The sequence below is a fragment of the Tamandua tetradactyla genome, chromosome 5 (genome assembly GCF_023851605.1).
Source record: "Tamandua tetradactyla isolate mTamTet1 chromosome 5, mTamTet1.pri, whole genome shotgun sequence".
NCBI classification, from domain to species: domain Eukaryota; kingdom Metazoa; phylum Chordata; class Mammalia; order Pilosa; family Myrmecophagidae; genus Tamandua; species Tamandua tetradactyla.
This window is the reverse complement of record NC_135331.1, coordinates 183,030,845-183,175,023: the sequence shown is the minus strand read 5'-3', so window position 1 is coordinate 183,175,023 and position 144,179 is coordinate 183,030,845. Positions and strand designations below refer to the sequence as shown.

Below are 144,179 nucleotides of genomic sequence, written 5' to 3'. Positions count from 1 at the left end.
TGGTACCATATACCCAAGTTAATACCTGTTTTCTTACCATAATTATTAGCATTTCCTTTACCTTTGGAAAGTACACCTTTGAGTTTCTAAAGTCATGATCTATTATATGCTCATCTTAGTTAATGATAATCTATTTTCCAGATGCTTCAGCCTTAAAAGAAAGTCCATCCTGACCTTCCTTCTCCCATAGCTTGCATCTAGTTTATCCGCAAATCCTGTGAGACTTACTGAAGAAAGAGAGAGAGAATTGAACCACTTCTCATATGTTCACTGTCACCATACTGATCCAAACCAGCATCCTCTCTTACCTGGGGGAGTGCAATAGCCTCCCAATGGCCTTCTCTGGCATGCAGAGTTTCCTGTTAAAATATATACCAGATGATGTCACTCTCTTCTCCACAACCCATTAAGTAACTAAGTTCTTGTGTCCATTTGATAGGCTTCTTTGATGTTTTCAGTTTATAGGCTTTTTTGGCTTAGGGCATGGGTGGTCTCTCCCACCCTCCCATTAAATTCCCTATCACTGTATTTGTTTTACCTATTGCAACAATGGCTCATCTATTTTGTCCAGTTACCCAGACTGCAGCCAGTTATTTGATTCCTGTCTACCAAGGCTGATGGTCTGGGCTTTGGTTCCTGTCCTCAGCATCTGCAGCTGTGTCTACTCTTCCTTTTCTCTGGTTTGGTCAGGCCATATTGCATAGGCCTTGAAGCACTCTAATAATTCTCATTTATTTCTCCCAAATGATGAGCCCAAAAGAAATGCAGTGCTTTAAAAATGATAGTAGGTATTCTGGGAGAGGCTAATTCCATCCCCCTAAATCTATATTGTTGACACCCCCTTTCAACATGAAATCTCTCTAGAGATTCAATCACGTTGTTTTGTGCATCAGCATTTCGTTCTTGTTTAGCCATTCACCTGTTAAAGGACATCTGAACTGTTTCCACTATCTGGCACTTCCAAACAAAACTGCTAGGAATATTCATGTACAGGTTTTTTATGTGAATGTAAGCTTTCATTTCTCTGGAATAAATGACTAGGAGTGTTGATTGCTGAGTCGATTGATAGTTGCATGTTTAGTTCTTTACTTTTTAAAGAAACTTCCAAAGTGTTTTTCAGAATGGCACTGCTGTTTTACTTTCCCAACAGCAATGTATGAGTGATCCAGTTTCTCCACATACTCGCCAGCACTTTGTGTTTTCACTATTTCTCAATTTTAGCCATTTTGATTGGCCCATTGAGATATCTCACTGTGGTTTAATCTCCCTGATGGCTAATGATTTGAACACCTTTTAATGTGCTTATTTGCCATCTGTGTATCTTCTTTGGTGAACTATCTGTGCATGTCCTTTTCCCATTTCTAATTGCATTGTTAGCTTTGTGCTGGTTGAGTTTTGATGGTTCTTTATTCTAGATTCTAGTCCTTTGTTGGATTTGTGGTTTGCAAAGATTTATTTCCCATTTTGTAGCTTAGCTTTTCATCTCCTTAATACGGTTTTTCACAGAGCACAAGCTTTTAATTTTGATCAAGTCCAATTTCTAAATTTTTTCTTTTTATGAGCTGTGCTTTTGATATCAAATCTAAGAGCTTTTTGCCTAACCCTTGATTCCAGCTATTTTCTCCTATCTTTTTTCTAAAATTTTTATTATTTTATAATTTATACTATGTCCATGATCCATCTGGAATTAATTTTTATATAACATTTGAAAATTAGATAGAGGTTCTTTTTTTTTTTTTTTTTTTTTTTTTTTTGCCTATTGCTGTCCAATTGCTCCAGCACAGTTTTTGAAAAGTTTATCCTTCCTCCATTGAATTGCTTTTGCACCTTTTCAAAAATCAGTTTGGTATATATTTGTTGGTCTATTTCTGTGTTCTCTATCATGTTTCATTGATCTATGTATTTATCCATCAGTCAATACACAGTTTTGATTACTATCAATATATAATCAGCCTTGAAATCAGGTAGACTGATTCCTTCTACTTTATTCTTCCTTTTCAAAATTGTTTTAGCTACACTGGTTCCTTTGCCTTTCCATATAAATTTTAGATTAATGTCTATATCCACAAAAATTCTTGTAGGATTTTGATAGAAAGTGTAGGTGAAAACTCTATAGTAATTTAGGGAGAATTGACATCTTTACTATGCTAAGTTTCCCAAATTATGAACATGTTATCTTTTCGTTTGTTTAGATCTTTGATTTTCATTAGTATTTGTGGGTTAAAGTGCACAAATCTTATATGTGCTTTGTTAGATATATACTGAAATTGTTAAATGTTTTTGTGATTATAAATGGCATCCTATTTTCAATTTTAGTATCCATTTTTGTATTACTAGTATCTAGAAAGGCACAAAATTAACTTTTGTATATTTATCTTGTATCTTGAAACTTTAATGGACTCACTTATTAGTTCTAGGAGGTTTTTTTCTGGGTTCCTTGAAACTTTCTCAATGGACAACTATGTTATCAACAAATAAGGAATGTTTCATTTCTTCTTGTCTAAGTTATAATCTTTTATTGCTTTATTGCACTGGCTAGAACTTTCCACACTGTGTTGAGTAAGGGAAGTGAGAGTGAGATTTCTTTATTGAATTTAGTTTTGTTTTTCTCTCTAGTTTATTAAGTTCATTTTGATCTTCAAATTTTAATTTGTAAGGGTACTGATCAGTATTATGTGTTTCACTTGTGTGTGAACGTATATACAAGGCTTTTAATTTGCTTAATTAACAAGTATTCCTTTCATTCACATGTTGAGTTGCTAAACATTAGCATAAAAATATGACTTGAAGAACACCAGTTCTAATTCCCCATGGCTTGACACAGGCCATATAAAATTCTTTCCAGATATTGTTATAATAAAATCACTAAACAAGAAAATTCCAATGAAAACACAATTAACCATTTCTACCTCAACTGCTTCTACAGCAGAAGGGAATAGAAAGAAATTTGATAGTAAAAGCAGAGAATAACCACAGAGCAAAGGTCTCACTAGTAATGACAGTAATGTTTTTAGGTTTCATTGAGTCTAGAAATTATAACATAAAGAGACTGAAGCTCAGAAAGACAGTCACATTTTGATCCATCAACAACTTGTCCATATGCTATGGACAAGTATCTTTACCTTAGTCTTACCTGAAATCCTTAATTTTAATGTAAAAATAAAAGTATCTACCTATATCAACAAGGGTTCTCCAGAGAAGGAGAGCCAATAGGACGTGTATTTGTGGATATTATCAAGAACTGGCCCATGTGACCTTGGGGATGGCAAGTGTGAGTGCCACAGGTTGGAACTCCAATAAAAGTGATGCTGAAGTCCTGAGTCCAGATTCCCCAGGGAAAGCTGGCAGGCTGGAAATTCTAGCAAGAGTTGATACTAAATTCTTGAAGTAGAATTTATTCTCACCTCTGGAACCTTCAGCTCTTGTTAAAATCTCCAAGTGATTCTATGAGGTCAACTCACCTTATGGAAAATAATCTCCTTTACCTAAGATCAACTGATGAGAAGTGAATCCCATCTATGAAATACCCCTCCAGTAACAACTAGACCAGTATTTGACCAAATAATTGGATGCCAGATGCTCACCAAATTGATGCAAAAAAATTAACCATCACAGTATGTCAGAGAGTTAGTCTAAGAATTAGATGAGATAAAGTATGGTATGAAGATGATGGAACTAGTTTGACACATCACCAGTAATGGTTCAGTAATAATTTCGTTTTTCCTTTTCTCCCATTGGCCTGTTAACCTGAAGTGTTTTATAAAATCTATGCCAGAACTAAGGAACAAGAAAAGTGGCATTCTGTCCTATTTTACACCATGCAAGATGAATAGGAATACTATAGGATGTTCCTGCAATCACAGTCATTTGTTTAGTGGAAAGTACAAACACAAATAGCTATTGATATAAAGTCATTCTTATATGAAACATAGTTTATTTAAAAGATATACATTAAGCATTTGTAGAGACTGGTATTTTGTGTACAGTGTATAGCGGCTTATCCACAGGAAGGATACAATCTACTAAGGAGGGTGAGAATTCATGGGTCAAAAGAAGGACCAACTCAGGATAATAGATGAGCAAAAGCAGAAGACAGGAGTCGGAATCACAACAAGGGATGTTTCCCAGTGAATTCTATCAAAGATTTCCTAAAGGCACTAAAATTATGCTTGAACACAATCTGCAGCTGACTATTCACTTTTAGGGTATAAACTTATAGTTCCTGGATCTTGATATATGGCAGGTACTGTTAAAGGAGAAATTTTGATTTTGTTCTTTCTTTTTTAATTTAATTTTGAAAGTTTTTATGTGTTATTCTCTTCTATGAAAAGGGCCTGTACCCCTTTTGAGTGTGCTGCTCATTACACATTTGTTTGTTAGGTCTATTAAAAACTATGTCATACTGGAAAGACTCAAAATCATTGCAAATATCAAAGAAGATTATAGCTGTAGTTCACCCCTGAGCAGTATCAGTCTGTTATAAAAAGATTCACATTTTCTGATCAAAGTTATTGCTCATTAAACAAAGTTGAGAGGAGAAAGGGAGAGGGCATTTTTCTGGATGATTGAATACTTCGATGATCTTTCACTCTCATCTCTTACAAATTTAATAAAATGTTTTTGAACATTCATGATAAACGTGGCGAATCAAGATGTTGCACCTGGCTGCTGCCCTTTTTCATTGGCAAGGGCTGATGAGCTGTATAATTAGATGTCTTTCCACCAATACCAGGGGTGCAGTCATGTTCTTCATCTTTTCCATTATTGTACTCTTACCTATGAAGCACATACTCATTTGGCATTCTAAGCACTTTTGATTGATTTACATTGTCAGTAAAATTTACAGATTATGCATTCCAAAAGATAAGCGGGAATTAATGTCTTAGAAAAAGTTTTAGCCTGCCTCCTCTTGCCAACATTAATTTTCAAGAATTAGTGTGTCTAAGTTGTGCAGAAGCAAGTAAACACGGATAAGGGTAATCCAAATTAAATTGCTGAGGATATTATTTTCCATTTGGTTTACTCTAGGTTTACAGGTAATTGTCTTTGCTGTAAATGCCCTGATTTTTATTAGGGATGTTAAAATAATATTCAAAAGCCTTATCTCATGTTGTCAAATATTCCCTTTGAACATGGTGGAGCTGTTTTTTCAGCGATACGTGATTTAAATCAAATGGAAATTAATGAAAACGGTGTGAGTGGTATAATACGAATATTGAAGGTAGAATATCAAAGTATCTTGTTTTTTCACTCTACATGTTCTAATGGGAAATAATCTGAGATTTTTCACAACCTATTTTTGCTTTACTTATAAATTGTACATTATAATGATGGCTATTTGAACCATTGAGAAAGTAACTCTATAGTTTGTTGACGAGGAAATATTGACAGTTACGTAAGATGCCGCTATCTCTTACTTACATCACAATGTGGAAATACCAATAGAGAATTTAAATATTTTCTTTATCAATTAAATTTTATATTGAAATGGAAAAATAAATATTTTAAAGTTTGGGTTTAAATTAAGTCAGCAGGATTTTGTTTTGCAAAAATAATTAAATTCAGCTTTTAGATTGTATTCTTTCTTTCATTCATGATTTATAACAGCTAAATCTACTATTTTAGAGGTTATGTAAGTTTTTAAGATAAATATTTAGGACCTGAGAAAGACATTTTAGCTATCAGGAAATAGTTTTTTTTTTCCTGACAAAAGAATCTACTTATAACCAAAGACTGCATTTATTTATTTATTTATTTATTTTTCTCGTAAACATGTATACAGGACTTTTCTTTTTTAAAAACATTTTCATTGAGATAACTTCACGCACATACAGCCCATCCAAAGTATACAATCAGTGGCTCACAATATCATCACATAGTTGTGTATTCATCACCATGATCATTTTTAGAACATTTGCATCCCGAAAAGACTGCATTTTTATTTGAGTAAATGCAAATGGAATTGCATGAGGGAAATTCAGTGTGACTGTGAATCACAGGCAGTGTGGATGTGAGTCAGGTACAGAAAGGTCTATTCAGGCAATACCTAGCCCAGTTTCTGAAGAAAATTGATATGCACATAGAATTGGGACATAGACTTTCTTGCTTAAGAAGTCAAATGAGAAAATATTTTTAGATGACGTGTAATTACACCAAACTATAACCAAAGGTATTTTTTTTCCCCTCTGAGAATGTAGCTGGCTATTTATTTGACACATGAAGAGTTTTGTATACTGGAGGAAGAAAAACTTTGGGTCCTTCTTGTTGCTTTTATTTATGGTTTTCTTGAGTAAGAGTCTTTTTAGGCCACTTGTTGTCCTACGTCTTAAGACCTCAAAATCTAATCATCCATGGTTTTCCTAAATAAAAGTCTGAAGAGGAAAGCCCTGGAAGCATGAAGAGGCTGCAGAGAGTTTTATTACAATGACTTATTCAGACATATTATGGTGTATCCAGCGTTTAAATGTTCTGATAAGCATCTTGGGATCCTTAAATGTTCCCCAAAAACCATGGGGACGGAGGGGAACTTGGGTTAAAGGGTGAGGACCTAAGTGGGCAAACAGGACCTTCCATCCTGATTCTATCAAAATAATTCCACCTTTATCTCCTTTATATACTCATCTTCTGAGTGAATGTCCATTTAAAGAAAAAGTTCAAAATAAAGTTTAAATACTATTGGCTGGACTCTCACATTTACATGCCTTTGTTTTTAGATATCAACTAGAAGTTAATTCAGTGAAATTCATTAATAAACCTGCCAATTTTAAGTGTCCTCCATGTACTTAGCTCTTTTCTGAGTTTAAAAAAAAATCAAAGAGAATCAGACAGTTTCTTCTACAGTTTAATACTTGTTAAAAAAAGAAAAAAAATTTAACTGTAGAGTTGTCCACTGAATTCTTTTCAAGTAGAGGTGTATAATTGTTTAGAAATTCACTCAAATGGACATATGTGCTAAATAATATGAGGTGATTTGTTTGTCTTAATTGATACAAGGCAAAGAAATAGCTAAACTACTCTATATAAGGTGTAAGCAGGAATATGGACTTCAGTGAGTACTAGAGTAAGAATATCCCTCATGGTTATAATCTAGCAAAAGAAAATGCAAATTTGAGAAAGAAAAAGTTGTGGCAAACAAAAAGCAGTGGTAAAGAAAGGAATTGGTAGAATATATTAACCAAAATGAGCACTGATTCATAATAGAAAATTACAATATGAATTTTAAAAAGCAATACCATATGTGATCTCATGTGGAGGGTAGTGAGGAGAGAAGTCTGGAGAAACAAGTTCTCCTTTTGAAATATGACAAATCATAGATTAGGTTAAAAATATTCACCAAGGATAGAATAAGTAGACCAAAAAGTTACTAGAAAGATATTAAATAGTATATTTAAGAAGTATCATATAATATACATTCTGTATATAAATATAAATAAAAATATACATTTTTTCAAAGACAAATGGAATTGTCTGAAAGTATTTGAATAAAAGATAATTTCAAAAAGTTTAAAGAGAAATACAAAAAAGATTTTTTCAGAAAAAGTTGACAACAATGATCAAACCCACTTCTGGCAATTTAAAAACTAAAAACACTATTTTATAATGATTTAAAAATAAATAATAATGGATGTGGTCCAAGTGGCTCTCAGTTGAAATTTTGTAACTGTAGAAGGCAAACAGTTTAAGCAACTAGAAAAAGAACACGTAAATATACCTAAAGGTAAATTAAATGTGAAATAGTCATTTAAAAATTTTAAAAAATCAAAACAAGTTTCCCAATAGTATCAAAATTTTGTGCTTTAAGAAGGGTCATGAGATGGAACAAAAATCATGTTTACCCATCTATTTACTCAAAGAAGCAAGAATATGCAAATAAACGTTATCGAATGAAAGCATCATAATAAGAGGAGGCGTGCCCCTCCTGCCATCTGGCTCCTCACAGACCATAGCAGTTGCTGGAAGAGAGAAATAAAATAAAGATAGTTTAATACAAAGGTGCAGAAGCTTGTAAATTTTTTTTAAAGTCTGTTTCTTATTCTAAACTTCTCTGGATAGCAAATGATCCTCAAATTAAGAAATACTCTGGGCAAAGATCAAATTCAAGGTATTGAAGGGAAAACATGGTCAAAAGATAAATCCCTTGTTAAGACCCAAAAAATGATTTGACACTGTGTACTGCAGATCCCTTCAACCAGGCAAAAGGCCATGTAAGGATCTTAAGAGCATGCCTCCCAGAACCTCTCTGTTAAACAACAGGGCTCTTGAGAACCTTAAAACCATTCCTACTGAAGGCTTACAGAGTTCCAAGGAGAGAAAGGTATATCTCAAAGAGATTTGTAACTAAGTTATAATGGAGTCAATTAAATGCTGACATACAAAAGACTCTGAAGTTTATTAAAAGAATTGCGCCAGCTTAGGCTGAAAGGAACACAAAGAAGATAAAAGGAAAAGAGGATTTTGGGCTCCCAAAAATCTATGGACAAGAGACAGGTTGAAAAACTATTCTGCTATAAAAATGGGCTAAATTTTATGGAAAAGAAAGTGACACAGAACGGACAGCCACAGAGAACAACTGGCAGACAAAGTCGGCTGAGCCCTAATTAAGGAACTGGAAATAAGTGCCCTGCTGAATTTCAGAACTGCTATGAAACATTGATCCTGTATGCTCACACTTCAACTCATTTTGAATGGGAAAGTGAATAGTGGTTCTTCTTCTCTTGTCCCACTTATTGTACCTTGGGTATAGGATAGGATAGATGATTTGTTTCTTTATTTCAAAAACTTTGATTAAGGTAAACTGTACTCAAGGAACTCTTATACCTGAGGGACTATTCAGGAACCTCATTCACTCTTAAACCTGATTTAGTTGAAAAGATCCTGGATTTGAGTTGCTAGTAAAGCAATAATATAAACCCACATGTTCTTCCTTGAAAGTGAAATTGAACCTCCTCTCATCAAGATTGGGGAGAGTGGTCTATGTTCTTTTTGCTTGAATCTGGATGGGTTTGTGTTTTAGTTCCCTACATTGGTCAAGCAAATGCCATGAAATGGATCAACTGAAACAATGGGAAGTTAGTCCTCCCCAGTTCGAGGCTAGGAAAATGTTCAAATCAGGCCACCATCAAGCCGATGCTTTCTTCCCAAAGACGCCATGCTGGGTCTGGTTGGTGGCAATCCTTGGCCCTTCTGCCACATGGCAGAGAACATGGTACAATCTCCCGGCCTGGGCCTTCTCTTCTGGGTTCCAGATATCTAGCTTCTGCTCCCTTTGGATTTCTTGCTCTCATTGTCTGAATTCATTCCATTTATAAGGAGTCCAATAATCGGATTAAGATTCATTCTGATTGTGAAGGATCACACTTTCACTGAAATCGCCTCATAAAAAGGTCTTTCTTACCAGTGGGTTCATACCCACGGGAATGGATTAGATTTAAGAACATGTTTTTCTGGGGTACATACAGATTCAAACCACCACACTCCACCCTCTGACCCCCAAAAGACATGTTCTTACTACATGCACAATACATTCCATTCCATCATGATATCCTCAAAACATTAAGACATTTCAGAAACAATGCTTAGTACAAAGTCTCATTAAAATCAGTTATGGGTGTAGTCTGATCTGGGCACAATTTGCCTTTGTCTGTGGATCTGTGATACCTAGAGGACAAGCTATTGGCTTCTAAGATACAATGGAGGGACAGACATAGAATAAACATTTCCATTTCTATAAGGGAGAACCTGAAAGGCAAACAGGGGTCATGGGTTCCAAAGAATTCCAAAACCCAGCTGGTCATGCTCCATTAGATTTCAAAGTCTGAGAGCCATTTATGGCATGATGTTTTGTCCTTTAGGCCTGATAAACAGCAGTCTCACCCCCTCCAAGTATTTATTCTGTGGCCAACCTCTCCCCAGACACTGGGGGAAAGGCTCTACCTTCTTCAGGTACTGAGATGGCGACCAGATTCTCTGCAATTCCTGGGGCAAAGCCCTCCCTTCTTTGGGCACTGGATGGCAGAATTCTTAAACAATAGGAGAGAAGGCCCACCCTCTCCAAGCACCAGAGCAGACTCATCCTCTCCATACACATGGGCACACTTGCTTTCTTGGCCTGAAAATATGGCATTGGTCCAGACCTCAGCCTCCATGGTTCTGCAATTTTTTCTTCAGTTTGTCCTTTTCTGTCCTTTTTAGTTCAAGCTGGCAATGATTTCCTTCATACAAATTGAACAAAAAACTTGGAAGATCTCGCATGTAGTACACAGGGGTCCAAACCAACAGACAAAAGAACTTTCCACAAATCCTTCCTGCATAACTGTATTTCCAACCCTGACTTGCTCTGAAATGGTTGGCTGGATCCATTTCCGGTTAAGCCCTCACATGGAGCACTATTCTCTGGGGATTTCTTTCCTGAAGTTCAGAATTCTCTAAACCATCAGTTTCTGATTTCTTTGTGCTCAGTAGTTCAGTTCTCAGCTTATCCCTATCCTCTTGCATTTTACTATAAGCTGCAAGAAGCCAGGATGCACCTTCCACATATAGTTTGGAAATCTCCTCAGCTGAATATCCAAGTTTATCATGCTCAAGTTCTTCCTTCCATCTGACGTCAGAACTCAATTTCACCAAATTCTCTGCCACTGTACAAACAAGAATTGCCTCTTCTCCAGTTTCTAATTACATATTCAGCATTTCTGTCTAAGGTTTCATTGGGAATATCTTAAATGGCCATATTTCTACCAGCAGTCTCATGAAAGCAGTCTAGTCCTTTTCTGTCAAGCACCTCACAATTCTTCCAGCCCCTTCCCATTACCTAATTCCAGGGCTGTTTCCACATTTTGGGTATCTGCAATAGCAGAACCCCACTCTTCATACCAGAATCAGTTTTGATTTCCTAGACTGCTTAAGCAAATACCATGAAAAGGGTTAAACAATGGGAATTTATTCACTCATGGTTTTGAGGCCAGGAAAAATGTCCAAATCAAGGCAAAAGACTGGTGTTATGAGACTTGGCCCTTCTGTCGCGTAGATACATGGCAGTGCCTCTTGGTCTCTCCCTTCTCTTCCAGGTTTTGATGATGTCCAGTTTTTTGCTTCCTGTAGTATACTCTCTCTCATGTCTGAATTCATTCTGTTTATAAAGGACTCTAGTTTAAGGTCCATCCTTACTGAGGTGGGACACACCTTAACTGAAGTAGCCTCATCAAAAATTCCAGCTTACAATGGGTTCACACCTATAGGAATGGATTAAATTTAGGAACATGTTTTCTGGAGTAACATACAGGTTCAAACGACCACAGGCTGGTTGTTTGACTATGATTGAAGTGACGCTATTTGAATTCCATATTCATATCATAAAATTTGACATAGTTTCTGCATGGTTCCTCTTGGAATGCTTACTCTTAAAACAAAGCCACCCAGGTGTGAGGAAGCCCAGACATCGAGAGAAATGAGAAATCATGGCCTCATGCTCAAAATATGGGGCAAAATAATGGGTTACATTTTTGTGGAGAAATTTCCCAAGGCAGACAAGTAAAGAACATTTAGAGGACAGCATCATAAAGAAAGAATGTGGTACATGTGTTTTTAATGGATTTGAATACTTTATTATGTAAAGAGTTACCTGATTTTAGTATCATGAATATAAACAATAAACCAATGTATATATTTAAATTCAATTATACAATGGTCATTCAAATCACACACCACAGGACCAGAGACTCAAAAACTCACAATGTTCCATTATAGTATGGTATAAAATCAACTTCCTCTCCTTCGAAATAGAAACCCTTTCTTTAGTCACCCCCACATCTTCTCTTTTTTCCCAGCCTATACCCTCTGTCTTTTCTTAGTGCTAACATAACCCTGATAAGTACATGAAAACTAAAAATGTTGATTGAAGAAATAAATGAACTTCCTGAGCGCATTGGCAAGTGTGTTCCTAGTTGGTAGGACAACAAATTTCTGTATCCAATGAGTCTTTTCCACAAGATAAACAGACTTTTAGCAGACTGCATCAAAATATCCTGTTCTTTCAGTTGAATCTATTTTTGGGATTTCATCCGGATTGCCCTTTTAGCGCATTCAACCTTTTCCTCATCAGTGTTGCAACAATTCATGAAAACCTCATTTTCTCATACATACAAACAGACCTCTTACGGGAACAGGCAAAGATTCCAAATTGATTTCATAAACTTCTAAAACAACTATTTATTGCCCTCCACACAAATATACTTGGCTTTATTGGATGGTAAATAGCTTATATCATTTATCTTTTCATACAAATAAATGCTCTTTTAAAATCTCTATTTCATATAGCTAAAAATAAAAATCAATAGTCATTAAGGTTTGCTAAAAACAGTTCTTTGTGATATATCCTAACAAGTGAGAATATCACCAGAAAAATATCAATTTACAAAATGTTGGCCTTGTGCAGATAATGGTATAAAGATTAGTGAAATACTTTTATTGAAATTCATATCACATGCACATGTTCAAGAAAAGGGAAATCCAAATGGAAATGGAAATATTTCATTGTCACTGTTTTCAAAGCTGTCTTTGAAGTAATCTTGAAATATAATTGTTTTTCTTCCTATGAAGCATGATTTAGGAAGTTAGAAAATTGGAACATCTCTCAAAATGACAATTCATATTTTTGAGAGACCTTATACATTAAACATAGAAAAAAAAGGAGTCTCCTAAGAATTGACAGGCTTTAAGCATGCATGCTACCAGTGATCAAAAACCACTGCTTTGCTTTTTGCAAGAAACAAAAAATAAGGCATGTTTAGTAAAGTGTTTAGGTATTTATGTCCATGTTATAGATTGAAAAAAAGATTTATCATTTCACAAAACAAAATACTAGCCTGTGTTATGAACTTAGTCATAAAGAGAGGCAGTGCAGTCTGGTAGATGAAGCCTAGTTGCTGGAGCCAAACTTCCTGGATTCCAGTGCCGCCTCTGCCAGATACAGCTGATGACTGTGGGCGAGTTATTAAAGCTCTCTGTAAATGGAATAACAACCCTGCCTACCAGACAGGAAGGTCAAGAGGAGGACATGAAAAACCCTCATGTAAAGCCCTTAGAACAGTGCCTGGCACATTGGAAGTACTGTTATTAAGAATAAAGTACTGTGCTTATGCTTGTTGTAATATATTAAAAAGTAAGTTTTGTTCATTTGGCTCATTGAAATATCATTTCAACCCCTCCTCTAAAAAGATGTTAAGAGTTTTGAGCGTATGTTTTCTCAATTTTTTAATACCTTTTTCTAGCTATCGTGATAATGTGTGAACTCTTTCTCTTTTCATCTTTTATTTTATTATGGCAATATATGCTAAATAACCTTGTACTTAAATAATTGTTTAAACTTTTTTTTTAACTTTTAACTTGGTATATAATATTTTGTTGGGACCATTTTCCTAATTCATTAGTTTATAGGAATTTCGATACACAAATGACTTTAATAACTCTACTGTAACTATGATTTTCTTAGTGTATTCTTTAAGGAATGTATAAAAATAGTGAATTTTGGCTACCACTATCTCCAGATGTGGCGTTACTCTGCAATTTTCTATGAGGTTATCTTTGGGAAAAATTTTGTAGAGATATTCCCATTGCTGAAGGTATACAACTTTACAGACTTGCTTATTCAGCTGTGTGGTCCAACTTGAGAGGATGAAGTAACCAGAGAATATTTTGGGAAGACCTGAGTCTCTCTGTGTCACGTTTTTTTCCATGCATGGAGGGCATTGTTGTAAAAAATGTCATAGTTTGGGCACTCTTAAAAGGTGACTGTACTATAATCTGTGTGTGTGTGTGTGCGTGTGTTTGATTTTATTTTTGTTTCTTTTGCTGAGTTAGAGTATTTTTATCTGCTTTTAACATAACATATGGCTTAAAATTGATTTGGAAAAATGTCTGATCCTTCAGAAATTTATAAATGAGTTTTAAAGCAAATATGGGAAATTTCTTTAAAATGTCATTCTATAATGGAGTTAATGCATCAGTCTCTTAAAGACCTAAAATCTAGATTCATAAGGACAGTAAACAATTTAAGCAATAAGCAATGGTGGAAGCATTTTATATTATAAAATCATCTAAACAGAGAGAAAAGAGAGCAGGCTTTCAGCCACGACATTGATGCATTTTAATTTCTTCCTTTTGCTTTACAGATCTCACTTAGCATAGATTATAAAATGCTTGCAAGTGCCATATTTTTTATTCGCTCTGGATGGCAGTTATTATAAGGTCCTATGAATATAAAAAATGAATATTTTAATTTCTGAGAAAGGAAGAGGAAAAGCCCATGCAAAAAACACTTAAAACTATAATATTGTGTGATGACTGTGCCCAAGCGAAAAAGTATTTATTTGTATATTGACCTTAATAGTTTACAGAAGCTAATTAATAAAATGTTAGACCTAGGAGCTCTCATTTTTAAATATATACTATTTTCCATTTCAATGCTTTTTTTGTGGTTACCAGAGAAATACATTCAATTGTTAAAAAAAAAAAAAAGAAAGGAAAAAAGTTGGAATTCACAGCAAAGAAAAAGTACAGTATTAACCATATAAAGAATAAAGACTCAGAAACAGTGACCATTTTATGGCCATCTAGAGGGGGTTGTTCTTAATAGTTTGCTTCATTTCCTAATTATCTCATTCCCTTTGCATTGTTTTTACAAAAGTTGTGATTGTGCAATTTTAAATCTATAGTCTTGTTTCAGAAACATTGCATCTTGACAGTTCCTAATTCAGCTAAACCCAAACTTAAACAGTATTTTCATGGCCACATCTTATTCCACCATATGCATTTCTATGATTTACTTGACTAGCCCTCTGTCATTGGAGGGTCAGGATGTTCCTAGTGAAGGTAGGCCTGTGTATGTGTGTGTGTGTGTGTGTGTGTACATGTATACACAAAACAATTCTTCTTTTGAAAGTTATGTAGGCGTTGATTTATCAGTATTTCTGATTATCTCTGTAAGCTTCACAAGATGAGCTATGAGATTTGTCATAGGTTACAAAGCCTTATTGTATGTGGTGGACACCTATTGTTTTGACAGTGCAGCACCTCCCTGCTTCTTTGGGTGATGGTGTGTCACCCTTTTCCAATCTTGCAATTCCCATGGGAGCTTCCTTGGGCTTGCTTAACTTTGCCCCTGCAAGTACAGTTTATTGGTCTGGGGTCAAGAGGTCACCTAACATAGATGGATGAGTACGTTTCCCAGCATTTTTGAACCTAGACTTAAGATGGAGGCAGGTTGACCATTAGCTGAAGCTACAAAGATGTAAAACCTCAAAACTCCCAGAGGCCCTCATTTCTACCATGCAGAGCAAGTCAATGTGCAAAGAAGGGGGAAATGAAGACCACTCACTGAGACACAAATGGTGTCCGCATTGTGGTCAAGTTCCCAATATCAGCAGTACATGAGGCCCGGCTGCATCTTTGCCTTTTTGTGGCCTGCTTCTTTAACTCTCCCTTGGATCCTCGTAGTTGCTCCCAAATCCCTCTCTCTTATTGTTAAGGCAGCTTGAATTCGAGTCATATGAACAAACAGTTGTCCAGAAGCCTGAGCCAATTAACCACCCCTAGAGAAGGCGAAGAAGGCACCCTTGTTGCCAGTGAATGTGTTTCTTTCTCTCAATTTAATAACTACTGATTATTTTAATTTGCATTTATTTAATTACCAGTGAGGTTAGATCTTTTTCCATATGTGTATTAGCCATCTGTCTCCCTTTCTTTTATATGTAGGTTTGTACTTTTGATCACTTTTAATTCACATTTTTCAAAAATATGTCTAGACTTTTTTTCACATTTTATAAATAATTTATCACTGTGAATATTAGTGTTTTGGTGTATATCTTTCCAAATATTTTCTGTTCCTAGCTACCTTGCTGGAGTCACTAAATTGAGGTCGCATAGCACTTACGGAATTATGACCTGCTTTGCCATTTATATGTACTTAGCCATTTTCCATTTCACTAAGCCTTTCTCTAAAGCATGTGTATACTTTACTTAAATAAATGCTTCTTATTGGACATTGAGGTTATTTGCACTTTTCATTTCAATTATAAATAATGTTTAATAAAAATATTTTCAGATGACCTTTTAAAAATATTTTTATTGATAAATCTTAACATACAAACATTCTTAACATACAGACATCCCATACGTGGTATACAATGGATCACAGTATCATCACATAGTTATGTATTCATCCTATGATCATTTTTTGAACATTTGCATTATTCTAGAAAAAGAAATACAAAGAAAAAAGAAAAAAAACTCATACCTACCATACCCCTTACCCCTCCCTCTCATTGGCCACTAGTATTTCCATCTACCCAATTTATTTTAATTGGGTCCCCCCTATTATCTGCTTATTTTTTATCCTTATATTTTTTACTCATCTGTCCATATCCTAGATAAAAAGAGCATCACACACAAGGTTTCCACACAACACATTTACACTGTAAAAGCTCTATCTCCATACAATCATCTTCAAGAAACAAAGCTACTGGAACACAGCTCAACAGTTTTGGGTACTTCCCTCTAGCCACTTCAATACACCATAAACTAAAAAGGGATATCTTTATAATGCATAGGAATAACCTCCAGGATAACTTCTCAACTCTGAAATCTCTCAGCCAAAAAAAAAAAAAAATGAAACTTTTTTTTGTCTCATTTCTCTCTTCCTCCTTTTGGTCAAGAAAGTGCAGGTGACCTTTTAACTTGATCTGTAGGCTTTTTTATATACAGATGCTTTAAAATTATTTATATACTTTTTAATTGATTTTAATTTTAGAAAGTCCCTCTCCATCCTGAAAGTAGTCAAATGTTCACAGATTTATTATACATATATATAAACTTCTATATTTGAAAATATTTTAATCCATTTAGAGCTAATGTTGACATAGAGTGTCAGAGCAGGAGCTAAATTGATTTTTCCAAGTAGCTAAAAATGGTCTCAGCACATTTGTTGAAAAATTCTTCCCTGGTTTGTAATATTCTTTGTCATATATATTTGAATGTATGTATATATTATACACATATATATGATCTCACTCAGTAGTGTTTGTTTTTGTATTTAATTTTTATGTGATAGTCTTACATACATAATTTATGTACTTTTCATTTCTAGTCTTAGAGTGAACACATTTTGGACTGGGAGTTTGGAATTATATCCATTAGTTTGAGAAACTCCCTGAAGATTACACTGTGTAGGTTTTACTTTGATAATTGACTTCCTAGTCTACCGCTTCACTGAATATGAACATTTCTGTATCTTTTGCAAGGCTCTGAGTGAGTCACATTTTCTTAACTTTGCTCTGCCTGGTGCTGTGCTCTCCCTGTCTGTCTTGTGTGTCAATCCGTCTCGAGCGTCACCTCCTCCTAGAAGTACTCCCCCGCGCATGATGAAATGGGCCTGCTGAGTGAGCACAGCCCGTGCAGGCTTCATTATCATCTTTGCCGTCCACACCGAACCTCAGTTCTCTCATCTCTAAGATTTGCGCCTAGTTGCCCAATATAGGTAATGAGAGGTAGCAGGCCAGGCAAAGCATCTGGCAAATATTTGGTACTCTAGCAAAGAATATGTGAACAAGTGGAGGTTATTCACTATAAATTTGGAGATTTCTGAGTTTTCTTCCAGCATTTAATTCATTTTTTTCCCTTCCAAAGTATGTGGCAGTTTGTGAAAGTCCTGTTGATAGATGCCCAGAAAGGTACGATTTAGGAAATCAACCTTCTGCTTTGAGTGAAACTCTCTCTACTGGCGACTTGCTGAAACCCAGCAGAGCTACATCACGTCTGGGGCTGCACCGTGTAAAGTGGCTGAGTTTAATCCTTGTGGCCTCAGAGTACCACCTAAAGCGTCTTCACAGCTCACTGTGTGCGTGTTTTTACTGAGCGTGTGTACAACCTAACCCCAGCGACGGGTCCCCTGAGGGCACAGGAAGGTTGTTGCTCCCTTCATAGCGTTATCTCATTTTGCTTTTTTGGCACAAATTGTGGGTGAGTTCTATAAATGAACTACAAATATTTTCCCATGGATGCTTTTCTTAAAACAACTATTGCAGTGATAGGAGCTTGAGCACTAGATTCCGATTGTGTAGGTTTAAAATTTAGCTCTGCCATTTACTAGCTTTTTGATCTTACACAAATCACTTTTAGTTTCTAAGAACCAAATTCCCCATAAAGTAGGGATATTAACAAGACAGTTGAGAGCATTAAATAGTGTGGTTTATATGAAATATTTAGCCCTATGGACGTTACAGAATATTCAGCAATTAATATCAGGCTCTGTTTTATCTTTAAAAATAAACTTAAATTTGCTCCACTTACCTTACTTTTAGGTACTTAACTAATGAACAATAAATACTAAAAGTGAGAACTCTGTGACAAACTTATCTCCATTTTTCCTGAGTTCCATACATCACCATCTAACTAGAGATTATTTTAGCTATTATTTTTAAATAGTATGTGCTTAGTACTTTCAAAGCTGAAAACTATTCATCTTGCCTTAGCTATATATTTAATTTCCATTAATTTTTATTCCAAATGCAAGCATATATATTTCAGTTAGGGTTAACAGACGAGGACTACTTTTAGTGGTTGTTTTTATTTTAAGAGTTTTCTCTTGATGAAAGAGCAAAATAATATCTGGACATCTGGAAAAATTCTGAGCTTCCAAACACACAATTTAAACATATTATTTTCTACAGGGTACTATAAAATTGCCACACACCCTCAATCCTCCCCTTTCTCATGAATAATGTTTTGGTGATTTTCTTAACATCTATTACACTGGGGATAGAGTAAGTGAATAATAGTGCATTATATACTTAAAAAAAAAAACAGACACAGGTTTTATTTTTCCTCAATGAAATTTTCCTCCTCTCCCCCACCAGGTTCACCCTTTCCTGCTTCAAGAAAATCATGAAGACATGAATTAAAATTGAGAGATCCTATGTTCTTGGCTCTGGTTGAAAACCACAAAAGAAGGAATTGTTGGTAGGAAATATATAGCCTGTTAAAGTACTTCAAATCTCTAGTACAAGGATGCCAAGTATTATAATATAGCAAGATCCTCGTGAGTGGATTGTGTTGGGTAGAGATCCAGTGGAGATTCTGGTGCTGATCTGTAGAGGCTATGGAAGATGGAGCCTCCTCAAGAAATCCTTACACCTAAACTCTTTTATGAGATTGGGATGGTTTGGAATGGAACAAACTGATGACACTCAGCTTTGATAAATTATTTAGCAACCATAACCTCACTGGATTTCAGTCTGTTCCAAATTACTAGTTCATAATCACCAAAGGAGTATTATATATATATATATATTATGAAGTTCAGCCCCTGGAGATCTAAATTCAGTAGGCGTGGGTAGGTGTGAAGATACATGTGTGTGCTTCACAGCACAATGGGTAATGTCACCTCAGCCTTACCTAGTCTCCTGTCTTCTATTCCATCTACTTCAAACTTCCTCTTTTTTGTCATTTCTAAAAACAAACACTTTATTTATTCAAAAGTCAAAATAAAATTAGTATAAAGAGTCCTTACAAAATGTTATTATCTTTATTAACTTCTTGTCTTTATAATTGGTTTATGTAATCATTAAGTTATCAATTTCAAATGCAGTACCCTGTGAGTGGTGATGCTGCTGATGGCTCTGGCATATGGGGGGCTAAAGAAGGATGCTTCTTCATTGAAAGATGGATATCAGCTGTGACATAGTATCAAGACCCAGTCCCAGAAACCAAAATTTAGTTTTCTGGTTTCACCCTCTTAACCTGCCTTCCTCTCTTGTTTTCCATCTTCTTATGGATTGAATTATGTTCTCTGCAATGATATGTTCAGGTCCTGACCCCTGGTCCCATGAATGCGACCCCATTAGGGCCTAGGATATTTGAAGATATGGGTAGTTAGGATGAAGCCAAATTGGAGTAGGATGGGCCCTAATCCAATATGACTTGTGTCCTTATAAGAAGAGGAGAATTGGACACAGACAGACTGACACAGGGGAGAATACCATGTAGTTTTAGTTTCCTAGGCTGGTTAAAGCGAAACCATGGAATGGGTTGGATTTAACAGTGGGGATTTATTAGTTTACAGTTTGAGACAAAGAAAATGTCCAAATGGAGGCATGATCAAGGTGATGCTTTTGTCCCAGTGACTGGCTGCCGGCGATTGTTGGCTCCTCTACACATGGCAAGGCACATGGCAGGGTCTGCTGGTCTCTACCTTCTCTTCTGGGTTTCAGGTTTCATTGCTTACAGCTTCTTGCTTCCATGGCTTTCTCAAAAAGGACTCCAATAATAGTATTAAGACCTACCCTGAATGAGATGGGTCACATGTTAACTGAAGTAGCCTCATCAAAAGGTCCTACTGTGTTTACACCTACATGAATGGATTAAATTTAAGAACATGTTTTTCTGGGGTACATACAGCTTCAAATTACCACACCAAGCCTGTGGGGGGCAGAACCATTGTTTAGTGTGTAAACTTTGATTAGGTCATTTCCATGGAGATGTGACACAATCAATTATGGGTAGGATCTTTTGATAAGATTATCTCCATGGAGGTATGATTCCCACCCATTTAAGGTGTGTCTTAATTAGTTTAGTGGCGTCTTTAAAAGAGCTGATGTGGGGAAACATTTTTCTGAGTTTCTGAGAAAGCTCAGACACGGATGTTTGGAGATGCTTGGAGAGCTGACATAGAAAGCCACTGGAATCAGAAACTAGAACCAATGCAACCCAGGGCCAAAAGATCAGGAGATGCCAACTACATGTCTTCCTTTGTGACAGACATCAGCCTTTCTTTACATACTTCGGTTTGGACATTTTTTGTGGCCTTGAGACTTGACAAATCCCCTTTATAAAAGCCAATCCATTTCTGGTCTATTACATTCTGGCAGCATTAGCAAAATGAAACAACATATGACAATGGGGGCAGAGATTGAAGCCCAAGGATTCCTGGTAAACCACTAGAAGCTAAGAAGAGACAAGGGATGGATTCTCCCTAACAGAGTTCAGATTTCTCACCCCCACAACTGTGAGACAATAAATTTCTATTGTTTAAAACCATCTGATGACAGACTTAAGAAATGAACACATCTTTGATCTAATGTCATGGTTTCCAGCCATCTCTGGAACCTACACATCATTCTCCTGCACTTGCCCTGCAATGTCGATTCTCTATCTTAGGAACCAACCCCTCTTACTAGGTGTGTAAATGTATTAATATCTCTCATATTCCCTTGCTTTGCCTTCTTCTCAACCACCTTTAGCTTTCTCCTCCATTTTTATTGAAACTTCTTAATGACACAGTCCATGTATTATGTTTTTGTTTCCCACTTCCCATTTACTCTTCAGGCCTCCAGAATTTTGTATCTGTTTTCATCTTCCTATTGAAATTCTTCTCTCAGGGATCTCTAATATATACTAAATATACTAACTAATAACTCATTATAATATAGTTACTATAGTTAGTAGAAATTTGGTCATTTCTGTGTCCAAATGAGAGTTCCTTGAGAGGAGGGGCTGTGCCATTTCTTTTTGTATCCCAGGTACCTAGAGCAGTGCTTGGCCCATAATAAATACTCAATAAATATGTATTGAATTAAATAGGCAAACCTCTTGTTAAATGAATTTGTCTGACTCTTTAGTGGGAAAGGAAAACAAAATCAAAATTGCCTTTCTAATTCCAACTAATCCTGTGGAACAGGTGTCTGCTATGATTATCTCTGTTAGGAAATGAAGGAACTTACTGAGTAAATTAATTTTCATGAGCCCCTGTATTTTACCAGGCTTTAAACAATGTAATTTATACTTACTGTTTCATTTCTCTTGTAACAATCCTGAGAAGCAGGCATTATGCTTTTCATTTTTACAGATTAATTAACTGAGACTCAAAGATTAAGTGACTTGCTCAAGGAAACACAGCTGTGAGCATTAGTGGTCAAATTCAAACTCCTATCTGATTCTACAGTCAGTGCTCTTTCCACTCTATTTGTGTTTGGTAACACATGTCAGCAGCCTTCAAACTTCGAATGAGTATGCCTGAGGGTACCTGTTAGGCCTCCCAAGAAGCTCATTGACTTGGAGAGTTTTAGGAACTCAATTTGTGGTCATGGATTTCATAAAGGTTCCATGTCCCAACTCTCCTTTCACGTCTACTTTTCTCCCTCTTTAAAAACAAAGGTATCTAGTTCAGTAGTAGAATTCTCGCCTGCCATGTGGGAGACCCAGGTTCGATTCCCAGTCCATGCACTCCCCCCCCCCAAAAAAAGCAAACAAGCAAAACAAACAAACAAAAAATTCACAAATGGTTCTGTAATAATGGGATACGCTCATGAAAAAATAATGAAATGTGATCCTGCCATACAGCATACAAAAAACAAATAAAGGAACCCTAAAAACCTAATCTTACCATTGAGCATTGTCACATACAGAGCAAAACCCTCCATGGTGACAAATGAAGAGTTGAAAATATCATTGTTTGAGCAGTGTTCTTGAATCTGGGTCCCAGGTACATGTTTTGTATGGAAAAGGAGCTAAAATGTTTCCCATTTAATTCTGATGAACTCGAAGGTGCTTGTGGATGAGATTTTTGAATGTTGATCATTAAATGTTCTTATAGTTGACATACAATGGTGTTATACCTGAAAGTGTAAGAAAAATAAATGAACATTAATAATTTAACAGAGGTGAAATTAATAACATAAAATAATGTGTTGTATTTTCCTCAGTATTTTTTCCTACTTGTGGAAAAACAATTTCTTTAACATTTTTTCCTTAACATTGGCAAAACTCTCTGCTCTCTCTCACTCCTCATCACTTTTTTCTTCATTTATTAATCCATATTAGATTTTGGTTAATTTAATAAAATATGTGCTGCATATGACTTAAAAACAATGACTAATACATTTTTGGTAAGCCCTGCCTGAAGAGGCCAAACACTTCCTCTTCTCTTTGCTATTAAGTTTTATTAAGTCATGACTCATTCTAGCAACAAGTGATATTTATTCATGAGTACAACAGCCAGATGGGGAAAAAAGCTCTATCTCTTTCATTAAACAATGCATTCCTCATAAAATTGTGCTTTTATGTGTAATAACTATCGACATTTGGATTACACTTATATTGTCTGGTCAAAGGTATCTGAAATGATAACTCAAATCTGAAGAAATTGTTTTAATTCTTAAAGCTTGAGTTTACAGAAAACTGAAAGAAAACATTCAGCTATATTTGCATGTTTTGTTTCAGCAAATTGTGTTAGGGTAATCTTAAGCACAAAGATGCATTATAGTAGGATAAAATTACATGGGGAGATGTAGAATGGAAATATGAGTTTGAGGAAAAAAGGGGAAGGTATCAGAATGAGGACTGTTAAAAGAGCTTGCTCCTATATTTTTAAGTGAAATGATTGTTATTGAAATACTATAATATATAGATTTCATTTGGTAAATTCAAAGTTACAAAAGAATTTTCATTTTAAGGTATCTACATTTAAGCTACATCAGAAATTACACCATTTACAGCCATTTCCACTTTGGAAAAATGCAGACGTCAGCTTAAAAATATGCCAGGGAGTACGAAGTTTTACAGAATTCTTTTAGGAGATGTGAGAGCCACAATTTTGGGACAATTTTTTAAGTGATAGATTTGGTAAGGAATTCTTTTAATGGACTGATGCAGTCTCTATCGGTGCCAATCAACTTTGAGGACACACGAATCATGTGAATTTGGGCAACTTACTTGCTTTTTCTGGGTCTTGCTATCCTCACCTCTGAGGTGAAACACCAACACCTCACGGGCTGTTGGAAGAAGAAAGTTCATTAGCAAGGCCTTGGCACGCAGAAATCTCCCAGTCAACATCTGCTGCTGGTATTTTTACTCGTATTATTGTATTGTTCTATATTGATGACCAAGCTCTGGTGGCCCTCATGTCAATTTGCCAGCACTCAGGAAGGGCAGGCCTGTGTCAGCTTTCCACACCAAGCATTAATCTGTACTTAGCTGAGGCATGAGTTTTCACGTTTTGCTTGGGTGTGAATCTGTTTCCTGTTTAAAATTCTTCAGGCCTGGGCGGGCCGCGGTGGCTCAGCGGGCAAGAGTGCTTGCCTGCCGTGCCGGAGGACCCCGGTTCGATTCCCGGCCCCAGCCCATGTAAAAAACAAACAAACAAACAAAATATAATAAAACAAGAAAATGTTTAAAAATGTTTCCCTTTCTTCCTCACTTCCTTCCTTCCATCCTTCCTTCTTTCTCTGTCTTTCCTTCCCTTCCTCCCTCTTTCTTTAAAAAAAAAAAAAAAAAAAAAAATTCTTCAGGCCTTTCCTATAACTGTCTCTCTAGGGCTCTTCATTCCCCTTCCCAAACATCGGCTTTCACCCTACACCCACTCAAAGGTTTCTCTCTTCACTTTTGTTCTGATATGTTGGTCTCAGCATGAGTGCCTCTACCTTGCCATCTCTGAAATTCATACTTTTTGCAAAATTCCTTCTCCCCAGTTCTTCTCCCCTCCAACACAGTTAATTCTTCCAACCTTCCCCCTGGGCCCAGTAAAGCCCCCACCCCATTTTGAGCAACTCCCTAATTCATATGGAACAACTCTATGAAAAATTATTTTGGAAATCAGATGTCATGCGTTGTCACATTTTAATTCTTTAAAATGTTAAAATTAATTGAAAGGAAATAACTGAGAAAAGGTTAAGAGAAATAGGCTAAGTTATAAAACATTTTCTCAGCAAAAAAGGTCAGCAGACTAGCAGGGACCCAGAAAAGGCTACTGGGCACTGAATTAACTTTGGGGGGGGGGTGAGGGAGGCAGACCTTACCCTCAGTCAGGCCGCACAGTAATAACATTCCAAAATAGAAGAAAATCTCAGGCTAAGAAATTGGTTAAGGAGTCTTGAATTTCCAACATGGAGAAGATCATAGAAAATATCTATCCCAATGACTTTCTTTTAGAGTTTCATTAATTATCTAAACATAAATTTATAGTAGTTGAATCATGAATATTTGTCCTTCTGTGTCTGGCTTATTTCACTCGACATACTGTCCTCAAGTTTCAGCTATATTGTACATGCATCAGAACTTCATTCCTTTCTATGGCTGAATGATATTCCATTGTATGTGTAATTATAATAAGCAAACTCAGAGAGTTAGAATCTGGAATATAGGTTACCAGGAGATAGATTGAGGATAGAGGATGTGGAGTTGATGCTTTACTTGTTCAGAATTTCTTTTTAGGCTGATGGTAAAGGTTTGGAAATGAATAGTGGTGATGGTAGCACAGCCTGAGTGTAACCAACAGCATTGAACTATAGGTGAATGTGCTTAAAAGGCAAAATTTTTGGTTGTATATATTATGAGAATAAAAATTAAAAGATAAAACAGGACTGTACAACACAGTGTACCTTATTATAGACAATGGACTATATATGGTTAGTAGTACATGTATAAGAAGACTCATAAATTATAGCAAATGTACACTACTAATACGAGATCGTAGTGAAAAGGTGAAATATGGGGAAAATACGCCTGATATAGATGATAGATAGAACTATTTTAATAATCTTTCATCAATTGTAACAAAGGAAGGTAACTACTGTTAAAAATTAGTACAATTATTTAAAAGTGCTATCACCAATTGCAGCAAATGTTCCACACCAATGTAAGGTATATGGGAATCCCGTATTTTGTACATGATTGTTTTGTAAACTCAAAAGTCCTCTAATTTAAAAAAAGTTAAAAAAATAAATTTAAAAAGTTTATGAAACCCATAAAGATAGTTTCAAGATGTTAACAGAGGAATAGAAGTGACATCTATACCAGAAACATGGGATAACAGGTATTCCATTGATCGTTAAATTCAGATATCTTCTTCCCACTTGATTATTTGACTTGCCAATCCTTCCTTTTTTAGCCCTGGTGCACTTAAAAATATTATTTAACATTTGATAAGTATAAATAAAAATGCATGACATATGTGTAAGTCATGAAGCACATAATACAAATAGTAAAAATAACAGAAAACACTCGTGCACTCACCATACAACTAAATGCTAGATTATTTTTTATTCCACGTTAGCTCCCCAGCACCCACCAGCTTTTGTTGTTCTTTCTATCTCGTCTGCCATTCTCAATTTGCTTGAGTCAAATGATTTGTGCAGCCTCCCCCACATGCTTCTGCTCACACGACTCTTTGCATGTCTCCTTTCTCCTGCTCTTCATTTCTTCACATCCTTCCGACTGGTCAAGGCCCACATCAGATCCCATGTCTTCCACCTAACAACGTCCCCTACCACGCTCTCTCAGAACAGTCTCCCCTCTACTCAGCAACTGTCCCATGTTCCTCTGGGCCACTTACCCTGTGCTTTCCTTCTAAACATCTAACCAATCCCAGCTAACTGTTGAGTGCTTTCTGGTTATCCATTCGGCACCTCTTTACTGGGTACCCACTGGATGTCAGCACCGGTCTAGGTAGTGGGGAGGCAAGTGCTGTGCAACCTCCTTATGGGCCTCATTCTAAACACTGGTCACCCCGTGTTTTAACACTGGTATCATCTCCACTTTACAAGGGAGTCCACTGCAGTTTGGAGAGGTTAAGCAACTTGCTTGAGATCATACAATAAGTATGCAGCTGGGGAGGCTGATGCTGCTGTCGCCTGGCCATATTCTCCACCGGCATGGTGCCCACACTGGCTGGACAGCAAATCAAACTTAGTACACATAGCTGTTCCTTTGTCTGAAAGTCACCCCTTAGCCTCTGCTGTGCAATCTGTTTCTGGTCAAAGTTTATGTGAATCCTTCCTTTCTCAGTCTAGGCAGGGCTTTCCTTCCAGTCTTCTGCTGAACAACACTGCCTTAACACTCTAGTGTTTTCCCTGATCCCTCTGGTCTAGAGGGCTGCAGTTTATAGACTCAGAGGCATTTGGTGTCCATTAAAGTAAAAGAGAATAACCTCAAGATCCCCATTACCTTTCTCAAATTATGTACAAATTTCAGCTTCCAACTGAAATAAAGGGTCTTTAAATAAGAATAAAGGGAGTGACTTGGTATTTATTTCCACCTTTAGTGTTTTATGCAGTGTCTTTTCTACCTCCCACAGTTCTTTCTGACTCCTGTTCAGTGTCCTCTCTCTTCTGTCCAGACTATTGCAACCTTACCAACCGGTAGGGATTGAATTGTATCACAAAAGATATGCTCAAGCCAATCCTGCAATTGTTACCCAATTTGGAAATAGGATCTTTGAAGATGTTATTAGGTAAATTAGGATGAACTCTAATCTACTATGACTGGTGAGTTTATAGGAAGAGGAAATTGAGCACAGTGAGATAGAGGGACAAATGCCCTGTGGCAAGTGGGGCAGAGAATATTTTAGATTGCCTGCAAATCACCCCCAGCAGTCAGGAGAGATGCAGGGACACAGTCTTCCCTATAGGCTTGAGAGGAAGTACGGCTCTTACAGCAGCTTGATTTTGGACTTCTTTTCCAGCACTGAGACAATCCATTTCTGTTCTTCTAAGCCACCCAGTTTGTGGTTCCTTGCTTTGGCATCCCCAACGAACCCTGACACCAGTCTTGGTGGAGGAAAGATTTCTGTTCTAAGAGGAAAATTAAACTCTTCCCTGACATTTGTTTAAAATTCACCTGTCTTAAACTCTGTTCCTAAGAAACTGGTTTTTCTGCACTCAAATGTTTTTTTGGGTGCATCATCATGGTCTATTGCTATAAATGTGGACATTTAAAAATATTTATTACACTAATAACTTGTTCTGATTATAAGAATAATATGTGTTCACTAAAGAAAATTTGGGAAAATCGAGAAGTGCAATTTCTCTCCTTATCTTTTTGTTTAATATATTTTTACAAAATTGGGATATTTCATATAGTGTTAAGCTTTAATACTTTTTAATTAATGTTTCTGGGACAATGTTAAAAAATATAAAAGGAAGACTTTTGTGAGGAAATATTAATAGATTTGAACCTATAAAATTTAAATTTTCTGTATGGAAGAAATTAATATTCAAAAAGACAAGTAAACATTGGGAAAATGTCTGAAAATTATGCTTAACAAAGAAATCCTAGCCCTAATAGATAAAATGTTACTGCAAAAAAAAGAGAGTAACAGTCTGCCTAGAAAACGGCAACATGAAGAATCAATTGATAATAGAACTAAAAAAATAAAAAAGAAAAAGAAAAGAAAATAAACATTTAAAAAAAAGAAATAATAAACAAACAAAATATTGATAAGAAAAACATATCCTAACAACACTGAGTATTTTCAGTCTTTTAAATCATTATCTATCAGTTAGGCTAATAAAATGTGATTTATTATTATTAAATATTTAATATTAGTGTTGAGCACCTTTAAATACAAACTTTATAAAAAGAGTTACAATAATGACTGGGATTTCAGAATAAATTCGGTATTCCTTGGTGACATCCTTTCAGTTACATCATGTTGGCAGCTAGCTTCTTCCTGCTGGTCTATAAGTTCCTTTATGTTAGGGACCCATTTCTCTTTGTCTTCAGCATTTGATTCAGAGTGTAGGGAGAATATATGTTCAGAACGTATTTTTGAAAGAAAGTGTACTGCAGAAAGTTGTCTCCTAGGCTTTTGGAATCTCTTCTCATTATTATTACTATAAAATCCAAAGTGTATATTTTCTAAAATTAATTTATAATGATATCACTGCGGACATAATTTCAGTTTTACTCTTTATTCAAGGAACTTTAATAGTTCGAACTTTAGCACATAAGACATGCAGCTGTGTTTGGCAATGAATGGTAGGAGGGCACCATCAGGATGACAGTAATTGAAGTTTATCTGATTAGATTTTTTTGCTAATTCCTTAAAAGTGAACTGAAAAAAGAGATTTTGGAATAGGACAGTTATGAAATAAGCCACAGTAAGAAAAGAATAGCAGAAAGAAAGGGAATGGCAAAAAATTAATGATGCAAAATGTTTTAAATGGAAAAATACTAGCAAAGTAAGCAAAAACCAAAAAGAACTAAGGATGAGGAAGAATAACTAACTGTGCGACTTTGGCATCTGTTTGGCTTTATAGACTCAGTCTCTGTGGGCTCCATATCCTGGGGTCACAGCTGCTCTCAGAAGCCTTGTGGGTGGGAGCTAGGATAGTATCCAAAATATGACAGCATTGGCTGATGTGTTGTTATCTCCATGTCAAAGGTGATTGCTAGTGCTGACATGCTACCATTTTTGTTGCTGCAGTGTTCCTACGAAATTCATGATTAAACTTGAGGACGATTTGGCAAGTAAAACTTAAAGCTAGGCCTAAATAAATTATGGCCTGACCATGCTTAAATGGTGAAACTAGGTTATGCAACTCAGTGTCCATAAAAGTAGTGCAAAAAAAGTTCAGGAGTTTCAAAGGGAGGCGTTTGTAATGACAGATGTTCCAGGACAGAGAAGGAAATCAAGGAAAATTCTCATACTTTTAAAGTCATGTGGCTGGTAGGATATAATGAAAACAACAGCTAGTTCAATTTTGGGGATGTTGAACTTGAAATGCCCATTCATTCATCTGGACATGATATAAATATGGGTCTGCAGGAAATTTCAGATGGAAAGAGGGAGTGGGAACTATTCAAGAAACAGGAAAGAGAAAGGAACAATAGATGAAGGAAAGTCTCAGATGGAAAAAGAGGAAAAGGAAAAGCCTGGCTTTGAAAAGCAAACAGAGTCCCAGTAGTGCCGAGCCCATCTAGCCCCCAGATCTTGGTTTCTTCTACCATTCTCCCACAAAGGCACCAGGACTCACTGGAGAGATGGCTGGCTCTAGAACTGGGGCAGGAAATACGCAAGATGAGCTTGGGTCATCTTGTAGTGCTAGAAAGTAAAGCAGGTCCAAACGAAAATAATCCCCAAAGGGACACTGAAAGAGTTTCCTTGGCCAGAGCTGGAAGAGTTTGAGCCACACAATGAAGAAGGGTTGGATTATAACTCAGAGCATAAAATAAATATTCACGAGTTCCTACCGACATAAATAAATTATCGAATAATTTAATTCCATGGGAAAAACAGACAAATCTCCCATGTGAACAAATTTCGAATAATTTATGTAGCTACTCTCATGAAGGTGGAGCAAAACTTCCTACTCTTCAAATGCAGACTGTGAATTGTGGCAGCTTTTCAAAGAGTAGCCTGGAAAGGGGTCAGTAAGAGAATTTTTTAGTAAAGAAACCTGACAAACACTCAGCCGGTTGTGCATGTTTACAAAACCGACAAGTCAGGTTGATGGCACTTTACCTTTGATGTGATATGATGAAAATGGCTCTTGTGGTCTTTCTCTCCCTAACCCCAAACCCCAATTTAATCGTGAATAAAACATCCTACTGACTCTAATTGAGGGGCATTCTACATAATTACCCTACTAGTACTCAGCTCAGGGAAGTGTGAGAAACTGTTCCAGCCCAGAGGAGGATTTGGAGGCTTGATGATAAGGTGGTATCTTAGATGGGGTTCTTGAACAGAAAAAGGATATTAGGGAACAATTCAGGAAATATGAAATTAGGAATGCATTTTGTTAATAATAATGATAATAAAATAATGAGCATTAAGCTGGATGGACTGCATAGCAATTCAGAAAAGTTTTGTGGTGGAGAGAATGGAAATTGAGGGCTTATTGAATGGGTAAGGGTCTTGTATTATGATTTTTTTTTCAAAAACAGTTCTGCTCTCTTGGAATAGGAGAGAAACAACAGATAGTGGGGTCTCCTAGAACTGGGGTTTGGCAGTCTTGTGAAGGAGTGGTAAGTGGGAAACTGCTAAAAATGCCATTTTGAAAACTGTGAACAATTACATTTTAAAATTAAAAATATCAGATGGTGTTACTACTTATAAATACAGAATTACTAGCAAATTCGTAATTGCATTAGCCTTTTATTTAACATTACCTAAGCCTAATTTTTTACAATTAGTGCTTTTCATTAAAAGCCAGTTTTGCCAGTGTGTCAGTTACACTCTTGCTTTTGCAAGCAAAATCTTGTTTTCTAGTAATTTCAGGTTATGGAAGACTATTCTAATATTTATTAAACTACATATCAGTTATGTTTTCTTTATAAATTATAAATAAGGGGCAAGTAGATGTCTAATTTTCTCAGGGTAAGTTTTCTATTACTACACATTACTCCAAGTTTAGTCAACAAATATTTTAAGGAAAGAGACTCCTCCTACAGGTCAATTCCTCCCCCTATGCCTCTGGGTATGGTAAAACTACTCTCTAATGAAAACTTGCAAAGTTTTCTATTTTACTCTGCAATGTTCTGTGCAGGAGCCATTCATCAGTCCGTTGTTGATTTAGTTGCATGCACTGGCCAGGCTGCAATTTATCACTCCGAGCTTGTTCTGTGGTCCCCTTCCTGTTGTTTCCTGGATGGATCCGTGCCTCTGACAGCATGGTGATTAATTTTTACTTTCTCTTGTGTAAAAAAAAAAGGCAGACATATGTTTTGCTGCCTATGCTTTAGTATTTTATGGACAATATTGAGAATGAACATAAAGTTTACAAGCCTTAGAAATTTGTTTTGTTAAAAACTTTAAGAAATCTGAACAAAAATTAGTGACATAATCTATGGATATTTTCCATCTTTGTCCTTGAAATTAAATTGACAATTTGAAAGTTAAATCTCCACTTCTATACTTCTGCTGAAATATATATGTATGTTTAACATAGAAGGAACACAAGATCCAGATTTTTTTTTCCATTAGTTGTATTGATACTTTAAAATCATTGATGCTTATTTAATAGTTTTTATCTTGTGGGCTGTTCAGTTCAAAATGAAGATTCTGAAGACTTAATTTAAGTTTTGTGTGATCCCTCATTGGGACTTAAAGCAAAATTAATGCTATTTGATCAAATGACTCAAAACTTGTAATGAGTAATTTTAAAAATTTTAAATTAAAGTAAGAAGATGTAACAAAAGCAGCTAGAAAAAAGTCCTTAATATAATTTTGTAATTAAAAAATAATGATACAATTTAAAAGTACTTAACAGTATTTTATGAACAGTGAAACTAACCAAATGCATACATACTTGTTTTGTTAACCATGTTAATTAATCAGAATATTGGCATGTCATGAAAACAAAGACCACCCAGCCATCTCTAGGACTGGAAACAGACTCTTAGGTCATTTCATACAATGCTTGAGACAAGGTCATCCAGTTTTTGCTTGAACTTTTCCAGTGAAAAGGTTGTTAACTTACCATCAGCCCTTTCATACTGAAACAACATGATGGGCAGAAATCCTTTCACTATATTAAATCAAAATCTGTCTCACAATTTTCATTCATTTTTCCTGGTTCTGGTCCCATGTGACCAACTCCTACATCCACAGGATTATGCCTTTGTGGGTTATATGGACTAAAGTGTAAATTGCTGGGCATTTATTCCTCTTCCTGAAACACAGTTTGAGTACAAATCATTCCCCAATTCAGACATTTCCAATGGCTACCCCATTGCCTACAGAATAAACTCCAACTTCTTTGATTTCTACAATTGATTGTGGTGAAAACATTAACATTATTTTAATTGCTATCTTCTCAGGAGTGTTTATCTCTTTCTTTCCTGTGGTAGTTATTTACATTTATGTCTGTTTTTTTTCTTAAGATCTCATGTGATATAATTTTGTTTCCCTCCAATCTAAATCTTATTTGATATATTATAGTTACTCAATAAGATAATTAATCATGGCTCCAGAAATGGACATGCTCTAGAAGGCTTTGAAGCAAACAGAACACAATAGAATCATCCTTCTCTTGCCCTTGACATGTAACTTCTGCTAATGCAGTCTAAAATAGTCTTTACTATTTAACAGTGAAGTCATGTTGCAAGTTCATTCTGACCTTGCAGTCAACTCTAACTGCCAAAGCCTTTCTCGTGAATTGCTGCATATCCTGTATAGTTAGGCTAATTTTTTTTTTAAAGCAGGAATGTAGAACTTCATTTTTCTGCACTTAAATTGTTCTTGTTTGTTCTGGCCCAGGCTGGCATCCTATTGAGAACATTTTTACTCTTGATTCCAACATCTCTCCTCTTAGCTGTCTCTTCTCATCTTGGGTCACTTAAAACTTCAATAATCTTTTCTTTCTTCATCCAAGCATTAACCCAATGTTGACCTGTTGTCTGGCCAAGGGCGGAGGCATGAGTTTGACGGCAGAGAGAGACCTCCTTCCAGGTGGTATCCATCCAGTCACCAATGCCTGTTTGGGGCAGTCATTCAATCAGTATGTGACTGCACATAATCATTATCATCAAGTTTGCGTATTTTACATTCTTCCACCAGTTATCAGGAGATAAATAGTAGGTTTTTTTGAATACCTATTTATTAATTCCTTGACAGTATTGTATTTATTCAACACCTATAAATTATAAGCACCCAATTAGACATGGCACAAAATTTACCCATTTGAGTACTATTGATTCTACTTAATATTATTTTGATTTTGAAGATAGGAAAACAGAGCCTCAAGAGATAAAATATTTATCAAAAATTTCTCAGCTAGCAAGTGTCATGAAAAGTGTTCCAACCTAGGGTCCATCAAATGCAATTTAAGCCTTGTTTAACTCTTCTCTTTGCCTCAGTCCCCACATCCAATCAACCACCAAGTCCTGCCAACTCCACCTCCAATAAGTACATCCAAAGTCCAATCTCTTCGTTTATCTCCATGGAGTATATTAGTCCTAGGGACCATCATCTCATCTCTGGGCCCTGTAATAGCTTCCGATCTGGTCACTCTATTTCCATAATTGATCCCTTAGAATCAATTCTCTATAAGACAACCAAAACAAGCTTTGAAAAGCCTAAATCAGATTATAATTCCTCCATTTAGAAACACTTCAGCGGCATCGCATTGCACTAGCATAAATTTAAACATCTTATTATGGACTACAAGTTCCTTAAAAATAACCTGGCCTCTGATAACCCCTTGAAATCATCCCCTATGTTGCTTTCCTTTTCTCACATTGCAGTAACCACACTGAGTCTTCTTTCTGTTCCTTACATGCCACCTAGCTTACTCCTTCTGCCCCAAAACCTCTTGGAGTATGCTTTTGTGAAGTTGGTTCAATCTTACATTAGAGCCTCACTCAGTTCAGATATCTCTTCTTCAGAAATAACTTATCTTATCTCCTTTGTTGATACTGCCTCCTTCCAGTTGCTTTTTGTTACTTTGGTCTGTTTTGATTTATTCAGAGCTTATGTATTTAGTTAAAATGATCTACTTATCAGTATCTTTTTAAAGGAACTATTTCTTCTCCTTTTGGATATAAGCTTCCTGAGAGCAGAGAATTCTATTTGTTTTTTTTTTTTTTCATTGCTGTATCTCCCCAACTAGTTGATAGCAGAGTCTCAAGAAAAACTAATTAAATAACTAATTTAATAATAAACTAAAATCAGAAATATTCCTTCTAAAATAGCAAGCATTTTACTTAGATCATAGGCATCTATAAGTAACTTAGATTAAAAAAACAAGGGGGGAAATTAGGTAGTGTGGAAAGTAAAAAAAAAATGGAAGAGCTTATATTATGTCAATGACTCAGGAGTACAACTGAAAATAAAACATATTGAGAAGAAATGTGCTTTCACACATTCTGATATTTTCAATTTCATGATGAATCACCTCTGACAAGCCAATTAGAGGAAATAAACGTAAGTGGCAGTGATGGGGAAACATTGGAATGTAAGCAAAGAGGATGGGGTATATTGATTTGTTTCTCATAAGGCAACATTTAAAATCTCTCTTCAATCAATTATGCAAACTGATCTATAAAGCTAAGGATGTATAATAAATCCTTAGCATTACAATCATTGACAACATTTCTCATGTGAGTTTCTATTAAACTGATTTTAAAAAACCTCTACACTTAACAAAATCACATTCATAAACTATAAGAATTAGGAAAACTTTTTTATTTGCATGTAAGGGCCTTAAATATCTCCAAATACTCATAAATCTTAGACATAGTTTTTATTTGTTAGACTTCCATATGTTACTTAGCACACTATTCGTATCTAAGAATTTATATTGAGAAAATAATTTTACTCTTATTACAGAAGTTTTAGAGGAAAATTCTAATGCTTTTTTCCCACATATTTCCCACATATATATTTTGATTTAAAAATATACCATGATTATGTTTGTCTTCTTACATGGTTCAGGCTGTTGTCTTTTTTCTGTAATGTAATGTTTTTCTTCTGTAATTCTGACAAAATTATGTAAAGAACCCCAATCCAATTCAATTGTCACTTCCTTGTCAGATGCAGTTTTTTCTGATCACTCTCTGGTGTTGTCAGCTGTGCTGTCAACTAGTGATAAGTGCTGATCATCAAAAATCAAATTTAAAAATGGGTTAAAGTGAAAGAAAAGGATGACTAGAAGGGAGACTTCCATTTTAGATCAGGAAGAGCCTCTCTGAGGAGTTAATTTGAGTTTATACCTGAATAATAAGAAGAAGCCAATCATGTCAACCTGCTGGGTATCAGCCAGAGGAGGCTGAGTACAGAGGTCATGTGCGAAGAATAAACTTGACTTGTTTTAGACTCAAAAAGAAAGCTAGAAGGATTCTATTAATACCACTCAATGTGGATTTATGATAAAGGGATATTTCAAGGCTTAAAGAGGATTATTTTGTGACAATAAAGTGGTCATATTAAGTGGACATAACAATCCTGAATGTGTAGATGACTGCTGAAATGGTCTCTTCAGTTGATTATGGATGCAATCAGTCATAGATGCAATCAACTTAGTGATGATTTAAGACCACAAAATGTCTTCACAGGAGCTGTTAGGCCAGCACTTGCTTGACTAGACAACTGGGCACCATTACCTGCCAAGCTAACACCTGAATTTGACCATCACAGTCCATCCCTTGTCACCGTGGCAGCCTTACACATCTCCTTAAATCATGTTTAATCTCTAAATTAAAATAGTATGTCACATTTTCACCCAACAATACTCACTTGTCCTGTGTATAATGGGAAGTGAATGTTCTTCAAGGTATGAGGATGGGATTACTATACAGGCTGGGATGATCAATCCCAATTATCAAGGGTCATTTTGCAACAGCATAATGGAGACAAAGAAGGGTTTTCCTGGAATCCCCTAGGATGTCTTTTAGTATTACCATGTTCTAGGACTAAAGTCAATGGAAAACTGCAAAAACCCAATCAAGGCAGGACTTTCAATGGCCCAGAAACTTCAAAAATGAAAAGAACCATGGCCAGTTAAGATACTTGCTGAGGCAAAGGGAATATGAAATGGGTAGTGGAAGAAGGTAGTTATAAATATGAGGTATGACCATGTGACCAGTTACAAAAATGAGGACTATGATGATTTTGAATACTTCTTCCTTATTTTGTTATGAGTAGGGTTGTATACATACACAAAGCAAACATCTTTGTTTTCTTTATTTCTTATTCCCTTATCATATGACATAAATTGGATTAGCTTCATGTTATAGTATTTAAGTTATAGGAAATCCAGTTTAAGAGTGAACATTACCTAAGGACTTGCAGCTTGTTCTGGGGAGAGTTCATGAGTTTCCGGTTGTAAATTGCACACAGGACAGCTGAAATTTCCAGTTGTACACAGGACATTCTTAGGTGAAAATATGATGCTTTGTTGTATTTAGTTTAGTATGGTTTCAGGAGATGTGTATGGTTGCCAAGTTGAGAAAAGGTGGACTATGATCACTAAGTTTGCGTGCCAATTTAGCCAGGTTTTGGCGTCCAGTTGTTTAGTTAATCAAGTACTATCCTGATTGTTACTGTGAGGATGCTTCATGGATTTAAATCATCAGTATGTTGGTTGCATTTATGGCTGCTTACATCTACAATCAGCTGAGGAGATTTCCTTCAACAATGCAAGAAGTCTCATCAAACTAGTTGAAGGCTTTAAACAAGAATGATTTCAGTGGTCAGAAGAGAAAATTTCCATCTCTACTTCAGCCAGCCAGCCTCTCTTGGGGACTTCATCAAAAACCTTCATCAGAGTTCCCAGCTGGCAGTTTGCCATATGGAGTTTGGACTTGTGCAACCCTACAGTCATGTGAGACAATTCTTACAAAAATCTCATTAATATTTACAGATATCTACTGTCAGTTTTGTTTCACTAGAGAATCCTGACTAATATAGCACCTGATCGCAAAATACATGAAGTGAAATATAATGCAAATGAAAGGAGAAAAAGGTTAATCCACAGTTACAAGTGGGAAATTCCAACACCCCTTTCTCAATAATAGACAGACATGGAGACAGAAAATCAACAAGGTTGTAGAAGACCTGAACAGTACTACCCACTAAGTGGACTGAGTTGACATTTTGAGAACAACGACCCAACAGTAAGAGAGTGCACATTATTTCCAAGGCACATGGAATTTTTACCAAAACATACCATACTCTGGGCCATAAAACAAGTTCTCAGTACATTTAAAAGAACTCAAATCATACAAAGTATTTTCTCTGTCTACCAGAGAATTAAATTAGAAATCAATAACAGATATCTGGAAAATCTCCAAATACTTGTAAGATAAGCAACATATTCCTAAATAACCCATTAACCAAAGGAGACTATAAATAAAATTAGAAAAGATTCTGAATTACATTTAAAATTTGGGAGATACAGCTAACATTATTTGAGAGGGAACTTAATAGCATTGAATCTTATATTAGAGCTGAAAAAAGAATTGAAATCAATGACCTTGGCTTTCACCTGGAGAAAGGAATAAAACAAGAGAAAATTCAACACAAGTTAGTGAAGGAAATAAAAGGATAGAAGCAGAAATCAATAAAAAAAAATAAAAATCAGAAAAACAATCAAGAAAATAAATGAAACCAAAATCTGGTTGTGGTGGTTTGAATCTGTTGTGTACCCCATGTCCTTTAGTCCTCATTCAGTATTACTGGGTGGTATCATTTTGATTGTTTACATGGAGATGTGACCCACCCAATTATGGGTGGTAACTTTTGATTAGATGGTTTCCATGGAGATTTGTCTCCACTCATTCAAGATGAAGCCCTGTAAGAGGGAACTATTTTGGCAAAAGTTTTAGAGCCACGAGAGCCAACAGAATGGACAGAGCCTCCAGGAAGTAGTTGAAAAGAAAGCTAGTAGATCTCCCCATGTGCCTTCCCAGTTGAAAGAGAAAAACCCTAAACGTCACCAGCCTTCTTGAACCAAGGTATCTTTCCCTGGATGCCTTAGATTGGACAGTTTCATAGCCTTGCCTTAATTTGGGCATTTTCATGGCCTTAGAACTATAAACTTGCAAGTTAATAAATTCCCCCTTTTAAAAGCCATTCTGTTTCTGATATATTGCATTCTGGCAGCTAGCAAATTAGAACACTGGTTCTTTGAGGAGATCAATAAAATTGATAAATCTCTAGCCAGACTTATCAGTAAAAGCAAAAAGAGAGAAGACAAGAAGTACCAAACCAGGAATGGGAGACTGAATAGCATTTCAGCTCTTAAAATATTAAAAGGAAAACAAGGGAATACAATTACCAACTTCAGGACCATAAATTTGACAAACTATATGAAATGGAAAAATTCTCTAAAAAGTAAAACCTACCAAATCTCACCCAAGAAGATATGAATAATCTGAATAGCCCTGTACCTATTAAGAAAATTATATTTGTATATAAAAATCTTCTCACATAGAAAACTCCATATTTTCACCTGCAAATTCTAGCAAACATTTAAGGATGAAATAATAACAACCGTATGCAAACTCTCTGATGAAGTGGAAGAAGAAGGGATTTTTCTTGACTCATTTGATGCGGCCAACATTGTTTGGATAATGAGACCAACAGCATTACAAGAGAAGAGTATACCTCGCGAACGTAAATGCAAAAGCCCTTAAAATTCTTAGCAAAGAGGAAAGATTGTTAGGATTCAAATCAGGATAAGAGAAAGCATTGTTCCAGTTTCAACTGATGAAAACACAATCAAAGCAGCTTAAACATAAGGGAAATGTACTGGCACATTTCCCGGAAAGGCTATGGGTTTAGATGGAGTCGGTTCTGGGGATTTAAATTATGTCGGCAAGAATCTCAGTGTTCTCTCAGGGTTGACCTTACTTTCTCCTATTGCAGAGGGTTCCATCTGGGGGGTTAGAGTGCGTGGCAGCAGGAAGCTCTAGAATTAGAATGTGCTATTTTAGCACTACCAGAGGAAAAAGACATTCTTCTCCATTATGTTTATACACAAGTGCGCGCACGCGCGCGCACACACACACACACACACACACACACACATCCCAGAGAAAGCTCCTGATTAACTTTACTTGTGTCACCTACCCAGCCCTTGGCAACTGCAGCGCCCCGTCTTGGGTCACATATTCACCCCTTTGGCCAACAGGCTGGGTCCTATGCTCGGCAGACCCTCAGAACCACAAGGAGTGTGGGAGGGCATTTCACAAAGAATGGGGCTGATGTCATCAAAGGAAGGGGAAAAGAGATTTTTGACTGGCAAAACCAACATATGTTTCAGAGAGATCTATAATTAAGGAACTTCCGTGGGCAAAGCTTAAGAGACTCTACCAAGATCAAATTTGAACAATTTTAGTTTGAAACTGAGTCGTTTGTCTGGGACTCAGACAAGAAAATATTTTGTTTCTCAAGCGCATAATGGAACTCATAAAGGAAGCTTATATCCCCTTCATCTTCACTGGAGGAGGTGAAGGGTGAACCACTACTAAAATGGAAGTCTTTATTATACTCGGCATAGTAAACAACCAGGGAACAATTTCTACATGTTCCCCAAATAGACAAATGGTTATATAAAAATGTTGTTAGATGCAAGGTGGTTCAGTGGTAGAATACCCGCCTTTCATCTGGGAGACCTGGGTTCAATTCCTGGACCATGCACCTACCCAACAAAAGGTTAAAAGAATGAGAATGCACATAATTATGATTATAATAATAATGCTCCCTGCTGTCATCCTCTAATGCCTGGATCAGCTGCTGCATTTCTTGGTGATTTTTAGCTCCTGCTCATTGTCACTCTCTCTAATACTATTATTAATTCTTGGCCATTTCAGCAAACATGATGTTGATCCCTTCACTACTCCACCTCCTAGATACCTGAGCAAGGATATTATGGATGCCACAGCAAAGACCACTTCCTCAGTGTCACTTTCAAAAATTAACTCTCATCTGCATAGGGCTAAGCTGTTCTGCTGTAGCATACTTTGGAAGCATTGTTGCAATGACCATACAATGGCTTTCTGTGTCTCTGAGGTCTCAGAAGATGTGCTCCTCAAAATAAGGATGTAGAAGGATTTCAAATAGATTAGTCCATAACTCCTTATGTAGGAAAAGCAAAGTGCCCACGTTTATTTGGCATGGATGGTTACAAGTTATAAACCGTCTTCTTTTCACCAGTAATGAAACTAAAACGAGATGGTGAGTGACTTTGTCTAGATAAGTGAGGTAGATTGAATCACGTATCCCAACAAAGACGTGTTCTTATCTTTAATCCATGCACCTGTGGGTGTGAACCCATTTGTCAATAGGACCCTTTGAAGATCCATTATCAGTTAAGTTATGGACTCGTTTGTGACTAGGATCCACTGAGAGCCTATTTAGGTGTGGCCAAGCTGAAGGAGGGCCGACCTTAATCCACAGAACTGGAAGTCTTATTAAGAGGAAACTTGGAGACACCAAAGGGCCCAGGAGCAGGAAGTTAGTGGGAGCTGGAAGAGCAGGTGCAAAGAGAAGCGATCCCATGTGCCGGGTGGTAGAGATACAAGCCAGGGAACCCCAGGGTGCAGCAAGCCTGCACCAGAGTGCTGAGACTGCAGGGAGAAAGCAAGGCCTTGCCGAAGTCCTGATTTGCTCAGAAGCAGAGACAGCTCCCATCTGTGACACTTGAAAATGTGTTGGACACTGCCATAGGTTCTCTGCGAGGACTAAATCACCCCAGTTGAGAACCACTGATCTAGGAACTGGTAGGGCAGCAACCAAAATGGTCACCTTGTAACTGTTTTTTAGGAGAAGCCAAAATGTATTTTATAAAAAGTATTTCCTGCTCGTGAAATAAAAGGAATTTGATGCACTAGAATAGACAGATACAGAGGCTACGTATTTTCTTAAAAACACCCCAGTGCTGCAGGTCTCTGAAAATATTGATGCCATATTCTACAGGCCGAAAAGGCCCAGGCTCAAAAGCTTTGCTGAAGTCCTGGATCCAAAGATGTGTGTGTTTGGACTAAATAAACAATGGAAATGGCATCTTTAAACAAACTAATCTTTTGTACACTCCATGCAATGGCAATTGGATTTTACCGAGAAGGATTATAATATGTATTTCCTATCTATAGTGAACCAGAAAAGGAAAGAAAGAATCCCTGGACAACAGGCAATGACTGGACTATCCAGACCAGCCCAAATAAACACTCTTATTTCCTCTCCTTTTTTAAAACCAACACAACCTGATCAAAAGTTTACCTTTTCTTCATTTGGAATTCTATTGTCATGCTCACATTACACAGAAAAAGTGAAATGTTAGGGAGCAAGCATATCTCAGTAGGGGAAACATAAGGCATTTATTACAAACGAATTCCAAATAATTAGTGGAGGAGGTCATGAAATGTTCACAGGGAAAAAGGGCTGGATTTCAACCAGGAAGGGGTCTGAGCCATTAATGGGTAATCTGCGCGACTTTTGTTAATCCCTTGAGGCTCCTGTTACAGGTGGTTCATATTTCTAAGCAGTGAAGTATGCGAGATGAATGGAAAATTTCTCCTTAACATTTTCCACTACCCAGTCTTAGCATGAAAAACCCTATACCAGATCAGACAGCTGGTTTATTATAACTTTTAATTCAGAGACATACACCATTCAGCTACTCTAACCCCTGGACACTCCATCCCAAAGAGATTTTCCATTTTATATTTCCTTGATATAGAATTTCTCTTGGAAAAAAGTTGTAGCTAATTTTAATATGGATCAGGAAGTGTTATTTTGGTTTGTAAGTACTGGAGCACTTGAGTCAATGTTCATATTTTCTTAGCTCTCAAATGCAGAGTTCATTTTCTAAAGAGAAAAGTTAGATACATTTTACAGATAAAATGGTTCTAACCTCTGCCAACAGTTGCAGTAGAGGTGACCTTCAAAATGTGGATTACCTTTCTATAAATACAATCTGAGTTTAAAAATTGCTGAAAAGATATTTAATAAGATGAGATTTTAATTTTGCCTAAATAAATACTGCCAAAGAAAATCTGAATGAGGTAAATCAACAAATGTGCACTTACACAGCAAACCCCAAACCAAAACAATGCCAAAACACAAGTGATGTTTCACCTGCCCCTGAACTAGAGAAAGGAAATATTACACTGGCAATTTCAGCTGTCATATTTATGCTATTCTCATATTAATTCCCTTCAGCTCCTAATACAATCTCTGATTCTCCTAAGACTGGTCTTCTTACTGCTCCATTAACATGTCTTGTTTCTTGTGCCTTCTCACCTCTGGGTTCTCCCTTCCAGAAGGTACACTACTCTCCCTTCAGCCCAATTTGTCGTATGCAACTTTCCTGATATTAATTCATCAAAAGCTCCTTCTGTTAGTTTCTAAATATATTTAAGTCTACAACTCTGTTGAGTTCTCTAGGGATTTAAATGAAATAAATCTATTCCTAGACACAGACCTGGAATCACTAGATCAGACTTCAAGGCGGGGAATGCAAATAGGGCTGAAAAGATATGTGGGACATTTACTAGAAAAAGAATAAAAATGGCATTGATAGAAATATCTGTTTCTTATGCTATGGGCCAAGTTTTTAGACATCAATTTTGAGCTCTTTAAAACTTTTCATTAAGAACTTGGAAAATGCAGGCAAGGCCACCTTAGTGCTATATTGCATGATCATAGTAGCAATTTGCTCCTGAATTCTATACCCGCCTTCTAATCTCTCTCCCTCTAATGATCTGTTCTCTCCATTGCCACCAGAATTCTTTTGCTGATATGCAAATTGTATTCCATCACTCCTCTGCCTCAAAAATTTTAATTGGTTCTCCTGTGCCTGCAGAATAAAGTCTAAACTCTGAAGCATGGCATGTAATTAAGCTTGTTCCTTACTTGATCCCCGCAGTCTCATTTTCTGCAAAGCACCAGCTCCTCTGCACTCCAGGGTAGGTCCTCAAATATAGCCTGATGGTTCATGCATCTGAATAACAATAGCTGGTGCTCTTTGATGTACCTTGTATAGATTGAGCCATTTAAATCCTCAAGAAACACTCTGAAGTAGGCCTTCATTTTTTAGAGATGAGGAAACCGAGGCAAAGAGGAATTGTGCAACTTGGGGAGGGTTACTCAGATGTTAAGTGCCAAAGTCAGGATTTGTATCCCGTCAGTCTGGTGCAGTTAAAGCCTTTGCCTTCATCTAGCTGTGTCCGCCAAGCACAGCTCAATTCATTCCTCAAGATCTTGCTTAAGTTTCAGTTTCTTGAAATTCTCCTTTGACACCCTTGGGCTGAGTTAGTTACTAAAGTCCCCTGGTCCACAACTGTCTCTTAAATATGCCTCTAATACTACAACTATAACCACTGTATATATATTAATATAGTATATGCATTAATATAATGTACATATGTTTTAAGTATTTACATGTTTCCTCTTAATTCAGACGAGATTCTAAATTTAATCTGTCTTTTTAACTCCACCATAGCAGTTCTTTTACTTGATAAATAGATGAATAAATACTTAAATGAACATCTCTTCATTTAATTAATTATGTATACATAGCCCTTTGATGAATTTAAGGTCTAATAAACCTTGTAGAAAATTAGAGAGATAGGATGAAGGGTGATTTAATTATTTTCTTCTTTTTGCTTATATACACGTACTCTCACTTTTTTCTTTAAAAAAAAGACATTCTTAGAATATATATTTTTAATTTGAAAGATCTAAAACTAATAATAATAAATCTTTATGTATATAAAACATTATCCAGATTGAGAAGTATGTTCTATTTTCTTTAACAAAGATTACATCGTTTAACCAGGATGTATTAGATATTAAGATACAAGTTAAATATACCAAAGTACTTTGATTTATCTTCAGACACTAGAAATATTATGTTACAGAAGAGTTTTGTTTTGATTTCCTGCATTAGGCTATCCCATCACAAGAGGAGTAAAAGGGCAGCTGTATTTTCCAGGTAGCAGCAATTCGGTGGACGTGACTGGTTAAGGTACGAACTTTGAATTACAGTGCTAGCTGTTTCAACAATGGTTCCCTGTTTCATTTTGCCCACTGTGGGTGATTTTAGGATAAATAGTTCTGGCTTAAAATGTATACAGCTTCATAGATCAAAGTCAACCCTTTGAACTGCGTCCAGAAACAGCCTGGTAGCCAGTGCAAGCCACAGTGTGCAGACGTTAATATAATCCATCTGGTTGAGACCCTTAAGCAAGCAAGCTGCCACTGCATTTTGTAGTAGCCAAAATGATCTAGCGCTTTGCACAATAATCCCTGCTATAACACACTGTTGTCATGCCCTGGAAAGCACAGATGTTACTGGTCCTGAGTTAAAAGAGAAGTTATAATGAATATGTAAATGGTTAAAAGAAGAGATATTTGGAGTTTTGTTATTAAATTGATTTGCAGGTATTGCAGGCTGTAACGTTAAGTGGTCACAATGCATGTTGGATGTGGATCTATGCACCCAAAAATGGTTTACAGTCCAGGAAATTGCAACTGCTCTTTTGGGCTAAATTTGGACACTTGGGCATGACAGGTAAACAATATGTTTCAAAATTAGCCGACACTCATCACAGAAATGTAGCCATGAAATTTAAATATTAAGGTACTTCTGGGCTATTAAAAAGTAAATTATTGCTCTTTTAGTAGAGGTCGCCATCACCCTACATGTATGTTCGGAAGTCGGTTACAAGTCAAATGTGCCAAATTTTAGACTTCCAGAAAAGCAACAACAAAAAGGATTATTTGGGATTTCACAATATATAATTTTTGCTAGCTTGCAAAAAGGCAGATGATAAAATAATATTTTTAAAAATTATACTTTTTCTAAGGTGCTATGTTTTAAAACAACCATCAAAGACAGATGAAGAACCTTAGCATGGGATGGTTCTTGATTATTTAATGGTGCAGAGGCTGGAGATTGGGAGTTGGGGAGTGTGGGGTGGTGGTGAATGGGGCTGCATGGTAGAAAGCATCAGAATCTTCTCAAACAATCCATACCTACCCTTTGCTTACCACCCATCCCCTGTCACTTGAAACTATGTTAAAGACTGGGAGAACTGGACAAAGGGAAACGGACTTGAACACCCAAGGTTGAGGAACAGGGAGTCACGGGAGAGCTTTTCACCCCGGGTGAGCCCTGGGAACCTGACTTTGAGTTTAGCTGGGGCGCACCATTAGGCTCTCTGGTGTTTACAGTTTAGCCTAATGCATCTTTAGGTTGTACCTTTCTTCCCACCCCAATTCAAATTCAAATTGAAGTCCTGGGGTAGAAGGAAAGAAACTCTAAGTCCAGTGTGGTATGGATATAAGGTTCATAGAGGGGTAGGTGTCTCTTGTTTTTTAAAGGTCATATATATTGAGTAGGAGCCTTCCTCTCTTGCCACTGTTAAAGTCTAGTCTGCCATTCCCTTTCTTTTCCTCTCAGTACCTTTCTGTTATTTTTTAAATAACAGGAGCCTTCCCTTATATTCTCAGTTCCAGTACAACACTCCATCCACTGGGTTTGCACTCACCCTGTGGAAACTCTAATACTCTGTTGCAGTTGTATGGATGTCTCTCTGCCCTGAAGTGTGAGCAACTTAAGAGCAGGGTTGTTTCTGATGCAGACCTGTGTGTATCAGAGTAGAGATTCACGAAATCCTTGTTAAATCACATTTACCTTGTATGACTAAATATACTGACCCACCATGTTCATCTGTGTTTATGTACCAATTCTCGGGGATTTTTCACACTTGGAAAATCTTGAGGAAGAGTGAGCATTTGTGACCACATGAAGTGAGGAGTATGGTTCCAGTTGATGAACTTGAACTCAGCTCTCTAATGTGCCATTTGTTTCAGTACATGCATTTTATAGGCTAACACGTGGTGCCTGTGGAGTGGGCGAGGCACTGTGTTTGCTGCTGAGGACATCTGTGACAGTGTCCTGACTCATGTGTTTGGCCAACCTGCTTTTAGCTCTTGGTCACTGAAAAGGGTTCAGAATAAGCAGTGATAATGCAGCTGGGTCTTTTCCAGAAAAGCCCTGCAATGGGCAAGTACCATCTCTTTTACTAAGCAATAAAATCACTGAACAGTAAAGGTTTGGTTAGTGGTGGTAGTGATGGTGGGAATATACTTTGATTTTATTCTACTTATCCAGGATATCACATGAAATGAAACTTGAAGGGAACAGTGAAATCAGAAAGAATCTAACTTTAATGCTTACATGCATCAAATATGAAAGAGACAATATGTTCTTTTGAAAGGCAATGGCTTTGGCTAATAGTTAATCCAAACATCCAGCTTAAATATGGAAAAATCACCTTTTTAGGTCATTTGTGGTCATCTTGATGTTCTAACATCCAGCCCCCACCTCCGACCCCATTTGTTTCCTGCCTTGCTGCTGAGACTATGGGGCTGGAATTTTTCTTAATTATTTGAACATTTTTCAATATATATATATATTTGAACATTTTTATGTATAACACAGAAAGTTTTATGAATGGAAATAGTTAAAGACATCCAGGGCCCTGCACCTAGGAAGCAGAGGAAGCAGAATTGGCTTTTGTCACTGAAAAACTGCCCTCTCTGTGTCTCCCAGGAGGGGGCAGCAAACACCGCATCCCAGCGCCAATGCAGCACCTAGGGAACCTTTCCTTACCTGCCCCTGCCTGCAGGGGGACCTGACGTGACCCCCAGTGGGCCAGGTCACTGAATAGGATCCCTTTACCTCAATAATGTCCATGTACTGGAGTACGGGTCTCTAAAGAATTTATCGTCAGCATGCAGTAAAGCTGCTCAATTCCGGCACAGTCTAGATAAAGAGGAAGGAGGAGGAGGAGGAGGGGGAGAAGAAGAAAGAGGAGGAGGATAAACTGGGGGGTGGGAGGAGGAGTAAAAAGGAAGAGAGAACGAAGCAGAAGAAAAAGAAGGGAAGGAAGAAAAACAATGAAGATGGAGATTTCTGAAAATTGGCACGATGCTGCAGGCCAGCTCTGTGTCCCCTTCTCCTCTCCACGAAGGTGCCGAAAGAGCTAAGAGCTGTAGAAAAACACTTCTTTTCGAAGACAGCTTTGTGTCGTCGTGTAGAGGCCCCTCCTTGGAACCCGCAGCACCTCCAAGCCCCACCTTCACTCCCTGATCAAAGCCAGTCCCTTCCCAGTCCTGAATCTCGCTTTCCTGACTCACAAAGCTGGATAACTTCACAGAGCTGTTGAGATGATCAAATGCTATATTATGTATAAAACCACTTCACAACCCAAAACACACCAACTACACATAATTATAATAAAAACACTTTGGGAAGGATTCGCATTGATTACTTTAATGCATTTGGCAAAATTACTTTGAAGGATATATCTATTGACTTCCCAGCAAAATGTTACCAGAGGCCCTTCTGTGATTTGTGACCTGGGAGACTAGGAGGCATTGCACAAGATGAAGAATAATCTTGCTTCCTACCTGATTGGTCCCTTAGGGCATAAATATAAAGGCATTCCCCTAAATTGCAGCTGATAGGAACTGGGCAGAGAAATTAGTTCGAGTTTAGATTTATAGTGCAGTAATGATATTGCAATTCAACTACCAAAAGTTTTCTACTTGGAATGTTTATGCTTTTGAAATGCTTAATGATCTTTTCCTGCATAAAAAGGAAAGGATATCGGCTTAGAGAAAAATAACAAAATGTCCAAAAAAGAATGTGTGAAATATGTTTTGCAGGTGCACGGATCACAAGGCTTCCTGTCATTCACGTAAATATTTCTTCACTGAGAGATGCTGAAGAAAATGAAATGACAGATTCACAGCCACAGCTTCCTCACGTCATGCGGACTCAGGAGACATGTGAACGTGGGTCTGCTGAAGTTACAGATTAAAAAAATAGTATAGGAAGTTTGTAACATGTAAAACTGACCCTCCATACTTTTAGGACTTTATGGGCTGGCTCAGGACTGAGAGAGAAACTAGCATACTTCCAAGTCTTAGCGCTTTTTCTTTTATTGCAATGGTTTGAAGTCCTGAAATTATGGACTCTCGTTACCTAGAGATCATATCTTCCTGAAGATGCCCTGAGGACATCTGCTGGACTCTTTTCTTGAGAGCTTTCTCTCAGCCTGGGAAACCAATCTAACCATTCGAGGCAGCAGCCTTTCCATGGTTAGGACAGTGTGATGGGCTGTTCTGTCCCTGAGGGTCACTTGTCTTTGGTTCCTTCCCTCTGGCTTTTCCCCACCCTTCTCCCCCACTTCCCAGGCCCGGGGGCCGTGTCTCTGGCAGCTCCCCTCTACGCCCTGCTGCCCCTTTTCTCAGACCCGGCTCCTGGACTTGCATTCACCCCCACCCTATGGGTCCTTTCACCCAACAAGTGAAAAGGCAGTTACAGCCTGAGCTTTTTACACCCGGACAAGAGAAATGTGGGGAGAAAACCTTAATGTGTGGGAATAAGTCCTGCTGGGAAGAGTTGCAGGTGGCTTGGCTGAAAGGCAAGAGATGCGCTTACTTGAGTTCTTGACTTTGCGGTGCCTGGGTCCCTGTGGAAGGCAGGAAGGGCCTCCTGAGATGGCTGGTGCCTCACGGCTGCTGGACTGTGCAGTTTCTGGCTTGTGCCATGCAGGCCAATTTCAAAGGGGATTCTCCCTGGGTGGAAAAACCTAAAAAACAAGGAAGAACATTTAATTTTAAATTAAATAAAATAAGCTCACGCATGGTGTGAGAAGTGATGGGTGAGACCAGGTGCCCAGAAACCAGAACCCATAGGCTCACCTAAATCGATGGTGCTCAAAATAAGGTCCCCAGGCCAGCAGCAGCAGCAGAAGCAGCAGCCGCCCAGCATCTGGAGACTTGAGGGAGATGCGGATTCTTGGACTTCATCCCAGACCTTCTGAATCACAAACTCAGGATGGGGGAACAAGCTCTTCAGCAAATCCTCCAGGTTAGTCTGACACATGCTAATGCTGAGAACCATTGGTTAAGCCTGATAAGGCCCTGTGTTGTTCAGGAAGATATTAAAATCACAGCTTTGTCACAGTTCGTGCACCAAATCGCTTCAGAAAGATTTTATGGTGACTACTGTGTTCACATTCTAATATCTCTGTGACCTTGAACACATACATCCCTTAAACAACCTGAAACTATTAATTGGCTATAAAAATATTGCTCATGACAGCAAATTCAGAGTTGTTGGTAGAATGTGAAGTAGGATACATGAAAAGCACATTTGCAACTGTAAAGCAATATGAAAATACAGGACAAATAATTATCACTCTTCTCTCTTTTTCCTTCCCTCCTTTCTGCTCTCCCACCTGCCCTGACTCTCTCTTTCCATCTGTCTTCCTTCCTCCATCCTTTCCTTTTTGCTCCCACCTCCCACACACCCTTATTCTTCCTCCTTTCAGTGTTTTGCTGTACATATGTATTATCTATAGTCTCTATATTCTAAATAACCCTAGATGTTTGAAGTATTGAATTAATTTACACCCCATAACCACTATATTTATGAAAAACATCAAATTACTTTATTCAGTCCTAAAAATACTTTTATTCATCACAGCCCTTAAAAAAAAATAAAAAACATTTGATGAGCCTGAGTATAAATGAATCAGAGGTATTTTGATTAAATTTCCCTACTAGCTATTAAACACAACATGATTTTTAAATTATGGAAAAAATTCTCTGGCAAAATGAATTTCAGATTTGGAAAAAGTGGGTAATACTTTTTTTTTTTGGAAAAAAGACTTTGGCTGTTCCAATCCCAAATACTTCTGAGTTTATATCCCCATTGATAAGAAATATTTAGTGCTTTATGGATTAGGATGCAAATGATGTGAATGAACAAACAAGAATTGCTTTCTTTTGTTTTGGAATGGTATCTATTTTATATCTCAAAATTTTACTGTTATGCTCAACATAAAAGGAACCCACAAAACACCAGTAATAAGTGAATCCAAGAAATAATGATCTGTTTATACCTAAACGAAACATTACAATTTGACATGTGGTGTCATTTACTTTACATGTCTTTCTGAAAGAAGGAAGACACTGTGCTATAGCGGAGAGAGTCTGTGGTAATAGTCCTAGATTTCCATGTCAATAATTACCCTGCTGTTTCCGGGCTTGTGAAGATATTATTTTATGCTGATCATCTCCAGTTTTCTCACAAATGATAAAATTGGTACTATGACTCTATGACGCTGTAGTAAAGATTAAATATCCTGTGAATTATAGTGGCAACCACATCTTCACTTATGTTTTCTTTTTATATTTGATAAAATTTGCTGCTTCTCCCGAGTAAATGGATTAATATACGTTCAGACACAATCCCAGTATGTTTCAGACCAGAGGAGTCACACACGAAATACTTCACTCCTGTGAAATATTCTTAAGTACTTATATTTTAACTTTGCTTCCTATATGATACCAGAAAAAAACTGGTAGGAAAATGAAAGCACTGATGAGCAAACTGTGATTTGGAATTTATAATATGCCAAAAAACGTACTTCTCCGAATAAACAAATTGTTTTGTTCACTGTAGATACCACTCCTGCATTTCATGAATGAAACAGAAATGGCCCCTTAGAGTATTCCCTTCCCAACGAGTTTGCACTTAAAATTATTGCATATTTCGAGAAGAAAATGTTGAATTTTGAAATGTATAAAGCATTAGAATCATAAAGAATTATAATCTGGTAAGTAATGTTACCAGATTATATTGACAAGACTGCTCCATTGAGTTGAGCTAATCTAGTCACACAAGGGATTTTCAATTTTAATTGTTAAGGAGTGGCTCTTACCATGGCAAAGCAATCTTGTCGTGGCTTAATTGGCTCAAGTCTTGCTTGAGAAATGAGGGTATAGCAAGTCTCTAACCCTATTTCTTCTCCCTAGACTATTGTTAAAATTTTACCTTCCTGCCCCAAATCCTTTTCCTAGACTTCTGGCCTCTCTGCTTCATCAGAGAGCATTGCCAACACGTGCCTCATCACAGATCTGTTTCATTTGCCCCATGCATATTTATACAAAACCTCCCCACGCCCTACTCTATCTTTTGTTGTTGTTGCTATTATTGTTGTTAGGGCCAAATAGACACTGCCTTGGCAAATGTATCTTCCATGTGATTTTCTTTCCCAAGAATGGCCACACTGACACCGAGATTGACAAATTATAAAACAGCACTTTTTTTTAAATGCTGACATTGACAATACCATTTTTTTAAATGTACACCCTGATCATTAATTTAGTTTTTTTTTCCTTTGCTCCTATACTTGTGGGATAATCCTAGAGCTCAATGCTGATTTAATGCACGAATCTAATATTTTTTCACAATACACATGCAGGTGTATTTCCGTTTGACAGACAAACTATTTTGGAGGATAAGGGCCTTTTCCACAGAACAAATTGCTAATTCCAATTAGGATCTGAATAATTAACTTTCAGTTGTTTTTAACCACGAAGGCATGGATAAAATTATTAGCTAATGGCTATGAAGTCCTCAAAAAACACCTTCAGAGAAATTCTCAAATTTAATGCACGTGTGTAACTTAAATGTTATTTAATTAGCCGTCATGAATGGGATCAAATAGGAAAGAAAAATCGAAGAATGCTCTTGTTTTCTACCTCGATCATCGTTCGATCCCTCCATCTTTTTGAGAGAGGAGACATAATGGTACGAAGTAGACCAGACGCACATTAAAAATAATAGTTGCACGGCGGGCGGGTCTGAGGGGCGTACGCCCCACGTCCTCCGCGCCGCCTGCGCTTCTGGGGTCCGCGGCGGTGAGAATGTCAGGAATCGCTCAGTCTGCGAGGAAAACGAAGGGACATAGCGCTGCAAGGACAAGCGGGCCCGCGGCCATTCAAACCAGAGCAAGGAGGGAAGCTGAGATATTAGTTTTCAACAAACGACTGGGACTACTGACTCATTATATAGATATTTCTTTTTAGAGTCAAGTATTTTAGAATACTCAGAAGACATACCTGAAGTAGTGGAACTGTAATCCAGTAGCCCTGATCTTTGATAATGATTGTAGAACTTTATTGGGGAAAAAAAAGACCCGGGTTCGACTCCTGGAGCCTGCACATGCCAATAAATAAATAAATAAATAAATAAATAAATTGATTAAATAAAATAAGTCAGTTGCCTGAGTTTATATGGATCTACTTCTGAATATTTTGTTTTGTTCCACTGATATATCTATATCTAAATCTATATCTGTATCTACATCTATGTCTGTATCTATCTATATCATCTATATCTATATCATCTCTATCTCTATTTCTATCCCTATCACTATATCTATATATTTGCCGATACTACGCTGTCTTAGTTAACCTGTCTCCATTGTAAGTCTTAAAATTGGGTAGAGTGCAATACTCTGGTCAATAAGAGGGAGGGGTAAAGAGTATAGAATGTAAGGGGTTTTCCTTTTTATTTCTTTTTTCTGGAGTGATGCAAATGCACTAGAAATGATCACAGTGATGAATACACAACTATGTGATGATTCCGTGAACCACTGATTGCAGTCTTTGGATGGATTGTATGGCGTGTGAAGATAACTCAGTAAAACTGCATTTAAAAGGGGCAAGCAGAAGAAAGTAATAAAAAATCATGATTCTATTTTTGTAAAATATAATTTACAGGTTCTATTTTTGTTTTGTTTTGCTTTTTTCTAAAGCTCTCAGGAAATGTTGCAGTAGCCTTCAAATGCATTTAATTAGTTCTGCAAAGAGAAATCCGGATTCATTGTGGAGAAGGAAGTGAAAAAAAAATCAATCGTTCTTTCATATAATTTCAAAAAAATAACCATGAAACAAGATCGATTTTTGCAGGCTTCAGGAATTGAACCAGGGTCTCTGGCATGACAGGCAAGAATTCTGCCATTGAGCCACCGCTGCATCACCTTGACTTTGTTTTTAAAAACAAAAACATTCTCAAAAAAAAAAAGGTCTGTTATTCCTTTTCTTTTTTATTTTAATTTTTCTCATCTCATTTTTCATTCTTGCTTATCTTGAAGACTAAGTATTGTGATAAATCACTACAGGAAGATATTTTGGGGTTTTAAATGAGATACTGTTTAAAAGAGGTATACTGTTGAGAAAACTTAGAACAGTAAAAAGGGAGGGTTTTGACCCTGATTTTTTATGTTAGTAAATTATGGTTTGTTGTTGAGATTCATAACAGGGAACAAGAGATCAAAGATTCTTTTAAATGTTTGAGAGTCAGTAAACACCAAATTATTACTTCCAAACAAATTTCTATTTTTAAAAAGCCCTTGAAGGATTGGAAAGTAAAATTTAATCTGTTTGAATTGATGTCATTTGTATCAGCAAAACATTATTTTACAAAGTTAGTTCATGTCCTTGAAGCAATTTGAGTTGCATTACGGGGAAAGGAGAGAGAAGGTGATGGAAACGAAATTAATATTAATTTAACATTGAAATTTAAAAAAAAATCTAAGTTTAACAAATGAAGAACAAAAAAAATAATTTGGCATATTTCTAAATATAATGCCTTTATTAAATAAATGCAGATAATATTAACTACATTTGTAAATGGCATTTTGTAAAGTTTTTATTTATTAAGTGAAAAACTTTAAAACATATTCTTTCTGTACTGTGAAATTATGATAAAAGGCTACGTATTTTGAATATATTAAAGGGTTCAGCTTTTACAAGTTCTTTGATTACTGTTTTGAATCATCAATAGAGGGCTCTTGGCTTGGGATATGGCACTTTAATTTTCATATATTTGAGATAAATTGGTAGTGAGAGTTTTCACTCCTGGTCTTTCCCATGTGAACCAAAATGTCTATGTGTCTGGCAACTGCAGAGATGTGATATTGAAATATCTGCCCATGTGGTTGTCATACTATCTGAAAAATCAAGAGCATGATTTCTACCATTCAACTTTTCTTAATTACCATTAAACTTTACTTACCCTGAACTAAACGGGACATCCTATTTAAAAGCATGCTAACTACTCAAAGAAGCAGTACTTCAGTTCAATTAAGACTGGTGATAGACCTTTGCAAATATCTTGCTCTTGTTGTATATTGCAAGCTGCATACATTATATTAGACCTCACTATTTCTATAGATATCTAGAGTGGAAATATTTTTAATGTGCAAAGATATGTCTTTTCTTGAGCTTCTTTTAAATTGACGAGAAGAATGGACACAGCTGCTCTTCCAAGCTGCCACCACCATTTGCAAAGATGAAGTTGAAAGTAGATGCATACCTTTCATTTATGATCTTCAGAATTTTTTACCCTATATTTCCCAGAATGCTACCAGGACCACTGCTTAATTTGATTCACTGAGGAGGTGCAAATCTTAGACTTTTGGGTTAAATTTTCAAGGACCACAATGAGAGTCAATTATGGAGCTGTGAGTAGAACTCTGGCATTTCTTGGCCCTGGTCTTACCCTCAGACTATACTGTCTTCCAAATAAATTAATGAAACCCAAAGAGACCACTTTCATTAAATGTCAGACTAAAACCAATAAAAGCAAGGAAATGCCAATTACATCAGTGGGTAATGTAGAACATGTGTCACATAACACGTAACTTTTGCAGAAGACACTTTCTGCAGGATGAACCCCAGGCTTTGTTTGGAATCTACGCACTTTGTCTAGAATCATGTGCTGAACACAGTGCTTTCAATTTAATACTTAAATATTAGGAATTCAAAGTATCTCAAGGTCTCTGATTAGGGAAAGTAGCCTTTGGATTACTGTTAATGAAATGTTTAAGTGCTAGGCGAATAAACCAGCCCACAATCGGGAGAAAGCAAGCAAAATACTGATGAGGTGGACATTTCTTCACTCTATCAGGGTTTGTTGGTAACACCAAAGTCTCAATATCACTAATAGCAACCACCATTTATTGAGCACCTACCTACCATATTGCCAACACTGTGTAACATACATTTGATTTTCTCTAATCCTCACAAAAATACAAAAACTCATTTTGTAGCTGAGTAAACTGAGGATAAAGGTGTTAAATTATTTGCCAAAGGCCAAACAACTATTCAATGCAGGAGTAAGGATTTCTGAAGGAGGCTCTTACACCACTACGCAGCACAGCTGTCTGTCTAAGAACTCGAGTTCTGGAGTCTGAATTAGTTTCCTAGAGCTGCTATAACAAGGTACCATTAGTGGGGGGACTTAAAGCGGACGAAATGTATTCTCTCACGGTTCTGGTGTCTAGAGGTCTGAAATCAAGGTATCGGCAGGGTTGGTTTCTTCTGGGGGATCTGAGGGCGAATTTCTTTCATGCCTCTCCAGTGGCTTCTGGTGATTGCCAGCGCTGTCCTTGATTTTAGGTACATCAGTCCAGTCTCTGCCTCTGTCACAGCAGAGCACTCTTCCTATGGGAGTCTGTCCTTCTGTGTCTCAATAGTTGATGCAGATGGCTTCACTTTAACTTGATGACATCTCCAAAGACCCAATTTCCAAATAAGTTCATATTTGCAGGTCCCAGGAGTTAGGATTTGAACACATCTTTTGGGGAGATATAATTTAACACCCAATAATATCATATTGGTATTATTTAAGTTATTTTTTTGAGTTATTGAACCTCTCTGTGCTTGTTTTTCTCTTTTGAAAATGGGGGTGTTGCTGGTGCCTACTTCACTGATTCACAACCCTCTTTACTTTGGGATCAAATGGGGAGTTCTTAAACAATGGTCATGCTTGGGGCCCACCCCAGATCACCTGAATACAAATCTTCATTGTGAAAGTTTCCCAGGTGATTATGAAGTTTAGAAAGGGTTGAAAACACGTGACATGCCTCAGTGGATTGTTAAAGCACCACTGGCAGTGAACCCAGTGATAAAGGAGTCAAACAGCGAAATGACCGGCTTTGCCTTGACCTGTAAAAATTCATTATCTAGCTGGGAAAACAATATATTTAACATGACTAGAGTAAGCGTGAATTAATGGAGAATTTATGATAGTGAAAGCAAATATTCACATTGTTTTTACTCTTGTTTTTTAACTCCATTAGTACCCGATTCTCCTCCCCACACCCTTGCTTTTCTAGACCTTCTAGAGCATCTTTACACCGCTTATACGCATGTGTGTGCAACTCCGCTTTTGTTTACTGTCTACAGGAAGTATATGGTTTAGTGCATGCTATTCTTTTCTTCAGTTAGCACCAGTTCTCGGCAGTACAGATGAAACTGCCTCATTCTTTTAAACTGCTGCATGGTATTCCATAATAGGCATAAGCCATAGTTTATTTAACACTGCCTTATTGATGACTTATTTTGCTCCCGTGCAATATAATTCTTAGAAAGAGCTGGGAATAAAGATGATCAAAGTGTTAATCTTTTTTATATGTGAAAGAAGAAACAATGGGAAAAGTAAAACTTGGTAAAACAATTTTTCTTAAATATAAGTAAATATAAAGTAAATCTTCTCCCAAAGTTGTAGGAATCCATTATTTTAACTGGCACAGGGCTAACACAAACAGAACTTTAAAAAGTTCTGGGCCAGGAGCAGAGTGGCTAATGTGCTTGAATTCACTAATGGCTTTCAGCGGGGGTTTCGCAAATGAATCCCATGGAGAATTGAAACTGGGCACCCTTCTCAGTTAATTCTGTAGTAATGGGAAAAACTTTATTAAATGATCCAGTCTTTATTTTTGCCATTAACTCAGTTTAAGTATTAAGTTTGGGATTATAAAACACATGAAAGGGGAAAAAGAAATAGACTACATAATTAAACAATGTTGCCAGAATAAGTTTCAGGAGAATTTTCCATGACATAAAGGCCTGCTCAGTGATTTGTTTCAAAGAGCAATAGATATGTAATTTGTTATTCTCTTTGTTTCAAATAGCTGTGTGTCAGGAATTTACAGTCCTTCTTTGGACTGCAAGCCCAACATCTTTTAGAATTTCTAGCATCTCTAATTATTGAATTCAATAATCTCTAATGTTTGCAAATCCTTTAATTGTCCTGTTTTCTTAACAGCTTTTGTGATTGTGACTGGATAAGCTGGTAATATATTAACAATATTTATCAATTAATTTATTGATATTATTACTATTGGTGTTACATTCTTTACTTCAGTAGGTAGTGTTTCAGTTAAGTGTTGGAAGCCCAGCTCTAACTTGCTTAAGTCAAAGGGGAATTATTAAAGGATTCCTTGGTATTACACTCCTATTCATTTTCTTCTCTCTCCCTCCCTCCCTGTTCCTCCACTTCTTTCTTCTCCTGCCGTACTTCTTTTGTCATTATGATAGACAATATGAGCACAGTCAGCTCCCAAATTATAAACCATCTAGTTCGGGACTCTTTTCTTTTGGGTATCTTTTGGGTATCTACCCCTTCACGTGACTCTTGCTGGGATAGCAGTCACAGAACTCCCACTCTCCACCCCTCTTCCCACTCGTGGTGGTTGATAGTGATTGGAGCTGGACCTACCAGACTTTTTCCATGGCCATTTATATCCCGGGTGCAGGTAAATGAGGAAGGAAGGTGTTTGATTCTGTCTTCTCATTGTAATACTCTTAAGAGAGGGTCCCTGAGATCTTGACACCAGATCCAAAGATTTCCAGTTCCTAAGTTCCCCAAAACTCATTCATCTGTCCCTATGATTCTGTTATGTCTTCCATATACTTCTAATACAGTTTTTCTTTGCTTAATAGTATCATTTCAGTTGTTTGTTAGTGGTTCTTAATGATATATAAATTTTATACTTCATAGTCCAGGAACCCAAAGAAGATTCTTACTTATTTCTTCTCCAACCCCATCCAAAACTTTCAGGATAAGAATCATCTCAGGGCAGATGAAGATAAGTGACCCATCAGCTGGGAAATATATAGAGAAGGAGGGCATGGGCAGCTACGGAGAGATAGGTGTCATCTACACTAAGCCTTCTCACTCCTGCTCTAGTCCACCTACAACCCCTTTCCCTCCCCCTCCCCACAATTTATCCACTGTTCCCCAGCAAAGACTATTTGGTGTCAACTGCATGCTCTTGTGTTTTCTTCTTATTGACATACCTATTCCCCCTCTCCATCTACCAGGCTCACTCTATCACTTGGCTCTACATCCTTAGAAATTTCTTCTGAAGTCTCCAGGCCATAGTAGTATCTCATTTTCTTGTTTCATCCTATTAACATTTTATCTGACAGAGAAGAACAGGAGCAAGAAAAGATTTAGAAGTCAAAGGTAAGTACAAAGTTAATAAAACCAGAAAGGTACATATGGAAAACGAGATATAAATTTCTGAGATCCATTTCACTGTTGTCTCAACTACAGGCTCAGAGCTTTTATTTTGCTTTGAGGGTCTTGTTAAACTCTTTTTGGCCCTAGTCATTCATTTCTTGGCTGTGAACAGATGAAGAGTTTCCATCTCTATATCTTCGTCCTTATAGGAAAGCAAATGCAAAAGTTATCAAATGTCAGCGGCTAAAAGCCACATTGCAGGGCACAATTGCAGGGCACAATTCACTGTCTTCATATAGACCCTAAATATCTCCAGGTCCTATCTGAGCCCCTTAAGGTGTACCAGAAAGCACTTACACTGCATCAAAGGCAGAGAGGTTGTCAGTCCTTCCCTTTATGAAAGAAGTTGGGCCGGGGACTTTATTCTAGGATAACTTTTGCCTACCTTCAGGGAAAAAAATATATAAAGGATTTGAAATGAATTGCACACTGTTTTTAAAATTCAGTTCAGTCCTGTCCAATTTACCCTCATTTACCATTACTTTATCTCTGGTTAAGTGAGAGTAATTCTAAACTTCCATTGGCGAAAGTGTAAATCCTGAGGCCTCAAGTAAAGCCTGAGAAGGAGTCACCCTTGCATCAGGAAACATCCTTTTAGGGCTATCAGGACAAATTGAACATCCAGTTGTGAACTCAGATGCTGCAAGAGCTGCTCCAACTGAGACTGGCTCGGGTTTGTTCATGGTGGTGCTGCTGGAAATTTGGGGACTGGAACGTGCTGCAATTCAGTGGATTAGCTCTCCCTGGGCTCCCAGGACGCTGGTCCCAGCCCGTCTTCTGTCCTTGTTTCCTTGATTGATACCAGTTGAAGATTGCATTTTGAACTTGTTTGCCTGTCTCCTTTGTGATGCATAATGGCTTACATGTGTGAAAATCGAATATTTATGATAGAACCACCTGGTTTCTCTAAAGAATACTAAGAGGAATGACTCATTTTCCCTCCTGATTAGAGTGCACAGCATGGCCTTTTTATGAAACAGTTTTTGTTTTCTCTTTTTGTTTAGCAGTGGTTCTGCTATTGTGACAAATTTTCTGGGACTTTGAACCAAGCTCGATGCCACATCCACTTCAAATAATGAACAAAAGGTAATTAAAAATAAATCTCAAAAGAAAAGAGATCCTCCTAGGAAAGAAAAGTGAGATGTAATATATTAATTCGGTGAGCAGCTGCATCTAAAACCTCTCTTAGGAAAGTGGAAAGCAGAGCAAACATCTGGGAGGTCTCAGCTGTGAAGTAAAATTACAATCATTGGTTTCAGAGACTTTTCTTGCCCTTTGCTTGCAAACAACCAAGTTTTGATATGTGAAGCCACATATCAATAGGAGGAATCATCAAAATCTGAACTAAGTATCCCTTGTCAGGTTAAAAGAGTAACCTGGAGTTGAAATTTAAGAAACTACTGAGAAAAAAAAATCTGTTTCCAAAAGTTGAACTACAGAGCAACTCATAAATCAGCCCCCAACTACCTCATTGATCTCATATCTTACAGATTCTACTGCATTGGCATTCTCCTGCTCCGCAAATGTGCTGGGACTTCCCACTTACTGTTTCCACTGCCTGATAAGCTCTTTTTCCAAATACAAATATGGCCTTCCCCCTCCCCTTCCTCAGCTGTCGGCCAAAATACTGCTTCCTCACCTTAACTCTGTAGTTCTTTCTTCACAGCACTCCCCATTTCCTGAATTGCGTGTGTGTGTTTATTGTTTATTTTCCTCTTTCAAGAATGTTAGCTTCTTGAGGCCAAGGACTTTGTTTTGCTCATTGTTATATTCCCAGAACTTGAGACTGTGCCCAGCACATGGAAAATACCATTAACATTTGTTGAATGAATGGGTGAAAAGTATACAAGAAGATTGAGAAATGCAGATGTGTGGAAGATATGAAGGTGCACGGTCCAGACTTCCCTTCAAGGATGGACTTGTTGCCCTTTCAGGGTGGGCTACAGAAGGTTCCCCCTTGCCAAGGTTGCTCCCTTGTGGGGGTGGATGACAGTCAATGACTGATTGAGGTGTAAAGGTTTCGCTGCTTTAGTTCCACACCAGGAAATTCTGATGAGCTATTTCAGCTCCAGAGCTCCTTGCAGAGTTGGCCAAGGCTGGACCTCCTTCATAGCCTGGCTTTATCCACCCAATTCTCCATTTCCCCCTCCACTCCACAGGAATTGATCCCAAGGACACTCACTAAGAAACATCCCAAACACAAAGTCTGCTTTCCGGAAAACCCAAAACGCCCCAAGATGGAAAAAATGGAAACTATCTCCTCTTAACAATTTAAATTCATTATTTCACAAAACTATCTCCATCCAAGAAATGAATTCATTCATTTGGAAGATGTTTGTGGAGAAATTATGATGTTCTTGGCACTGTGCAAGGTACTGATTTTTATTTGATGGCAAATAAAATCACAAATGGATTTCCTGAGTTTGTGAAACCTATATTCTTGAGGGAAAGAAAAAAGTAGCAAATATAGAAGCAAATAAAGGAAGAGATAATGTATTAGTGATGAGAGATATGAGGGAAGTAAACCAGGTAATGGGCCAGAGACTGATGTGGAATGATGAGTTGTTTTTAGCTGGGTGGTCCCAGAAGGGTGCACTGAAGTTGGAAATGGACAGTGTGATGGTTGGAAACTGTTATGTACGCAGAAAAGCCATGTTCTTCCAATTCAATCTTGTGGGTGTAATGGATGGGACCTGTGGATCTGGTTATTTCCATGGAGATGTGATCCACGCAATTTAAGAGTCTTGGTCCTTTACTGGAGTCCTTTATGAAAGGGCACAGAGAAATCAGAGGTCAGAGACGTTTGGAGATGGCGAAGGAAAATGCCCCAGGAGAGGTTAAAAGCTAAAGAAACACCCAGAGACATTTTGGAGGCAGGCATTGCAGCCAGAAGCCATGAGAAAAGGACCAGCAGACCTGGCCATATGCTTTACCATGTGGCAGAGGAACCCCCGCTGCCATCAGCCTTTCTTCATGTAAGGTATCCTCTCGTTGATGCCTAAATTTGGACATTTTTATGGCCTTAGTACTATAAATTTGAGCCTAATAAATCTCCTTTGTAATAGTCAATCCATTTCTTGTATATTGCATTCTGGCAGCTATAACAGACCAAAACAGATGGTGAGAAGGAGCTGGACATGCATGTTTCTGAGGAAAGAGGTTTCTAAGCATATTTATCCAGTTTCAGCTAATCAAAATCAGTCTAAATGCTAGGAATGCGAAGATTGAAATGGCAAAGTCCCTCCTGCTGAAAAAGGTATTTCTAAGCCTTAGTCATCAATAAATGGAATTTTTAATGCAAGGAAATTTGGGTATTTTGTTGCCTGCTGATTTGGCTAATTGCTTAAAAAATAATGTTAGCACCTTTATTGAGCACCTATCATGTGTCAGGTCCTTTTTCTAAACAATTTTCATATTCTCACAGAAACCTAAAAGGTACATTTTATTATTGTTATTATCAACATTCTATTCAGCTGTTAATAAAACCAAGGGGCAAAGTAGGTTATTTCCCCCAAATCACAGTTAGCATGTGAAAGCATCAGGAATTAAACCCCAATTGTGTGATGCCAGCACATTTGACTTTTTGTACTATAATGAAAATTTTCCTTACTGTTAGTAGACATTCTTTCATATATGGAATTCAGAGGGTTTATATGTATGAAAAGAGATGATATTTTCATTTTAGAGCAATAAATATTATGCCAATATTTAGTTCAACTATTTTGAAAACTGGAAAGCAATATAATTCTCATTAAAGTAATTTATAACATGATGGAATCATTGTGTTGTTTACACATTGTTTCTATTAGTAATCTCAGGAAACTGGAAAGCTTCATAATCAGTTGTTCCTGAGAATCTGATAGAGATTTTCCTGGATTCTTCCAGCATTAAAACTTGGGAGTGAAACAAAAAAATCATCATTACTTATCTAAATAAAACAAAAGCACAAGAAAATACACGAACCCTTTCAAAATTTAATGTAGAACAGAGTACACAACAAATAGTGAAATATTATATTTACAAAGGTTCACTTAATTCACAGAATATTGAAATGTTTTCATGACCCAGGTTCCTGGATCTCCAGTATTAGAGTAACTGGAGCAATTTCCCAATTGAACAAGATGTTTATATCATTTCCATTTAAAGGGTGTTTTTCATCGTCACATATCATTGATGGGGTATCTTGGCAACTCGACACTAAACTTTCAGTTTCATTAGCAGACATTTTAACAAAAGAAAGGAATTACTATCCAAATGAGCAATCTTTTCGCTATTAAAGTTTATTTACTAAAGTAATAAATAAAATAAAATTAAAGTAATAAATAAATAAAATTTGTTTTCAATTTAGACTGTTTATCAGTAATGAATTTCTTTTTATTGCTTAATATATACATTATTATTAAATATTACACACACACAGACACACACACGCATATATGTATACATACCACATTTATATAAAAAATAAAAATATATAATTTTTTATAAAAAAATAAAATTTATTTATTAAAGTTTATTTACTAACTAGCGTCTGAGGCCACCAGTATGGATTTACCAGTATCATAGCTACATACTTTTGTATTCTATTTTGGGCTTACTTCCCTACGTTTGCTTGAAATCTGCTACACGGCAACCTATGAGGTACATGTTATCTTAGAGAAGATGAGACTGAGGCTTAGAGAGGTGAAGCGTATTGTCTGGGTTCACATAGCTAAGAAGACATACAGAGGACTCAAACCCAAGCCACTTTAAATTCCATAGCTCATATGCATAGACACTATCATGAACTGAACAAAAATGGGAACATGTGAGTACTTTATAGAAGTCGTTTTATTTTTCAATATTATTTCTAACTTTTGGCTTAATTGACAGATCTCTTGTCATGAATAAATTTAATAAGGACTGCCCAGTTATGATAATTCATCTCCATAGTTCTGGAGACTTATCTTTGTATTACCTATTCAACTTGTACTTTAACTTCAAAGGATTTGGGTCATTCTTTTTCTGTGTAGGTCTTTTAGGCGTTACCGCTTCCTTGGTTACATACTTCGTGATTTGCTAGTAATTGGCTTAACTGCCTGAGCACTTTTATTTTAAATTAGTGTCTTTTCACGCCTGTATCAGTTGTGGATATGTCCTAGACCTGGTGTTCTGACGACAAGATACTCTAGGTACTGTCTTAAAAAATAAATAAAACATTTTTATTGAGCTATAATTCACGTGTATAATCCACCCATTTAAATGTGCAATTCCATGGAATTTAGTATGTTCATAGAGTTGTATCTCCAACATCACAATTAACTTTAAAATACTTTCATTATCCCAAAAAGGAACCCCTCACTCACTCCTTAGCTTCATCCTACAATCTCCCCAACTTCTCCAAGTAACCACTAATCAACTTTCAGTCTCTATTGCTTTATCTATTCTGGACATTTCATATAAGTGGAATCATACTCTTTTATGACTGGCTTCTGTCTGTTTGCATAATGTTTTCAATTTAGATTGTTTATCAGTAATGCATTTCTTTTTATTGCTTAATATATGCATTATTATTAAATACTACACACACACACACACATACACACGCATATATGTGTACACACCACATTTTGTTTATCCATTCATTACTTGGTGGACATTTGGGTTGTTTCTACTTTCCTCTCATGAATGACGCGGTACTGGTTTTTATGTTACATATGGTCTCATTTCTCTTGGGTATACACCTAAGAGTGGAATTGCTGGATCGTACAGGAACTCTATAGCTAACAATTTGAGGAACTGCCAGACTGTTTTCCAAAGTGACTGTTACAGTCCCCCCAGCAGTGTCTGAAAATTCAGTTTTTTCCACATCCTTGCCAACAGTTATTTTCTGTTTTTGATTATGGCCATCCTCATGTGTGTGAAGTAGTATCTTGTCATGGTCTTGATTTGCATTTTTGCATCACTTCCTAAAAGTAGTAAACATTCTTATTAAAAGGATTTCAAAATATCTACAAAGGGTATATGGCAGGTAACTATTAGAAACTAAAGGGAAAATGTAAGTGAAGTAAATTGGTATGATGGAAATGCAACTGTGAACTCAAAACCCACCTTTTAAAAATTACAAAGGAAAATACTATAGAGCTGAAATTTTATATTAGAAATACATTGAAGCCAATGATAAACTGTGCGTGATAATGATAATGATTCTCTAAATGAACAATTTGCTCATTGTTCATTAGTTTGTATAAGACACTGTACCAGAGATACTGCAAGGACACTGTCAAATAGATTGTGATATGTAGGTCCAAGCAGTTTTAGTAATTGATTGCTGAAATCTTGGTCAATATTTTCCACACCCATATTGCTCTGGAAAATCATCAGTATTACTTGATTTGTTCATTCTTTCCTACTATGGTTTCCAACAGTGTGTAAAAAAAGTGTATGTATGATGCACTCATGGTAAGTGGAAGAGAGATTACTTGCAAAGCCGAGAGCTAGATAGAGCACATGAGCCCTTTGCCAGTAAGTTTTGAAGTGAGACAAGAAAGAATCATAAAGAGATGGGCTTTGAGTAACGGAAGGTGTCCACCAGACAAACAACATCAGCCCAACCATAGACTTCTTTCTATTTCCTTTCCAAAACCCCACAGGCTTGTAAACCAGGTGTCCATATATCCTGATTTGCTGAGTGCAGCCAAGATTTATGCCTGTTGTCTTGGTGTCAAAATTGATGTGGAAGGTTATTAAGTTATTTTTTCATCCCACAATCCCGTCCATTACAATGGGAAATATGTGAAGGAAAAATGTCAGGAATTAGGCATGTCACCAAGCTAGGGCTTGGTTTTAGATGTGAAGACAATGGAACCATGGGGAGAAACTCTAAGCAGATGCTCTGTCCTGAATGATGTCAACCAGATTTCCCCCTATAGGCTTCCCTAGCATGCCTCTGACTCATCCCAGGTGTGCTTGGAAACACAGGTGTGTCCACCTGCAGGTGGGGTGGGAGTGGTCCATGGGAGCCCAACAATCCTGATCGGGCCACTGGACTCTGATCATTGAAACTTGACTCAAGTCCAAGCCCCCAGAATTGAAGAAGTTATTCTTATTTGCCTTATTTCTGTTGAGATTTGCTCAAAACCCTGATGGATCTGGATACCCAGGTAGTTCATTGAACTGGAAAATAAAGGAACGGAGTGGCTGAAAGCAGACGTTGGCCCTGTTCTTTCTACTTCATGTCACTTGAGAAAGGTGGTTAATTATAAGGGGGTGGGGTGTACAGGGCATGGACTTTTCCCCCCCAAAACAGAGGGGATTAAAACTGACCCAAGGGTGGTGCGATGGTGGCTCAGTAGGTAGAGTTCTCACCTGCCATGCCGGAGACCTGGGTTCGATCTCCAATGCCTGCCCATGCAAAAAAAAAAAAAAAAAATGATCCAAGATTCATAGGCCTGGATTTTGACCATGGTTTGTGATTATTTCTTGGTTGAGACAAAACTCTTACTTCCTGGAGCCCTTTGCACAGTCTTTGAAAAGATAGAGCAGGCATTTTGAGATAAATTCCCTGCAACACTAGCAGTTTATCTCACGATTTCATGGTCACCCCCATTTTGTTATTTGGGAAGATGATTGTAGATGTTCAGTGTGGCTCCCACTTACTGATTTCACAGTCTTTCCAGTACCAAAGCGAAATCTTTAAAGATAAATTACTACACAAGGTATTAGGTAATTGTAGGAATTGTCTTCGATGAATGGTCAGTCAACCTAACTTTGAGCAGACAGGTGAGAGTGTGTATCAGTACTTATCCAGACATGGGCCAAAGGCAAGCAGTGTGGCCACAAGCACCGTGCCTTCCTTGCCAATTGTGTGGTTCTCTGATATTAGTGATGGGTAGTTAAGAGCGAGGATTAGCTAAAGAAAACATCTCTTTCTACAAAGATAAAGCAAAAATCCCTCAAAACAGGAACTTGAGAGCCAGCCTTTGAAATTAAATGGTAAGTTATCTAGACTTCCAACCACATGCAAACTCTGAGATGGCCTGGAGTTTGTGATCAGTAGCTTGTCTCTCATGGATGACTCAGTTTGAAAACAGGGCCTCTGCCTAGCCTTCTGCTACTCGGGTTCCTCCAAAATTCTGGGCTTCCTATTTCTCCCCCATTTTCAGTACCACATCTGATCACCAAAAAAAAAGTGCATTTTGGAGAGAGTTTGAGCAGATTTTTTCCCCTTGCTTTATTGTTTAGTAAAGGGCAGCCAGGGATGGCTTGGTGTGAAGTTATTCTTCTTGCTAAGTAACATTGCTTTTCAACATTTTTCTCAAGCATGCTAAACAGTGCTTTGTTCTCAGCAGAGTTTTGCATCCCATCCACACCCTCTCAGGGTGGCCAGACTTAGTAAATAAAAAATGCATAACGCTTAGTTGTAGTTGAAGTTTAGGTATACAGCAAGCAATTTATTCACATAGGTATGCCCCAAAAATCGCATGCCACATCCCTCTACTAAAAAACTATTTGTTGTTTAAATTTCAAGTTCAACAGGGTGAGCTGTATTCTATCGGGCAGCCCCATCCACCCACCCCACCCCCATGAAAAGAAGAGGATATCTAAAACGTCCATTTCTTGGCCAGTGTTTTTCTCAACATCCATTAAGATTTGATTCATAGAATTCTGCAGTTTAGTAACTCTAAACAGCTTTCAAGATTTAAATGTGCTAGACCGGGGGAGTCCAGGGACACAAAACTAGTAGAGAATTCACTTTTTAGACTGTTGCTGTTTGCCGCTTGGTACAGATACTTTGGTAGATCCTATTAAATTTAGTTACCTGACATATCAGCAGTAAATAATTATGGTATGCAATTTTAACTTCTGTTTGAATTACCTTCATAGACTGCATTGAGTAACTTGAGGAATGACCTGGCAGGATTACAAGAATTTGTCTAGAAAGAAAGTTATCCTATAAGGGAAAAACAAGCACATTAAGAATCCCATCTCTCCCTCTAAGGCTTTTCCACACGAGTAAAGTAAAACAGATTCTTCAACATAGTTGACTTACGATTCAATAACGTGGCCTTTTAGGAATAAAAAGAATGAAAATGAAAATATGGCTGTCTGCTTAAGTTAATATGTTTTTTTTTTTTTTGTATGCTCTATAGCAGGGGCCACTTTTTCATTCTTCTTCCATATAAGTATCGTTATTGCAGCACCATTTGTTGAATTTTGTTTGTTTTTTCGCTTGTTTCTTTTGGTTTGGGGAAGTGCATGGGCCGGGAATTGAACCCGGGTCTCCCACACGGCAGGAGAGAATTCTACCACTGAACTACCCTAGCACCTTCCTGTATAAGTTAATATGATTTTAAAAACATGAGGAATTGTGCCTCCTATGAGATGCACAGAAGGTATCACTGGTCTTTCTGGAATAACAGAAGCATTCTCTTCTATGAGATTTCTGCTGAAGGAACAGAATACTTGCCGGACATATGGTACACTTTAATCATTTATCTACAAAGAAAAAGATCAGAGCTTTAATGGTAGGACAACCCTTATGGTTGTATGTTAAGAACTGTTGCATGGATTTGAAAATGAACCTCCACCACTCTGGTTTGTGAGTTCCCGGAAAACAACAAATACTCTGTTTCTATGCAAAATCGTATGATTTTAAAGAGAGCCTGGTGGTTTCTCGTTGTCTGTGCTGCATTCTAAATTTGAATTTATGACCCAATTTGTGCTTAAATTTTAAAGCAAAAATTTAATAGGTTGAGCTTCTGACCTTCTCAGTGTGCATATTCCGCACTGGCTGTTTCTATTGTCTTTATAAATTTGTGTACACTTCAAACTCTTTAATTTTTTTTTTCTCTCTTTTATAAACACACCCAAACACAAACACATCCTCTCACCCTTAGATTATAATTACTCATACCTAGAGTCTAAAGTTGCAGTTTATTAACTGCAGTGTTTATATTAAATAGTTTAAAGTTAGCCCACAGATATTGGTTAATAATATAATAAATGTTTTTCAGTTTTGGAAGTCTGAGGATAAGAGAAGTTCATCACAGTAGAGAGAAAACAAAAAGAAGTATACTCATACAGTATTATTTTTTACATCTGTCACCTGTAAACCAACCTCATTTAAATGGGTTGGAAAATCTGCCAATATAGGGGACAGAGGCACAGAACAGAAATGAAAGAGCCTGGATGACTAAAGAGCATCAAAAGTAATTCTGAGATGAACAGGAAAATGAAGTCGAAAGAGCAAAGCTTTCCAAGCCTGCTGGACCAATAATAGAAAGAGAAGCACTCATCAAATAACCTCCTGGAAACAGAAGATGCTGAGCGTGAACTATTTTGAAATCCTATCCAAACCCCAGCATACATGCACAGATCACCATCTGATGAGCGGTTGTGTGGCTTGGGGACTGGCTTAGGTTGCTGTAGCAGCATTTCTGGGTTCTTTCCTGATCGTGGGCCGAGAGCATCTTTGTGGGGATTTGCAGTGTGCACGCAGCACACGTCTCCAGCTCTGGCCCCGAAACCACTTTCCGTGCCATGTACACCCTCATGGCAGCACGCGCCTCAGGCCATCACACTTTCTGGAGGATTCTAGCTCCTTTGAACATTCTTGTTTGACTCATGAAATGGGGCTTGGAGTGTGGGTAGCTGCGTTCTAAATCCCTACGTGCTCACATGGTCCCAAATTGAGGTCAACCTGTTTTTCAGTGCTTTTGACTTCTTCTCATTTAAAAGATGGAAGATAACATGACAAAATTTGAGTATTATGCTTGGCAATGTTTTCTAGTATGATTTATGTTGCTGCTGGTTAATTCTAAATAAGTTCTTTAATTTAGTGTAAATATTCTAATATCCCTATATGTTGTATATAAACTTGCCTGAGCTTAAATAACCCTTGGGCCTAGTATAAGAATCAATCTGCCAACTTAGCCAGGGTATATTAGCACTGCTTTTCTGCTGCTTCCTTGCATAGCGATTGCTACCTCTGTGCTGCTTGCGAGTATTTGAACATGGAGTGGAATATTCCACTCCTGAAGTGCCCGTTAGACCTCTTTCTTACATGAACAAGGAATGCACTAAAATGCTGCATAGGAATCAACTATGGATCCATTTTAATGCATTATGTAGTCATGCCCTAATATTGAGAGACGCAACTTGTGCCTTGAGCACAAATAGAAATTGAGCCTGGCCTACATCTTAAAAATAGAAAAATAGTGCGTGCTTTGGCAGCACATATACTAAAATTGGAATGATACAGAGAAGATTAGCATGGCCCCTGCGCAAGGATGACACACAAATTCGTGAAGTGTTCCATATTAAAAAAAAAAAAGAAGAAAAATGGAAGCATGGTCACTAAGAATTGGCTCTATTTTGTTCAGCCTGATTGCCATAAATTGGAAGGTTATGTACACAGCTGTGCGTAAATGAGCTATAAGGCTGTAAGTTAGTATTGGTAGGAGGCTTCTGAAAGCCTAATAGGTTTATTTCATATATTACACGCCTTTGTGAAATTAAATTAGGTTTCTATAACAATCATCGATTAGTTACAACCTCCTACTATTGAAAAAGACAGAGGCAAAATGGCCTTAACTTAGTATAACTTTTTCTTTTTTTTTTAACATAGGCAGGCACCAGGAATCGAACCCGGGTCCTCTGGCATGGCAGGCAAGCATTCTTGCCTGCTGAGCCACCATGGCCCACCCCTTTTTCATTTTTACTTAAGCCTGCATGTGAGCATTTTCTTTTCCCAAAACTTTCGGGGAAAAGTATCCCAACTTGCTGTGCTCTATTGATTTCATACTTTTTTCATTAATCATGTGTGTCAGACTTTCTTTCCCAATGGATTGAAAGCTCTGCAAATTGATTCCTATCTCTAAAGTGTTAAATTTACTTCCATTCCCAGGGTTCACAATGGTACTTACTGAAAAATACTATTTCAAAATTTGGGGAAAATTTACTTATCTTTTTGTATCTCAGTCTCCTTATCTGTTAAAAAAAAAAAAGAAGAAGAAGAACAAAACAGACAACATCTAAGGGTCCCTGTGTTTTAAATAAATAAGTATAACACGTGACTCTTTTAACAGATGATACAAAATCAACATAGCATTTACAGTCCATGACTCTTAACTACATCTGAGAAATAGTCAATAATGTAATTCAGTCAGTAGATGGCACTGTGTATCATAATATTAGCCTCGAGGAAGTAGCATCAAATTCCAATTACCTCACCTGATTGGATGGGGATAGGAGAAGAGTCTCTGTCCTTACAGAAAAGAACGCAAAATCCTTAGAGGTTACAATGACCTTGAGACGGAATCTAGTCCATCCTCCTGGCTTATTAGACCATCTCTTAAACTTTAAAAGGAAATTCTATTTTCAGATATTTTTCAGAGGTGGATATTTTTAACATACATTTACCCCTTTCAAATTGGAAACACTCAAGAAATCTTCTATCTAAATCCCATCATTCCTTCCCTGTCTTTGTTTTCACTTCTGAGCAGAATTCACAACAATTTCTCCCCTTCTCTCTCTGTAAAGTCCACCAGTTGAATAGGGAGCAGCACTCTTACCTTCTAAAAGCACCTTTCTTTCCTTGGGATCCTCACTCTCGGAAACATTTATATGCAATGATTTCCCGCCTTGCTTTGTGAAATCCTAGTATGCCATTCAAGGGAGGCTGGTATTTCCAATCTAGTATCTCCACTTGTGTTTAGTTATTAAATAATCTAAATATATAGACGTTTACTTACATGATACGTATACAGAGCAGTTCTACGAGTGGTTGTCAGAGGTTATGGATGGTGGTAGAGGGTGAGTGTATCTCTAAAAGTGTATTGAAGGAAGGGAAATCTTTGTGGTGATGGACTATGCGCGCACAGTGTACCAATGTCAGTCTTCTTGTTTTGATATTGTATCACAGTTGTGTAAGATGTAACCATTCAGGGAAACTGGGTGAAGGATAATGGGACTTTTCTATATTATCTTTGCCACTTCCTATGAATCGTTCTTTTTTTTTTTTCCAAAATAAATAGTTAAAGTAATTTCTTGTCATCTTGTCTTGATTCTAAAACAGACAATATAATATTCTTTGCTCTTTTTTCCTTGATACAATTTTTTCATTGTTACACTTTTACCGTTGTTCTCTTCTGGTGGGCTAGCTCAAACATTTGATAAGCTAAGCTATCTCGGCAACATTTTCTGCTATTGAAATAGTAGTAAAGACAAGCGTAAATAAGAAAAAAATGCAGTTTCTCTACTCAATAGGAAAAATACGCAGAGCATGTTGTATATATAGATATATATGAGGCATGCTTATAAGAACATTTGTTTTTAAGATAAACATTTTAAATCTTTATCTGCTAGGTGAAGAACCGTCCTTTTTTTGAAAACACAGATCATTGCTTATGGCAATTATAATCAAGACACTACCAAACTAGGAACTCCTACCCACATTCCATATTATATATTTAAATGTGAACAGAGAAGAGAACTGTTAGGAATAAATCTTCCATTCACTTCCCCAGTCGAATGGTGTACAATACACTGAAATGCTTTGCATTTTCATTTGGTGCACAGATGTGTCTGGAAGGAACTTGACTTGAAATTTGAAATGTCTAGCCATAAATTATTCTCTGCCTCCTAGTGTGATAGAGAGGATCTGAATTCTAACTGCTGACTCTATTGTTAAAAGACCCTTGAAAGCATTATTCTGGAATGATGACTTTTGTGAATTTTCGAAATAAAAAAATGAAATACTTATCTGTCACCCACAGACACATGGTTTAGGCATAAGTTTTTGGAAAATGCTACCAATTGTAGGCAAAAAAATCTGTAATCATTTTCGGTTATCCCTTACAGTTATTCCTTAGCTAAAAACTTATTTGATTTAATTTGTCAAAGTTATCCCTGCCGTCACCCACAAAAAAGCAACATAATATTAACATTTCCGGCCTAAATTCTGTTAAAATACTTGATTTTTAGACACTTTATTCTATCAACATTTGGACCGAAATTATTTTTCTATTTCTCTATAAATATGTGTAAAATTACTTTATGAGATATATTTTTTAAAAACACGTCTTACTGGCATTTTGTAGAAACTGTTGACGCCCTTCCTACATGTCAAAACAGTTCTTATAAATCATCACACATTGTCTTTACGTATATCCAGAAATATGTACATGTTTCAACAAATGCTTCATTTGCCAGCTTTGGGTATTTGATATACTTTGCACGAGGCCAAAGGTGCCCTGTTAGACTTGTACCTATCTATGTCTCGGTTTTTATTTCCATTTTGCTTTAAGTCCCTTAATGAGCAGAGTGAGAGCACCACTCAGGAACTCTTTCTGTAGCCCTGAGCACAAAGGGCCTGCATGTTGAGTGATCAAGATGAATTTGGTCATAATAATTCTGCATTAAACAAATCAACTAGACTCCTTTAGAAGCATTAGTATTGTACATGAAAGGAGAAGCAGGAGATAGCATGCGACAATACTCAAGATCACCTACGATGCCCAGCCAGGAGACCAGTGTGACCCAGCCTTCCAATTGACCCTCTCTGCCACCCGCTGCAACAATCTGTGCTCCAACCCTACCTACCCTTGTCGGAGACTGAAAAAAGTACCTGCACTTGGCCCTGAGCCTACATTAAATAAAAGTGTGTTTCTCAACCTTTTTAGTCCATGTGCCTTTTCATTGGGTATGAAAGTTTCATAACTTGCTTTGAGGTTTCCTGAAATAAAGTATGATGGCAAACTCAGTAAAACCCTAAAACAATTAGACTTCTAATATGACATTTCAAATATGACCATCACCACTACTCCCTGATTCTCCATATGCATACATTGGTGTAAACAACACCCAGCTGATCCTTGCTTAAAATCAAACCCAGCTAGCATCAGAGATTGATAAGGTTGGGATCTGGGTCCTTGCTGTTTTGAGTTTTCCAGAATATCTTAAAATGTCCATGGCGAATCCTTATTAAAATATTAATATATGGCAAATGTTTCAGGGCTCCAAAAAAGAGACAGAAGAGTCCAGAATGTGTTGTGAAAGTGCCAATTAACCTAACTTGAATCCCATCAGTCAAAAAAGAGGTCTCATGAGTTTTACAGGTAGTCAGTTTTCCCTAGGCTATGCTCTAAAGTCCACAGGGTTTGCCAACTCCATAGCCGAAGAATTCAATAAAACACTCCTTCAACTTGTTGGTGCAAGGAATTTCTCCAGGACTTTCCTCTCTCCCTCCCATGGCATACCTTCCCACCCACTGGCACTCCAGGATTCCACACCCTCTTTACTTTGATCTTGCTCTGTTTGTACTTTAAACTTGATTTTGGTCTGTATGCTTATGAATGACTTGGAAGTGGTCAGCATGGCCTCTGATGGAATAGGGCAGAGGGTATCCTAGCCCCAATCCCTACCCAAGCCCCTAGAGCCCTTCCTCCCATTTCACTTGGGAAAGGATACAGTCTTTTCCAAACAGTCACTTGACTGAATTCTTTGTAGAGTTACCCTTATCTTTTTACCTTAACCGTTAATCATAAATGAAGTTAAAACTCCTCAATGCCTAAAAGAAACCCACCCAGGCTGAAAATGAGGAGATATACTCTTATATTAGCATTTTTATTACAGTAAGCAAATTAACACATTGGAGTCAGCAGAGGAAGTATTTATTGACAGATGAGGCTATTGAAATTCTTTAAGACATGAAAATACACACATATACACATACACAGACTTGTGACAGAGACACACACACAGACATGCAAACCCACACAGAGCCTTCATTAGGGCAGTCATATAGTACACAATGCATGGGTTAATGTTCAAAACTCAAGTTGAAATTCTTTATAAAATAGAGCCCTGGTTGCTGGAGATAATAACTGCATGGTAAGCCTTAATTATTTGGGTAATAAAAAGAAAGATTGCTTTTTAAAAAAGTAATGCTTATATTCAAAGTACAAAACTTGAGGAGTAGAGAAAGAAAAATTGTAAGTAGACATAAATTATTTTTTCATGCTTTTGCTGAAGCTTTAATTAATTTGCAATGACCAGAAATGACTCATCTATAGAGTACTCCCTAATGGGCCCCTGAAATTAAAAAGTGTTGGACAACAATTCTTGAGCTGCAGGAATAATCCATATTGCACCACTCGTTATCTTTTTCTCCCAGTGATCTCTTTTGGTTAACTGTTGCTGTTTTGGTTAGTTGGGTGGATTTTGGTCTCACAGTACTGACCTAATAAAAGCAATCCAAATGGATGAAGCAAACAGCAAAGCTTTAGCATCCTGGTCCCTTCTACTCAGTCTCGGGTTTCCTACTCCAGTATATTATTCTTATTTTCCAGCTGAAAGTCAGAGGAGAAAGGTCTCATCACAGGCATGAAAGAGAACTCTACTTCTAATACATTTGATGCCCTCTCAATTTTCATATATTAAAAACCTAGGATGAATCACCTTGCATAACATTTTATTACACTTTTTTAAAACTGGAGAATTTAATGTGAGATGATATAAAACACAATGATTGATCTTACCAAAATATCTCAAATGAAGACTCAATAAAAAGACCAGCAAATTTGAGCTCTTGAAATTCTATTGGAAGGAAATTTAAAAGACAAGGAGATTGAAAGTAGAATACTTCTTTAAGAACTGTTTTTGTTTTGTTGTGTTTGACAATCCATGAGATTTGTCTAAGAATCCAGAGGTTATAGAATCTTCTACGACCATACTGATGTTTCCAAATTAAACCCCTTGCCTTAAAAAAAATCTTGAGTCTATATTAATCTATGTAATTTTCTGAGTGTTTTTATAACATGTTCCTCTCAAGAATCCAATGAGGATGCTATTTCCAAAAGCTCTTAAATTTTGAAATATAAGAAGAGTAGTTCCCACTTTGAAACCCCAAAACCATCCAAAGCCAATGTGGTAAACAGAACATATGATATTCTCTTATGACTAATCTGAAATATGTTTTTCCCAACTTTATTAAGTCTGTTGGAAGATTTCAAGTGATTTGACAACATAAAGGAAAATTTATACTTTTATATGATCTACTTCTCTTAGGAATAAGCCATACCACATTGCAACAGGTAAGATTTAGTGCTGCAATTCTAATTATACTTCCCCCAGAAGTGATTCCAGTCACACCATACAAACATCTAACCTCAAAAGAAAAAAATAATCCTGAGTTAAAAAAACAGGGCAGCATTTACAATTTTATACATGTTTTACCATTTACATTTACAATTTCATACACTTTATTTCCTCCTTACTATAATTTAGAGCTTGTGCTTTTGTTATCTATTTTTGGCTTATTATTTTATGACAATAATTCAATAAATTCACTTCACCCAAGAAATTCATCTGACTCATGTCTAATGAATGTTAACAAATAAAAACTACTGTGCATTTAGTACCATCTGAGTGTTTCCAGAATTGCTTAGACTTGTCCCAACTGATGGTGTAAGTTTTGAAATAAAACAGAAGGCAGAAGTTCTGTGGTTTGTGACCCCTTCCAAAGTATGTAAGATTTCATAGTCATTAGATGTGAATAACTAACTAAACATTGTTATGATTTTTTTCTTCCAACCAAAATTCTGAATGAGCCTAATACAGAACTATGAGTCCATTTTTTTCTAAAGCAGGAAAAATAAGAATTATTAAAGGATTGAGTTGTGTATCATTTGTTTGCATATCTTAGCACTTACAGGATTCTTGACTTTTAAAAGAATGCCACCACCTGCCAAGTTTTAACTGCAAACTCTGATATCAGATTTCATAAATTCTATGACACCTAAATGTTTTTCTAATACTTAACATATCCAAAATTGGAAAGCATCTTACAATAATGGTATTTTAGCATTTTGTCATAGTTAAATTGGCAGTGCTTTTTTTCCATGTCTACAGCTGTTAATGTCTTAATTTTGATGAAATGTTAAAGTTGATACGATGGATGATTGATCAATCCTATGAATCTGTTTACATTTATGTTTCTAGTAATCTTCTTTCATGTTCTGCCTTTCCTTGGTCCTAAGCCGTAATACCTCACCTCTGGGCCACGCTGCCCTGCCTGTGAAATAAAGGTGATAGATCAAGTGCTTTCTGATGTCCCATCCACTCTTGAGGGTGCTGTAATCTACTTCCTGCCTGACTGATCTTTTTGCTTCTTCTTCTGAAGAAATCCCCCCAAAACACAGTGGATCCCTCAGTTTCCTTAACTGATGCAAATAAAAGGTAGCAACACAAGTTTCAATTTGAGGTGGATATTGAAAGGGGAATCTCTTGCTCACATGAAAATAAATTTTTAGTTCAGAAAGCCACACCACAGCTGACAGTACCCGATCATTATGAGGGACACTCCTTTCATATGATCTAGAATTCCGGGAAGACCTGTAGGGTTTTATGAAGAGGGCAAAAGCTATTTCTTTTTGTTTGTTTGTTTGTCAACAGAGAAAATGCTTTCAGTTTCCTTGTGATCGTCGGCTTCTTTGAGAAGAGAGCCTGGGCCACCACTGTGCTGTGTATGCAAACAGTGAGGACCTGTGTGAACTCAGCCTCAACTGTGCTCTTTGCAAAACAGAGCTCTGAACTGGGACTCGTGGCCAATTCGCGTTGCTCAAGACAGAAACCTTGATTCCTCCTTCCGTCTTCATCACTCTTCACATCAAATTAATCAATTGAAAAAGTCCTATTGCTTCTGACAGATAAAGATCTCCCCAAATCCTCCCACTTTCCTTCAGCACCGCTGCCACTACCCTAATTCAGAGCACATCATCTCTCATGTGGACTATTGCATCAGCCTACCACAATGGTCTCCATGTGTCTTGACTTGCCTTCTCCTGCTCATTGCAATGAAGATGATTTATAGGAAAGCTCTCAAAGTCTGAAGCGTATGTAGAATACTTCCCGGCACTGAAGCCTCAAAGCCACCTAGATACAATGTGGTGACAAGAATTACACACCAATTTTTTATGACCTTTAGGTTTAATGCACTTCATGGATTTTCTATTGCCCTTGGAAAAAAGTTCAAATTCTATCTTCAAAAAATGCTTCCAATCTTTTCCATATTATCACAAACAAAATAATGTTTATGTGGTTTACAGAGATAGACTGAGGTGGAGGGATTTGAGGTCTAAATTAAAACTTAAATTGAGGTTTTAAATGGATCTTGGTTTAAAAAATAATTATATTTTATTTAAGTTATATAACTACAAAAAGAAAAATAAGATGCAAAGTATTAGGGAAGAAACCGAATAACTTAATTTGTACAAAGCTTTCAAATAAAATCTAATCAAAAATGTTTTCTAACAAGAAACTTGAGCTTGCAACTGTGGACATGATTTTCATATCAGGACCTATGTTTGAAGTGACTTCCCTAAATTTCTAATCAAGATTTTTTTTTTTAAATGACAGCCTCTGAAATCTTGATAACCACCAACTTATAGGAAACTTGAGTATCCAAAAATTGATAGTCATAAATTGCAGAAAACTATTGCTTTACTTTCCTAGGCTGCTTGACGCTGTACCATGAACTGGGTTGACTTTCAACAATGGGAATTTATTAGTTTGAGGCAGTGAAAACGTCCAAATCAAGACCTCCCTGGCTTCTGGCAAGCCCTAGCTCCTTTGCCACATGACAAGGTACATGGCAGCATCTGCTGGTCTGTCCCTTCTCCACTGGGTTTCAGTGATTTCACTTTCCCTCTGGATATATATATGTTTATTCCATTTACCAAGAACTCCAGTAAGAGGGCTTATGATCCATCCTCAAGATCCTTAATGGAAACAGCTTCCTCACAAAAGCCTACTACTTACAATGGGTTTACACTCATAGGAATGGATTCGATTTAGGAACATGTTTTTCTTCAAACCACCACAAGTATTAATCACTCTTTCTATATTGATGGAAACTTCTTTCTCACCATTAACCTGAATTTGAATAACATGAATCACTGAATGAATGCAATGCTTCTTAAATCTAATGGTTCTTTCTGTTCTTGCATTTACAAATATAATGTCAAAATTTCTGATGATAATACAAAAAGATTTCTAATCAATGAGATGATTTTCATATTAAAATAAAATAATGGTGAAACGTTTCCTCATGTATAGACAGAGACTTAGTAACAGATAAGAGGTTTAGTAATTTTTCTTATTCAAATTATCATACTGACTAAATATCATTAATGAACTAGCTCTACCCTTTTTAAAAGTAAATTTTTGCTCTGAATCTGTAAACTTCATATGTACATGTACATTAATATAATGTTCACACAGTCCTGGCAATTTTTTACTAAGTTCATTTAAGTATCCAAAATATCCATTAAATTATTCATCTTTCTGAGCTAATAACTTGCATTAAATTTCATCTTTGCTATTGCTGAAGAGTATCACATATAATCCAGGTCTAAAGAGTACAGAGTAAAATTAAGAGCTGAGAAATTCTCTGGTAAGTAGAGAATAAAACGTCCTGAATTTAAGTCCCATAGACAGAAATCAGGCTCACAATAGGGGGTAATGGTTAGAACCTGCTTTCCAATGTGCTTGAGGGTCAGAAAAGCTTGGAGGCAGCATTGCAGAGCCAGAGGGACAGATCACAGGATGGAGAGCACTGCTGGCAGTCACACAAATTGGGATGAACATTTTCTTGGACTTAGTCTCTTTATCTGTTGAACGCAGATAACATCAGCTCCCTCACAGGCCCTGTGTGAAAAGTAAATGAGATGAGATATGTCCGGTCCTCAGCGAAGTGACTGACACGAAGGAAGCACTCAACAAATAGAATATGGTATTGTTTTTGTTTATATTTGTATTTTGGTTGGTAATTAGCTGCCTTATTACTTTAGTGAAAGAACTGGGATTCATTTCCAATGCTCTCCTCTCTAAAGCTCTTTCTTAGTAAGCCATTTTCCTACAAATGGCCTTTCTGGTAGACTTAATCAGAGACTAAATATCTCAGAAGGAAAAAAGGAAAAGGATGGAAAAAAACTTTCTGCTAAATATAATAAAATTCTGAGATCCACATCAATGACCTCATAAATGCCTTCACCCTCAAGACAGGAGCTGGCAGGGACACTGTTCTAAACTGTTATCAAAACATGGTAGGGTGGGCCATGGTGGCTCAGAGCAGAGTTCTCGCTTGCCATGCTGGGTACCTGGGTTTGATTCCCAGTGCCTGCCCAGGTAAAAAAAAAAAATATATATATATATATGTATTCATGACCTAGAGCATAGGGGCAAAGTCAAGATTCTAAGGCATTAGGAGTGAACTATAAATTGTTTAAAAGACAGCCCATGACAAAGATTAGCATCTTTTCCTCTATATCCCCTTTGCACTACAGAAAACAATTTTTTAATTTTCCCTCCATTTTATCTCTTGCATCTTCGTCCATGTGGTCTTTTTGTCTAATTTTCTTCCGTTCTTTTCTCCCTGATTAAAAGACAATCCTAAGTATATTGTACATATCATTAAACAACTATTTACAGAACCTCATCTATACAACTGATAAAAGAAATATTTAACAGCGAATCATTTTTTCTTCTTAATGGTTTTGGTCATTTGGTCAAACTAATCCCATTGAATAGTTACTGCTTTTAATTTTTTCAGTGAGGCAAACAGGCTATGATAGTGTAAATAACGTTCTCAAAGTAATGCAAGTAGAAATAGAAGACAATTTTGCACACATGTACCATATCTTTTTTGTGCATGTGATTTGAATGGAAAAGCATTATGGCTCAAGAGCCATGATTTTATTGTCTTTTTATGCTTATTTTTATTTGTTTCCAACAAACCCAAGCGACACTTTTTGTGGATGTCCCAAATAGAGGAGATATGAGGGTCTTCTATCTACTGGGTGTGAACGTCCTCAGAAGTGATTACAAATAGAAAAAAAGACAAGTCATATAAAGTTTACAAAATTAGTAATTTGGGAAAACAAACTATAAATTATTTTAAATGAGTATAAGAAACTCTGAAGTTTGAGAAATTTCCTAATTCTTATGCTGTGAGCTCTATGTCAGTATACAACATCATAACAGGTGAGGTGTTGTTGTTTTCATGTGAGACTTCCTTTCGAAGTATCACTATTCAGGCTGTCTCTCTGGTATGCATTTATTTCATGGATGTGCTGGTTTGAAACTATTATGTACCCTAGAAAAGCCATGTTTTAATCCTGACCCAAGCTGTGGAGGAGACATTTCTTTTAATCCTGATTCAACATCGTAGCGTGGAAATTTTGATGGTCCCATTTATGGGACTCCACCCATTCAAGGTGGGAGTTCATTAGTTTACTGGAGTCCTTTAAAAAGGGGAACATTTTGAAGAAACTTCAGATGCAGAAGCTTGGAGAACAGTTGCTTCAGAGCAGACAGAAATGGATATTTAGATAAACTTGGAGTGCCAACAGAGAGAGCAGATGCCCAGACACTGGCAGAGCCCAGCAGAGGTTGCCTGTGCCTTCCCATGAGATGCTAAGCAAGCCAGAACCCAGAGTTACATTCTGAAGGAGCTAAGTGAAGGTCTACAGAAGCCAAGTGAGGAACCCCACAAGAAACAGGCTGAAAGTAACAGAACCCAGGAGCAGGGGACCAGCAGATGGCCTCAGTTTTTCTTGAGTGGAGATAAACTCTTTTGGTACCTTAATTTGGACATTTGCATGGCCTTAGAACTGTAAACTTGCAATAATTAATAAATTCTCTTTGTAAAAGCCGTTCCATTTCTGGTATATTACATTCCAGCATCTTTAGCAAACTAACACAATGGACTTTGTCATTTTCATTTTTCTTATGTAGGTATGTTTCATATTGATTAATTAAATAATCAATAATCAATTATAAATTAAAAAGGTTTTTCTTTCTAAATGGTTATAATCCAGTAGGTTTTAGGTTTTTATACCTTTTCTTTATTGCTTCTATTGCAAAACTGTTTCTTGAAAGAAACTTGCTATGTAAAAATAATGCCGTAATAAGGGTGGGGTGAATCTAGTGTTTTTATAAAAATCGCTCCAAGTTATTCTCTTCATTTTTGCTTTAATTCTCAGCCACAGAAACTAAATAAACAAAACCCTCCAGGGATGATAAGACTGTAACACACACATGATGTGCATCTCCTTATAAGACACAATTAGATTATTAGGCAAGAGAAGAAAAGTCTTAAAGACAAATGTTAACTTTTCCATGTTATCTTAGAGAGTCAGACAAAGAAATCTCTTTGTTTTTATGAGGCCCAAATGTTCCCTCAGTTAATCATACATTGAATCAATCATCCTTATATTTGATTTATCATCTGGATGTTTTAGTCCACTTTATGTGGAATAACTGAATGACCCAAACTGACTCGAGCTGTTGTCTAAATTCTTGGTGGATTTATACTGAGGGAAGATTAAATGAGGCCCATCCATGTGGTCTTAAAAGGAAAATAGAAACATACATTCCCATCAATTCCTGTGGTCATGCCTATTTAATTTGATAAATTGAACTCAATAAAAGTTGTTTGGGAGATTCTGCCTACAGAATCTAAAGAATCAGTCTAATGAGATATTTTGAATGCTTTTCCAGTTGTACAAAATTTTTAAATAATGTGAATTGGTAGCTAGATTCCATACTTGCCTCAACTTAGATCATGGTCAAAAAAGGAACTCTCACTTTAGTTTCTTTACAATAAATTTATTTCAAGATAAAATTAATAGTATTTCTTAGATTGCCAAATGTGGCATAACAGTGCATGGAATGATAAAAGGAAGGGCAGGCTTTGAAAACAAACAAACCCGACTTTGAATCCCAGATCTGCTAGTATAAATACCTTGAACATGGATAAGTTGCTTAACTTCCCTAAACCTCAAAATTTCAGTGCTATTATAAAGATGAGCTATAGTGAATATAAAAGGCCTGGCACTTTTAAAATTGTAGCTATTATGTTTTCCCTAATTTCTCAGAATAGCTGCATCTTTCCAGATGGAATGTGTCATGTCTATATGGAATTTTAATCTTATATTGGCGCTTGTGATAAAATGTGCAACTACTTGAGGCTGTGTTCATTCAGTCAACACATGTTCCTTTGACATCTATGATGTTCCTGGCACCATTTCAGCAATGGAGATACAAGAAGGAACAAATAGACATAGTCTCTGTCCAATTATAACATGGAGCTCATTTGGAAGAAAGAATAAATGAGTGATCAGACAGATAAATACATAATTGTGAACTGCACTAAAGAAAAAAATACAAGGAATTGCAAGAAACCAGAACAGAAAAACCTAGTTTATATCGTATTGTCTGGGAAGGATCTGAATAAGTTATACTTAATCTGATTCTTCAAAGATATGCATAGTTAGCAGGAAAAGCCAGGCAATTCGATGCAGAGAAAACTGAATTGCAATGTCTGGGTCAGAAAGTAGCTTCTCATTGAGAAACTGAAAGAAGATTGCTGGTGCTGAAATGTTAGGACAAGAAGTGCAGGATTGGAGGGGAGGCCAAAGTGGAGGCATGGGCCAGAGTACATGGGGCGTGAAAGGTCATGAGAAGGAGTGGATATTTTATTACAAATTCAATGGGATTTGAGAGTATTTTGAGACCTCTTGAACAACTTAATGTCTTCTGTATGCTTTATATTATTTTGACCCTCTGAAATATATAATTATCCTTTTTTGTAATTAATTTTTGCCATGTATTAGTTGTCTCAAATCCAAGTCTTCACCTATGTATATAAATAGCAATGTACAAAATTTTAAATTTCAAGTAAAAAGATAGAACTATTCTGAATCTACAGCTAACTTTTTTTCAGAAGTTCTACCTACTCTCAAGGCTCCAGAAGACATTTGACACAATGTTCTATAAAAAGGGCCAGAATAATTTTTCCTCTGCTTTATGTACCAGTCAAGATCAAAGGGATGAAAGAAAAAAAGGGGGAAGAAAAGGAAAAAGGAAGGTATTCTTGACTAATGTATGAGGATACGCTTTTAACCTCTGAAAAGACTTAGCATTTCCTGAATTATATTGGCCCCAAATTGCATAAGAATGGATTGAACTAATTATGAGAAGGCATTTTCCAAAGCGACAGCTTTCATCAAGTTTGGCTCCACCATATGGGTGAACACAGGGTGAGCAGAGTAGCTGTGCAAGGGGCTGCTTGCTCCACCTATTCAGGCATTGGTGACTGGATCGATGAAACGAGCTTGCTGGTATCTCCGAGGTGTGTTGTTCGTGGAGGATTGTGCTTCTCGGGTGCCTGCTTTTCAAATGAGTGAGGACCGTTGGGCTGATAACTGAGGAACTAACTCATCCCAAAAGAAGGAGTGCAATGAGACAAGTTATACAAGCCTCTATGCCCCATAGAGGATTGTGACTGAGGAATTAGAATAATGTCCAACATGCACGATTCAACATATTTAGACTTGCCTACCACATCTAAATTCTCTTAGAAATAAATGGTAATATCCAAAGCAAATGAAAGTTAGTATTAGTTTTTAAATATCTTGAGTTGGTATGATAAAATGCATAATATTCATCCATTCATTGACTCCTTCACCATGGTACTCCATGTCAAAGATGACCAGGTGTCAGGCTGTATAAAGCCAAATAAATCAAAGGGCCTGCCATTAACGTCATTAGAGCTTAATAGAGGAAGCAATCATTTAAACAAATTCATGTGCAAAACATGTCATTGATCCTGAGAAACATGTTTATAAGGGTACAGCGGGGCATGAGGTCAGAAGTGGCCACCTTTCCCCCAGAAGGAAGGAAAAGGCCGTCAAAGGCATTTTTAAATAACTCTTTAGCTTCATCATGTAAGGACTGAAATAAGTTCATGTCTCATCTTCTACCTCCGCCACCAAAACCATAGATGAGTTAGATAAGGGCATTTACCATGCTCAATGTTCAAAACAAAGAAAGAGATCTCTCAGAGGGTCAGAGCCTGTAAGGAGACTCGGAAAGCAGAAGATCAACTTGAAAAGGGAACCACGAATGCGAGAGAGAGCTGCCACAGGTGGCAGAGGTGTCAAGGCTGCTTCACCCCTTCAGTCTTGGACACTGGGGATAGCAAAAGCCCAGACGCCCGATGGGTGACCAGCTAGCCCACCACAAAGAGAATTGCAGGAAGCACACACTGAGAGCCTACAAAATGGAATGGAGACACTCGTCATCACAGCGAGAGGCTGAACATCCTTCTCAGCAACTAACCAAGAAAGCAACCACTCATAAGGAGGGTTGGGTTTGTCCTGCACTTAACGCCTGACTGAGCAGCTGTAGGAAGAGCTCTGTACCACACACACAAAGCCGCAGATCATTTTCAAGCACACAGACGGCAGCCACAAAAATCTGCCACGCGCCAGACCACAATGGAAATGTCAGCAGATTCCAAAAAGGTGATATTATACAGGCCACATTTTCTTATTCTTCAACCATCACAAGACATTCCGCTTCTCAGAAATCCCCAATACACATGCACACACATGCGCATACATGTAATTCACGATAATTATTCAGTTACAGTAAAAATCAGGATGGAACATGGAAACTATTTGGAGCTGAATAACAAGTGAAAATGATACATAAAACTAGAGGACTATGGTTATGAGAGGGAAAATACAAGAACTTAAATGTATCTATCTGAAAACAAGATTGAAAATAAAATTGAAACTTTTAACACAAGAAGCTAGGAACATAAAAAAAATAAGCAGAAAAGAAAAGCAATTAATACAAATGAAAGCATAAACCAATTAAATAAGAGACAATTAAAAATAAAAATTGGTAAATAAAAAGCAAAGCACAGTTCTTTGAAAAGCAAGTATGATCAAGGCAACATGTTAAGAGAGGAGTTTAAAATTCTGGCAAACTTAGCAGAATACCTGTCAAGCCACTGAAATTAATTTCTACCCCCCCTGTAACTTCATAGTACTTTTGTTGTTTCCCATACGTTGCTCCATTAGATGAGTTCATTGTCTGCAAAGCATGTACGAGATGGCTTATACACAATAAAGACCTTGTGTTAAACCATCCTCGTCATTATCACTGCAGTCTTTGTTTGCAGTCTAGTATTTATCATGGTCTTCTCTTAATAAAATGGTTTTTTACATTAGTTACGCATTTGTGTGGCTCCTCCAACAGTTGTGAGTTCCTGCCAGCCAGAGAGCCACTTCACTCTTTGTCCACACAGAGCTTGACACCTCCGATGTGTTAAACCAACACTGAACTTAATGGGGAAAACAAAAACAAAAGAGAGAGTCACCATTTCCTAATTTTCTCCCCTGCAAGTCTGAGCTATGCAAATGCTCTACGAAAAACTGAATGACACGCAGAAAATATTTGTTTATATCTGGAAAAGAAACTTCTCTCTTTTTAGAAACAAATAACAAAAGGAAAACCATTTACTGAGGTATTTCAGAGGCTCACGAGAAAAACACTAAGGAGCTAATTTTAAACCACTAAAGAATTCCAATTTGGTAGTGTTTGTAAAAGGCTTTGAAGAATCAGAGTGATGCATGCACATTTTTTTAAACTTGGCAAAAAGGGAAAGGACACTGAATACATAAAACCAGATGGAGTGTGAAAAACACGAAGGAAAAAAAGAAGTGAAAACCAAGTCAGCAGAAACAGACTTTGTTTTACAGATATTTGTTTTGTCATCTGGGAAGACCAAAGTTCCAACTTTAATTAAAGAAAAAAAATACAATTTTTCTGAAATGTCCTAAATGCATATGTATTTTATTTTGAAGGAATTTAATTAGAAAGATACTACAGTTTTATCATTATTCTTACTCCTAGAAAGTACAAATGGCATGTCTGCAAATGCAGGTAGCCCAACGGAGGCTCTGTTTGGGCTGAAGGCCTCTTGCTGTTGAGTGTGGGATTTGTGTCTTGGTGTGGCGGGTAAGTGCTGTAGGAAACGTGTTTGTCTCAGGTTGTTGCATTCGGTGGTGGGACGTGTTGTTTTCCTCCTTTGTAGAACTCTATTACAAAAGACCTACCTTTCTCAGGGCAATTTAACAGCCATTTTGACCCTGCTGCTCCATCATTTTTCGGTCACATTGCAATTTTCTGAAGTTATTCAGAAGGGCACATTTAAAAAGGATGCCTGAGGCGGGGGCTTTGAATTAAGATGAGATTCTGCTTGGAAAGGTGTTAGTTGTAGGACAATGGGGAGGTCACTTATCTTCTCCAATTTGAAAAATCAGGGAGATGATATCTTTTTTGATATTTCATAAGGGTGTTGAGGATCATATAAGAGATTATATATAAAAGTGCTTGCTGAGTTACTTTTTTTATTATTTGTCTAATAGGATCCATGATTGGCTTCCCGCAAATCACTAGCTGCCACACATCATATCAATGACAAGAGATGTCCATTTTCTACATATATTGCTCAATTGTCACAAGCCGCTTCTATATTTTGCAATTGGCTGTTTAGGGTAGGACACACCAAAATTAAGAAGAGTTGGAGAAACCACTCCAGGATGACTAATTAGTTTCTCTTATTAATTTGTAAATGATCAGACTGAAGTCCAGACGTGGTTAATGATTTGCTTAAGATCCATGTGTTCTGATATTTAATTTAATACTTACTCTAACTAATGCCACTGGAAGTAATTACTGGACTTTGCTTGGAGTACAGGGACTTGATTCCATCTTGTAGAACAGTGTTGGGCAAAGTACCATCAGTTGGCCAAATCTGACCTACCACCTGTTTTTTAAAACAAGTTTTATTGGAGCAAAGCCATACCCATTAGGTATCATCTATGGCTAGCTTTCACATGTTACGGGACAAGAGATGAGTAGTTGCAACTGAGACCATATGGCTCACAAAGCCTAAAATATTTACTCTCTGGCCCTTTACAGAAAAAGCTTGCCAGCCTCTTTTAAAATACTGTGATCGGTTTTCATAAAAGTTCTTTTCGAACATCTTTTATAAAAGTGATACCCATTTGTTGGAGAAATTATATTACAGAAGTGTATAAAGGGAACGTGAAAGAGAACATTTTCATTCATCTTGGAGTCTCTTTCTGTAGCTGCACGGCAGAAGTGCCTGACGCAGAGTACATGGTTGTTAATAAGTATTTGTTGAGGGCAGGAAGGAAGGGAGAGAACGAGGTTAACAGAAAAGGCAGGAGCAGGAAGGCCAGTCCAGGAAGAAATGTCAGATTAGTTGATTTGAAGGTTTTAAAGTCATGAAGATGAAAGAAAACTGTTGTTTTTCAGGCCTTCATCTTTCCCTAAGACTTGATATCCATTGTCATGTGCTCCCTCTGTGAGCATTCTGTATAAAGATAGCAGCTTTTCTCTTTCATTGGGTACTTTTTTCTTTCATTTTTAAGTTGGGAACATGTTACATAAGAAGAATATTTGGTGGGACATGTGGCTCGGTGCTACTGTGATAAATAATAAGCTCATTACCACGAATTCTAACATCCTTTGCTGAATATAAAGATTTTGTCTCCCTCTTAGCAGAGCAAGAAGAGATGAACCAACTCATATTACACATGTAGAATGGGTCTTCTAAGATAGAAAACAAAAATGCACATTTAAAAAAATGATTTTCCTTAAGAAACATGAGAGCAATGGATACTTCTGGAATACTCTCAATCCCTCTTTCCTAAAGATTACAGACAAGCAGTTGCCTTGTCAGGGATTTAACTCCAGCCTTACAAAAAGATTAGCTTTCAGGTCATTAAGCAATAATTGCACATGCCTCTGCTGTGCTGTTTTTAAAAGAAAGTTGTTGTAAACCAATGTTAGCTTATGAATTCCAAACAGAAGTGTGTCATGAGAAAGTAACCATAGGAAGTTTGCCCATTCCTTTTTCATATGCCCACTTCTTCTCCTCTCTTTTGCTGGGTGAGTTAATGCAGTACAGAACCTTTGGCTTATTATTTCAAGAAGAGTTCATGTGGTTCATTTTGGATTCCTGGGTGGTGAATTGCTCAAACGCCTCCCACGGGGAGCAAATCTTTGCATTGTAATCTCATTACCCAGCAGTGAAAGCCTGTGGAAAACGGTGTTTTATCCCCCTCACTGCAGTTTGTCTCTACCATGTAACAACGTGAGACAGAATGAAGTTGGTACAAGTCTCTGTACCTGATATTAACTGGGAACTCCTTTTTGGCTGTCATCATTGACCATGTCACCACTTTGTCACCTGCCTCCCAGATTTTTGTCAACTGTAGTTGGGTGTCTGAGATCACATCCACCCCTGTGGAATGTGCCTGCAATGTTTGCATGAGGGCCAGTCTGCAAGGCTCCCCCAGGACAAAGTCCTGGGATGCTATGGAGTAGGTTTTACTGGTATTCCTGCATTTTTAGGGTTGATATCATGTCCTCCAATGAGGGAGTGGGGAAGGACCCCAAGACTGTCAAAAAGGAACCATCCTCTCTAGTTATTTGACTGTGAGACTGATTTTATGCCATGAAATAAGCAGCGACCCCTTTATCTACAGCTGTTTACCCAATCCAATCTAGTGGATGAGGTCTCCCCATCCCAGTTTTTCTTTCACTCGAAAAAGAAAACATTTTTTTATCAACCCCCAAGGACTCAGTCTCCCAGCATCTGTTTACACTTCATGGAGTGACTGAGTGGGTGTGAAAAGAAAAAGGCAGGAACCAGGAGAACAAGTAAGGAACGGCTTCATTCCTAACTCTTTTGAGGATATTTGGTTTCCTCAGTCCTTCTCTCTCTTCCTCGTCATTATCTATGCCCCAAACAACTTTACTTTGAGTTTGTAGAAATTGGCCACTTGGTGTTTGAGGTTAATTTTCACACATAAATGTTTCAGCTGTCAGTGTTTTCAGTTGCCTTCACGGTTACCCAATTTTGCTGCCCTTTTAGCAACTGCAGGATGCGTTTTCATCTACACTCACAATCACAACTTTTTAATTTGCTCTAAAATAGTAGCTCTCAAAAAATACAAACTGTCTTTCAGTATTTTATTTCTTTCATTAAAGCCACATCACAAAACATGACTGAACAAAGCATTGCAGAGAGGAGATGTTGGGAAAGAAAGGATTAAACACAAGCCAGTGTTCCCAGCTCTGATGGAAGCCCAGTATAACCGAATATAAACAATCATTATAAGTAACTTCTACCTCTCCTTTTTTTATTTAAAAGAAAAGCTCAAAAGCATGCTAGCCTGTAACATAGTTCTTCCAGGCTTCTTGCCCTGTTCCTGTTCAGCTACATTGAAACCTGTCTATGAGACACCACCAGAAGGGGAACACATTCCCTTTCCTGGCAGGTGGTCTCTTTGCAAACACATTACAATGGAAAACATATGTTCCTGGGTGTAAGGAGGCTTCTGTTAAGTTAGGGAGGAGCTCATACCAGCAAAAGATCCAGTGATAGAGGCAAATGCAAGATGAATGTGCTTAGCCCTCTCATCCTTCCAAAAATAAAGGCAGAGTCTTCTGGCATCACATAGAAACTCCATCTCCAGGTTTAACATCTTTTGTAGCTGTCCTACAGCATATTCAATTCAATTCAGCTTTTACAATCTCTTTCTCAACAGGGTTAATATAAAACTTGCTGCTCCTCCTTTCTCCAGGTCTTTGACAGTCATGCCACCAAAACCGCTTGGGCTGCTGGAACCATGGAATTGATTGGTGATAGGACCCCTTACTCAGGCCTCAAATCTCTTCTCAGCAACTGAACAGAGGCGAGTTGCCAAAACAAATATCTTTTCAATGAGAAACCAAAAGAAGATCCTCTTCCTATTGAAAGGGGGAAAAAGTTTTTTGGCAAAGATCTTTTGAAAGTGTGAAACTGGTCGCAGGAAGAGCAATGTTGAGACGACCATCTGAAAAGAAGTCAACAAAAATTGGGAGAAAATAATCATAAGATAACTCTTAATAATACATCTTTTCATAAGCTTCAGATATCTGATAGGTGACTCTCCCTGTCTGAGTACATCTTGATAAAGCCTCTGTGGCCTAATATTGTAATGAAGAAGGAGTGAGATTACTTTTGGAAAATTAGATTTTGGTGGGCTGGTGGTGCATGGTCTGGGAGTCAAACCCGGGTCTCCCGCATAAAAGGCAGACATTAGGAAAATTAGATTTTAATTTAATTTTGTGAAGAATAAATACCACAACTACATTTCTCCCAATACCCCAAACTCTAAAAATAATTGAAGACTGAACAGAGGCAGTGAATAACTTTATTATGTGGGGAAATTTACTTTACTCCGAATTCCAAAGTACTTAATAAGTGGCATTACAGCTCACAAATACCAGTGAAAATAGGAGGCTGGGTTGCCCATGTTTTAAGGAACTGGTCTTTTACTGAAGTTTTGCTGCATCAAAAACCAAGAGCTTCCCAAATGCCAGTGCTCTATAAAGCAATTTCTGTTGATTTCTTCATTGGCTCAGAGAAAGTGCTATCCTATTTTTTTCTCTTTCCCCATAAATGATTTATGAACATTTACTATGGAAAATCAGCCTAACCATACAAAAAAGGGCAAGTCACATCACTTAACTTGGAAAATATGGAAAAGGAGGCAAATTCCTTTCATTCTCTTTTTATCAGCCATAGCTTGCACTTGTATTTGAGTGCCTTTGGCTTCTGTGTGAAGTGGTTCACAGTGCATGCACTCTAACACGTGCAGATTGGCATTCCTCAGACCTGCTGAAGAAACCAGAAAAAGGGGCCAAGAAACTACCTGACCATCCCACAGACTGTCAGTTATTACAAACTAGTTTGAAATTGATTGTGGAAAACGAGCTAATTCTGACAAAAATAAATCATAATGGTACTTTATTTTTAGAGTACTTCATAGTGCTTTTCAGACATGACTTCATTATTTATCAGAACATTCTTCTAAGCATAGGTAGCAAGGGTTTTCTCCATTTTATAGAGGCATAAACATGGGCATAAAAAGATTAATTGATTTCTGCCTGGGAGAGAAAATCCGTGCCAAAGGAAGGGGAAAAAAAAAACCAAAAACCTTCTACAGAAAATTCCAGAGCCTAATATTTCTTGAGTAAATGCAAACTACGTCATCATTAACCTAGGTAAAAAGTTCTTGGAGCCTTTATCAAAACATCAGTGCTAACTATCTTCATCATATTGATTTAAGGTTATCAGGTTTTGTTTATACTAACACACTACATTCAAATAGAATATAGCTGCTGATTGAATGGCATGTTGCTTAGATAGTAATAGAGAGAAGATGAAAATCAGGAATGATTCTCAAATCTTAATTCAGAAGTACATTAAAAAGTAGAGTTTGTGTCATTGCTTACTCCCAGCAAGCACCATTTAAGGTCAGAAAGCATAAATAGAGGAACTTCAGAAGCCCACGATTCTAAGAAAATTTCCAAAAATCCTTATAAAATAATATTGGAGTCTGTTTTATATGTAATTCTCCCTGTCTGAATGTACTTATCATTCAAAGTTCCTATTCGGAACTTTGCTAGATATTGGGGATCAAATTTTGAATAAAATAGGCATCATCCTTAGTCCCAAGGAACTTTTCAACATAATCACAAACATTAATTCCCACAAGAACCAAACAAATGTCATGAAGTAGGAAAGAGTTTCCATCATGGAGACAAGAGAAGTACGGATTGTGGGTAACTAGAAAGTATGTGCCCATTCTAAAGAGGAGTGTGCCACCATGGCATGCTACCCAGTACAGACAAATCTATGTACTTTTCAACAGGAGCTCAAGTCTTTATTTTGTTTTGTTTTAATTGTGAAATTATTTATAATTAAAGCAAAACCTCTTTTTTTAAAAAAAAGTCTACCTACCACATTATGTTCTCACACAGACAGAGTAGAAGAACAGAAAACAGGTTTTCTGGCATATCCTGAAAGTGAATAAATTGCTTAACTTCTCTGTGCCTTAATTTTTTTCAATTATAAAACAAGATGACATTATACCTATCTCATCAGGTCTTGTGAATATTGAATAGATTAATTTATATAGAGAGCTAGAAATAGAGCCTGGTACATACTAATCATGCAAGGTTTATTATTATTATCATTATCTTATGGAAAAAACATGATTAAACAAGCAAGGCATCCTAAATATTCTGATAGGAGACTGTAAGAGACTTGTGAGTGATGTGGAAATGCAAGGCAGGACGTCTGACCGGTCTATTAAGTCAGGTTTGTCTGTAATAAAAATTGTGATATGGTTGCAATGTGAAGGTCACAGTGAAGTTCCCTGAAGAAATTGTACTGGAAGGAACAGTGAGATTTAGCCTGGTACACTGTAGATCCTAAAATCATTTCAGATTGGTGAATCACAGCTCGTAAGGGAGAAAGTGGTGAGAGTTGAACTTGCAGAAATAGTCCGGGGCTGGAGCACAGCAGGTCTTTCCAGACAGTTATGGGAAGAGGTTTGAACTCTGTGACAAGGAGAATGGGAGATCACTGAAGCAGAAAAGCAGCATGATTCATCTGGGTTTTGAAGGTTCGCTTTGGTTATACCCTGAAGCACATAGAGGTAAATGAGACAAAAGACAAGGCAAATCGATTAGGAGGTTCGGGCAGGTAAAAACAATGGAAACATTAATTAACCTAGTGTTAGAGGTGATGGAAAGGAGCAGGCAGACATACAATTACTTAGTGGGTAAACGATGGGCTGGTGGTGGGTTTGAGGGAAAGAAAGGAGTTAAAGAAGTCTCTCAGGTTTCTGGCTTTTTCAATCAAGTTGATTGAGATTCAGTGATTGGGATTAGCATAGGGTCATAGATTGACTCTGGAGGCAAGGAAAAGCCAGATATGGAAATAATGAGTTTGAGATACATGGGAGATACCCATGCAGAAATATGAGGACTTGGATATGTGGCTTGAGAATTTAGTTTCAGAGTTTGAAATCTTCCATGATCACTCCAACTGGAAGCAATGTCTAAACTCTGCATTCCTCTTCATCTCCAGGAATTTGAGGTGCTTTTTCACGTGTCTTGACTTACAGTTGCTCAACAAAAATTACTACCTAGTTTGTGAGATGCTTTTATGCTAAAAGTTCACATTTATAGGATAAACTTAAAAGCAACGATCTCATCTGAATTTGTGAGACAGTTTCCTTCATTTTGCTTCAGCCATGTATTATATCCATTTGCTTATCCCCTATGCTTCTTGGAATTGAGTATGTCCTTGGTATTATGAAACAAAACTTTAGATCTTATAACAAGCAGATGTTTGATTGGAAAGATGGTTCCCATGCTTTAAAGCCCAGAACTCTAGTGAATTCTCTAGGTTTTCAGATATGAATTTATAGCCTGTCATTTATTCAATGGACACTCTTGTAGATTCAGCAAAGAACAAAACACAAAAGCATCTCTGTCTTCATGGAGATAACAATCAATGAAGACAGAAGGTTTAGAAAAGATACAATGTATAGTGTATGACATGGGATGAATTCTTGGGGAAATATTAAAGCTGGAATGGAAAGGAAATACGTGGAAAGGGACATTTTCCATTTTAAGTGGGGTGGCCAGGGAATCTTCATAGGAAGGGGTGACATTTGAGCATAGACTGGAAGGAGGTGAGGGAGAAAACCAATCAACTCTAATAGGGTGTGTGTCAGGCTGCAGCCCTTTCTAGCCATGGCCTCTACTCTAAGAAGGCCAGTGTGCTTACAGTGAATAAAGAAGGAAAGTTGCCGTGGAAGAAGGCGGACAGATGAGGTAAAACTTCCTGTCCACCTTCTCCTACTACATCAAGGCCTTGATGGGGAGAAATTCATGGAGGGTTTTGGTAAGAGAAGTGATATGCACTGATTTGCATTTTTAAAGTATATTTCTTGTTGTCATCATAAGAATAGGCTATCAGGTGTCAAAATGGAGGCCAGGACAATTGCAATTATTCTGAAGAGAACTGATGGGGCAGGGCTGTGAGGGTTATTCCAGCAAGCCTAGAATCAATCTGAGCTGCCTTGCGAAGGGACAGAGGCATCGGCAGGGCACTGACCCTATCCAGGCATGAAAGACACTGAATAGTAGTGTTGCTTTGTAACCATGAGTCCAGTGCAAGCTTCAGGATGGTTTTTATGAGAGTGTCTGTGTTGTTTATTGAGAGTGCCTGTGTTGTTTATTGATAACGTTGAGATTGATGATTTGTATCCGGTCTTGTTAAGACCTCCAGAAGGCTACATTGGGGTGAGTTATGTCACAAGAAGTGTGCATATGTGATCAGCAAAGAATTAAAAGCCCCAGCCAAAAATTCATTTTAGGGGTGGGCCACGGTGACTTAGTAGGCAGAGTTCTCACCTGCCATGCTGGAGACCTGGATTCGATTCCCGGTTCTTGCCAATGCAAAAAAAAATTCATTTTGGGCTCTGTGGTTCTGAGGGGTTCCATGCCCACATCAGGGCGTCCTGATCTTTGAAAGCAAGCAATGCTGCAGAGTCCTACAGGGGTTGACAGCTGCAGTCTGTGCCCAGCCTCTGCAAAGCCCTCACTATGAGGCCACTTTGGGCTGGAGTAAACTTTCATGCTGTTGCTGTATCGTCTGCTTTGCCAATGATAAACCTTAGATTTGTAAGCACTGCCAGTTTGGGTCCTGTGAGTCTCTTTAGCAACTGAATTCTCTCTAACTGCCACCATCAGTGCAGGGCCTGAAACCCAGGGTGGTGAGTCGGTCAGTCAGATCCTGGATAAATTCTGAAGGTAGAATTGACAGGATTTCCTGATGAATTGGATTTAAGGTGTGACAGAGTAGAATCAAGATGATTCCCAATTTTTTCATCCTGGGTAACAGACAGGATGGAGTTAGGAAAGATGGTTGAGGTGAAGCCCAACTGACATTTGTGTAATAGAAAAAGGAAGGAAAGAAATCAAAGACATTGAGTACGAACAACTTCTATGAGGAGATCTGATACAAACAGCAGACAGAAGAGGAATTTGCTGAGAGAAGCACAGCACTACAGAGATTAAAGAGAGCTGGTGATATAAGGCATGAAAGGGAAGACACGTTATTTTTTTAATATTTTGAAAATTTCTTTATAGGAATCACTTCCTTTTTCCAAACTAGATATTTTAATTTTATCCCACACAATACAGAGCATGAGAGTAAATATCAGTGCTGAATTTCTATTATGGAACTTGTGCTATAAACTGTACTAGGCTATCATTAAGATATTGCCATTTCAATGTGATATTTCACATAACAACTAAAATAAAGGGTGACCTGTGATATTACAACAACAGGAAAATCAGTATCTGAAGCCCAGGATAATGTAAATTATTGATTCAGTTTGCCATTTGGAATACTGTATTTCAGCAAAATATTATCCCCTCTGATTCTGGACCCAATATTAATATTAGAATTATGTAGATAGTACATGAGAAAAGCTAAAATAAATTAAGCTCTCCGTTAGTGTTACCATCAGCCCTTAATATCTATTTTGTTCTGTATTTACATTTCATCTGGAAGCCTTTTGCAGAGAATCTGGGATGACTTTTACTTGGTTAGAAAGTGAGAAACTTTGGAACCACCTTTAAACAACGAAGTAGGTGCTGAATAAACGTTTGTTGAGTGGATGTATAAGTGTACTAGTGAATATATGAGTGAATGAATAGTTGCATGAATAGTTTATGAATGAATATATGAATTTATAGCAGCACATATAAGGCAAAAAGCACATCCAGAAAGCAGGAAGGAAGTCATGAGTCTTTTATAATCCCCTTTGTTTGCTAATAGGAACACCATGAAATACCCCTAGAGGCAGGTCAATGGGAAACAGCATCATCATTGCCCATTGGAGAGAAGGTAGTGGCTGGAATACAAAGGCAAAGTGAGGGGGCAAGACCCTGTCCAACCCAGGTGATTTTGATAAACAATCCTGGGTTCAGTGTCATCTTGTGCTTTGACAGGGGAAATCAGTGTTAGAAGCTGCTGAGGAGAGGATGTGTCACTCCTGGGGTAGAAGTGTCATTATCTGAGAAAAGAGTGGAGGCTATTTCTCTCCTTTTCTGAGTCAGGAAATCATGACCTCCCTCCCTTTCCTCCGTGCTCACACTCACACACATAACTCCCAAGGTAGCCATGATGTGGAAGATTAATGTGCCCTTTCACAGAGAACATGATTGTTCTCCTGAGCGTTTTCAGACAGGCCAGTTCTCCACCCACTCAACTCCCAAGGAAGTTCCTTACCTGGGTAGCAAATTGAGGCATGGGACTAAGACAAATACTGACTAGGCATTTTAGGAAGGTTAATCTCCAAATGATTTAGGAAAGAAAAAGAAAATAATTCCAAATTCCTAGATGGTTTCATATACAGGCATGCAAGTATAGATTGGATAGATAATAGGTAGGTAGGTAGGTAGATTGATGATGATGATGATGGATAGATAGATGGATATAAATGACTAGCTATCTGTAGATATATGATAGATGGGCTTGTTTTACCACATTGTTTACCATTTTTACTTTTAGCCTACCTCTTTCATTTCTTTCTGTGTCTTCATTTTTCAGCTTAGTGAATATATGCCGGTCCTCACAAGATTTTGCTGCCTTTAAAAAAGACAAACTGTCTAAAGTAGCACAATTTGTAGCAATTAATCAAAATACCCAGCTCTTCGAAATGCCCAACCGCCACCATCCCCACCCCAAAAGCAGTGGAAACAACTGGGGATTTCCATTCAAATAGGTGAAAATTATCCTTTGATACTTCACACACTTTATTGATGGGAGATTCATGTGGTGTGAGAATTCAGAGTTAGATTACTTGACCCAAAATTGGCTAATCAAGAATTTTAATATCTTCATTCTTCCTATTCTCCATAGCAATGCATTGGGGAATGACCTGGTTCAAACTGAATTTTCAGTTGCACAAATTAATGCATTTCTTTTTTTACTTAGGCCAACTTGAATTAGATTTTCTGTCATTTGAAATTTTAAAAAGTCCTGGGTACACCTTGAAGACATGTTCATGTTATTCATACTCATATGTTTTATCTTATGGAATTACTTCTATGAATTAATTTTTCCAACAACTAAGTGATGGAGTTTTTTTTTTTTATGATTTAAGTCCTGTAATAAAATTAAAATTCAGAAACTCAGAATCAGCTCTAATTAGTACTGCATTAAGATCTCAAAAATAACTCGATGGCTTTCTTAGATTAACTGCTGCTTCTAGAGTACCGGCAATTTTAGAGTATTTCCAATGGAATTGCTGCTTTGATGTACAACATTACAAGGCAAAGAATATCCTTTAGTTTTTTTGTATCTTGTTCTATGTCCTCTTAATTGCTTTTCATATTTGAGTGGCATTTATTTGGAATATAAGGGACCAATCTTAGCCTCAATTTCACATTAAAATGGTCTTGGCTTAATTAGTTGGACAAATGCACATGGATTGAAAAACAAAATCCTGTCTAAAAGGTTGTAATGGTTAGGTTTTGGTGTCAACTTGGCCGAGTAATGATGCCCTGTTGTCTGGTCAAGCAAGCACTGGTGTGACTATTGCTGCAAGGATATTTCATGGCTGGTTTATAAACCAGAATAATCATCAGCGAGCTGATAATCAGTTGCAGATTTTTAAGGAAGAAGAGACTTTTTCACTGATTCTTCAGTCAGTGAGCCTCTCCTGTGAAGTTCATCCAAACCCTTCATCAGAGCTGCCAGCTTCATAGCCCTTGCCCTATGGATTTTTGGACTCTTCCATTCCCCTGGTTGCAAGAGATACCTTTATAAATCTCATCTTTATAGATATCTCCTGTTGGTTTTGTTTCTCTAGAAAACCCTGACTAATACAAAGGCCTTAGTCTATAAATTCACAATTTTTCCTTGATTCCATGTGAGAACCATAACCTCCTCATTTCTGCTTCAGTTAGAGAGGTAAGCAATAATTTGTAATCAAGTCATTGTTGTTTTGGAATATGATGCTATTCAGAGTAGACCTATAGAGATTAATATTTAAATAAACATAAATTTAAAGTATTTCCAAATTCATCCTTTCTTCCTCTCCTTTAACATACCCTACTTATACTAGACTGAGAAGATTAGTGGTATAGCCTATGAAAATGAGTGAAAAATCATTTACTGCCCTTTCTTTTCTTTTTGTATTACTGTATTAGTTATTTATTGTTTGAATACTTTTAATCTTTAACAAGAATAATAAAAAAGTTCTTGTTCACTCTCAGGAGGTAAGAATGACTTAATCAAAAAAGTTCACATGAGCATCATGAGAGGAAGCTTAGAAGAACCCCAAATCATAGTATTTTTCCCTATGGTGTATTTGCTGAATTCTAGACTACTCAAGAAGCTAGTTGGAGGGTCAAACATTCTGGGAGGCAGAATGAAATTTCTTGAAATCTCTTAGTTGTTAGAAGAAAAATTCTCACTAGAGGGAAAGGGTGTGCATCAAATGCATGGAGTTTCCATCAGAAGACTTTTCCCAGAATTTAAAGCTCAAAGGTGGTTGTTCTAGTTTGCTAGCTGCCAGAATGCAATATACCAGAAATTGAATGACTTTTAAAAAGGGGAATTTAATCAGTTACTAGTTTACAGTTCTAAGGCCAAGAAAATGTCCCAATTAAAACAAGTTCTATAGAAATGTCCAATCTAAGGCATCCAGGGAAAGATACCTTGGTTCAAGAAGGCCGATGAAGTTCAGGGTTTCTCTCTCAAGTGGAAGATGCACATGGCAGACACAGTCAGATTTTCTCTCTCATCTGGAAAGGCACGTGGTGAACATGGTCAGGGTTCCTCTCTCATCTGGAAGGGCACATGATGAACACAGCATCATCTGCTAGCTTCTTCTCCTGGTTTCCTGTTTCATGAGCTCCCCAGGAGGCATTTTCCTTCTTCATCTCCAAAGGTCACTGGCTGGTGGACTCTGCTTCTCATGGCTATGTCATTCTGCTCTGCTCTCTCTGAATCTCTCATTCTCCAAAATGTTTCCTCTTTTTAGGACTTCAGAAACTAATCAAGACCTACCCAAATGGGTGGAGGCACAACCTCTACCTAATCCAGCTTAACAAACTCTCTTGATTATATCACATCTCCAGGGAGATGATCTAATTACAGTTTCAAACATACAGTACTGAATAGGGATTAGAAGAAATGGCTGCCTTTACAAAATGGGATGAGGATTAAAACATGGCTTTTCTAGGGTACATACATCATTTCAAACCAGCACGGTGGTGGAAGGTTAAAGAACTATGCTGAAAAATTCTAACAGGCAGAATTCAATCTCCTGTAGTCTTATAAGGCTGAATAAACTGAGACCACACAAACTCTCAACTAAAATCATCAACAACTATTCCTGAGAAACACTAACAAATGCAAGATACACCAAATCTTACTAAAACTGCAATACAGTCCCAATCTGTGGATTGAAATAATCAGATTCTCTCCCTATCTACCCAACAGAGGAAACTGGGAGACCTAGCTGGTAGAAAATCCTTTTGGAGACAAAAGTTCTTTTACATATATACAGTTTCAAATTTCTAGATATTCAAAGAGACAGAAAAGGTGACTGATTATAAAGAGAAAAGCAAAAAAAGTAAGCCAATAAATGACAATGATGATATGTGGCTGTGATTGCATTTCAAAGGGAATGTTGAGGATTGTGAAGGAAATCTAGGGGCTGGAAATGGGACTGTATAACATACTGAGCCCTCTTCAGGGTGCAAGTGTTCTAGAATTGGTTGTGGTGGTGAATGTACAAATCTATGGATATATTAGAAGGCAACGATTGCATACTTTAGATGAATTTTATGGTATGTGAATTTATCTCAATAAAACTGTATTAAAAATAAAGTAGGGCAACAGTTGACCCAGATATTATAGATAGCAAACAAGGACTTAAAAATAACTATGATTGGTGTGCAAGGGTAGTTCACTGCCAGAATTCTCACCTGCTATGTGGGAGACCCAGGTTTGATTCCCAGTCCATGTGTTTCCAAAAAACAAATAAACAAACAAAAATTCAACAAATGGTGCTGCAGTAATGGGGTATTCGCATAGAAAATTAGTGAAATGTGAACCTGCCATACAGCATACAAATAGAATAAAAATAACTATGATTAATGCATAAGGAATGTAGAGTGAAACAAATAAAAGATGAAGAAATTGAGTATTTCAACAGAAAAATGGATATAATTATATTAAAAATCAATGGATGTTCTAAAAGTAAAATTTACAATATTGGATGTTAACGTTTCTTTGAGTGAGCTCAATATTATATGGGACATAGCAGAAGACAAGATTAGTGAACCTGAAGCGTGGTCAAAAAAAAAAAATACTCAAATGGAAAAGCAGAAGGGAAAAAAAGAGAACTGGAAAAAAAGAGTGTAAGAAAATTTGGGGACATAATTAAATAGTCTAAAAATATGTCATTGGTGTCTCAGAAAGAAAGGGAAGGGAAAATAGAACAAAAGCAATATTTGAAAAGATAGATGGCCAATATCATCTAAAATTAGTGAAAGGCACTGATGTCTAGATTTATAAAGGTCAATAAATTTCAAGCAGGATAAATATAAAGAAAACCACACTATTCACCTTGTAGTCAAACTAATGAAAATCAAAGATAAAGAGAATTTCTTAAAATCAGCCAGAGAAGACATAAAAGAAATGATACTTTCAAAGAAACAACAACAAAGCCAACAGTAGACTTTTCAGCAGCAACTATGAAAGTCAGAAGACAATCGAACCACATCATTAAAATGCTAAGAGGAAAAAATAGGCCAAATTAAAATTCTACGCACAGTGGAAATATTCTTTAAAAAAACAAAAGAAAGATGCTTGTGGTTAAACAAAGGTGGAAAGACGTTGTTGCTAGTACAATGGCTTTACAGAAATTAAGAAGAAATTTTTCAAACTCAAAGAAAATAAAAACAGAAACTACAGGAAGAAATGTAGATCATTGAGAAGAGTACGTATAGGAAAAACAGAAACTACAGGAAGAAATGTAGATCATTGAGAAGAGTACGTATAGGAATACATATAAAGAATACTAATGTTTAAAATGATGATATCAGTTTCTTATGATCACTGATGATATGTGTAAAAGAAAATTATATGGCAACAGTAGTTCAAAGGGGGTGAGACTTAAATATAACAGATTTCTAAATTTTAGAAGAAGAATCACAGACCAAATTGAGATGAATGGCAAAACATTAAGAAAACACATTGTAATCTCTAAGGTAACCACCAAAAGAGTAATGCAATATTGCATAATTAAAAAGCTAATAGAGGGACAAATGGAATAAAAAATACAAGACTAATAGAAAGGGCATAGAAAAGGGAACATGAATAGAAGAATTGCAAAAAGTAGAAAAGAATAGTAAGATAACAATCTTAACCCTAATTATATACGTAAAGGCATCACATTTAGTACACAAAAATATTTTTAAAAGGGTAACATTGTCAGACTGGACTAAATCAAACAAAAAACAAAGGCCACAGCTTTAGGATGTTTATGAGAAACACTACCAGTATAAGTGAATGATAAAAAGAAAGTAGCAGGTTGGAATATAACAAATGAAGGAGACACCAACAAAAAGAAGGTCATTTGACTACATTAATATAAGACAAAGTAGACTTTAAGGCAAGACATAAAGATGAAGTAGAAAATTTCATAATGAGAAATTAAGCAATTCAACAGAGAAACCTGATAATCCAAAATCTGAATGCATCTAATAACACAGCATCAAAATAAATAAAGCAAAAATTGAGAGAACTAAAAACAGAAATGGAGATTTTAATGCAACAATTTGATAGACAGATAGCAAATGATAGATCAAATAGATGAATATGATTAACTAACTTGATTTAATTGATATTTTCAGAACATTACCCTGGACAATAGCATTTTTCACAGTTTTTCAATTGTTCATGGAATATTTACCAAAATAGAGCATATGTTGGTTCATAAAGAAAGTCTCATCAAGTTTCAAATGATTAAATTCAAGCAGAATATATTCTTTGACCACAGTAGAGTCAAAAGTTTTTTAAAAGAAAACTAGAAAATCCCCTAAAATATGGAAATCAGTGAAACTTTTAGAATTGTGCCTGGGCTAAAGGAAAAGTTCCAATGGAAATAAAATATTTTGAACTTCAAGCTAATGAAAATGGGACACATGAAAACTTATGGAATGCAGTTAAATCAGTGCTCACCATGAAGTTTAAGGCTCTGAATTCATATAAAAAATTTTTGAAGTTTCAATTCAGTGATCTACACTTCCATCTCAAGGAGTTAGAAAGAGAATTTTGAAGTACACAAAAAATCATAGATGAAAAAAATCATAAAGATAAGACCAAATTTTCAATAAAATGGAAAGTAGATACACTATTGAGACTAAACTAAAGATGGCTTTTTGAAAGATTAATAAAAATCAACTCGTCATAAGATCCAGAAAAAAAGAAAGAAAAACACAAATTACTAATTTTAGGAATCAACATAGGAACATTAGAAAAGATTTTACAGATATAAGAAAGAGCATTATGAACTTTTTATGCCCCAAATCTGGCAACTTAGATGAATTGGACAAATTCCTTAAAAACTGCATCTTACCTAAACTGACACACAGAAAACAGAAGTGGAAAGTCTTTTAATTAAAATCTTTCCCACAAAAAACACCTCTGGCCCAAATGGCCTTACTGGTGAAATCTTCCAAACACTTCAAGGATTCAGGACTATTAGACTTTCACAAAAGTTTTCAAAGTATAGAATAAAGAGGAAAATATACCCACCACACACACACACACACACACACACACACACACACACATACACACACACACAGTCTTACACTCATGCTTGCAAGTATTTACCTGCAGGTAGATTCACCAATGCCACCTGCCCCAACACCCATCCCAGAAGCTGTAGCCATATTAAAATAAATAACATCTGTCTTTCTCCATATTTTATGGACACTACATGTTATTCTACATAAGTTTAATGTCTAAAGGATGTTTTCATGGGATCTTTCTATTTTAAAATAGAAAAATATGAAAAGATCTTTTCTATTTTGCTCCTCAGTTTTGTAGAAGTCAGTCTTATTTTAAGTCAATCTGAGGTCAAGACATAAGATACCTAACATTTATCTAATCTTTATCCTTAGCACTATTTTATATGTGAGGAACCTGTGTCCAAGAAAGTTAAGAAATTTGTCCTCATGGCAAAAAATTTCAGAACTAAAATTTTAACCTGAAATTGTATAGTTATAAATGTCTATTTTTACCTTGCTGAGTTCCCTGGGGCTTTACTACTTGGTAAATACCAGAAAAGAAAAAGCAGTTCTGTGAATACTCGGGATAAAAGAATGCCACTGCCACCTTTTATGATAGAAGGTACCAGGATTATTTTAGAATGATGTATAAAGGTGATGGACATCAAAAATACAATTCTGGGGAGAAAGAGGCATCCAAAGAATCAATGTGAATTATATCCAAGGAATTCCAAATTTAGGTCCTATATGAACCATGGAAACAAACTCTGTTTTGAAGTTACAAGCTGTGGGAGAACACATAGACCTCAGGACTAGTGCAATAGTCCTTGAATAGCTAGTTCCAGCAAGCTCACCTTACATAACACATCTGCAATAGCATTGCTAAATCAAGCAGTGAAGAAAACCTTCACTCATAAGCCTCAACCACAGCACAAAACAAGAGGAAGTTCAGGGCCACTGCAAGGGCTGTTTTGTAATTCATCATGAACAAGCAGACATAAGATCCACGCAAAAATGTATTGCAATATGCATCATGTCATTCCTCTGGAAGCTTGTTCTAGATAGTAGTCAGCAAGTTATAACACAATAGACAATAATCTCTTTAAGATGCCACTTATTTCGTAAAAGACGTCTTTTTCCCTTTAGACAACTATCTATGCCACAATTTTTTCAAAGAAAACGTTAGCATCGAAATGACCATTACACTGTTGAATTTTATTCTACAAAGAATTGCAACTTCAAAACTTGAATCTAGGATCATTTATGTTTAGCAATATTATGCCTTTAAAATCTTATGTAAAGACAAACTGGAACAACAATACCAGTATTTTCCCAAAACCACGTGGTATTACTGTTGGAGATGAAGATTTTAGATATTCTCAGAGCAAGACTATACTTACATGAGGCAAGTGTTTTTCAACCACATTGTATCATTTGGCCCCAAATGTCTTTTCTACACCCCCTTGAGACTTGTCTCAGCAAACAAGGAGGTAAAGCAGGAAATTTTTGAGGCCAAATGATACATCAGGAATACCATCAAAAGTAAAAATATTCCAGGAATTGTAAAGAACAGTGCCCATATTTGGTACTTCACCTTGACCCCAGTAAAGCCATTAATTTTCATTATTGTATAAGTTTTTAAATCCTTAATCAAATAAAATTCAAGTTCCTTTAGTTGGAAAAATTAATGATAATCTTATATTTTGAAAGTTGAAATACTATATTTGTAGGCTTAAATATGCATCTAATTGTAGAGTCAGACATAATTCTAGAAGAAAATAAACCCGCTTTTTTGATGAAAAACTCCTGATGTATAAATTGTCTTCAATGTCCAAATATTTTTAAATAATTTAAACTTAGAAGCATTAATTCATCACTGATAAGCAAAATCTTCAATAGAATTGAAATCACAAGGCCATTAAGACACAAAAAAGTAAAGCTGTAGTAGTTATAAGTAGATTTATCAATATCAAATCTGTTTTATAATAAATAAAGGATTCTGTATCACATAATCTCTTTATTCCCTTAATGATTAGCCTGTAGTTTTATTTAGGAATTTTGTTGAAAAGTATAGAGAAGAGAAAAAAAAATAGAGTTGTGATATTCAAATTCAGATTTGGGTATGCCAGCAAAGAACATATGGTTTATTTGATATATTTGAGAAGAACTGTTTTAAATAATTGTTTTGGAAATTCTCATGATGACTCCAAAGAACAAAGTGCTTTTATTTATTTTGATATTCTATATATTAATACATTATTTGTGATAGTGAAAACGATACAAACTTGAAAACTTCTTAACACAATAAAATCATATTTATTACTATTATCTACTGAACAAACTAATGTTCATTATCTACTGAACATTAAGTTCTGAAAAACTTAACGTAAAAATATTAGAAATATGAATGCTGCCTTTCTAGTCACCACGAACAGAAAGAATGAGCTGGAAAGACACAGTAGAAGTCATGTACTAGAAACTTTTCTGACTTTTCTTTATTGCCAGGCAAGACTAAGGCCAAGCCAACTCATCACAACACTTCCACTCAGCCCCCACACTGCGCAAAGACATGACAATGGGTTATTAGACATGACAGTATCTAATTATAGGTTTTTAATGCTATTTAGAAAGAAAAGTCTGGAAACTATTGGGACCCTTAATGAGCTATAGGATAATTTTCAAACCTTTCCCCAAAATATGAGCAACTGTATGAAGAAATCCACCTTTTAACATCAACTACCTCCTTTAGAATCAAGAAGAGTCTTTGATTTCATGATGTAAAAACCCAACCTATTTAGTTAATTTGACACTGCGTTACAGCTAGGAATATTCACTTGTACCTTCCTGCCAAACAAATATTCACTACAAAATACAGCACAAATTATTGGAAAATCATACAACAAGGAAAAATTGAAATGGTCTCACAAAGCTTAAATTGCTTCTCTCTTTGTTTTCTTTTTTAAAAGTATAGGAAACTTCCCTCTGCCATGTAAATAGAGGTGAGAATGTGGTGTAGAGGGTAGAGACCATAAAAGACTCCTGGACTTTCCTGGACATGGAGAGGTATGGACACCTTCCCACAATGCCCCTCACCACTCAAGCGCTCCTCTCCTAACTTTTTATTATGCATTTACAATTAAAAAATAAAAAATAAAAAAAGGAGCCTGCTCTTAGCAATGTGGGGGAGCCTTGAGATCCAATTAGTTGAATGTCTTAAAAGCCAAACACAGGATTTCAGAGCTAAGAAATGAAATTGGGACTCTTCACATTGGCTCTAACCAGAACTTCCAGCCAGGCAGCCTTCAGACTAAGGACCCTAGCACCATGTTATCAGATTTTCCAGCTGGCAGCTTCCCCTACAGAGTTCAGACTTGCCAGCTTCCACAGTTCAGTGAGCAAATTCCTTATAATAAATCTCTTTATTATAACCCTATTGATTCTATGTCACTAGAGGACTCTAACTAATACAGGCATTTTCTGTTCATGCTATGATTTTCCTTAAAAAATTAAATATATACATAAAAATCAGATAACAAATAGAGGGGTTTTAAATTTCATACATGCATAGGTAACAAAAATTTGAATCAGAAAAAGTGTAGAAGGATGAGTGAAGAAACAGTAAAGAGTTAACTGTGTTCCACTTTAGTATGGTGACAATTACTGTTTCCTAAAAGCACTCTGATGTCATAGTCAGAAAAGGAGTATTTGCCAATGGAGCATATGCCAGAGCTAATTTCAATATTGAAGTCTTTGTGCTTTTGTTTTTGCCTTTTTTCTCTGATTAAATAAGAATCAAAAGATTTTAATTTTATGAATAAAAATATTAAAAGTAACTTTTTTTTATTTTGTAAATTTATAAACAGAAATTGCTCTTCTAAATATATACTGTAAGTCATATATTCAAACACATCTCATCTACTGGCAGATACACTGGGAAAAAATCAGCAATCAGTCCTTATAGGAAAAATAAGTTTTAGAATGGGTTATTACCCAGTGACATGTGTAGTTTATATATCCTAATCACTTCTAGGGGCTTACCCTTATAATTTATATAAATAGAAGCCTCCAAAAGGGCTACCAATTGCTTTCTTTAATTCTAAAATATAACTCCATAGTCTAAATAGATGAATTGGGATTAGCCTAACCCAAAATTCAGTTATCTTGGAAGATGTTCAATATTTTTCCTCTATAAATGAATGTAATCTAACTCAAGTATAAATTGACAAAGAGAGCTCTCTCTAAAATTTCCCTGATGAATACAGATTTGATGAAAACTACTAAACTATGAAACAAAGGATACTATTTTGGATTCATTGACATTTTCCTAAATGATTGATTGAGAGTATGGTAATTAGACTAAATGTCATCCATATTGATTCTTTTCCGATTCAGAAGAAAATAGGAAATTTCTGATTTTGATATTTTCACTCATTTTGGAATGTTCTAATTAAATCAATAAGAGATCCAGCACTAGAGATAGTCAGCCTACTCATACAGACCGTACAAAGGGAATTTTCTCAAAAGTTTCACTTAAGTTTTAAATTGTTCTTCTTTTACTAGTGACTTCACACAGATGAATTATAATTTAAGCAAGCAGAATTTAAGAGCAAGAAAACCTTTATTAAATCCTTTATTATGGGTTCCCATAGGAAGAGAGAGGAGGAAGAAAAGCAAAATGATGTCCATCCTCTCTGGATTCTAGCATTTTGAATGCTAACCAGGACAGCTGTTATCACTATCAAATTTGTTTTGTTTGCTGCTTCAGCATCCATCTTACTTTGACAAAGTCAGTTGCCTCAACACTGACCTCTGTCCTAGTTAATAAGCAGCTTTCTGTTCCTTGGGCATAAACGCCCCCAGAACCCAAACTCGCATCTGTGGCCACCACCCATGCCATCCACACACCTCACCCAAAATCCACAGCTGGTCTGAAACGATAAGCCAAGCATCCCCACTGCCCTCGGACCCCCAGTCTCATTCCCTTTTGCACACATGTGCTTTCAACTAACCAATCCTTGACTCCCACAGAAATCTACTCCCAGGGCCACCATAAAGGCACAAGACCATGGGTCACTGCTCTGTCTGTGTCTCCCACCTACTGGTTGAGCCCTGGAGCCAACCACGCTCCCTGTCGAGCCCTCAAATCACCCCTCTTTCGTGGGGTAAGTGACACATTATCCTTTCTTCTGCATTATGGCCTCAGGTTCCCATTGTGTCACACCTGAACTCACTTAAACCCAAATTTAAAATCCAATTTAATCAATTTGGAGCAATATCCTTGGTATTTAAGATTGTACATGGTGCTTAAGTTACATACAAATATTTATTAGCCATTCTTTCAAGAGAGAGCACTGATTATTTTTTAATTGGATATTGCTTTTGGTATGAATTGATTCTAACACTATGAACACAAGCATTGAGAAAACATATCATGGAGAATGCCTATTTCAATCAACTCAGTGTTTTAATTTTGGTGAAATTCTCTGAAATCACTTTGGACATCTTAATTTTTATGAATGATTGATTCATCTATTCATTTAAAAATATTCTTACACTGATAAAAGAACAGTTAGCTATTCACAAATAGTGATGGTTCCAAACTAATATTTTGAAAAAGAAGCCTGAACCTGGAGGACTTAATCTACTTGATTTCAAAACTTAATCTAAAGCTACAGTAATTAATACAGTGTGGCATCAATATAAGACTAGACATACAGATGAAACGCAGAGGATAATGAGTGCAGAAATAAACCCACACACTGACAGTAAATTGATTTTTGTCAATGATTCCAAGACAATTCAATGGAGAAAGAATAATCTGTATATCAAATGGTGTTGGAACAAGTGGATATTATATGTAAAAAAACAAACATATGCTTACTTCACACCTCACAAAAAATTAAATACAAATTGATCATAGATCTAAATATAAAAATTACAGCTATAAAACTAGATGAAAATACAGGATAAATTATCTGTGACCTAGGTTGGTTAAGGATTTCTTAAACATGTACCCAAAGCCTGGTTCATAAAAGAAAAAAAAATAATGATAAATTGGACTTAATCAAAATGAAAACTTTTGGTTTTCAAAAGACATTAAGAAAATGAAGAAACAAACCACAGAGTGGCAAAAATATTTGCAAATCTTATCTATATTAAAGGGCTTGTGTCCAAAATACATTAATTACCTATTTCTGCATGCCAAATCACCCCAACACTTAGCAGCTTAAAACAACAAACACTACGGTTCCTTAGGGTTAGGACTCCCGAAGCAGCAGAGCCGAGTTGTCCAGGCCCAGGGTGTCTCCTGAGGTTGCAGTCACGCTGTTGGCCAGATTGCAGTCATCTGGGGCTGGAGCCTTCACTTCCCTGCTCCCCCACATGATCGTTGGCAGTCCTCAGCTCCTTCCCAGCTGTTGGCAAAACACCATGGTTTCTTGCAACATGGGCCTCTTCACAGGCCATGTGATGTCCTCATGACATGATGGGTGACACCCCCCAGAGGGAGGGATTGGAGAGAGAGCATGCATGCCAGGGCATTCAAGTTAGAAGCCACAGTCTTTCATAGTCTACTATTCTAAGTGGCATAACATCAGTTCTGCCACATCAGGCTAATCCCAGCACAAAGTGCAAGTGGACTACACAAAAACATGAATCTCAGGAAGTGGGGCCACCTTGGAGGCTGGCTATCAAATAGAATATTATATAAAAAACTTTCACAACTCAATGATAAGAGGAAAAATAACACATAAGAAAAAGAGGAAAAATTCACCAAAGAAAATGTATGAATGACTAATAAGCACAGAAAAGACACTCAATATCCTTAGTCATTAGGAAAATACAAGTTACCATCATAATGAGATAATATTGGGCATCCATTGGAATGACTATAATCAAAAGGACTGGATGAACAGAATTTTTTTAAGATTACATCTGTTATGGCCTTATGATAAGTAAACAAAAATGGCTTTTGTATGATATTAAATACAAAAAATGAAAATAGAAAAATAGCATTCAAATTAATGTACATATATAATAAATTTATCTGAAAAATGGTCTAAAGAAATTAGCCACACCAAATATTAGCAAGAATTTGGAGAAACTGGAATCCTATTTGGGGATGTAAATTGGCATAACCAGGGGTGCAAGAGCAGTTCAGTGGTAGAATTTTCACCTGCCACGCAGGGGACCCAGGTTTGATTCCTGGCCCATGCACTTTCCAAAGCAAAGAAACAAGAAAAACAAACAAACAAACAAAAAATTCAACAAATGGTGCTGTAAGAACAGGATACCCACATGGACAACAAAAGATGAAATGTGACCCCGCCATACAGCATACAAAAATAATAACAATAAATGGTATAACCACTTTGAAAGACATTTAAGCAGGTTATTAAAATTAAGCGCACATTTATCATATGACTGACCATTTCTAATTATACGTGTCTACCCAAGAGAAATGAAAACATATATCCACGTAAGAACTTGCACATGAATGTTTAAGACAGCATTATTTACGATATCTTCAACCTGGTAACAACCCAAATGCCCATCAACTGGTGATTAGAAAAACAGTATGTGGTATCCATATAATGGAACACTATTCAGCAATATAAAGTAACCACTGATCCATGTGACAATATGCGTGCACCTCAAAAATATGCTAAGGAGAAGAAGCCATTTCTATTAGTTTTCTATTGCTGCTGTAATAATTACCACAAATTTATTACCATACAGTTATATAGGTTATAAATGTGCTCCAGATCTCTCTGGACTAAAATCAATGTGTCGACCAACAGGGCTAAGATCCTTCTGGAAATTCTAGGGGGCAATTTGTTTCCTGGACTTTTTCCTTCTGGATTCCTTTACTCATGACCCTCTTTCTCCTTCTTTGCAGTCAGCAACCGTGGGTTGAATCCATCTTGCATTGCTGTTTTCCCATCATTGGATTGCTTTTCTTGACACAATTGGGACAGATATTATGGTTTTAAGCTCCTGTGATTAGATTGTAGCCCCCAGATGAAGCAGGATAATCTCCCCATCTCAAGGTCTTAACCACATCTGCAATGTACCTTTGGCCATGTGCAGTAACACATTCACAGATTCCCGGGACTGGGCCATGCACATTTTGTGGGGGGGAACCATTATTCTGTCTCCCACATCATTTATATAAAATTTCTAGGAAAAGCAAAACTCTGGTCAGAAATTAGACAAGTACTGGTACTGAGAGTGAGAGCAGGCTTGAATGAAAATGGACATGAGAGAACGTTTTGGAGTGATGAAAATGATCTAAAACTGGATAATGAAGATATTTGCACAATTCTAAAATTTGCTAAGAATTATCAAGCGTGTGTTTTCAATCGGTAAAATTTAGGGTACGTAAATTATATCTCAGTAAAGCTGCTAAATATTTTTTAAATTGAATAGAAAAAATAAGGAAAATAATTTATTAAAGTAGTAAATGTAAAAATAAATGCTGATTAATATGGAGATCTTCTTTGGTATTTTGATTCCTGGTGAATTTCTGTTTTCTTCCAAACCACTTGAATCGACTCCTGATCTTGAACACGTTCTTATCACTACATCACCAGACCAAAGTAGGAAATATTATTGTGCTTAGTGTGAGACTCCTGAACTGAAAGAAAAGGCAAAACAAAGACCTTTCTTTGAATGCGTCTGTTGGATGAGTTATGAACATGCAGACAGAAATGCTGGGATCAGAACCCTGAGTGCTTCATCTCACCACACCCACGAAACTATGATTCATTAGGTCTAGGAATCATAACAGAGGCAGTTCATCAATTATTTTTCATCATTTCTTTAGCTTCCCCTTGACTGGTTAGTGGTAACCCTGAAAATTTGCATAGCTTCCACAAGTACATAAATCATTATAGTACCTAAACCATTATAGAGTAAGCAGGTGATATAATTTGCTCCAGAAGTCCACAGGAAGGTTATGTTACCTCAATGAGGACTAAAGAGACACATTCTGCCCTTTTGTTAATGATGATTCATTAATTTAGAGTGAGTCAGCTGGCCAAGCAGTGTGAAATGGTGGGTGGTACAGAAGGAAGTCTGATGATGACATATATAACAGTAGATGCTAATGCTACACTGAGGATATTCCCATGATCACATTCATTCTGCTTTTACTTTATGCCTTGAGGTTTCCTAGAACTGGATTTGTAATGTCTATGGATTGCTTGGGATAAAAAGTCTATGCAGAGAGAAGATATTACTGCACCAGAAAAGCATCCAACTAAAGCTTGCCAAAACCAATATGGAGAAGAGTAAGGTCATGCCAACATGATCTCACCTTGAAGAATGTAAGAATCAGCACGTATTTCTCCTAAATGCTTCCTTTAAATAAATAAAGCTTGACGGTTAAGCTGACTTGCGCTCTTCTATTATTTACTCTATTTTTTTTAACCTATCTTGGACTTTTCAAAGTCCCTTTACACTGTTGGTCATACATTGGCTTTTAATTTGAAAGCCTCCATTATCTTTTTCTTTTGTATTGATTTGGGATGGCTGAAAATCAAGAATTAAATAGACATTTCCTTTAAAAATGCAAATTTAGAGATATATATCATGTTCTAAATCTCACTAAGTCTTCATTCAGTTGGGTTTAGAAACAGAAACAATTTTTGCATATCCATAAAAGATTAAAGTATGCTTTTTGAATTAAGTTGGAATAGATCTTGAGCTGTGAATAAAGGTTCAGATCCTTCATTTTACAAGGCTTGTTGGTCTGATTCATTCGTAAAATTTTGAATTTTAAAGTTCTCACCAAAGCAATTTTTATCCCTTAAAAAATATATATGCTAAGTCTAATAACAGGTTAGAGTAGTTTCTGTTACCAAAAAGACTTTGGAGTTCCACATAATTAGAACCAGATAAAATGTTTGCTCTGTAACCAATTTCAGAGGTGCTATTAAAATAAACCATGATGACATCATCATTTTACCTCCTACCTGTTTCTCTGAGAATTTTTCTATCCACAGACCAACATTTGAAACAATCCCCCAAGGAAGCTCTGGTCTTCAGAAGAGGCAAGCCCAGGTAGGAGTTTTTTCTAGAGAAGTTCCTAGGGTCAAGGAGACTGAAAGGATTCTCATTTTCTTTCTCTCATTGCCTCAATTACTCAGGGATTATGGCTCCTCAGTAGAAATTACCAACTGATTTCTAGTGTTTCATTTTACTGGGTCATTAGCAGAATTTTTTTTTTATAATTCAGTTAGCGTTTATATGTAGTATTGCATCTTAAAAGGCAAAATAAAAAGATGTGACAAAAAAAACATTGACTAGGAGTTAGAAAACCTGAATTTTCTTTCAATTTCCTTTGGAATAAATTGTGTAATCCCAAACAAATCTCTTGCGTCCTTAGCATAAACTGATGTACTTAAATTCCATCGAAACTGAGTTCTAGAAGCTTATTCCAGATATCAAGGGGTTAAGAATTGGCCAATAAGCAAATGGGCTGCAAAGTCCCATTTGAATCTTAGAAACTGGATCTCAAATTCTGAGGCTCTTCAGGAAATCACAGGTATACTAGAGGGGATAAAATAAGGAAGGACAAAAGAGAACCATGTGAAAAGTTCTCAGAGCTAAAACTTCTGTCAGAAATGTGCATCATTCTTGTATTTTCCCCATTGAAACTTTTGGGCAATTAGAAATTATGTTCAGAAAGGTCATCCACCTTAGATGTTAGCAGCCATTTAATTAAATGGAGAAATGGGGCAAAACTGAACTCTAAAACTAGGGCTCAAACCTTAACTCTCACCACTCACTCCTCCAGCCCCCATCACTACTCTGTGTCATTGTTTCCAGTTAGGAACAAATAGTTATAGCTATTTCAGTTTAAGAAAATATCACCAAGGAAGAATTCAAGGAAAAGCTGGTGAAAAAAACCTAAAGGTCTTTCTAACATTCTTTCCCGGTCAGTTTTAATGCCCTCAACCTTATTTCAATTGCCTTACTTCAAACCCCTAAAATCTAAATGGCAGAACCATAAAGAGTTATTTAAAACATCATCGAATGGCAGGCTGCTGGCTCTGACGTGAGTGCCAGCTGGTTTCAGGGCTGCCTCGGGAGCCAGGTCACAGCACACGGGGCAGGGGGAGTCTGGCACAAGGGAGTAATTTGGTAAGTGCTAGATTGATGAACAGACAGTCCGAAACAGGCTTTGTTTGGGTCAGTTCTTTCCCTGCTCCCTGGTATAGCGGTCGCTGCCGTGACAAACATTCTGGGAAGAGTTTACCCTTTTGCTGTGTGTGTCTCTCTAACCGGCTCTGAGAAAAAGCATTGGCTTCTGCAACTTCCCTGACCATATATATTCAGAATACCCACCTCGTTAATATTACACAGCAGATAATGCACTTTAAAATAATAGTTTGCTGAGCAGCCTGTCTCCATTCTGACTCCACAACCTGGGCTAAATAATCACATCTAAACAAACAAAGAATTTAAAAATTTGTGGTTGCTGCTGCTGAATAATTTTGCCCTTTCTTGGCATTTAAAAATTCTGTTTTCTGATGCAAATAAATATATAATAGATTCTTGTGAAATAGGTGACTCTGAGGGCCCACTATAAGCTGTTTCGGGAAAGATTCTGTAATAAATCTTAGTTGTTTCCCACAAAACCCAATTAGTGCAGCACTCTCGAAACTTCCGTGTTCTCACATTGACAGTGCTTTACCTCATGCCATATCAGATAAAGTTTCATGAGCTTATGTCTAGAAGGAAGGGCTTCTGGTCAAACTCAAAAATAGGGTCAGAGAGAAAAAGGTGGGGTTTCCTCCCTGAAATCAGCGTCCATTATGAGCCCTCACGTTCAATAATGTTGAGATTGCCAGGATACTGCAAGTGGAGTTCTTCTGAACATCAAAGCAAAACAAGTTGTTTTAGTAGAATTTTGGTGCTGTCTTTTCACTTCCTGTAGGTATTAAGCCCCTGAATTGTAGTAATCACCCAAATTTCTGATTGGAGGCAATTAGTTTCCTTCCTGACACTGCAAAAGTCAAAGAGCAAGCTGCTTCTCTATGATCTTAACTCTCTACTTCATTTGTGATGTTTCCAGCTGGTTCTAAGGGGACAGAAATTCAAATGTTTTATTGTAGGAATTCTTTGAAGATCCTTGAGGGAGCTTAGGTATAATAACTAAGTAGTTTGTTTTGTATTCATAAACAAATTTATTTGGTCACTCCTAATTCTTACTGATTTAATTGTAGTTGACAATTAACAAAATTGTAACTGATTCAGTCATTTTTATGGGAAATTTTATTTTATAATGGAATGATCTTATAATTACAAACTTAGACCTGGGCATAAAACGTTTTTAAATTCAGAGTTTAAAAAGAAGGAACATGTATACTTAAAATACTTTTGCTCTATTTGTCTTCATTTTCAATGATTATTTGCATGTATTGATTATTTATAGATAATTTTTACCCTATGCAGCTCCAAAGATAAAATTCCTTAGATAGATAAAAAGTTGAGAGGAAATTTCTTATAGTGAGTGTGGCCTATGACCATTTAGGATTTAATAAAATCTCATTTTTCAGCATAAATTCTGAAATGATATACTATCAGTAAATATCATGATCATTAGCATGTGGGACAGCCCCTGAAACAGAGGAGGAAAATGATCCGAAGAGTCCAAATAAAGGACTGTAAGCTCAGCATCATAGAACTCTAGACTGTAACGGTCTCTAAAAACCTCCAATGAACACCTCTAAAAAATTTAGTTTTAGAGGAATAAATTATTTGGAATAAATTGTCAGTTATGCTTAATTGAGGCAAGAATCCATGTTTTCTACTTCTAGCCTACTACCTTTGCAATCTGCTTTTTCTAGATCTACTTACTGGGAAAAAAAGTGATTGTGTGAATTAAACTATCCATATCATTATTAATTTAAACAGTCTCAAGTTTGATATTACACCTGAATACAGAATTATATCTGAACTATAATGTTCAAGTTCCCAGCCTGGACAGACTTGGTATAGTGGTGTGCATCTTGCAAGCCATGTGCAATTAATTGGTTGCCTTTCCAGTGTTTATTTTTGTTGTGCAAGCAACATTACAACAGTAGAAATAACAGAAAAAGAAAGGAAGAACACTCACAATTTCCATCACAATGCACAATTTTCACTTTTGACTTTTTCTGCTTGTCCATGCTTACATATTTTCTGAAGTTGTAATAATGATGTAATGTAATCTTTCATCTGTTTTATTTAGTGAACATTATACCATAAAAGTTTCATGTTATTGCATAATGTTCATAATTCTTACTTGAACAGCTGCATAATAGTTTATTGACTCATTGTGCTATTTATTCAGCCATTGCTTTCTTGTTGAGCACTTAGGCCATTTCCAACATCACTATAAATAGCACTGACGTGTCTTTCTTCATGCACGTTACTTTCATTTGTTGTCCTCTTTGAATCATTTTATGTGGATAAATTTTTAATTGCTGAATTTTTACTGGATGTGAATATTTAGATATCAGCATGATTCATTGTTTATTTTGCTAAACTGTTTTCCAAAGTGATAGCCTCCAATAAGTAAAGAATAAAGTCATATAGACTGCTGTGAACAGACAGCATGGCCCCAGCTTTACCTGGAGTAGGTGGTGAAAACTACAAGGAGACTACAGGTAGAGCTGGCCTTGCATGCAGAGGGATGTTCTTCTCCCTAAGAAGTCTGCAGAGTAGTGTATAGGACTTCCCATAAAAGAACCCCCAATGGTCTTTCCTGAAAGTCCCAACAACACAATTTCTGAGTTATTGCCCTCTTAGGGAGCTAGCTTCTTAATAAAGTTAAGGCTTCCCATGATCGAAGACGTGTAACCTGTTAGCTAACATACAGGCCAAATCTAATTTATCTGATTAGCTTCCATTAACAGCTACAGACTCTTAAAGGACATTCACTCAATGCTTCAAATCATCATTGACTATTAAGAAGGAAGAGGTGGGGAGCTTGAGATTCTCTTCCCCGTTGGATGAAAGAAAATAAAGAACCAGACTTTAATCTCCATACTTCCTATAAACACATGTTCCCTATGACCCTATCCCAGTTAATGCAAAGGCCATGCTATTTTCATTTCCTGGCTTCTTTATGATTCAGCTTGTAGGGTTGTGATGATTAACTTGCTTATTGTGGCCTCACACTTCTTTTCTTGGCATATGTAGCTGTACAACTACCATCTATTGAAAAGCTACCATGTATTGTTCAGGAACTCATTTAATCCATATGACAACTCTCTAGAGTGAGCATCCTTTCTCTCATTTTAGGTCTTAGAAATCAAGGCCCATAAGGTTTAAGTAACTTGTATATAATCACAGGTGTGAGAAGTCAAGACCCACCACTCCATGAATGATTCTACTCTGTAATTACCTCTTAGAGGGACACAACCGTAGTGAAGGAAGACATGTGCCACTGAACGTTATGGTATTTCTGGAGTATCTTCATTCTGTTGGAAGTTTTCTATTTGGTAGAGCTCAAAACATCTTTGTTGATTAATATGCTTGCTTAAAATGTCAAACAAGACCTTTACTTTGCTGTTAAATGGTTAACAGAAAAATATAAACAGGAATCACAATCGTGGCCCAAAATGGACTCTGTAACATTGTATGAAACGTTATAATATTTTGCACGCAATTGTCTTGACTAAAATATATTAAAGCCACAACAAATATTCCAATTAGCAACTGCATTACCAGTGAAATCTCAACAATATTTAGATTTTAACAACAACTCTGATTTGTCTTTTTAGGTTCAGGCCCCATAACACCAAAGGAAGAAATCTTAAGACATTTACTGAAATGTCTCTAAATATAAATCCCCAAAAGTGATTAAATAACTAAAGTTTTGGGGACTGATATCGTTTTAGAAAAAGAAAAGAAAGCAGCAGGAATGTACCTTAGTTTTAATTAGTTTTTTCCCCTCAAGTAATTAAGCTGATCTCTGGGCAAATCATTTTAAATTATTTATAAGAATGTTGTAACGTTTATGGTTAGCTGAAATTATCTTGATGCAGAGTTGAAGAAAAGAACCATTCCTCCCTATTGCTTGAAAATTTCATTCAAGCAGGAAATTGGGTGGGTTCCAAGTTTCTAAAGTTTGAAGAACTCTACCATAAAATTAAGCTCAGGAGAAAAATTCTTTAAAAATATAATTAATATATTGGAGTGTGTGTGTATTTTTCTGACAATACTACACTGTCTTAGTTAACTTATCTCTATTGCAAGTCTTAAAATCAGGTAGACTCAACTCTGTAAGTGACATCATTACCTCCCTCTACGTGGGACATGACAGCCAGAGGTGACCGTCTCCCTGGGAGATAACACTGAAGGATGAGTCCGGCCCTGGCACCGTGGATCAACAATGCCATCCTGACCAAAAAGGAAAAGAAATGTAATAAATAAGGTATCAGTGGCTGGGAGAGTTCAAATAGAGTCAAGAGGTCACTCTTAGGCAAGCTTCAGTTAGATATTGCTACTTATCATAACTTGCCAAACTCCAACCAAAACCATTCCAGCCAATCCCAAAGGCCAACTAGGTCAACACATAAGATTCTCCAAAGGTTCCATGCACTAGAGTAACTTTCCAGAAACCTACAACTTCCAGATGGGTCCCTGGTCCAGATAAATCCTGAACCTAGAGGGCCCAGCCTCTCCAGAACATCAGCTAGCTCCATCTCCCTACCCCTAATTATCGACAGCCCCTTCCAACATGAAAAAGTTAGAATGGCCATAGCCCAAATACCCCTAAAGAGTGGAATAAAAAGATCAAAGGTGATGGTGGAGTTATACAGAGAAGGTAGGGTTTGACAAATGAATATGACTGCTGCATCATTAAATTGCTATTTCTTTTAGTCTCCATTATCTCAGATCAGCTCAAATTGTAACCCATACCAAACTCTGAAATCTGTTCTACAGCTAATTGTTGTGCTGTGCTTCAAAATTCACTGCTTTTTTGTATATATGTTATTTTTCACAAAAAAAAGAAAAAAATCAATTGTGATGATAAAAAAATATTTAGTCCTTCTCTCCTCCTATATTCTGGAGCAGTAAAAGAAAAAATCTGAGATGATGGTATGGTAATCATGACACTCTGGGATCTGTCCTGTAACTACTTGTTGAAGAATGCTTTGAAAACTATTGCTTTTTTCTTTCTTTGCTTTGTATATAGGTTGCATTATACAATTTTAAAAAGTTTTCCAAAATATCAGATAGATTCCAATACTAGTGGTCAATAAGAGGGTGGGGGAAGGGGTATGAGATATTCTTATTTCTCCTTATTTATTTTTCTGTAGTAATGAAAATGTTCTAAAAATGATCATGGGGTGAATATACAACTAGGTGATGATACCGTAAACCACTGATTGCATACTTTGGATGGACTGTATGGTGTGTGAATCTATCTCAAAATACTTGCATTTAAAAACAAACAAAAACACGTTTCATCTGTTAAAAAATGCTATCAGTGAAAGTTCATGATTAAAAAGTCTCATGTTTAGAAACCCACAAGAAAACTATTTTGTGTCCATAATAAGTAAAATAGATACTGGTCGTAAGTATATCTTGAAATTCCATTGTGAAGAAAGAAATTTCACTTTATCTTCAGGCTTTCTCTACAAAGATAGTTGAGCTCTATGTAGTTACACACTGTATATATGGTTAGATGACAAGAGCTAAGTTCTGTGAGGGAAGAGGGCTTGTTTTTCCATGTAGGTACACACGGCTCTCAAATTTTGCCTATAAATTGTTTGGCTCTTGAAACATAATTTCTTATAGAAAAATAGTTCAAATTATAGTCTTCTCCCAGCCTGAAACTATTAAATGTGTAATTAAATAGAACTGTAGTTACTATGTCTGAGACAGAGCTCTGAGTTTAGGGAGGGAGGAGACAGAGAACACACAAATCCTTCTCCTTTCCTGGCCACAGGAGAGCTGCAATTTTGTCATGGGTAATTCATATCGACAGCCGTTGCCTCCTTCTGAATGTTGCTTCCTACTGAGTAGTTTGGATTCACCATATTCATATCCTGTTTTTTTTTTTTTTTTACAAATGCCATTTTATTGAGCTATATTCACATACCATATAATCATCGAAAGTACACAATCAGTGGTTCACAGTATCATCATAAAGTTGGGCATTTATCGTCACGATAGATTTCTGAACATTTTCATTGCTCCGTAAAAAATCAAAATAAAAATGAAAGTAAAAAAGAATGCCCAAAATATCCCATACCCCCTATCTGCCCCCCCCATTATTTATTTACTTTTTAGCCTTTACTTTCTTATTTATCTGTCTGTATGCTGGATAAAGGGAGTGTCAGTCACAAGGTTTTCACAATCACATGGTCACACAGTGAAACTCTAGTTGGATAATCACGTTCAAGAATCAAGGCTACTGGATAACAGTTCAGTGGTTTAAGGTACTCCCTTCTAGCTACTCGAACACACCAAAAACTGAAAAGGGATATCTATATACTGCATAAGAATAACCTCCAGAATGACCTCTCAACTATGAAATCTCTCAGCCCCTGAGACTATTTTGTTTCATTTCTCTTCCCCCTTTTGGTCCAGTAGGCTTTCTCAATCCCACCATATCTGGTTTTAAGTTATGCTTTTGGACCACTGCTCAGCTCCAGCCTACCTCCCCAAAGTATTCCATGCCTCAAAATTATCTCCTTCCCTTTGCCCCTACTACAATGCCTTGCACATATGTGTACCACATAATAGGTACACAATAATTAATTGTTGAAAGAATAAAGTATGAAATGTAGAAATTAGAAAAGAAAGTGTGATGCTAACTCATCCTAATTTTACAGCCTCCTCAGTTTGCCTGCATTTACATTCTCAGCTATTCTCCAAGTTCCATACAGTGGTTGTTCCACAGCGGCTCCCTTGGAAGCACGAGTGTGAAGTTCCAACGAGCGCTCTGAAGGTGGGTGGAGGGCAGCAGCGCACGGGGCTTACGCAGATGGTCGGTGTTGAGGGGAGGCTTGCCTTGTTTTTGAAGAGATGTGGCTCGTGAGGCTGCCTAGCTCAAAGGACCATCAAGAATCGTGATGAACCAAGGTAAGCGCACAGCCATCCATCCATGTGGTGCGGCCGTTCTTGACTTGCTTCACGTGTGCTCCAGGGACATCGCCTAAAGCAGTCACATCTCTGTCCTATCCAACATGGAGACAGGGGATGAAGCAGTGCAGCTACCGGGCTCCTGTTCACTGCTGAGCTCATGTCCGAGGTGCCCCAGGCCGGGTGCGGCTCCTGGTGATTCATGGGCGAGCGAGGTACCTCCTTGGTCCCACCCTGAGCTGCAGAGCTATCTCATTGCCAAGCTGCTTCTGGTTAGAGAGCCCGAGCACATGCTCTTGTATGGTCAAAAAAAGGAGGCATTTCCTCCGTTCAGACCCTCTCAAGATACAACATGGGCATGTGGCAGGCTGCCAGCCAAAATGTGCCCACTAAGCCCTTAACAAATGAATCATGCATCTAGGTGACTGGAGAGACAAATGTTTACCATGGAACGGTAACAAAAAAGTCTGGGCTTTTTGCCATTTAGGAAAAAAAATCATATAAACATTCTTATCCTTTCCTGGCCAGGGCTCTAAGAAGGTACAGTGTACTCAACCCTGTCTTTGGAAGGGCATATTGACCAAAAAAAGGGGGGGGGGGGCGCTTTTTCATAGGTTCACAGTGAAAAACATAAATGTGTGTGGGTATGTGATAGAAGTGATTTTTCTCTCTCCTGAGATTAATTTGTAGCATGATGTTATTATAATTTAGCCCTTTCCTATCACGTCCTCCATCGTTTAAGGCCATAGAGCAAGCAGTCTGTGTGATTATTCATTGCACAGCAGGAACGAAAGTAAAGTAAGATGATGTTTATGAGTATGGGCCTTTGTACTCAGGCAGAGTGGGTTTCCATTCCAGTCTGGCCACTGTCTGACAGTATGACTTGGGGAAAGTTACCTAATATCTCTCAGCCTTGAGGATGGTAATAATTCCTCTCACTTCTGTTTGATACGCTCAGACAATACTGCATGCTAAGCACTCAGAACAATCCCTAGAACAGAGTAAGGTGCTTAATAAAAGTTGCTTGAGGGTGGGCTACAGTGGCTCAGCAGGTAAGAGTGCTTGCCTGCCATACCTGAGGACCCGGGTTTGATTCCCGGTGCCTGCCCATGTAAAAAAAAAAAAAAAAGTTGCTTGAGGATCATTTGTGTGTTGACATTACTCCTAAAGTTAGGATTATTTGTGTGTTGACATTACTCCTAAAGTTAGGATTATTTGTGTGTTGACATTACTCCTAAAGTTAGTATTAGGATACATTTTCACCAATTGCCTTATGACCAAAGTGACCTACCTGCTAGATTATATCTGTTCAGCTAAGGAGACAATTAATGCGGAAGCGGTATTTAAGAATACCTATTCATCTACTCTTCTCCCTTTCTCAACTGAAGATTTTTTAATTTGGTCTTCCCTCATCACTGTGCCTGGTGAATAAAATAATGCATTTCAGAAAATGGAAGTAAAACAAATGAAGGCTCCAAGACAATACAGCGTCTGGTATAGAAACATGCTCTATTGCAGAGGGAGATAATTAAGGGGAAAGGATTTGTAGAGTATTTCTGAATAGTATATTATTGACATTCTCTGGTATGTACACACGTAATACACATATAGCTGAATTCAGGCTTTGAGAACTAGAATGTGTGACCCAGATGTGCTCATCTTTCCTTTTGGCCAGCCGAACGCTTTTTCTTCAACTGCAGCTTGCTTCTATTTGGCTCTCTGGCATTCCGACAAACCGTGATGATCCCATGTTCAGCACACAGAGAATTTGCAGGTTCTCTGGCTTTTGGAGAAGCCGAGAACATCAAGCCATTTTCAGTCACACTGCGAACACACCAGGCAGTTTCCCACTGTTTAACAAAATGGAAGGGATTTATCAAATGCGAAAATGAATTGTTGATGGGAAATTGACAGCCAATAAAATGTCTGCAGTTGGGACTCATCTTTCCCTGCAAAAGATATTTAAGAAAGAGGCCAGGGGAATTGAGGTAATTTGGACAACTTATGAAACAAAGTTCTGACACTTGTTCTATATTTGAAGTGGTTTTCCAACTTCAAAGCTGAATGATGAAGGAAAGAAAACTTGTGAAATTTTAGACACTTTCTTCACAGGAGACTTATTTCTGATACTCTAAAAATATCAGTTGCCCACATATAAAATTTTCGTGTAAGGTTCCCTTCCTTCAGAACTTCTCTTTCTAGTCCAAACCTCAAGTTCAATCACAGTGTGAGCTGGAGAATAGAGAGATAGGACAAAAGATGTTGGAGTAGGTCTGGTCAAAAACAGACATTAACCACATATTCCCATGTTCTAGTGGCTCTCTGACATTTTAGAGAACTTTTGTTTTTGTTTATAGAAGTTTTCATGCCTCTTATTTGTAATCCACTTAATAGTTCCTCAGTGGCAATTTTTCACAACTCTTTCATTCGGGCACCTAATTATCCTTGTGAGACTTACAGGATAGGCCTTATTATCTCCATTAATCAAATTAGAAAACTAAAGCACAGAGAGGAAAAGAGATTTGTTTAAGTTTATTATTGCTAGCAGGTGACACAAAAACAAGATCGAAACAACACAGGGAGGGATTATATGTGCCCACATCCACACGTACACATACATGATACTATTATGATGTTTCTACTGTTATCCTTGATATGTTTTTCCTCTAGTGATTGATTTATTCTTTCCTTGAGCATGAATCTGACTTGTTCTATGCTGTGCATGCTGCCAAATGCTAGGAGTCCAAAGTAATAAAGACAGCAGTCTCTGCTCTCCATGTGCGTCAATGGGAGAGACAGACCGTAAAGAAATTATTAAGATATAGTGTAATTAATGTCATGATGGAAAGTATGTAGGTCATTTGTTCATTTATTCATTTATTGGATCTTTACTGTGTGCCAGTCTTTTAATGCAGACTAGAGGGATGTGGACTAGAGAAGGATGAGAGGATAAGAGGATCTCTAAGGTAAGCTTTAAGTGTTCAAGTTATCCAGGCAAAAGAGGAAGGGAGTGAGTTCTAGGCATGAAAAGATATGTTGATAGGCAAAGAATCGAGGGTACATGGTCTATTTGGAAACTCAGTAAATTCAGTAAGCTTTTATACACATTTTGGGCACTGAATGGAAATTGCTGAGGCTGGAAATTTAACAAAGAAATGATCAGATTACCAAGGGCTTTGTCAACCATGCTAAAGAATGTGGGTTTACTTCTGATTGTTATGGTAAGCCACTGAGGGATTTTAAGCAAAAGAGTAAAGTGAGACTTGCATTTCAGAAAAATAATTGCTCTCCCCTTAGAAGCAGAGAGACCAGTGTCAGGGTTGCCCTGTACTCTAAAAGAAAAGTGAAGTTGGCCAGAACTGAGACAGTAGGAGTGAGAATGGTTAGAAGGGGATGCTGCAAAAGGTGTACGGAGATGATGTCTATTATACTTGATGACTCACGACATTGCTTCTCTGAATCCAGATTCTCCTTGGTGAAGGAGAGCAAGTGACACTGTGAAGATGATCCAGTTAAAGGATATCGTGCAGTGCCTGCTATATGGTGGCACATAGAAGGTGCTTAATAAATATTAATTCTCTCCCCACCTGTAAAATAGTACAGATTTACATATGCCAATTCAGTAGAATAAAATTTTGGCAGAAACAAATAAAAAGCCTTCTCTCAAAAACTTGGAATCTATTAAGTGCTATGCAACGTGTGTCAACTTCAAATGCCCCATATTTCAGTTGCATTTAGTTTTTGTAAAATCTTTATTGAAATTATTAAGTATTGTTTCTTTTTGAAAAGTGCTTTTTTTTTTTCACTCTCACTCTTAAATGATAGTTTTCTGGGTAAAGAACCTAAAACGCAAATAATTTTTCTTCAGTTTTTTAATAGACATCAATCCTTTGCCTTCCAGCATGTTTTGCAGTTACTGAGAGGTTTGCTATTATCTTATCAATCTGTTACAGAATAATATCTCTTTTTTTTTTCTGGTTGTTTATAAAGTTTGCATTTTTACCATTAGTGTCTACAGTTTTACCAGAATGTGCATTTATGAGGATATTAATTTATCCTCTTCAGCATTTGGAATATACCTTCACTATTTCTGTATTTTAGAGAAACGCTATAAAAGTGTCCTTTCAAAAATTGTCTTTACCCCCATTATCACTATTCTCTCCTTCTGGATGCTTCTATTTTGGTTCTTCTTTTATACAGTCAAGATCTCTTAATCTCTCCTTTACATTTTTTAATCTCTGTAGTTAGCTCTATGATGTTCCATAGAGCTTCTCTCCTTAAGTTCCAAGCCATCAATTCTCTCTCAGCCACAATCTTCAATAAAACTCACCTATAGAGGGATGATTTTTTCCCTACCGAGTCTATTTGTTTTTTGTTATATTTCTCTGTTCTCTTTTTTTCCAGAGAGAGAGACATTCTCTTATGATACATATTTTAATCTTATCTCTTTAAGAGTTTTAAATGCATGCATTGCATAGTATTTCAAATTGTTTATCATCATTAGCCTCAAGATTCTAACTCTCCAATATATTTGCAGAGTCAGTTGACTCTCCCTCAAAGCTATTTATTTCTTTTTATGGTTTGTAATCATGTTTGTAAAGTTAATTTAGCTGTGATCCTCTGTGTGTATGTGTGGGAGGGGACACGTGCTCTGATTGTGGCAGCTCCATCATAAATGAGGTCTGCTTAGTTTCTGCTGAGGCCCTGGGGCTTTCTTTGGTTGCAGACAAGGTTGACGTTAATTTCACAGGTTGGTATTTTGATTACTCACAGCTCACTTCTTTCCAGTCAAAAATTTCAAAGACTGAAGTTTTAAGACCTTCTCCTCTCCCTAATTGTGCGTTAAAAGCCCATCTCCCAGCCTTCCATCTAATAGTTGTGTCATAACCCTTGTGCTTGACACGGCTTCAGCTCCTACTTCTTGGTCTGGCTTTGAGCTCCCTTTTTATATTTACCACCTTAGAACTTCCCTTTCACTTGAAAACATTTTATATAATTTAAAATTTAACATAGATATTATTTCTATGTTCATTGTGCTACTCCGAAAAATTAAAAACAGAATCATATGATATTAACATTTCCAGCAGACCTGAGTATACTGTGAGTGCTTATGTGGCACTTAAATAGCATCATCCTTTCCCTCACTACTGAGGAGTTCAGAGAAACCATTTTTTACAGCTAAGAGAAACTAAATTAATGAGAAAGAAGGAATCCTTACAGTATTGCTCAAGTACCATAAAATCTTCAGAAGACTTCACACTACTTAGCAGAATTGTGTGTTTATAGAGATTCTAATTGACTCCACAGAGATCTATAAACCTCACTATTTAACTACATTTATTCTGATGATGAAAAAAAACTTACACAAAGTAATACATACTCATAAAAACTCAAGCAATAAAGAGATCCATGAAATTAAAACTGAAAGTTGTCCTTTGCTCACCCATTCCCAGAGATACCATTTAACCATTTGATGAATGTTTTTCCAGACCTCTCTGTTCATATATATGTATATATACATATATACACACATCTAGATCACCAACTATAGATTGATTTCCAATATTTCTTGAAATCTTTCCACATCTACATTTAGAATAGACATATGGAGTAATGATCAACAGCAAAGTCACTATTTGTCAGAATACTTGAGTTAAATTCAGCCTTCATAACTCATGAGCTATGGGAACTCTCTAAATCTTGATTTTTTTTCAGATATAAAATTGGTAAAATAATACCTAACTTCATAGGATTTTGTGAAAATTAGATGAGATAATGCATGGAATGTCCATAGTACAGTGCCTGGTGTATAATAAATACATAATAATTGTCAATTATCTGGATAGATGATTTAGATATAGATATAGGTATAGTTATAGCTTAATCTTTTCACAGGTATATGTTATTCCATTGTTTAGAAAATACCATAATTAACTCAGTCTCTATTAATACATTTAGTTTATTTTCTGTGTGTGCATTTAGAGGATAAACTACTACACATGAAATTGTTGGGTTAACAAGTAGTCTTACTTAAATTTTGAAAGTCCCTACCAAATTTCTCTACAATAAAGAGCACAATGCTATTCTGTAAGTAGTAGTTTGATTCCTGATAAAAAAGTGATATTTGTAATATATGCAGCAAAATTCACTGAAGGAATTTCCCTCATGACTAAATGAATGTTGTCAGAGAGAAATAAGCCTTTTCCCTTGTCCTGAAATTGAGTATGTTAGTTGATTATTTAATAAATATCCATATTTGAATCAAAATTTTTCCTTGCTTTATTTTTTCAAGTGTTATTGAAGTTTTCTTTATTTCCTTTAACACTACTTAATGAGCCCTTGGAGGCCAAGCACTGTTGTAGACATATATATATATATATATATATATATATATATATATATATATATGTCATATATATATATATATTAAGTAGAATATATATATATTCTACTTAATTCAGTACAACCCTATGAAAAAGATGTAATTATCCTCATTGATAGAAGACAATCATGCTAAATACATGCTAAATAAACTTGCAGAAATTTCCCAGCTTTTAAACAAGTGAATTAATAATGTATAATTCTATCCCAAATTTTTGAGGTGAAGTAATGCATCATTTATAATCAATACTCATTGAAGATTTATTTGGGTTTTATCAGACGTCATAACTGTAGCTCAAAACACATATACCTTATTTTAGTTATTTTATTGACAGCAGAAGTTTAGGGAAATGATTCTTAGAAGGTCATGAAATAATAATGGCATGTTCCAGGTATCTTGTATGTGATATTACAACAATCATATAAAGGAAGTTATTTTACCCTCATTTTAGAGATGAAGAGACTAACGCTTAGGGAGGTTAGGTAAATTGCCCAAGGCCACCTGTCCACTAAATTGAAGGGCTGGAATTCAAAGCTACTTTTGTCTAGAGGAAAGGACTGCAAGCTCAAATCTCTATGGGACATAAAGAGACAATATAAATGGGAATTGACTAGATGCAATGCAAGAGGAAGTAGAATTTGCGGAGTAATATGTCTTGTATAGTTGACCTGTGTGAATTGCTTGTTTGTATACCTAGCTTAGAATTTTAACTGAATAAAGGAAAGAACAAATGATAATCAAAGAAACTTCCCTTTAAAGATGACAGATTGAACCCACAGATATTTTTTTCTGGTCATTCTGAAAACATACCTCAATAAAAAAATAGAATTTCTTGAATTAAAACCACAAAGCCAAAGAAAACTGGAAATGATATGAAAGCAATGAGATTTGGAAATCTCAAAAGCAGAATGAATGGTAACTGACATAGTAGGGCTGATAAAACAGAATTGTAAGACAATTGTTGGGAAAGCTAAGAAATCCCCCAGTTTGTATCCAGTTTAGTCCTTGCAAAAGTCTCAGTAAGATGGTATTTGGTACCTACTGAAGTGGCAGTGAAAGTGGGCTGAAAAGAGGTGAGTCTTTTGAAACTTTAAGAAGCTGGTGAACCCCATAGCATATGTTGTCTCTTACCCCAAACAACTGTCCTTTCCCCACTTCAGTTGAGTATTGAATGCTTATCCTCTGGGGAAGATGAATTAGACACTCTTTGGGGAATATTAGGAAGAGTTCAGATTTGGGGAACTTTACTATAGAACAGGAAAATTCCATGAAAGTTTTGGTCCTAAATGTTGAGGACTCAGCTTTTCAGCTTTGTGGCTCCCAAAATACTAGCAGATAGACTTATACCTACCAGGAGAATACCTTAGAATTCCTCTCTCGGGAATTTGATCATCCCAGGAGAAGAGCCTCAATAATGATTTCCAGGATCCCCTAATGATATGGTCCCATCAGATTACATACAGAGTGAAACATGCAGTGAGAAATGAATTTGTAATCCGCTTATTTGTATCACAAGATTAACCATGTAAGGGCAGATAGTCAATGATTGTCAACATTTGAAGAAATCCACTCACATAAAAGGCATAACTACATTGAGAGAAACAGAATAGAAGAAACCTAGAGAGCCACAGTGTATAAAAGGAGATGAAAACTTAATGAAAATTCATCCTTACTACCTTCAGAGATGTGAGAAGGCATAGCATCTATGAGACAAAGATAAATTAAAAAAAAAAAAAAAGAAAACAAAATCAAAGACAAACAAAAGAAAAGAATCCTGGAAATAAAAGATATGGTTTCAGAAATTGTAAAAGCCTTTAGAAGAAATGAAATATAAGGAAAAGAAAGGGGCAGACAATGGTGGCTCAGCAGGCAGAATTCTTGCCTGCCATGCTGGAGCCCCGGGTTCGATTCCTGGTGCTTGCTCATGCAAAAATAAATAAATAAATAGAAAGAATAAGAAAGAAAGAAAGGAGAAAAACCTACCAGAGAACCAAAAAGTAAAAGAACTAAAAGAGAAGCGAATAGAATATTGATCCAGTAGGTTCCACATGTGAATAATTATTTAGCAAAGAAGGAACAATGAATAATTATTTAGCAAAGAAAGAACAAAGAAAATTGAGTGTAAGAAATGAAATAATAATAATTTGAAATAATTTCACAAAATTGAAAGGGTCCACAGATTTCCCAGGAAAATGTGAATAGTGGACTCCACCAAGGCACCTCATTGTGAAACTCAGAACGTAAAAGACAGAGAAAAGATCCTATAAGCATCCAGAAGGAAAACAAAATAGGTTACATTAAAAAGGATCTGAAATAAGAACAGCTGTAGACTTCTCAATGGCAAACTGGAAACTAGGACACAGTGGAACAAACAAAGCCTCCAAAATTCTGAATGACAATGACAGCCAGTGTAGAATTACCAATTTACAAAACGAGAGTAGGAAGATGTTTTCAACTTGCAAGCTCTCAAAATATTTGTCACCCATGCATCCTTTCTCAAGAAGCTGTTGGGAGAATGTCCTCCACCAAAATGAGGAAATAAACCCATAAAGAGGAAGAGATGGAACCCAGAAAACAGCAGATATTGTCAAGAAGAAAGCAAGTGGAACCCCCAGAAAATAGCAAAAGGAGAGCCCACGATGACACTTGTGGACTGGATCTGGAAAGAAACCAGCCCAGACTAGAGCAGATCAAAAAGCTATAGGAGAGACATAACCATGAAAATAAATTGATAAAACAGCTTATATGTCTGGACATTTTAAAAGTAGACTTAGGTGAACGGGAGAGAGTTTGGAAGTGAATTAGTGATAAGTACATAGAAAACAAAGTAAATGAAAAAAATGAGAAAAATTAAATACTAGGGAAAACAAAACTTTCTGCAAGTGGTGAACAGTAATCATATTATCCTATATAGGTTATCTGTAAATAGGTTTATACATACATACATACATATATATATATATGGTGCTCACAATAATGTGAACACTTATTATTTATTTAACCAAAATCATGATAAAGCTATACCGGGAGGATAGGGAAGCAGAAAGCACGAGAGTGACACAAAGCTAAATTGTCATTTTGCGTAGTAGAAAAGCAATACATGATGTCTAAAACTGAAAAATCTAAACTAACATTAAATATAGTACGTGAAGGAACAGAAGTAAGTGACAAAGGGAATAGCTAAAAAAGTAGACAGCTGTTGCTTCTTGAGGAAAGGAAATTGGGGTGTGGTGAGGTGGAGTGGGCAGGGTACTGCAACTGAAAAAAACAATAAAGAACTGTTGAAATATGTGCCTCTGTTACTTGGATTTAGAAAACAAATACTGAATTAGACAATGTAATAAAACCATCAGTACACTCATAGCATTGAAAGATGAACTGGACTAATAACCATTTTCTACCCTAATATAATCAAATATTTGTATAGCGCAGGTCAAGCTTTGGCCGAGTTGAACGGAAATAAATAAAATAGGAATTTCCTGAAAAGGTAAATAAAGAGAAATATTTCTTTATCTTCTATAGAGCTGTGAGGCTGGTTGGTTTGGGTCATTTTTATTGTTGCGCAGCTTTACTGGCTTGAGCACTGCCTTTCCTGGGGAAGGAAAAGTTATTCCAAGCAGAGTGCTCGAGTCAAGCAACTGCAGACCCAAGCCTGCTGTTTTTAATTAGGATGCCCGTCCCAATGGCATGTCCGGCAGACGGTGTTTTATTAGAGGCTGGTCATCTCCTCCTCCCAGCCACGTGAGGAGCCGGCGGTTCCACATGCCTTCCCTTGACCTCCCTCTGGAGTTGTGTGACCGCTGGAAGCTGAAGCCACAGCTGTCTGCCATTTGACTCCCAAAGCTCAGCGCACGCTGCCCTTTCCCCTTGGGACTAGGAGGGAGAGCAAGTTGATGGAAAGAAATGTTTCTTCCCGAGATGATATCGTTCCTCTTCTTTGAGCATGTTTGGGAATGGGAGTGAATGAACGGTCGCCCGGCAGAGATGGGAAGGTGTTCCTGTGAAGGCTCAGCAGGGGTCAGGTGGCAAATTCTGCTCGTCTCTGCCAAGAATCCAGTTCTGGGCTCGAGGAGCGTGGCTCTTTATGGATTCAAAGGAAGGCAAGGATACTTAGGGGCTTGGCACATGAGACTGGGAAGGAGGGAATGGACATGGAATTTAGCCTGAAGAAGAGGAGCTTGCCGGTGATTTTAAATGGAACTCTGGAGCAGGAAATGTCATTATATTAGGAATGAGGACCAGATGTTCTCAATCTCATCAAAGGACAGAGCAGTGAGTAAAAACAAAAATGATTTTATAGAACAAGGCAGAACTTCATGATAGTTGTGAAATCCTGGAATGGGGTGTCCATGGAAGTTGTGGAATGCTCCATAAAAATAAGACCTTTGTCCAACATGAGCATTCGTGTGTAGTTTGCCTAAAGCAGAAGGGACTGATGAAATGAGGTCTGAGGGGCCACACCATGGGCATTCTTTGTAAGGACCAGAGCCTTTCAGGTAAATGAGGAAAAGCCCTCTTGGAAGCCCCTCGGAACACAACCCAGGGGCCCATAGTCATAAGCTCCTAGATAAACAATAAAAAGTTAAAACTTCTTCTTTCCCCTTTGATCTCACATGTTCATAATCATGTCAGTTGCAGTGATAGAGCAACAACAACCCTGCAATTGCACCCTCTCACTCATGACTTTGCTCTACTTATGTGCTAGAGACAGAGAAGTTTATTACCCAAGGTAAATGCACCTCGATGTCTTATTCCTCTGAGATTGACTGAAATGCTGTGTTGGCATTTTTAAACATACTCAGTGTATGACAACTGATAGGGATTAATTTAAGACTGATAGGGATTAACTTAAGACTTGAATAGAAACTTTCCTTTTGTTTCTCTTAGATATGATGACAGTTAAAATTTAAATGTATTTTCTTATTCTTGCATATGATCTAATACTACCTGTAAGAAATTTCACAGGCAGGTCCTGCAAAACATCCATTTACCTCTAAGATGGAAATACAGGCCCTAGGTGTGCAGTGTCACAGAAATTTTAAGAAGCAAATTAATAATGGATTGATTGCTACAATTTATAGTTAGTGTTGCAATTTACATTTCCCATGCTCCAAATCAAAGCTAGCATTTTCATCACTAAAATAGCCAAGAAAAAGAAGCTGATGACTAATTACTACTGATTGCCTTACTATCAACTGATTGAATTCAGTTAGTAAGACAGTCCTGCATTTTGATCAATTGAACTCATCTGTATATTTTTAATCAATTAAAGTATACAGGGATGTTTTGTAATACTGGCACAATTTTAGTTACATTTTAAAATATTATTTAGAAAACAAATGTTATTCAAAGGAAAGCAAAGCATACAAATATATAAACTAATCTGCTATACGTAAGCTGCATATCACTATCTTTTTACTGTACAATAGCAAAAACTTCTTGCTGCAATGATATTTTGTTTTGTGCTCACCTTTCATGTGGTTACACCAAGACAAAATCACTGGACTTATCAAATTTTCTTTAAATAAATAAATATAATTTTTAGGAATCAGAAGGTCTTTGGAATCAATTTCTTTTAGCCATGCTTCTTCTTATAGACATGATCGATTTAAAAACTGTCTCATAAGGTTGTTGGCTTCTCTACTGGTTAGCATCAGTGAAAAGAATAAGAAGATGAGGTTAGAAGAAGGAGCATGAAAATTAATAAACACAAATTTGTGTAGGAGAACCACCAGCATTAAAGAATCATGGGTGCTAATAACTTGTCCCTTCTATAGCAGAAACTGTACTGCCCCTAAAGGACATGGTCCCAAAAGCCAGGACAAGACTCGTAGCACCTTGAGAATGCCTTCAAGACAAATTCAAATAAAAGTTTGAAGTGAAATGGGTTGACATATTTTGCATTTAATTATTCATAATCCTATGCCCCTAAATCTTAAAAAAAGTATAACATTCCATTCCATCCGTCTGTCAGTAACCCACAACTGGAATTATATTTTGGTCCCACATGAGAAAGTCTTCCTTCAAACTGTGCTAAGCTAGAAGAATGAGACCAGATTTGTAGTAACTTGTATTTACTCAGTTTCTACCCAAAATGATACCCATACTAATGAGGTTAATGTTTGTACTCTAAAATAAGTGACTTTTTTCTGCATTCCATGACAGAAGATACGGCAGATGTTAAAAGGAAAAAAAAGTGATAAAAAATGTGGTTATATGATGATAAATTAGATGTAACGAGAAGGATGGATGGAGTGAATGTGAGGGAAGAAAGAAGACTTGCTAAGTTCCTGGTTTGAGAGCCTGGGAGTAACCCAGTTCCCTGACTGGAGCCCCAGATTGAAATGGAAAGCCAGTGTAAAGGAGAAGCAATGAGTTTTGTGTATAATTGTTTTAGATGATAACACGGCTTCCCCCAGGAAATGTTCTTTTAGGAAATATAAAGTTAGGATTGAACCACAGGTGAGAGAGGAACATGCAGACAGGTTGGAAATTTGGGAATCAACAAAGAAATAGCGTTTGAAACCATTAGATTGGAGTAGATCATTTGAAGTAGAACACATTGAAAAATATTGAGAAAATATTCGCAAGTAGTTTGTTGTAAAAGAAGAAGCTAAAGAATTGAAAAAGATGGAGGAGCAAAAGGAGAAATGGGAAAAAGACAGGACTATTCTATGTATTCTCCAAATAATGTATGCAGTTCTCTAAATAAACTTTTCCTTTAAAATTACCTTGTAAAATGTTAAAATAAATTGAGTAGATTGAAATACTAGTGGTCAATGAGAGGGAGGGGTAAGGGTAGGGGTATGCATGTATGAGTTTTTTCTTTTTATTTCTTTTTCTGGAGTGATACAAATGTTCTAAGAAATGATCATGGTGATAAATATACAACTATGTGATGATATTGTGAGCCATTGATTGTACATGAAGTATGGACTGTTCACATGTTAAGAATGTTTATGTTTGCATGTTGTTTTGTCAATAAAAATATTTTTTTAAAAAAGTAAAAAATAAATAAATAAATAATAAAGCTTGTAAAGTAAATTACCTTGTAAAAGCATTCTGGATAAAATTCTATGCTACATGATAAGGACCTATAAAAATTGTAAGAGGAAAATTATGTTCCCTCTGATGAAAAATCATGAAAAAAAGCAAAAAATCTGTTTGGATTGATCCACGCAAAATCAGGACTACTTGGTGGTAAATGGACTCTGAAACTGCCTAAATGATTTTTTTCATGAGAAAATGGTTAAAAATAGAAATAATTACTCATGAAGTTTAATCAAATCTAGGATTTTTATCAGAAGTTTCCACTGACTTCACTTTAATTCAAGAAGAAAACAATTCCATGACTGAATTAATTCTCTGAATACAATATTTAGACCTGCTTTTTTCTTTTCCTCTTTTAAACCATTCCTATTTGATTTCTTAGTTTCCTAGATAGATAGGTATGATTTTTTGAATGCTTCATTTTATTTAAATAATTGCATTTGACAAAACTTTCAATCATTTGTCACTGTTTATAATATGCTTTCACTGTTTTTAGGTAAATACAACCAGAACAGCTTCCATAATAAACAATGAAACGGGGGAAACTTTTCGTTGGACATACTTTAATAATTTAGACCACATTCTCAGTGGCTTTTAAACCATTTGACAGCTCAGGGGTGAGTTTTGGGCTGACCAGACTCTGTTATGATCTGATGGGAACCGTGTGCTGCTTGGTAGCTTCTAAGACTTTTAACACCAAAATCAGTAAAAATTGGATTTTCATGAGGTTCTGTTTTTCCTGGAACTAAAACATAAATCCATATTAGCATATTTTGAAGAGTTGTCTGGGTGTGTTTTATGGTATTAAAATAACATTATGTGAAGAGTGAATCAAAGGACTCCCAAAAGACTACCACATTTCACAAATCCCAGAGAGCTTCAAAATGCTGTAAGTTGGCATTTGGATTTTTCCTGTGGTTCATTTGGATTTTTCCCATGGTTCATGGTTCATTACTGGCCTCATTGTGTGACACCCCCATTGAGGAATGATGATGTGTTTGGGATTTGTCTCAGATTAAAGGGCAGTTTGGAAAACAAGAAATAAGGGATTAGAGTCAACTCTTGAGTATCTGAGGCTCAATTAAAGCATTTACTAATTCATGGAGGCAATGAGGCAACAGGTTTTGAACTTCAAAAATGTCAGCAAATTATCCCAAAGTCCACATTCTGGAAAGCATTTATTGCCTGGAACTAAAAGTAACAAATCAGCACCATTTGATGCAATAGGAGTGCCCCTGTCAGCTCTGTAATTTGAGGGGACAATGAACCCTTTGGGGGGACAGAGGAGCCGAGTAGTTCTTCTGCATCCTGCTGTTGTCTTGCAATGAAAAAATCCCGCTGATATGACATGCCTAGCTTTCCTCTATCCCCTCATTTATTCCTCTTTAGATATGCATAACAAAGTCTCGTCCTCTCCCTTTTTTCTTTTGGGAGAAGACATCTGCCACTACTTCTGCCTGAATAGGTACATTAGTCTAATTCTGTGAGGTTCAATAGTAATACTTTTGGTATTAACCCTCACACTTAAGTCTTATTCTCCATTATCAGTTTTTTTTTTCAAGTATTATTTTGCTCTCTACCTGCGTCACTCTTTCATCCTACTTCTCAGTTAATTTGTAACACAGTGCAGAGAGATGTTTTTCACTGAGCCCTTCCAGTCCCAAAACTCTTCTAGTGACAAGCTCCTCATTCATGCTTTCATACAATAAGTACTTATGAAGTGCGCCTCTGTGCTACAGGCTAGTGAGAGGGTGGGCCCAGTGTCTGCTCTCATGGAGCTAAAGTCTAGCCACTGAGAATGCATTACTGTATTTGTAATCCACCCAGGAATAGGGTACCATATTGGCTGTGAAGCTGCAAGAAATGGGGGAGGAAAGGAAAGGAACCTTAACTGCCATTATGCTGAACTCAGCTGCTAGTCCAACAGCTGAAAAAGGATAGCCATGGTAAAAACATAAGCAGCTACATTTACATGTAAAGCAGACCATTTAAACAATAAACCTTTTGGCCATTCTTTATGAAAAAAATTATTTGAAATTCATTGTTCTTGAGCTGAATTTGTATTACTTTTACACATTTAAATGAGGTCTTTAGAATAGTAGATTTGTTCCCAAACACTGGACATATCTAAATAAATACACTTAAGTCCATTTGACTATCTTTATTTGAACTATACTTTGGGTTGGTTGTGAACTTCTTCTTTGCCGTTGTTCTCAGTATCCTGGAATGGGGTGGGGGTGGGGAGCTTTGATGGTCTATGGTTGTTCTGTAGTTTACTCATTCGGTAAAAACTGTCATGTTTTGAATCCACACTTCATTTAAAACTCCACCTCCAAAACGTGTCACTCCTGCCTCTTCACTGAGTTTTCTTGATCATTCTTATAACATTCAGGAAAAAATACACAAAGGGAGAATGGTTGGATTCTGCGAGTTACCCTATAGGAGGCCTAGAACTGTGCAAAAATGTCTTCTGAGAATGCACTGTTAACTCAGCTGGGGAAACAGTGGAGACCTTCCCCACAGCTACCGTACTGAGTGCCCCTCCATGTGGTACCCAAAGCGTCATTTCACCTGAAAGCTCAGCCTGTTCCAAATTCCTCTTCCACGTTTGATCTGCCAGCCCAAGGTCTACCCAGGTCTAAGACTGTCACCTCAAATAAGCTGGATAGCATCAGCATATGGGGGTGGAGTTTTGCTTTCTCAGAGATACTCTGTTCCAAGAAATATAATGCCTTTGTTATTAATTTTTGAACAGTAAATGTATGTACTGCTCAAAGCAAGCCAAAATACTTCAAAAATGACACTATGGAAAATCATTTGCAACTCTTTAAGACAGAATTTAAATGCAGTTTCAGACACTCATAAAAAACAATCTTTATCTGTTTCTGACTGTAACTGATTTTTGACTTTGCTACAAAATCCTCAGGGTGGAAATTTCCTGAGCAGACAGCAGGTCATACTAAATTAGAGCTGTCACTCTTGGGGGAAAGCGTTGGGGAGGAGCTAAAGAATGTAACTGGATTTATTCCTTTTTAGTTATATATCCATAAAAGCATTGAAGAATAACTTTCTAATTTCCAAGTTTTAAAAATAGAAGATCAGTGTTTCCGATCAGCCACTCATAGCAGGATTGAAATAAATAAATACCCAAAATGTAGCTCCTGCTTCTTTACAGTATATTTTAGGAATACTTCTTAATTTTTTCTAAAGAAGAAAGTTGACTTTTTCTTTTATTTTTCACCCAATCTGTATTATCTTTTCTATGGCACATGCTCAGAATATCAAAAAACAGATATATTGTACTTTTTAAATGGAATGCTGACATTTCAGCCTGATTGAGATGCACAGAAAATTTCACTGGAAATAGTGATTCATGCTGACTGAACCATTGTCCATCTGTGCCTACCACTTCATCCTACAATTTTCCCTTATTTAAGTAATCGAAATGATACCTTTTATTAACTGTTACATCAGTGGACACCCTATAAACTCAAATCTTAGTATGGGAGGTGGAGAGTTAACCATTCATTTAACCCAGTCCTTGACAGGGCCCAGGAATTCATGCAAGAGGTTCTGTGTTCTTTTCTAATGATTTTCATTCCTCTCTCAACTTAAAAAGATAACTTCTCTCTCATTCTCCTGTTCCAGCATCACCTTCATCTCTCGTTTATCTCATCTATTATTTTAATTTTTATTCCCTCCCCCCCATCCAATATTCCTGTATTACTCCACTAATGCTACTCTAATTCTGCATTAAAAATCACCCAAAGGATCAGGGCCTTAGAACCATGTGTGTTTATTTTCTCTTTCTCTGGCTGTGGCTCTGCTGCTGGCAGTGGGTTGGCTGGTCTTAACCCTAGGCTTTAGGTTGCCTGCAAGTTGGCTCCATATGTCTTCACATTCTCCTAGGACCAAGATCTACCAGAGTCCACATTCTCCTCAAGGTGGACCACAGGATGCCAAGAGGACAAGCAGAAACATGTGATGCCTCTTAAGTCCTTAGCTCAGAATTCCCAATCCATTGGCCAAAAAAGTTACATGGCCAAGCCCACGTTAATGGGGTGCGATATATATTCCACCAGTGGTTATGCACTCCCAGACATGGCGGGAAGAAGAACTGACAATGACCAAATCTGCCACAGCGATGGACAACCGAAGGGCAACGGACCCACAAACAGCTCACTGTTCTTGCCACCTCAGGCTGTGACTCAACCTGTGTGGTTTGCCACATGGTGTTAAATGGGTACCATTAAAAACAAACCAAAGTTATATTTAATTTAAGAAAATTAATTGTACACGTTTTATCAACCCCAGCTCATAAGGCCCATCACACGTAAAATTCACAGTCATTTACACAGATGGGTGAACACTTACACCAAACTTTTTCTTTCTCTCATAATCATTCAAACATAATTACACTTCCCAAACCAGAGTATATCCTTGGATATTGCAATGATGTTCCTCTTTTCCATCTACTTTACTGTTTTAGGTCACGCATGGGATGAAGCAAGTTATGTAAAAGTACGGCTGAAAAATCAGGGAATGAGAAAAGGGAAATGCATAAGAAAAAGAGGGTGCCAGGTACAGTGAGGTGACTTGGCTGTGGTGATGCCTGCTGTGAGCCTCTGCAGACTGCATAGACTGAACTCTGGTCTCTATTCAGTCTTTGGGAGTGCCAAAGCACATCACAATGAAATGGATGTATTCTCACCACCATCCTAAACCTCGAATTTTTACAGCTGGTAATGATAAAATCCCATGAACCCCTCAACTGCGGCAAGCAAAACAGATATGGTTGCACTTACGCGAATTGCCCAGTAGTTATGCTCAAAATTTGTATCTTAAAAATCAACTGAATACATACACAACAAATTTGATTTAAAGGCAGTTTTTGCAAAAATTGCTCAATGGGTTTAGTTTCCTTTGTGTTCAATGTGAATCAACAGCAAGCTGTGGCTGCAAGGCAAAATTGTTTTTAATTATCAGTACATTAATAGAGACATATTTGTCCAAACAAGGGGGGCAGCTATTCTACTTTGTTCTAGACAGGTCAGTTGACATATGGAGTACTATACTAACTTTAGGTCATCAAGTTCTAACCCTTTAAGAAAACTGTTAAAAAATTGGACAAGCCTTGAAGAATGCACTGAGAAAGGTAACATACCTGGTAATTCATTTTATGAGGAAAAGCAAAGGAACCAGTGATCATATTTTTTTAAAAAGTTACAATTACATAATAGTGTCACTTCATAGGTGGTATTTTAAAAGGCTATCATCAAGATAATATCTTTGTTATTATACTGGTCAAAACTTGGAATAAAAACATTTTCTACCTTTAGTACGATCCATAACCATGATTATTGATATAGTATAAAATATAGCTACAATTATTGATGTTGTCAAACAAAGGGATGGGTACCTATGGATTTGACATTAGTACAAGGGTAAAATGAGATGACATGAAATAGCTTTGCTGATTATTTTCTGCTTAAACCACTTCCCAAGCACCCCACCAATGCCACCTCTACAGCTCTATCTTCTCGTTTTCTCTGTCCAACTTTGTGGCCAGAGGATGATCCCCAAGATCTGCATCTCTTGAGTTCCCTTATTTATTGGATTCTGATTTCTTTTGACTAATGGAAGCACTGCCAGGAGATGGAGGGTACAAAGAGAGAGGTGTAAGAGTATTTCATCCCTAATTTTTCCATGCCTTGGCTCATGTATTCAGCACTAGGTGCATCCCTCGAAGACCAAAGCTTCAGCAAGATGATCCCTTCTCCATGAGTCTACCTCTCTATGATCCCAGGTAACTCCATTTCCTCCTTGACCTTTTGGTCCTAGTAGTGGTATGTTTCTTTTGCTGGAATTAGTCTATGGGTGACTTTCATTCCCCCACCCTGATCACATATCCATAAATAGTCCTTCATTAAAGTCTTTTTGTTCAACATGTTTGGGAAGAATTCTGTTCTCTAAGGGATTCTGAAAGACATAGTCCTTGGTACCAGAAGTAGCCACAGAAAGTGATCCTTCAATATGGTATTCTAGGACTGACTGGCTAACATGTTTGATAAACACATGGTGTTCCTGCTAATGACATTCCATGACATCATAATTTCTCAGATCATTGCCAGTACTGATGTGGGATGGAGGGCCAGATAGATAGCAAGTGGCTATTACAGTTTGTCTCTATGACAATAATGGTGATACACAGATTATGGGGTGGGCTGGCTGGTTCTGACTCTACTGGGGAGTTTATAAAAGCAGAAATGTTAAGTACAGGGGCTCAAATTTCCAACTTAAAGCACCAATGGAGAACTAGAAAGCTTCTATGCAAGAGAACACTCTTTTCATTAAGGCAATAAGAAATCAAGAAAATTCACTAAAAGGAGATCTGCATCCATGAGAAGTTCTGTGATGGCTGTCTTTGACAAACCTAAAATAATATGGGTAAGCCAGCAACCTACCTTCCACCAGGCAGATGAGGATGCTACACTAGAGACAAAGAGATGCTAGAACTTGGGTCTCTGAATGACCATATGGAACAGAGCTGCCCCAGTGGCCCAGATGGGCCAAAGAAGAAAAGAGCTTACATCCTATTTAAGCCACTGCATATAGGCATGACTTTTTTCCTTCAAGTCTTTAACTGAAGTAATATACACTGAAAATTGAATGTTGTTGTTGTACCCATTCCCCTTTGCCCTCATTATTACTAAAATGAATGCTTGTTCTTCGTTCAGCTTAACTAATAGTCAAATAATTAAAAACCTAATGAACATGAGCTGTCATTTTTCATCTATTAGTTTGCAGAAGAATAAATATTTTAATAATAACCATTATAAGAGTGGATTTGGGAAAACAGAGTTCTCACAAACTGCTGGAGGAAGAGTGAATTGTACAAGCCCTTTGAAGGACAATTTAGCAGTCATCAAAATTTTAAAACTATACACTCTTTGATCCAGCAGTGCCACTTCTAGGAAGCTGTCTTATATGTACTCATAGTTGTATCCACAAGAACATTCATTTTAGTACTGTTTGCAGTGTCAAAAAAAGCTGGTAACAAATTAAAAGGTATTGATGGGAACCCTACTAAATTCAATTATGATAAATCTGTGTTGTGAAGTGGTAACCATTATTAAAAAGAATGAGACAGGTCTGCACATCCTGATGTAGAATAAATATTTTACATGTTTTATATGAAGAAAACAAGGAAAAATTAGTATGTGTACTTAATATTCAAATTTTTGTAAAGAAATTCACCTCTATGTCTGTATATCTAGCTCTAGATTTGCAGATATAAGTTTATTGAATGGAAGATACGTACAAGTTCTAGAAGAAAAAATACAAAGCATTTAATAGAGATCAGGGAGGTTTCACTTCTAGCTCTATATAGTATAGTTATGCAATAATTTAATAATTAAAAGCAAACAAAAATATATCATTAAATTTGAAGGAACTTACAGGCTTTGGGGGGGGCTGAGGTCCTGCTTGAGGGTCTCCAATAGTGCATTTCCCTTACTAAAGAGCCTTTCCCTTACTAAAGAGAAATCTTTTACCATTTTAGGGGAACTTTTATCATTATTATTGCCTAACTTGCCCTCAGATTTCCAAATGTTACAATGTTTTCTCAAGATAAGATGTTAAATTGTCAAAAACAACAACAGTAAAGTTTTCAATGCTGAGAGGGAATTTTATAAACTCATTGTTGTCTAATTGATTTGGTGAGTCATCCTGGATAAATACCTTGTTCATTTTAGAATTAGAAACAACATCAAACCACCCAGCAGCTTTTTGCTGTTCATGTTAAGTATTCTAAAATCCACACTGCTAACGGTAGCACCTTACGGACTCAATCCTCAAAAGTAACAACCTTATTCAAAAAGGCATTGTTTCAGTCTGAAGAACTGCAAATACAGGAATTATTGCCACTAACAAAATTCATTTGTCTTCTCCTCAATTACTCCTTTAATCTCTTTATCCCTCCTAATCCTTGAGAAAGATGAGAAGGTCCCAGAATTCTCTTTCTCTACTTCCCGTATTATCAAAGAGCAACACCTCAACCTGGAGTACTTCATCTCAACAGAGTTATCAAGAGAATACTTACAAAATGATTTACTGTGGGAACGTGTCAGCTATTTTTCCTCCTTCTACAGTTCACCAGCTGTATCCTTATCAAGCGTGACTTAAAAGCAGTGCTTTCACAGCCTATGAATCAATGTTCCTCTTGCTTCACAGAGTGACTAAGAGTTTTTCTTGTATTTTTCACAATTCTACTGGTCTCAACTTGGATATGCACATTTTCCAGGGAGTGCCTTTGACTTTGAAGTGACTTTTCCAATCTTATTTCCCCTTCCTTCTCTGAAATTGAGAGGACCTGCTTTTCCAGTTTCACTTATCTGAATAAGAAATGTATTTCCTTTCATTTATTTGAACTTTTTGCTGCTAATCACTTTGTATTTGCATGAGCTCTGTTTGTTTGGGTTTGGGCATTCTTGCACATAAACTATCTCATAAGACACCGGTTTTCAAAGTGTGATTCCTGAGGAACACTCCGGAACTTGTTAGAAGTCCAAATTCTCGGCTCTATCTCAGACTTGCTGAATCAGAAACTGTGGGTGTTGGGTCCAGTAATCTGTGTTGTAATAAATCACCTCCGGGCGATTCTGATACATGCCTAAATTTGGAGCCTTCTGATATATAAAAAGAGTGGCTTAGAATTTGAATATGCTACAAGTGAAACTGGTCTAATCAATTCATATTGAAAGATGGAGCATTGCATGGAGCTGGATTTGGAGACAAAGTATGGGTTCTGCTTAAAAAGTGCTCTGAATTCTTAATGCTGTTGGTCACTGGTGGGAAGAGGTGGTGATGGGACCCAAGAGGCTAGTTCTTTACTCTTTTATCTCAAGTACACCTTTAGAGGGAAGTACTCAAGCCTTGCTGCTACTTCAAGTATTTTCTGAGAACCAGCATCATCAGAGTTATGTGGGAGGTCGGTAGAAATTCATCTACAGCTGCATTTTAAGACGGCCTCTTAGTGATTCATGCTTACATTAAAATGAGAGAAGCCACTGGCCTGTTGAGAACTTGGTGGCCTTTAGTTCAGGGACAGGGTGCTTCTTTCTGCAGGTGCCATGCACCATCCATGATTTTGATTCGTGCTCTTCACACACTTAGGCTGTTGATTTTTCCCACCTGACAGTTATAAAAATGGAATTGTTGGGTCAAAGACTATGTACTTTTTAAACTTTGATGAATACTACAAAATTGTTCCCTATTGAGCTTGCACCCCTTTATCTTTTTACCAACTGGTTTTGAGAATTCCAGCTTTTTCAAACCCTTTGCTATACTAGATATTTTAAAGATATTTAATATTTTCTAAAGCTAAAGGGGAAAAATGACATGTCATTTTCATTTTGATTTGTATTATTTGGTTATTAGGTGGAATATACCTTTATATGTATACTGGCCATTTCTATTTTTTTCTTCTGCAGCTCCTTGTTCATATTCGTCACCCATTTTCTATTCAACTGACTGTCATTCTCTTTCTGACTTCTAGAGATTTCTATGTATGACTCTTAAGCTTTTGTATTTATGTGTTGCGAGAGTTGCTCCAGTTT

The 144,179-nt window shown here is 36.9% G+C and overlaps 1 non-coding gene across 1 annotated transcript; it reads left to right on the top strand.

The window, feature by feature from the left end:
* The first annotated feature begins 69,650 nt into the window (after positions 1-69,650).
* Positions 69,651-69,753, top strand: LOC143685261 (U6 spliceosomal RNA). The gene has a single exon (XR_013176510.1). It is a non-coding gene; the product is annotated as a U6 spliceosomal RNA (small nuclear RNA).
* Positions 69,754-144,179: the final 74,426 nt, after the last annotated feature.